The following is a 106,508-nucleotide window of genomic DNA, read 5'->3' on the forward strand; positions in this document are numbered from 1 at the left end:
GCCCCTCTGAATTTTCTCTATCAGACCACGGAAATGGGTGAAGTGGATGACGTCACCTGCAGCATCAGAGCTGAGGACACAAACCAGAGAGGCCAAGAGAGGACAGAAAGGCCTAGAAGAGCTGCAGACTCTGCCCACTCCCCCATGCTGTCTAATCAGATGCAAATTATTAAAGAGTCTACCTTCTACCTCCTTCACACATTCCTGTGTTTATCTCTTTGCTCCAACAGCCTTGCACAGAGCTCCCCTCACCCTGTGCCCCCTGCCCCCACCCCTTGGCTGCTGTGTTTCTCTGTGGCTGCCTTGCTTACCTCCTGTAAAACCAAGCCAAGACTTGTGGGTTTAGCGCCAAGGCCCGTCGTCCCACACCACAGGGTTGGGGAGGAGGGCCCTGCTTACCCTTGAGGCCTCAGCTCTCCCCACTGCTCCCCCGACCTGTCCCCAGGGCTCCGTCAGTGGAGCTTTTCTTAATTCCTCCACCAGCTCATGCTGTGCTTGAGATACTGTCTGTATCCAGCTAATTCAGATAGTCTGCTTTCCCATAATCTCTCCTTTATGACTGAATGAATAAGTCATTCAAAATTAGGTGGTTCATGGAATCCCCTCCAGCAGTTATGAAACAGGAGGGGAGGGGGCAGGGTACAACCTTTGAAAGAATGACATAGCCCAGGGGCACAACATAAATTAATTAGAACCAAATGGGTCCAAGATGGCAGACAAGTCAACTTGACTAGACCTTGATCCTCAGTATACGCTCATTGTAACACAGCAGCAAGCTAAAAGACACACCCAGAGGCACCATGACAGTTCCAAGGTCGACTATCAAAGACCAAAAAGCGGGCAGTGGCCCAACCCTTGGAAATCCCCGCCCCTTCCCCAAAGTAACTGGAATAATTCTTCCACTCATTAGCCTATGAAACGGAGAAGGCAATGGCACCCCACTCCAGTACTCTTGCCTGGAAAATCCCATGGACAGAGGAGCCTGGTGGGCCACAGTCCATGGGGTTGCTAAGAGTCAGACACGACTGAGCGACTTCACTTTCACTTCTCACTTTTCTGCACTGGAGAAAGAAATGGCAACCCACTCCAGTGTTCTTGCCTGGAGAATCCCAGGGACGGGGGAGCCTGGTGGGCTGCCGTTTATGGGGTCGCACAGAATCGGACACGACTGAAGCGACTTAGCAGCAGCAGCAGCAGCAGCAGCCTATGAAATTACCCAGCTCATAAAAGCTAATCACACCACATTTCAGGGCTACCGCACTCACCCTCTGTGATGGCCCACACTCTGTCTGTGGCGTGTGTTTCTCTCTGAATAAAATCCACTTCTTACCTATCAGTTTGTCTCTCACTGAATTCTTTCTGCAGTAAGATACAAAGAACCTGAACCTCAGTAAGTCCAGACACCAAGTGAGTGATTCTAATGAAAAAAATCACAGGTTCAAGTCCCAAGCAGGGTTTCGAGTGGATTTGAGTCCTGGCCTCCTCAGTTTGAGTGTCAGACTAGGTTTTGGCTGGGTTCCAGTACTGGCACATGGGTTGAAGTCCCCATCTGAGGTGAATGGTTTCAGTTAGGACTTTGTGCTCCCACTGCAGGGGCACGCGTTCCCTCCCTGGTAGGGGAACTAACATCCCACGTGCCATGCGGCACAAGCAAAGAAGACAAGAAAATCAGGTAGTGCAGGATTTGAGAGGTGTAAAAGGCACGCTATGAACAATCCCTCCCTCTTTTTCTCTTAGACTCCTTGCTGGAGAAACCAATGTTACCCACTTATCAAGTGTGCTCTTAGAGATCTTTTATGCATATGCAAGCAACACATATAAACCTTCTCCCCCTTTCTACACAAACGGTAGCACTTATATACTGTTCTGAGCTTTGGTCTGGATTTCTCTGTTTTTAACCTTACCTAGATGGGTTTCATTTACTTTTGTGTCCACATGTACCCCCGAGCCTATAATCTTTCATTTTACTCTCATTTATTTTATATTTTTATTTTTTAAATTTTATTTATTTCGCTGTGCCAGGTCTTAGTTGTGGCATGCAGGATCTTTGATCTTTAGTTGTGGCATGGGATCTAGTTCCCTGACCAGGGATTGAACCCAGGCCCCATGCACTGGGAGCAGGGAGTCTTAGCCAATGGACGACCAGCAAAGTCCCTCATTTTATGCTTTTAATCTTCCATTTATTAGTCAAGTTTCAAGCTCCTTGAGGGCAGGTATCAAGTCTTTGACTTTTTTGTTTTCCAGCACCTAGAACATAGTAGGTGCTGGAAGGCACCTACTATGGGCCAGGCATTGTGTCTTAAATACACACTATGTCGTGTACAAATGAATAAACAAGATAATGGACAGCCCTTGGCATCTAGCATAAGGAATAGGCCGGCCTAGGCACGGACCTGCTTTCCCTGGAGGTCCTGAAGTTCCGCTGGTCCCTCTGCTGGTCACTCCAGGAAAGGACATCCTGTAGGCAATACGTTCCAGACAATGCGAACCTTAGGGGCCCTTCACAGGAATAAAACCAGGGGGAAGGGCTCCTTAGACTGTTGGAGAGGCGGAGAGAGAAGTTCTCCCCTCAGATATTGGGACTGGAAAGGGAAGGAAATGTGGGGCAGGGGGTGGGGCTGTCCCAGCAAAGCTGAGCTAGTAGGGAAAGGAAGAGGGGATGGTGGTGGGTTCAGAACCATTAGTGAGTAGTTGTGATATCAATTTAGTAGATTGTGATCAGCTTAAAAAAATAAATAAAAACCATAGAAAATATCAGAGTGTACTTTTACATGGAATAAAGGTAAATATTGTTTCTCAAACTTCTATTTCAGCTTTGTGTATGTGTGAACTGGTTGGCAATATAAAACACCTTACTGAGGATCTTGGTAGAAACAAAAAATGGTGAAAGTCACCAAAGAAATGATGAGATGGGTCCTGGTGAGTAAGTCCTGAGCAGGCGCAAGGATTCACAGCAGAATCAAACCTTAGGGTGGAAGGCAGGGCACCTCTATTTCAGTGCAGCATCTTCCTACACCCCTGAGACAAAGACCTTGAGCTCCCTGACTCCGGCTTCCAGGCACCAAAAGCTCAAAAGTTCTCAAGCCTGTTCCACTGATGGACAGCTCAGATTGTTAGAAAGTTCTTCCCATTTGCCCCTTTAACTTCCACTCGTGAGTGCTCATTCTCTCTGCCTCTGTTACAACCAAGACTAGGAATAACTAGGCAAATAAACTGACAACCAACAAGTGTCCTCTAAATTTTATTTTCCTTCCCATATGAGCATTTTTTCTTTTCTCAAGAGTCTGAGTTTTTATTATTCTGGTTATCTTTCTAGCAGTTATCGTTACTGAATCTATCATGGATGGGACACAGAGAAAAGGACTTTTTGCTTACAATTTTACTAACTCTCACAGCACTGCTAGGTAAAAGGCACTGTTATTATCCTTTTACCGATGAGGCACAGAATATTGTTTCCAGCTTTATTAAGATATAATTGAAATATAACAATGTATAAGTTTTAGGTGTACAACAGTAATGATTTTATATATTATATATTGCCAGATGATTATCACAATAATTTTAGTTAACACATTTATCACCTCACATAGTTACAATTTCAGAGCATTTCAACTTCTTACCCAAATGCAGTCACCCAGTTAGTGGCAGGATGAAATTTATCAGTGCTTTTGTGTGATCCCTAGAATCGAACCTGATCCTCTGAATATGGTTCAGATGGCTCAGAACAGAGAGAGGAGGTTTATCCTGACTCCCTCTCTGTGGACAAACTTTGATCTCAGATTCCTCATCTATGACCAGGGTAGAAACATGTCTCCAGGCAGGGACTTTTTGACTTTTTGGTTTATGGTCTTGTTTTTTATTTTATTGAAGTATAGTTGATTTACAGTGTTAATTTCTGCTGTATAGCAAAGTGATTTAGTTACACACATATATACTAATGCATTCTTTTTCATATTCTTTTCCACTATGGTTTATCACAGGATACATTTTTTAAAATGATTTTATTTCTCTTTGGCTGTGCTTCCTTGCTGCCCAGGCTTTTCTCTAGGTGCTGCAAGAGGGAGCTACTCTCTAGCTGCACTGTGTGGGCTTCTCATTGTGGTGGCTTCTCTTGTTGAGGTGGCGTGTGGTTTTGACAGTTGCTGTTCTGGAGCTCTAGGGTTAAAGGCTCAACAGCTGTGCCACACGGGCTTAGTTGCTCCACTCAGGCATGTGGGATCTTCCCAGACCAGGGATCAAACCCATATCTCCTGCATTGGCAGGATTCTTTACCACTGAGCCACCAGGGAAGCCCCCATCAAAGGATATTGAATATAGGTCCCTGTGCTATACAGTAGGACCTTGTTGTTTATCACTTTTTGGCTTTTTAAATTGAGCAATATAACACAGGTTCAGAATAGTGCAACATCATGTGCATTTTAACAAAAATCTGTAGAACAATTTATGTAACTTCCACTCAAGGACAAAGAATACAATAGTATCAGTATCCCTGGAAGACTGCTGGTGGCCCCCTTCCAACCACAGCCCTCTCTCTTCCCCGAAATATTCCATACCCTCACTTACATGTGAATTACTTCTTTGCTTTGCTGGATAATTTTACTATTTAAGTTTGCAGCTCTAGACAATAAAAAAGTTTTTCCTGTTTAGAAATTTTAAACAAATGGAATAATTTATTATTTATCCTTTCCTACCTATCTTCTTTTGTTCAACATGTTTTGAAAAAATTATTCATCCATTTTGTTGCATGGAGTTGTCCATTTGTTTTGTTGGTGTGTGATATCCCATTGTGTGGCCTTACTGCAAATTATTCATCCATTCTACTGTAGGTGGACATTTGAGCTCCAATTTTGGCTATTAGGTTGACAAAAACACTCTTACACATGTCTCTGAGTGCACAGAAGCAAACATTTCTGTGGCTATATGTTGTTGTTGTTCAGTCACTAAGTGGTGTATGACTCTTTGTTACCCCATGGACTGCACGCTAGACTTCCATGTCCTTCACTATCTCCTGGAGTTTGCTCAAACTCATGTCCACTGAGTTGATGATGCCATCCAACCATCTTATCCTCTGTTGTCCTGACCCCTTCTCCTCCTGCCCTCAATCTTTCCTGGCATCAGGGTCTTTTCCAATAATTTGGCTCTTTGCATCAGGTGGCCAAAGTATTGGAGCTTCAGCTTCAGCATTAATCTTTCCAATGAACCCCTGAAGGGTTGATTTCCTTTAGGATTGACTGGTTTGATCCCTCTGCTATCCAAGGGACTCTCAAGAGTCTTCTCCAGCACCACGATTTGAAAGCATCAATTCTTCCATGTTCAGCCTTCTTTATAATCCAACTCTCACATCCATACATGACTACAGGAAAAACCATAGCTTTGACTATACAGACCTTTGGAGGCAAAGTGATGTCTGCATTTTATTACGCTGTCTTGGAGTAAATACACTGTCTAGGGCTTCCCTGATGGCACAGATGGTAAAGAATCCACCTGCAGTTTTGGAGACCTGAGTTCAAAGCATGGGTTGGGAAGATCCCCTGGAGAAGGGAACGGCTCCCCATTCTAGTATTCTTGCCTGGAGAATTCCATGAACAGAAGACCCTGCAAGGCTAGAGTCCATGGGGTCACAAAGAGTTGGACACGACTGAGAGACCTTCACTTCTTTCAGGAGTAGAATCGGGCTTCCCGGGTGGCACTAATGATAAAGAACTTGCCTGCCAATGCAGGAGACGTAAGAGACTCAGGTTTGATTCCTGGGTTGGGAAGATCCCCTGGGGTAACACATGCCAGTATCCTTACCTGAAGAATCTCACAGACTGAGGAGCCCCCTGAGGTGGCTACAGTCCATAGGGTCACAAAGAATCAGACACGACTGACGCGACCGAACACACACACACAAGAGTAAAATTGCCAGATTATAGGGTATGATACCTTCAACTTCTCACCAACTTACACTCCTCTGAGAATTCACCGTATTCCATAATCTTGGTAACATTCAGCATGTGCTGTATGCTTAGTCACTCAGTCATGTCCGACTTCAGGCAAGAACACTGGAGTGGGTTGCCACAGCCCTCCTCCAGGGCATCTTCCCAACCCAGTGATCGAACTCTGGTCTCCCGCATTGCACGCAGCGGATTCTTTGCCATCTGAGCCACCAGGGAAACCCAACATTCAGCATTGTCAATCTGGTAAGTGTGTAATACTATCTCACTGGGCTTTTAATTTGCATTTTCTTGATTGATGCGTTGCATCTTCTCCTGTGTATCGGTTAATTTGTATTTCCCTTTTTTTTTTTTTTTAAATGAAGTGCCAGTTCAAGTCTTTTGTAATTTTCCATTAGGTTTCTTTTTTTCTTATTGAATTTTAAGAGTTTTTAATATACTGTACATACAAATTGTCAGTTATACATTACAAATATATTTTCCTTTTCTATGGCTTAATTTTTCACTTCCTTATTGGGATCTTTTGATAACATAGAATATCATATTAATATGGTGATATATATCAAGCTTTTAGAATCTTTTGTGTCTTAAGACTTTCTCTACCCTGAGGTCATGAAGATATGCCCCTGCGTTGTATTCCAAAACTTTATTGCTTTTTTTTTCACATTAAAGTCTATAATTCATCTAGAATGTATTGCTGTGTTATTGTAAACTGGGAGGAATTTGATTTCATATTTTTCTATATGGACACTCAATGATCCCAGAATAATTTACTGAAAAAAAGGCCCTTTTCCCACTGCTCTGTTGTACTATATTTATCATAAATCACCAAGTATGTGTGCATCTGTATCTGGGCTCTCTATTCTGTTCTACTCGTCTGTCTTTCTCTGCTCTAGTACCACACTGTCTTAATTCCTACAGTTTAAGAGTTGATAATAAACTTTGATAGTGCAGGTCCTCCCACATGTCATGCCTAGGTATTTTTGAAGCTGGGATCGCCCATACACACAAATCCATTCAAATATTTAAGCAGTGTGTGGGGTGGGTTGAGGAGGAGGGGTGCTCAGGATGAGAGAAGGGAAGAGCAGAGCGAGTATTCTGTTTCCATGGCATTCTCCCAAGGCGCGGGACCACATAATCACAGTGCCAGTCACCCTGTAGGGAGATCACAGGTGCGTCAGCGGGCTCCCTCGTCACTTATTTCCGAGAGACAGACAGCTCTTAAAACCCAGATGCCAACCCAGAAGACAACACTCCATTCCCTTCTCTTCGCGGCTATCCCAGAGGTACAACCTTTCCTGCAAATCACGTGCGCGTGCTCAGCACCCAAATACCGACCCTGGGCAAATTCGCCAAAAGAGATTCGCTCAGCCTTGTGGGTGAATCCCACGGAGATCCCTATCGTCTGCTTGCGAGAGAAAGCCCATCGATACGACGAGAAAGCGCTAGCAATTAGCCCGACCGGCCGAAACGGACTGAAGAACGGATTCCTTGACTTAGGGATTTTTTTTTTTTTTTTCCGACTAAAAGACACAAACAACCTCGAAGTCCACTCCCTCTGTGGCGGACAATCCAGACACATTTCAGTATCTGACCGACTTCCGGGCGGAGCGATCCCCAAACGCACGCCGGCTATTCCCTCACCTCGGCTCGCTTGGCCATTTAGTTCCCAGCTATCAGAGCAGACTGTTGGGCACGTTAGCCAATGAGAAGAAGGATTCCAGGCAGCTTGCGCGGGCAGGGGGCGTCTCCCAGACCCGAAGCCTGCTGCTGTTCCCCGCCGGAAGCAGGATGCTGGAAACCCTCCGGGCGCCTTTGGCAGCCCCTGCGAGGTAAAGTCCCACTCCGAGTCCCACAGACACGCTTACTTTTCCGCCCGGGCTCTTGCGCATGCGTGCGGCAACCTTCAGGCCGACCCTGAAATGGAAGCATCCTGAGAAAGACCGAGGGAGCCTAAACCGCGGTCCGATAGGTCACTGGGGAGAAGCCTCAGCACGAGATATCCACTACCGCCGGAGGCCTCCAAAATAGGAATTATAGAACCAAAAGGTTTGGAGAGGTCCCACCGAGATTTGAACTCGGATCGCTGGATTCAAAGTCCAGAGTGCTAACCATTACACCATGGGACCTGCTGGCTGCTTTAGGCGGCCGGCAGTCTTCTCAAGCCACATAGCGGGCGCGGGAAGCTGCCTTTGGAAAGCAGTAGTAGATGCCCAGTGTCCGCCGGCGCTGAAGTGTGGGCTCTGGGCCCCGAGCCGCAGGAGCAGGCCAAAGCGGAGCGGCGAGGATTTCTGCATCCCCGGCGTCCCATACATTCCCGGTCCCGGGGTGTCATTTCTTGTCGCCTCTCTCTCTGCTCTCCCCCATGGGTCCTCACCGAGTTTGGGGAAGCACGGAGTGCGGCAGGCTGGCGGGATCGGTCTTAGCAATGCTGGACCGGAGAGGGCCGGCTCTGACCTCCAGCTCACGAGCAGGAGGCTCGGCCCTCCCATCCTGGGCTTCTTATTGTTTATTTATTTACACAAAGGGTGCTCTGGATAGGTTATCTTGGCGGAGCCCGGAGGGAAGCCTACTGGCACGTGGGGCGAATGCGGTTCAAGGCCCTGGTGTCCCGAGCGCGAATCGCTGCCAGGAAGTGCGCCCCACCTGATTCCTTGGCGTTCCACGTGGCTAGAGCGCCAAGAAATTAGCACAGAAAGTCTCACTTCCATTTCCCTCTCCTGGTGGATGGTTCCGTCTAACAAAATTAGAAGCAGATCAGTGAAAGACAGTCGATTTTGGACTTTCTCATAAGTTTTAGTTAAGGTGTAAATGGATAATGTCTCTTAAGGTCAATCTGGCGACAGATAATTTTATAGGCCATTTGCTCAGCAGTTTCACTTTTGGAACTTTATCCTTAGAGACTACTAGGATGAATGCCAGTTGGTCAAGACTTTTCTCAGCTGTGTGGTTTATAATAGTAAAGAATAAAAATAAATGTCCATCGTGTGAAAATTGATTTAAATAAATATTGACAATATCTATACAATACATACTGTGCAAGAATTTAGGGGGAAATTATTGTATTGGCATGAAAAGATACACTGTCCTAAACAAAACAAAACAAAAATCTACTTACCAATTAGTGTGTATAATAAAATCTCTCTTACACACAAACAGAAAAGCTGAATGCATACAGATACAATGAATATTTGCCCTGGGCCATATGATTTCTTGAGGGATTCAACACTGTATGGGACTGGGTGACAGCAGAGCTGTGTGACATTCTCACTCTCCAGGCTCCTGGCTGCCAGAGTGAAAGTGTGTGTCCTTACCTGTCCCGCTAGTGTGTGTTCCTCGGTTCTTTGTCTAGTCACAGCAAAGATTTGGAGTGACAGACATTAATGTGTCACCGCTCTCAGGTCTTGGATAGACCGTGTTATAGCTCTCAGGTCTCAAATGGACCATGTTATAGCTCTTAGACAAATCAGTGTTACAGCTCAGTGTTACAGCTCTATTTTATTTAGAAGATAGCAGGAAAATCCATCTTCGAGGCGTGAGGGCACGTCAATCCAAAGACACGAGGAGAAGAGCGCCCCAGTGTTCGGGGTGGGAAAGAGAGAGAGAGAGAGAGAGCGCGAGCTAGCTAGCTTTGGCTCTTTTTTTTTTTTTTTATGCATATAGACTATATAACTTTATTATGAAGCTATTTTCAAAGTTCATCTTAAGAATTGAATTTGTTAGGTCCAGAAGACTAGTTAATGGCAAGTAACTGACTATCCCCCCCACCTGCCCACCCATCTGTGCATTTGTTAATGGACTTTTACAGAGTTCTGTGAGTATTGTGCTGAACCCCATGGCGACTAAGTTACAGCCCTGCTCTCGTGGTGGCTCCATATCCGTTCTCTCAGATTTTTTTTTCTTATTTTATTTTACTTTTTAACTTTACAATATTGTATTGGTTTTGCCATATATCAACATGAATCCGCCACAGGTATACACGTGTTCCCCATCCTGAACCCTCCTCCCTCCTCCCTCCCTGTACCATCCCTCTGGGTCATCCCAGTGCACCAGCCCCAAGCATCCAGTATCATGCATCGAACCTGGACTGGCGACTCCTTTCATATATGATATTATACATGTTTCAATGCCATTCTCCCAAATCATCCCACCCTTTCCCTCTCCCACAGAGTCCAAAAGACTGTTCTATACATCAGTGTCTCTTTTGCTGTCTCGTATACAGGGTTATTGTTACCATCTTTCTAAATTCCATATATATGCGTTAGTATACTGTATTGGTGTTTTTCTTTCTGGCTTACTTCACCCTGTATAATAGGCTCCAGTTTCATCCACCTCATTAGAACTGATTCAAATGTATTCTTTTTAATTGCTGAGTAATACTCCATTGTGTGTAAGTGGCACAGCTTTCTTATCCATTCATCTGCTGATGGACATCTAGGTTACTTCCATGTCCTGTCTATTGTAAACAGTACTGCAGTGAACATTGGGGTACACGTGTCTCTTTCAATTCTGGTTTCCTCAGTGTGTATGCCCAGCAGTGGGATTGCTGGGTCATAAGGCAGTTCTATTTCCAGTTTTTTAAGGAATCTCCACACTGTTCTCCATAGTGGCTGTACTAGTTTGTATTCCCACCAACAGTGTAAGAGGGTTCCCTTTTCTCCACATCCTCTCCAGCATTTATTGCTTGTAGACTTTTGGATCACAGCCATTCTGACTGGCATGAAATGGTACCTCATAGTGGTTTTGATTTGCATTTCTCTGATAATGAGTGATGTTGAGCATCTTTTCATGTGTTTGTTAGCCATCTGTATGTCTCCTTTGGAGAAATGTCTATTTAGTTCTTTGGCCCATTTTTTGATTGGGTCATTTATTTTTCTGGAATTGAGCTGTAGGAGTTGCTTATATATTTTTGAGATTGGTTGTTTGTCAGTTGCTTCATTTGCTATTATTTTCTCCCATTCTGAAGGCTGTCTTTTCACCTTGCTTATAGTTTCCTTTGTTGTGCAGAAGCTTTTAAGTTTAATTAGGTCCCATTTGTTTATTTTTGCTCCTCTTTTTATATGTTTATCTCTCCCTGGGTCTGTCCTATGTAAAATGGGCCAGCCAGGAGTGTAGTTTGTTTTACCTGAGGTCCTCACTCCGGTCCTCAGACCTTCTTTTGTTCTATTTTCGCGGGCTTTTCCCTTCCTTGTCTTTTAGCCACCACCATTTTGGACTCCTTTTCCCTATTCTATCTACCTAACACCCCCTAGCCAATTGGACTTAGAATCCAGAAGCAGGAACATTTTAGAACTTAGCTGGCTGCTGGTGGTGGCTGTGACGCTGAGTCTCAGAGGCAGTGATGGCAGCCATGCCATGTCCACCGGCAGCAGATGCGGCACCCCTAGTAGGTTGTCCAGGACCCTGACCTTGGCAGGTTCCTGGCTGCCTAGATTCCCTTCATTCTTGCCCATCTTTCTGAGTTTGCTTTCCCTCTGTTGTTATGAACTATGTAAGATCCTCCTAATAAGCCACTTTTCTATGTAAGGTACCTAGAGTCCTTTTCTGTTACATACAGTGAAGAACCTGCTTAGTCCAAATCCAAAAAGGTCTGTTGATGACAGTTATCTCTTGGGAATAAATTTATGAAGGCCTTTTCTTTTCTTTTTCTTTGTATATAACTCTTGTATATTGTTAGAAAAACATTAACGATTTTCCTTTTTGAAGAAATAACCAAATTTCCCTTGAGTTTCTATGGTGAGATAAGGGTTATCCCTTTCTCGAGGCTGGAGTGACGTAATATCAACTTGACTTAACATCAAATGACTTGGGCAGCTCTGGACCTCAGCCTTCCCATTCTAGTTTTTTCTTGCAAGGGTTCAGTACAGGCTAAAGTGCATTGCAATTAATTTTTCAAAAGCTACTGCAGAAACTATTAAAGGGTGATGATTATATCCTTTGAAAGTATACGTGTAGTTCCTCTCTCCAGTGTGAAGGAGGAGGATTGACTGCCTTCCTATTCCCACTTCTCCCTACTCTACTCCCTAGTTCTTCCTTTGCAATTCCGCCCACTTTCTTTCTCAGCTTGAACAAAACCTTAACAGCCCTACTTTCTCATTTCCCAAGGGATGTGAAAGAATCATCTCGCTTACAACTTTTCTCATGACTCATTGGAATTATAAGAAATTGTGTTCTGTGGCTCAGTCTCTCCCATCTTCCCTCCCTATCCTCCTTGGTCGGGCTATGAATTCCTTGGGACTTGGCTTATCTTTGAGCATGGCTAATGCCTTAACAGACATGTTCCCTGAACCCCATTAGAGGGCACAGGGGAACTTAGGAGGAAGAAACAACAATCTAGTTTTGTGTTCAGAGACCCTTTAGCATCATACATACAAACACACTATATATATATTTTTATATATATTTTTAATATATATTATACACTTTAAAATATATATAATATATATATATATGATAACAGAGACAACATGTAATCTCCCTGCCCCAGTATAACTAGTTTCTTTTAACCCACGGTGTGTGACATCCTAAAGATGGCATCTCATGACATCTTTGAGGATAGACTTTCAAGCCTCCACAAGGTGGCTCCTGAGCTAGGGGAGTTCAGGGGTCTGCCAGAGGTGGGGTTAGCGTAGCTTCAGCTGTGGCACCTGTGACTGAGGGCAGACTGTACCCCAGAAAGTACAGTGAGGCCAGGGTTTAAGAAAACAGGGGTGAAGTCCAGGATTAGGAACTTTAAAGATATTCTCCCATTTCTTATGAGCCTGTAAACGAACAGACCATGGAGTAGGGACAATAATGCTTTGAGTAGTCAAGGTGGAAAGTATTCATATTCACTCTCAAGGCTACGTTCAGTCCGTTTCCCGTAACCATGTTAGGATGCTCACAGTTAACTGGGATAGAATGAGCCTTTCTCTTTTTCCTGGCCGCCCAGGATAAGTGAGATCTGCCACAAGTCACTATCTTGCCTTGTGAACCCTGATTATGCTAGGGAAGCCACCAGTGTCAACTTGTGCAGGGTGACCTGCCCTGAGCCTCCACTGGCCACATCCCAACCCCTGCTGTCCAGCCTCCTGCTCTGAGCCTGGCATTCCCCAGGCTCTGATGAGGAAATCTGAGCTACATCAGTTTTTGGCTGCCCTGGGTCTTCACTGATGCATGTTGGCTTTCTCTAGTTGCAGCAAGTGGGGGCTACTCTCTGGGTGTGGTGTGCGGACTTCTTTTTGTGGTGGCATTTGTTGCTCTAGGGCACGCGGGCTTCCGTAGTTGTGGTTCCCTGGCTCCAGAGTACAAGCGCAATAGTTGTGGTATGTGGGCTTAGTCACTCTGTGGCTTGTGGGATCTTCCCAGATCAGGGATCGAATACATGTGTCCTGCTTTGGAAGGTGGATTCTTCACCACTGAGCCACCAGGGAAGTCCTCCATCTCACTTTTTAAAAATCATTGTATTGAGATATTATTTATGTTAAGAAAAATGCACATACCTTAACTGAAGAAATCAATTATATTTTTACAAATGTATACATTTATATGATCACCAACTGGATCAAGATATAGGGCATTTCCATCACTCCAGAAAGTTCTCTGATCCTTTTTTCCAGTCTTTACTGAAATCACTACTGTGGTTTCTATTACCAGAAATTAGTTTTGCCTATTATTATAGTATACATATACTGTTTTGAGTATCTTTTGTGCCTGGCTTCCCTGGTGGCTCAGATAGTAAAGAATCTGCCTGCAACGCAGGAGACCAGGGTTCAATCCCTGGGTTGGGAAGACCCTGGAGAAGGAAATGGCAACCCACTCCAGTATTCTTGCCTGGAGAATCCCATGGACAGGGGAACCTGGCAGGCTATAGTCCATGGGGTCACAGAGTCAGACATGACTGTGCAGCTGCCACTTCGCTTCACTTTTGCTAAAGATTTTTTCAAGATTCATGCATGTCATTTTATTTACTAGCAGTATGTTTTTCATTGCTGAGTAGTCCATTCTATGAATGGACCACAGTTTGTTCATTCATTTTTCAGTTGATGGACAGTTGGGTTGTTACCAGTTTGAACCTAATGTATCTGGATCCTTTGTCAAATATTTATACTGAAGATATTTTCTTCCAGTCTGTGGCTTGTCTTTCTACATTCTTAATAGTGTCTTTTTGGGAATTCCCTGGTGGTCCGGTGGTTAAGACTCCACCTTTTCACTGATGAATGCCTGGGTTTGATCCCTGGTCGAGGAACTAAGTATCCCACAAGCCACACAACCAAGGAAAAATAGTGTCTTTTGTTTAGCAGAAGGTTTTAATTTCAATCAAGTCGAAATGATTCTTTTTATTAGTACCTGTGTTCTTGCATGCAGAGATCAGGGATATTTCCAAGCACATGTGATAGAGGGGCTTGTGCAGTTATACAGTCTACTCAATTACATAATGAAAACTTTGATATCTTGGTAAAACTTAAAGAGGTTTGAGGGATATAGGTTTTATATAGTAGACTTGTCTGAAGCTGGAACAGGGAGGCTGAAGGACAGAAAGGTGGCTGAAGCATCCAGGCAAAGGATTAAGAAAAAGAGCTGTAAAAAAAAAGAAAGAAAGAAAGAAAAAGAGCTGTATATAGACAAGAACACTGTGAAGGTCATTAGGTGTAGGTTTGAGCAGAAAAACTGGGGTAGACAGCAGCGACTTCCTTGGAAGCTGATCCTGAAATTGTTGCTGGGGTCTGGAACACAGACTATGGGCCTAGCAAGACTGTAGGATATCAATAATGGCAAATGGTAGGAAAAAACCAGGATGTTGGCATGTGTTTCATGCCGTCTTCATGATGGTCCCATGAGACAGGAGTTTTAGGCTGAGGCAGCCTGTTTTAAAGCAGGTGTCCTATGGCTTTGCTAAGAGTGGCTTGCAATCCAAGTTTACTGGATGTCCTATAATGTGGAGCCTTCAGGACTAGAAAAGCTGAAATCTCCCACCCAAGAGAAAGCACCAGCAGAGACAGAAGACTTAGCAGGAGACCAACTGGAGCAAAAGCCTAGCCTATTACACTGCAATGCTTTAAACATTTTCTACCCACGAAGAAGAAAAACCTGGGGGCGAAGAGATTATAGATGGTCTCTCTGTACCTTAGATGACAACATCACGGCAAAGGCCACGTGTGGAGACCTGTGGTTACCAGAATGGATTTCCTAGTCTCCAAGACTATGTCTAGACAAGATGTCTGGACTGAAATAAAAGAAAGAATTGCCAATGAGATCTCACTGGCAATCAAGTTTCCTTAAACATCTGACTGATAACAGCTAGTGTGTTTTAGCTCCTGCGGCCAATCCTGGGCTTGTGAAGAGCACTAGCAGGAAGTAGGCAGTTATGGCTGTGGAGGCCCCAGAAAGGTCACCCTGCCCAATGCCCACTCAGATGGGGAACAGGAAGGTAATGGCCAAGGTGGCTCCTCTTAGAAGAACCTAGATTGTCCTGGGTGGTGCTAGATGGGCTAAGCAAGGCGCCCCCTCCACTGCCAGGGCTTGGAATCCCTAACACCTATTCCTGTCAGTGACAGGAAACCTGTGGTCTGCTCCACCTCTGGGCTTCAAACTATATATGAGACAGTTTAAGACAGTTTGGGTCAAGTTTCTGGTACATGCAGACAAATGCATTCTCATAGATACCCTTTATAGTGGCTTGTATATATTGTTGGTCAGTCGATAATCAAAAAAACAGTTGGGGAGATACCTTCCTGAGTCAGGGAGAGTATCCAAAAGGAGGCAAACCCCAGTCCCATTTCTACTTCAGTCACATGAAATGGACAGACCTCATATATGCAAGAAAAAGGCCACTAACCCAGTAGCCAACAGGATTCCTTTCTGAAACTCAACAGAAATTTTCCTTTCCAGAGCTGGGGAGTGGAACTAAGCAGAGGGGAAACGGACAGGACCTGCGCTGCCCCTAGAAAGTGAAAGTGAAGTCGCTCAGTCGTGTCCGACTCTTTGCGACTCCAGAGCTCCCCCTGGAGGCCCACACAATTATTTGCACCAATTTGTCCCTGGGCTTTGCAGGTGGCGCTAGTGGTAAAGAACCCACCTGCCACTGAATGAGACCTAAGAGACACAGGTTCAGTCCCTGGGTCAGGAAGATCCCCTGGAGGAGGACATGGCAACCCACTCTAGTATTCTTGACTGGAGAATCCCATGGATAGAGGAGCTACAGTCCACAGGGTCGCACTTAGCACGTGAGCATGTCCATCACTCCAGGAATTTGTAGTTTAGCAGGAAGTAGCAGAGGCCCTTCACTGTCCTGAAAGGATACCTTTGTTATTGGTTTGATCCAGGCTGCTCTTGGATCAAATTGTGTCTGAAATTTAAGACTGGAGGGAGGCCCATGCAGGGATTATTCTCTATGACCTGATTTTTGCTTCCAAACTACCCAAAAGAGAAAACATTTTATTTATGCCTGTTTTGAAAACACACATACACAGAATACTTGTATTATTTAGAACGCTTTGCTTGTAAGTCACAGGAACCAACTCAAATTAAGAAAAAAAGGAGAATTATAAGGATATAGTGTTTCACAAAACCCCAGGGCAGGACCATAGCCAGACCTCAGGAAAGAACCAGAAGGCTGCCAGAAGTCTCTCATTTCAGCTTCTCTTTGTGCTTATGTTGAATTCCTTTTCTCATTGCAGACTAGCCTTTTCTGCTCCTCAGTCCGAATAGCATATGGGAGCACTCTGCTGTCCAGCCACCCACTTGATGGTTTCAGATCCAATTCACATTCCAAGAGAGACAACTGGCTTGGGTAGTGGTTCAGCTTCTCTTGGTCTAATATAGTAAGACCGTGATGTGGAGTCACACACTCTCTGGGAATTTGATCTATTCCTAGAGAAATTTTCTTGGAGAACTGGCTCATGGTTTAAGCAAACATCCTCCATTTTAAGAACTCCTCTTGGAGTCTTGGCTGGAGTAGACAGTTCCAGATCTTGGGAGCAGGGAAGATTTTCCTGGAACCTACTGATGGTAACTGCCGCACATCACAACAGTCCCTGCTGGAGGATGTTGAAAGATGCTACAGTTGCCATGACCTCCATCTCCCTGTATCAAGAATGCAAGAGACCTACCTGGTGGTCCATTGGTTAAGACTCCATGCTTCCACTACAGGGGACAAAGTTTTGATCCCTGATCAGGGAACTAAGACCCCACATGCCATGCTGCAAGCAGTTCATGAGGAAGACAGACTTTTTGGGTGGGGGTGGGGAATCAGGCCTGGGACAAATTAAATATGTCTCAATATTTAAATATTTAATGTATATTTTAATTATTTTTATACATATAAAAGCTGTAATAACTGAAGCTAGCAAACTCTTAAAGTAAATGTTTCCCAGATAGCTCAGTTGGTAAAGAATCTGCCTGCAATGCAGGAGACCCTGGCTCAATTCCTGGGTCAAGAAGATCTGCTGGAGAAGGGATAGGATACCCACTCCAGTATTCTTGTCTTCCCTTGTGGCTCAGCTGGTAAAGAATCTGCCTGCATTGTGGGAGACCTGGGTTTGATCCCTGGGTTGGGAAGATCTCATGGAGAAGGGAAAAGCATAACTCCAGTATTCTGGCCTGGAGAATTTCATGGACTGTATAGTCCATGGGGTTGCAAAGAGTCGGACGTGACTGAGTGACTTTCACTATCCTCTTACCTTGACAAATTTATCTTTAAAAGGCAAAATCCTAAATATGGTAAAGCTGTGGTTTTTATAGTTAGATTTAAGTTTTGAAAACTTAGGTATGATACAGCTAGAACCACATGTATAAAAATTAAAGATTAATAAAAATTGCTTACTATTTTTAAATGTTCTTAAGCCACACATGCAATTGTGAACAGCACACTAATTTTCTAGTACTTTTGTAACCATGCATTGAAAGGCAAGAAAATACACACTAGGTAGTGAGCGAGACTTTATTGTTATTTATTTTGAGAGGAAGAATTTGACAAATTTAAAAATGTGTCTTTTTCTTTTACCTAAGCACTTTGCTGCTCAAATCATACCTACATTTCAAAGCACTGTCCACAGACTTTCAGTGCATTTGGATGCAACTGTCTTTTGTTTTGAGAACACAGGGCAAGAGGAATAGAGAAGCATCTCTCTGGGGCCTGGACAGTGTCTAGTCTCAGAGGAGATATTTAGGGAAACAGGTTATGCTGTCCTGGTGCTGAGCACTAGATCCTGAGTGACAGAGATGCTCATCCTGAGTAAACACATGTGCTTGTTCTTTTCCTTCAGTTTTATTGAGATATAACTGACCAACACCACTGTATTAAGTTGAAGAAAGCAGGGAAAACCACTAGGCCATTCAGGTATGACCCAAATCAAATTTCTTACAATTATACAGTGGAAGTGACAAATAGATTCAAGGAATTAGATCTGATAGACAGATTGCATGAAGAACTATGGACGGAGGTTCATAACATCATACAGAAGGTGGTGATCAAAACCATCCCCAAGAAAAAGAAACACAAAAAGGCAAAACAGTTGTCTGAGGAGGGCTTATGCATAGCTGAGAAAAGAAGAGAAATAAAAGGCAAAGGAGAAAAAGGTATCCATCTGAATGCAGAGTTCCAAGGAATAGCAAAGAGATAAGAAAGCCTTCCTCAGTGAACAACGCAAAGAAATACAGGAAAACAATAGAATGGGAAAGACTAGAGATCTCTTCAAGAAAATTAGAGATACCAAGAGAACATTTCATGCAAAGATGGGCACAATAAAGGACAGAAATGATATGGACCTAACAGAACCAGAAGATAATAAAAAGAGGTGGCAAGAATACACAGAGGAACTATACAAGTTCATTAAGATCTCTTCAGATCAGATCAGTCGCTCAGTCGTGTCCGACTCTTTGCGACCCCATGAATCGCAGCACACCAGGCCTCCCTGTCCATCACCAACTCCCGGAGTTCACTCAGACTCATGTCCATCGAGTCAGTGATGCCATCCAGCCATCTCATCCTCTGTCGTCCCCTTCTCCTTCTGCCCCCAGTCCCTCCCAGCATCAGGGTCTTTTCCAATGAGTCAACTCTTCGCATGAGGTGGCCAAAGTACTGGAGTTTCAGCCTTAGCATCATTCCTTCCAAAGAAATCCCAGGGCTGCCGGATAACCACGATAGAATGATCACGCACCTAGAACCAGACATCTTGGAGTGTGAAGTCAAGTGGGCTTTAGGAAGCATCACTATGATCAAAGCTAGTGGAGGTGATGGAATTCTACCTGAGCTATCTCAAATCCTAAAAGATGCTGTTAAAGTGTTGCACTCAACATGCCAGCAAATTTGGAAAACTCAGCAGTGGCTACAGGATTGGAAAAGGTCAGTTTTCATGCCAATCTCAAAGAAGGACAATGCCAAAGAATGTTCAAACTACTTCACAATTGCCCTCAGTTCACATGTTAATAAGGTATTGCTCAAAATCCTTCAAGGTAGGCTTCAGCAGTCTGTGAACACAGAACTTCCAGATGTACAAGCTGGATTTAGAAAAGGCAAAGGAACCAGAGATCAAATTACCAAAATCCACTGAATCACAGAAAAAGCAAGAGAACTCTAGCAAAATATCTACTTCTGTTTCATTGACTACACTAAAGCCTTTGTGTGGATCACAGCAAACTGTGGAAGGTTCTTATAGAGATGGGAATACCAGACCAACTTACCTGCCTCCTGAGAAACCTGTATGCAGGACAAGAAGCAACAATTAGAACCAGACATGGAACAATGTACTGGTTCCAAATTGGGAAAGGATTATGTGAAGGCTGTATATTGTCACCCTGCTTACTTAACTTACATGCAGAGTACATCATGCAAAATGCCAGGCTGGATGAAGCATAAGCTGAAATCCAGGTTTCCAAGAGAAATATCAATAACCTCAGATAGGCAGATGACACCACCCTTATGGCAGAAAGTAAAGAGGAACTAAAGAGCCTCTTGATGAAAGTGAGAGGAGAGTGAAAAAGCTGGCTTAAAACTCAACAGTGAAAAACTAAGATCATGGCATCTGGTCCCATCACTTCATGGCAAACAGAAGGGGAAACAATGACAGACTTTGTTTTCTTGGGCTCCAAAATTACTGCAGACGGTGAGAGAGCCATGAAATTAGACACTTGCTCCTTGGAAGAAAAGCTAAGACAAACACAATCAGGCATATTAAAAAGCAGAGACATTACTTTGCTGACAAAGATCCACATAATCAAAGCTATGGTTTTTCGTCTAGTCATGTATGGATGTGAGAGTTGGACCATAAAGAAGGCTGAGTGCTGAAGAATTAATGCTTTTGAATTGTAGTGCTGGAGAAGACTCTTGAGAGTCCCTTGGACTGCAAGGAGACCAAAACAATCAATCCTAAAGGAAATCGACCTTGAACATTCATTGAAGGACTGATGCCGAAGCTGAAGCTCCAATACTTTGGCCACCTGATACTTGGCTCCAAAGAGCCAAGTCATTGGAAAAGACCTGATTCTGGAAAAGATTGTAGGCAGGAGGAGAAGGGGACAACAGAGGATGAGATGATTGGATGGCATCACCAACCCAATGGACATGAATTTGTGCAAACTCCAGGAGATAGTAAGGGACTGGGAAGCCTGGTGTGCTGCAGTTTATGGGGTGGCAAGAAGTCGGACACAACTGAGTGACTGAACAAAAACATCAACTACAACTGTTTAAGTTTAAAATGTAGAGCATAATGACTGGACTCCCATATATCATGAAATGATTATCACCAGAAGTGTAGTGAATATCTACCTTTTCATATAGATACAAAATTAAAGAAATAGAAAAATAATGTTTTTTCTTGTGATGAGAACTCTTAGGATTTACTCTCTTAACCATTTTCATATATAACACACAGCCGCGTTACTTATATTTCTCATGCTGTACACTACAGCCCTCGTACTTATTTATCTGATAACTGGAAGTCTATACCTTCTGACCACCTTCATCCAATTTTCCCTTCCTCTACCACCTGCCTCTGGTAACCACAAATCTGATCTCTTCTGTGAGTTTGTTTGGTTTTTAAAATAAATACATGTGTCTGTGATATGCAGAGTTCTCTAAAGCACAGGCAGGGGCTCATCTTGCCTGTGTCTAAGGACAGTACTGAATAGACCAAGCCAACATCGTCTCCCTTTATAGCTATGGTATTATACACAAAATACATATATTATTGTACTAAATGGTTATGCACATTAGTTAAAGTTATAAAACTTTTGCAACAGAATCATTATGACATATACCATGGAATGAGGTATGTGCTTTATTTGTGTTCAGGAGAACAAAAAAATGATGGCCAGTCTGTATCCATATCTGAGAAATACTGAATTGACGTTAAGTCAATTTCTTCACAGCAGGACTTCTCAGAGCCTTGAAAATACTAATATGAATTGTGACTGTCAAAGAGGGAGATAGAGCATGCAGTATTTTTAAAAATTATTTGAGAACCAAAACGTTTTTCATGAATTAACATCTCACACATTTTTCAGAGATTTTGAACTACCATGGCTGTCTTCAGTAGGAAAGAGTGGAAACAAAAAGGCAGCGCAGCAGTGGGAGAATCCACTGACTCCCAAGGTGACAGAGAAAACCCGCGTCATCACCATGGCTCCATTCTGCAGACGACGGCAGTCTTGAGTAGTAAGCAACTGGAATTTAGTGGCTTGGCCACAGCGCTTACAAAGTACAAGGTCCAAGTTCAATCCCAAGCATTCCGGAATGTGTCTTTATGGTAAGTATCTAATGCCAGGGAAAGCTTTATTCCAGCAGTGAGTGGACTACCCAGTGATCTCTGCCCTCCACTTTCCTGGATCCCATCCATGTGCTGGACTCCAGGTAAGCTGACTCCACAGAGCCCTCCTCACCTGCATGGGCCCTTGTAAGTTCTCCCCACTCTGATCCTCTGAGCCTGGCTGCCCAATGCTACTAGTGGAATGAACTGAACCAGACTGCCACTTCCTCAAGGTAAGGACTCTGGGTTATTCACATTATTTGAGTCCACAAAGTATGACCAAATAAAAATTTGTGGATGACAGTTGACGCTAGAGATGATCTGTGATGTAATACCCACCAAATAACCCTCAAGGACCCAGAAGGATACCAATCCTTTTGATCCTTTTGATCAAGGATACCAATCCATCATGTGCTCTTTTGCATGAGATAATGTGATTCAAAAGCTGGACACGACTTATTGCCTAAACCACCACCACCACCATTATATGTACAGTTCAGTTCAGTTCAGTCACTCAGTTGTGTCCAACTCTTTGCGAGCCCATGAACCGCAGCACACCAGGCCTCCCAGTCCATCACCGACTTCCACAGTTTACCCAAACTCATGTCCATTGAGTTGGTGGTGCCATCTAACCATCTCATCCTCTGTCGTCCCCTTCTCTTCCTGCCTTCAATCTTTCCCAGCGTTGGGGCCTTTTCAAACGAGTCAGCTCTTCACATCAGGTGTGTACAGTGATTCACAAATGGTAAGACATCAAACAATAATTATTATTAATATAGTTGCCATTGTCCTGATCAGTGATTGGTCCATTTCTAATGACCTACAGTAACTGAGCCAGACCTAGCACTTTGCCGAAGTCCAGGCATCTTTATGTGGCACACTGGAGGTGGTTCTTGAAGTAGTGGAGAGCTAGCTTGAACTGGATCTTATCATTGGTGTTGGCCCGGTATATGCGGTAGGTCTTCTCCAGGGCTGCCAGCTCTGGGTCCTCCACTGGAGAATGCGGCTGGTGACCTATAATCACATCTGAGCAGGACCCCACGAGCAGACTCCCGAGCCCATCAATAAAGAACTCTGCCAAGAGAGGGGAAGCATGAGAAGGAAATATGACCTTCAAGCCACAGACCCAGGGCCCTATTGCAGCTCCAGAAGGAGAGTCAGGGGACACAGTTTACACCCTTGGGGTGGTTCCACCCATGTGGAGCCATCTGCCCAGACTAATGAGTTGGAAGGACAGACAGTGATATGGATAGAAAGACACAGATTAGCTTCCAACTGGACGGAGCTGTGGACTCCAGGACTGAGGGCAGTTTAAGCCAGGAAGTTCACCAGCTGCAGTTACAGAGGAAAGGAAGTCTGGAAATGCAGTGCAGCAGGAGGTAGGGGCCAGAGCTGTAGGGAGAGGAAGGGGAAGGGTATCTCAGAGAGGTAGGAACAGCCTGTGGGAGGCAAGAAGGCAGAGAGAGTGGAGGGAGGCAGGGGAAACTGTGGGCTCCCCAATTTGGGGAGAACGGGCAAGCTGCCTGATCTGTGGCACACGGCCTGCCCTCCCTCCCTCCCCGGGGGAGAGCAGACTTCTGAGGTCAGTCCACAGCCCAGCTCCCTCTTCACTCTCCCAGCCTCCCCACCTGAGTGAGCCACTCGCTGCAGGCGGGGGTCAAAGCCAACTCTTTGGAGCCGCTCTGTGTGGGCCAGGAAGAAGTTAACAACGCCGCTGGTCACCACGCAGTTGGGGAAGCCGTCCAGGGGCCCGAAAGATCCTGTCCGCCGATGGAGACAGTCCCCGTTCTTACTGTGCTCCAGGAACAGCTTAAACTGGAACATATTTCCAAGCACACTGCCACCTACCTAGCCAGTGGGCAGAGAAATCTGCGTTAGAAAACAGATGATATCCATGTAGCCCCTGCCAGGAAGCCTTACTGGATTGAACCTGTTATGACAAGAATTACACCCTTTATCTACCCTTCAGACAAGGCCTACACCAAGTCCAAAGGGCAGACACCTCTGCTGTGCTTACCCTCCTGCAAGCTCACTCTTTCCACGTGGCTCAGTCCCTTCTGGTACCAGAAGCAGTGTTTGGGTGCAGGTGAGAGGCAGCCTGCATATGCAGGGGTCCCTATATGGACTTCCTGCAGCCAGCCGTATGTCTCAAGCTCCTTCCTCCCATTCTCTGTTCTTGGCTCACCTCTCTGCGCTGCCTGTCCCTGCACTCATGGGAGATGAGTGCATCTCTATGTTGGAGCCTAAGCAAAACAGGACAAGCAAGTGTATCTGTTCCTGAACCATCATAATCACCCAGAGGGACACAGCGGTCTACTGTCCCCTGTTCTTTCTCTCCTCCTCTTAGTAAATGGACTGAGTGTTGATGGACTAAATTAAGATCTAGCTACTATCCCACTAAAGCTGAAAATTTCCCACTTCTCTTGCAAGTTTTGACCATGTGTCTAAGTCCTGGCTGAAAGGATGTGATTTAGAACAGATGCTTGCTACTTTTATAAATATCACACTCTTAAAAGAAAACTGCTTGTCTTTCAATTCCCCTCTTTCCCCATTTCTTCTGACCATACAGCCAAGGACAACAAAAATGGACGAACAACGGGGAATGGAGCTGGTCCAGGATGCCTCTGGAAGGAGAGTCCAGCACCAGCTCTCATTACAGGGGCAGGAACTGCACCTTCTATGTCATTTACGCTACTGTGATTGGGTCTCTAGAGACATCGTAGTCAAGCCAGACGCTCTGGGGACTGTCCCCTTGGAGTAAGGGATAACCATGGTCACTGTGCTACTTCTTATCCATTTTCTTTCTTTTTAACAGCTTTTTCTTTGACATATTAAAATTGTATATTTTGAGGTTATACATCTTCATTTTCTTTCTTTTTAACAGCTTTTTCTTTGACATATTAAAATTGTATATTTTGAGGTTATACATCTTGATGTTTTGATAGATGTATACATTGCAAAAAGATCACCACACTCAAGCTAATTAACAGATCCATCATCTCTACACAGTACAGTTATCTCTGCAAATTTCAAGATACAATGCAGTATTATTACATTTTTCTTCTCTTTCCTGTATGTGAATGGATTTTCGATGTTTTTGTTTTTTTTTTTTTACTCTCATTAAGGCTCCACGTGCTTTCACAGCTTTGTGCCATTTCCATGTTTGTAAGGGTGTGTGACAGAACCAGAGCCCTGCTTGCCTTCTCCCACCACGGCAGGGAGGAAGTTAGAAGTGATGCATAAACATGACATTTCAAAGACGGAACAATGGTGCGTTTGGGGATGGGGGTTGGTGTAATTTGCTCAAAGAAAAGTAAGAATGGAGGCAGAAGCAGAACTCACACATCTGACTCCCATGTGAAGGTCTCAGCCCCAGCGGCCCCTCATCTCCTCCTGCCCTGGCCCCTCCCCTCCTCTTCCCCACCCACCTCCTCCCCTGAACACTTCCCTCTCTGCCCTTCTCCTTCCCTTCCCCTCTGGCTTGTCATACAGAGGAGATAGAACCAGCAGCTCTCCCTTACCACATCCAGTTCGGTCTTCTCTAGGACATCCACCAGCACCTCAATCTTGGTCTTGTCATTGAAGAGAAAGTCATCGTCCACCCAGAGAACGTATTTGGTGGTGACCTGAGATATGGCCAGGTTCCTACCAGCAAACCAACCCTGTGAGTAGAGTGAGGTTAGATGGTGGTGGCCTGCCCTGCTACCTATCAGCGTCACCTGGCAGCTTTCTTGGTTCCCAAGAGCCACACTGCACTGTACCCCGAACAGTGATCGGGAACCTCTAGGTTAAAGGGAGTCCATGCCTCAGAGACACTGGGAAAAGGACAGGGGCTCTCTGGGTCAAAGACTGAGGCCAAGAAAGGTGAGAGAGTCCTTCCTTGGCCCTGTGGCCCATATGGACTGACGGAAGTCTCTTTTCACCTGACAGAGGCTCTGGGGCTCTCAAGCCCTTTCCCCTCATGGAGCCTGGAAGCTGTTGCGGGGGAAGGGGCACTCTGGTGTGTATCATGTCCACCTCCTCCTTTCTTTGAAGGAAGGTGAGTGGAGGAGATGCATCAGAGAGGGTGAAATGATAGGGATGAGCGGTTTCTCTGCTCTTGGACCTGCAAGCCAGGAAACTAGACTGTCAGACACTGCAAGTCACTCAGAAGGATCGCAATCAATTTCTAAACCACACGTGAGAAAAGGTGGATTAACCACCCTGTTAATGCAGAAAAGGGAAAGTGACCTGATTTCTCTGTGAATTTGAAGTCAGCAAAAGGACTCAGAGGAGAATTCCACACCCTCCCATGCCAGGATCTTGCTGCCTAGCAAAGTCTACTGAAGCTGGCCCCTCCGGGGTAAGGACCTGACTCTGACTGAGGCCCTCTTGTCCCAGGATTCAAGTGTCTCCCCACCCGGGAGGGACATACCTTGCCATAGGGCATGGTGTAATACTCCACATGGCTGTCATTAATTTTCAGGGGCTCCTTGCTGTCATCAGCCACGATCACGGTCAAGTCTGGATAATACTCACGAATGCTCTGGAGCATGGTCATGAGCTTGTGGGGACGGAGGAAAGTTTTGGTGGCAATGGACACCAGGTTTCTGAGCTTCCTCTCTGAGCAAGAAAGGGTAGACATCAGAGTTCTGTCTTTGGGAAGCCTCACTGTCTTGACTTGTGTCGTTCTGAGGGTTTCTCTATATCATGACCTCTCAAGTGTTTGTGGATCTCAGGCCTCTTGTATATAGTCAGTGCTTAATAAGAGTTCATTATAGTTGGATTAGAAGAATATATTTAAACATACCCTATTTGTTTTTCATGGCATCTGGTTCCATCACTTCAAATAGATGGGGGCAAATAGATGGGGGAAAAGTGCAAACAGTCTTGGGCTCCAAAATCACTGCAGACAGTGACTGCATGAAATTAAAAGACACTTGCTCCTTGGAAGAAAAGCTATGACAAACCTAGACAGTGTATTAAAAAGCAGAGACTTCACTTTGCCAACAAAGATCTGTATAGTCACAGCTGTGGTTTTTCCAGTAGTCATGTACAGATGTGAGAGCTGGACCATAAAGAAGGTTGAGCACCAAAGAATTGATGCTTTCAAATTGTGGTGTTGGAGAAGACTCTTGAGAGTCCTCCTTGGACTGTAAGGACATCAAACCAGTCAATTCTAAAAGAAATCAACCCTGAATATTCATTGGAAGGACTGATGCTGAAGCTCCAATACTTTGGCAACATGATGCTAAGAGCCAAGTCACTGGAAAAGACCCTGATGCTGGGAAAGATTGAGGGCAGGAGGAGAAGAGGGCAACAGAGGACGAGATGGTTGGATGGCATCACCGACTCGATGGACGTGAGTTTGAGCAAGTTCCAGGAGATGGTAAAGGACAGGAAAGCCTGGCGTGTTGCAGTTCATGGGGTTGCAAAGTGTCAAACATAACTTAGCGACTGAAAAACAACGATAATGATTTGTTTAAATTTTGTCTGTGTTCTATTCTAAAGTCTCTTTCCTGGTTCGGTTGGTTCCATTCTGCTGTTTCCTACTATCTACCTGGACGTTTCATTTTATGCTTGTCTGTCTGTACTGGGCTTGCATCCTGCTTTCATGCTAGGAGTTGAGATGCATAGACCCTTGCCCATCAGGGGATTCGCTATGTAGAGTCACAGGTCCCAGGAAGAGGAGAAAAGCTCTAAAGGACTTGGACCTGCCCTGTTATCAGCTGCAGTCCTACGGAGAAACTTGCCTGATCTTAATCCTCTGGAAGATGTAAGTGGAAACAGGTCCACTTGGAGATCGGAAGCGGGTAGACCAGGTTGTGTGATTTGTAGAAACAGTTAGAGAAAGGACAGCCTTTCTGTGGAAATGACCCTTGGGTCAAACAACCGTAGCTGCTGGTGTGTTTAGAAGATCTAGCCACAGAATGGAGCCATGCCAGCTGATAGACAGCTGGGTCGTCTTGGGGGGTGGGATCAGCTGGAGTTAACACATGCTCAAAGTCACACCCCACCAGCTGTTTGTGCGTGAGTGCAACAGAACCCCACTGCAGAGCCACTTTCTCAGAATGACAGAAGTCAGAGGTCATTCTGTTGCACCATTACCCAGCTCCTCCTGAGTCTTTGGGAGTGAGTGGAAGTAAGACAGGAAGACAATAGTACAGTCACTTCAGAAAAAGACTGGCCTTGGGCAGAACAAGCCTTGCAAACTAAAGAACAAAGGCCCTTGGGGTCCAAGTCCCGGGGGGAGAAACCAAGATCACAGAAATAAAAGATTAACGTTACTTCTGGTCCACTTCTGAGTATAGTATAGTATAGTTGCCACAAGACAGGAAGCTCAACTGTAAATTTTAACCACATCTGTTCTTGGGCTTCCTTGTAGAAAATTCTCATGCATTTCTTCCCCTGCACAGAAACACTCTCTATTCCTGACAGCCATCATGCAGCCACCTGCTGCTGATCCGAGAAATTTGATGATTTCTGGAAATTATCAGTGATCATGAGACAAACCATCCCTTTTGCTATAAAAGCAACTCACCCATTTTACCCGAGGAGCTGGCATTTTCCCTGCCTTCTCTCTTATGTACAAACTATCTCTGTGAATAAAAGGCTTTGCACGCTGAAGAGTCTTGTGGAAGTGATATTCATTTCTGTGGTATGGTATGGTATGGTCCGAGAATGTGGAAAGGGCTCAGTAACAGAAAGAGGCATGTAAATCATGTTCAAGAGCATGTTGAATGAAAGCCCTACCTTTTCTCTTCTCAGGCCACGTGACAAGTTTGGTTCTTTCATTACAGTAAAGAGAGAATCAGGAGCCTGAGTTACCACAGGAGGTAGTCCAGGTGGGAGACTCCTGGCCAGGTGGGTGGTATAGCATTCTGCTTTGAGATTCTTTATTGTTCCAAACACAGAGCAATGATAAAGAAATATGCAAAGACAGAGCCATGTTCAAAAACAGATGACATTTCTTCCAAGGAACAGGAATCAAAAGCAGTGAGCAGAGTTGGAGCTGAGTCTGCTGCAATCTGGGGTCAGAACAGCAGAGGCTGGGAGGCAGAGTTTGAGTGTTAATGGAATAAAAGTGTCTCATGAAGTATGTGGGTCCACAACCAGGGTTTTTGCTAGAAACCATGGACTGGAACCAGGCTGCACTCCCTCCAGCTCTCACGACATACTACCCGCTGGGCAAGGAACCTCAGAGAACCATCATCCCCAAACACACCTCTGGGTTCAGAGATGACACCACCTCACACAGCCGTGTCCTGTGCCAAGCCACCCTCAGGCCCAGCAACTGGCTCTTCGGTGATGCTCATATCACTAGGGGACAGGGACCCCAAGATTGTAGTATATAATGATGGACTGAGAATCTGGGCAACTGTAAAGCTGTGAGATGGGAAGGAATCAGGAGAGAGAAAGAGGGAGAGAGGAGAAAACAAAACAAGCTTGTAAAGACTTGTATTCAAGATGAGCCACCAGCAAAAATCCCAAGACATTCAAAGAAAACTAGTTGGAAAGAACAACAGCCGGCAAATCTACCCTGTGCTAGAAGAATCCACTCTAGATAGACAAACAATAGACGAATCTGAAAGGGACTTAAAGTGAGAATGTTTAAAATCTTTAAAGTGATAAACCACAGAATCACATAAATGAAAAAGAAAATATGAAACAAAACAGGCATAAAAAATGAGAATATTTAGATATGAAACCAACTTAAAATTATTTAAGATATATACAAAGAATCAGAAGGGAGACATGACTTAAGATACTAAAAAAAATTTTTAACAAGCGTAAGAGAATTCTATGAACAACTCAAAATATACAATTTACGTATATACAAATATACAATAACTTTAAGACAACTTTATAGAAACATTTTAAAAATTGACTCAATGTACATACAGATCAATAACCATTGAAGCAGTAGAGCTGTTAGTTTTAAATTTCTTCCCTTTCTCTCACTCTTTCCCATTCACATTCCCACCGCAACCAAAACTTGGACCAAAAAAAAAAAGACAAAAGGACAGACAAGTTTTAATAAAACCCCAAGAGACATTCCTATTTTATTATAATTCAATTAATTTCAGCAAACAGTGAAAAAAGGAAAGGCATCTAACTTGTCTTATGAGACTTGTATAATATCGATAACAAAACTGAGCAAGGACATTATAGAAAAAGACAGTCTCAGTTTTGAATACAGATATAAGAATCATCTATAAAAATAGCAACAAATTTAATTCAGCATTTAATCAAATAACACACTGCAATCAAGATGGGTTAATCCCGAAAATGCAAGAACAATTTCAACAGCAGAAAATCAATGTAAGTCACTTCATGAACCCAGTTAAAGGAGAAAAATTATTTCAGTGGGTGCAGACAATTTCTTTGATAAAATTCAATACTTATTCATATAAATATGAAAACTCTCAGCAAGGAAATACAAAGTAGAAATAGAAAAATTCTTAGAAACAGAAGGAAAGAAGGAAACTTTCTTACCCTGACACATCTACCACACTCCTGCCCAGCAAACGAGAATAGTGGCGTAACACTAGAATGTTCTTAAAGTCAGGAACAAGTGAAAGTGTGTGCTACCACTGCTGTTATTCAACACTGTACTGAAGATTTTACCAAAACGCATTAAGAAAAAGAAACAAATGATAAGAATTGTAAAGGAAGAGATAAAAATCATTTGTTTAACAGACTCTATATGTTTAAAAAAAAGTCACTAATATGTGTGCAAGAAGGATGCCTATTAAGTCCAACATTCAAAAATCACTAATGTCCTATATACTAACATCAGTTAAAATGTAGAACAAAATCCAATTTATAAAAGTAAAATAAAATAAAATATAAACTACCTAAGACCAAATCCAATAAAACGTACAATTCCTTTACACATAAGACTACACAATAAATTACTGAAGAACCTATGAAGAGACTATGACATGGAGAGTGTCACATGGAGAGATATAGCAGATTCATGGTTGTGAATATTCAACTTCATAAAACTGTCAATTCATCTCTAATTAATCAACAAATTTTAGAAAATTCTAATCAAAATCTCAACGCATTTTGGAGGATCTTGATGAGCTGATGCTAAAACTCTAATGAAAAAGTAAATGACCAAGAAGAGCTAAGAAGATTTCACTAAACGAAGTACAGTCATCCTGCAACACAGAATTTATCTGCACTGGATAGAAAACCTGTTATAAAGCATATGGAAATGTGTAAAATGAGCCCCAGGATACAGATCAATGTGCCCCAACAAAGGCTGGTTCAAACCCCTGCATACAAAAAGCTGTGTGTGTGAGTGGCTGGCTGTTCAAGCGCAACAAGGCGAGACCACTTGGTCCATGGTGGTGGGACAATAGGCTCTCCATGTGTAAAATATTAGGTCCCTATCACATGCCACGCATAAACACAACTTCTAGTTGGATTAAGTATCTAAATGTGAGAAACAAGCATATGTAACTTTTGAAAAAAAATGCAGGAGCATATGTTTATGGCTTCAATGTAGGGAAGAATTTCTTGAATTAAGGCAAAAAAGCAAAAGCTAGAAAAAAAGAATGAATCAATTTTATTAAAGGATAAAGTTTTATAACACAAAAGACCCCAGAAGCAAAACCAAAAGACAAGCCATGGACTGATGAAAGGCCAGAAACTAGAATTTTATGCCATACAATGTGATAAGTTTTATGAAAAGTTCAAAAATGCAGTATACCATACTGTATGCTCTGTGTGTGCACATGTGTGTAGGAATAGAAATCTACATATTAAACATGTACAGAAACCAGGAAAAGAAAGACCATGACTGTTGGAAGAAGGGAGGGAAATAGGACTGTGGAGATTTCCATTTTATGGGTAATACTTCACCTTTAAGACAAATCTGAAGCCAAAAAATCTTTTTTGTGAACTTCTTGTGCTGATTTCTTTTATTTTTGAGATAGTTATGATGATGTTAAGCACATACTGTAAATTCCTCTCTGTAGATATTTAATCCTATTGCTTTTAAATAAGTTATATTTTTAATAGAATCTATCTGAATATGTTATATTTTGAATATATAGGAAATATTGTCAAAAATGCCAACTAGCTCAAAATTCCAAATATACTGAAAGTTATACCATGAAAATACTTCTTCCCATCTCTGTCCCCAACATTTTGGTTCCTCCCCAGGAGTTTACCAGGTATTACTAACTTCTTGTTTATTTTTCTGTAATCAAGCAGTTACGTCATCTTTTTTACCCCTTTCTTTTTACAGAAATAGTAGCTTACTTTTCACTCTTTTGTACCTTGCTTACATCTTGGAAAGCATTTTGTATCAGTATAAAAAACACTTCCGGCTCATGTTTTCCTCCTCTGTCTTTCTGAATGTCATTGCATGGCATTTCATTATACCCATGGACCACACTTGATTTAACCCCTGGTGACTCAGATGGTAAAGAATCTGCTTGCAATAAGGGAGACTCAGGTTTGATCCCTGGGTCGAGAAGATCCCCTGGAGAAGGGAATGGCAACTCACTCCAGCACTCTTGCCTGGAGAATCCCACAGGGTGGCAAAGGGTCAGACATGTCTGAGCGACTAACACACACAACCATTGTTAAGGTTTTTGTCATTGCAAATAATGCTGCAATAAACACCCTCAAACAAATGTCTTTTCACACAGATGTAAGCATCTAAAGGATAACTCATACAAGTGGAATCGCTGACCCAACGTGCATATACATTTAAAATGTTGACAGACATTGCTAAGTTGCTCCAGAAGGGTTGTGCCAATTTACATTCCTACTGGCAGTTTAAAAGAATGTTTCCTACTCCCCCTCCGGTACTTTTTGATATGGATGTAGTTTTCATTTGCACTTAGTGTGACACTGAACATATATTTTAATGACTGAAAGTATTCTTGAATTTAATTTTTTGTGAACTGGCTTATTCTTCTCTTATTTGCTCTTTTCTTACTGATTCACAACATCACTGACTCAGTGAACATGAGCGAGCAAACTCTGGGAGATAGTGAAGAACAGAAAAGCCTGGCATGCTGCAGTCCATGGGGTCACAAAGAGTCGGACATGACACAGAGATGAAACAACAACAACCTACTTTATAGGACTACAGTGAGAAATTATTTATGTCTTTGGCCACACTGTGCAGCATGTGGGATCTTAGTTCCCTGACCAGGAGTCAAACCAGTACCCCCTGCGCTGGGAGCATGGAGTCTTAACCGCTGGACAACCAGTAAAGTCCTCACAAATGCTCTTAAATAAAATTAGATCTTTGACTTTGTGTTGAAGGTATTTTCCCCCCAGTTTGTCCTTTGACTTTGCATATGGTAGATTTCTGTCCAAAAAAATTATTAAAAATTTGGAATTCCCTGGAAGTCCAGTGGTTAGGACTCCATGCTGTCACTGCCAAGGGACGAGATTCGATCCCTGATCAGAGAACTGAAATCCCGAAAGCCATGTCAGAGGCCATAAAGAAGAAAAACAATTAAAAATTGTTATGTATTTTATGTTTCCAGTCTTTTATGGCCTTTGGGTTTTGTGTCACATTTAGAAAAATCTTATAATCCAAAGTTGTTTTTAAATTCCTTTTTCTTTTTTCTAGTTATTGTTTAGTTGCTAACTCTTTGGGACCCCGTGGACTGTAGCCTGCAAGGCTCCTCTGTCCATGGGATTTCCCAGACAAGAATACTGGAGTGGGTTGCCATTTCCTTCTCCAGGGGATCTGCCCAACCCAGAGATCAAACCAGGGTCTCCCGCTTGGCAGGTGATTCTGAGCCACCAGGGGAGCCGTATTTTGAATACTTATAAAAAATCAGGATTTTCTCTATTGGGAGTTTATCTTGATGTGAGCTGTGAGATATATTCAACTTGTCATTCTCCATATAGCTACACAGTTATCCCACATGATTTCTTGAATAATCCATCTTTTCCCCTCTTTAATTTGAAAAATTACCTTTATCATATGGTAAAATTTCAACTTGTCTATTTCTAGATTTCTAATTTGATGCTATTGATATATCTATTCCTCGTCCAGGACCACTCTGTTTTTATAATTATTCTCCTACTCTGTCTCAGAGAGGATCCCTTCTGAATCTCATCAGTAGTCTATAGGACCCACTATGGAGCCCCAGGAACAAGGGCCTTACCTGGTCCAGGGTCATATAACTTAGGCATAACAGGAAAGCGGATGGTCACTGGAAACTTGGCCACTGAGGAGTTGGACTCCAGACTCACTGGAGGGAGAAATAAGGTCAGAGTTGTGTACTGCGTCTGGGTCACTCCCCATGCTGCCCAGGAAGCCAACGAGATGGGGGAATGAGAGATTGGTGGGAGGAGATTGAGGACAGCGTGGAGTCTACGGCATTTGAGCTCCTGACTTGCTGTGTCCCTGGGGCAACCCACTGACTGCCTCTGAAACTCACATTTCTTCCCCATGTGGCTCTGTAGGGTGAAGTGGGCTTGGCATCAGAGGGGTGGGTTAAGTTTGACTTTGTTATTTATCATCTGAAATACCTTGGGTAAATCATTCATCTCCTTCACCATCTACAAAACCAGGAAAACTCGACCTGCCTCATTTGACCTCTCAGGGTCATTCTGTGATAAACATTTGAACACCTGAAGGTGGAGGGAACTCTCTCCCTAGTTTGTGTTCATGGGAAATCTGTCCCACAGTTCATTCTGTGTGTGGGTGGGTGTCCTGGGAATGCATCCTGTGGAGCTGCTCAAAATGGGAAAGAGTGCCTTTAATTCATCCAGAAAGAAATTGGGGCTGCCCTTAGTGTCAGCAGACACTAAGGAATTCTGGGGCTGGGATGGGAGGAGAAAGACAAAGCTACTGCCCTCCCAACTGCAGGTTTCCTCACACCCTACTTTCTGGTGAGTGCCCAGGACAAGACACTGGGGCACAGACTGCACCCTCTCTACTGCAGCTGAAATCTTCAGCTCTGCTCGCTGCCGAGAATGAGGAACAGAGCTGGGCACACAGCACGAATGATCTGCCTTCATGGAGAGACGAGCGGCCATTTGCCTGTCCTGTGGGGTCAATGGCAGTGGGGGGATATTACTGAAGACAGTAATTGGAAAGTTCAGTGTTTAGAGTTAGAAATAGGAGCTAGGGAGGCAGGCTTCTGGGAGGAGGAAGACTTCGAGGGCTGGTGGTGTTTTTCTGGGTCCCTAAGCATTTTGTCATCCAAGGAGAGGCTCTCACCCACATCCACCCTGTGGTGCTGGTACTCTGTGCTGGTGTATGTCACGTGCTGGAGGATGAAATTCAAAACCTTCCGGCTACTGGTCAAAACGGTCAGCTGCTTCTGGCCTCGGCCCTGCACCACACTGTCTGGGGTGTCAGCGAGGGTGTTCAGTGTCCCCAGAGAAGCTTTCAGGGTGACCTAGGGTGGATGAGACAGCAAGACTAAATGCAAAGAACAGCACATACCCAGGATGGCCAGCAGGGGGCAGAGCACATAAGGATGAGAGGATAGATAGTGCCCCTGAAATGTAGAGTAACTCTGCAGGAGTTACTGCCTCAGCTTCAGTAAGGAAGATAGTCCTAAGACCTGGTGTGTTCAAGGGAAACTTCTGAAATATTCTTAACTCTTGCTGTGCAGGATACCATTTTTTTTTTTCACTAGTTTATTTTTATTGTAATTATTTTTGCCTGTGCTGGGTCTTTGTTGCTGTGTGTGGGCTTTCTCCAGGTACAGCAAGTGGGGGCTACTCTTCCTTGCCACGGGTGGACTTCCCACTGCAGCGGCTTCTCTTGTTGTGGAGCACAGGCTCAGGAGTTGTGGTGCACAGGGCTTAGCTGCCCCGAGGCATGTGGGATCTTCCCAGACCAGGGATCAAACCAGTGTCCCTTGTATCGCAAGGCAGATTCTTAACCACTGGGCCACCAGGGAAGGCTCAGGATACAATCCTTAAAGACTTCTTCCTACCCCTGCTGGCGGCTCCTTGAATTCCATTTGCCAAGTCCTCCTCATCCATCAGACCTCCAAAGAGAGTTTTTCAGGGATTGGTTCTGAGTCCTTTTCCCTTCTTAACCTTTCTTATTCCAGTTGAGCTATTTCAAATCCTAAAAGATGATGCTGTGAAAGTGCTGCACTCAGTATGCCAGCAAATTTGGAAAACTCAGCAGTGGCCACAGGACTGGAAAAGGTCAGTTTTCATTCCAATGCCAAAGAAAGGCAATGCCAAGGAATGCTCAAACTACCGCACAATTGCACTCGTCTCACACACTAGTAAAGTAGTGCTTAAAATTCTCCAAGCCAGGCTTCAGCAATACGTGAACCGTGAACTTCCAGATGTTCAAGCTGGTTTTAGAAAAGGCAGAGGAACCAGAGATCAAATTGCCAATATCCGCTGGATCATCAAAAAAGCAAGAGAGCTCCAGAAAAACATCTATTTCTGCTTTATTGACTATGCCAAAGCCTTTGACTGTGTGGATCACAATAAACTGTGGAAAATTCTGAAAGAGATGGGAATACCAGACCACCTGACCTGCCTCTTCAGAAACCTGTATGCAGGTCAGGAAGCAACAGTTAGAACTAGACATGGAACAACAGACTGGTTCCAAACAGGAAAAGGAGTACATCAAGGCTGTATATTGTCACCCTGCTTATTTAACTTATATGCAGAGTACATCAATGAGAAAAGCTGGGGTGGAGGAAGCATAAGCTGGAATCAAGATTGCTGGGAAAGGGGAATACATGTACACCCGTGGTGGATTCATGTTGTTGTATGGCAAAACCAATACAATATTGTAAAGTAATTAGCCTCCAATTAAAATAAATAAATTTATATTAAATCTAAAAAAAAGATTTCTGGGAGAAATATCAATAACCTCAGATATGCAGATGACACCACCCTTATTGCAGAAAGTGAAGAGGAACTAAAAAGCCTCTTGAGGAAAGTTAAAGAGGAGAGTGAAAAGCTTGGCTTAAGGCTCAACATTCAGAAAACTAAGATCATGGCATCTGGTTCCATCACTTCATGGGAAATAGATGGGGAAACAGTGGAAACAGTGGCTGACTTTTTTTTTGGTGGGGGGGCTCCAACATCACTGCAGATGGTGATTGCAGCCATGAAATTAAAATACGCTTACTCCTTGGAAGAAAAGTTATGATCAACCTAGATAGCATATTAAAAAGCAGAGGCATTACTTTGTCGACAAAGGTCCACCTAGTCAAGGCTATGGTTTTTCCAGTAGTCATGTATGGATGTGAGAGGTGGGCTATAAAGAAAGTTGAGTGCCAAAGAATTGATGTTTTTGAACTGTGGTGTTGGAGAAGACTCTTGAGAGTCCCTTGGACTGCAAGGAGATCCAACCAGTCCATCCTAAAGGAGATCAGTCCTGGGTGTTCATTGGAAGGACTAATGTTGAAACTGATACTCCAATACTTTGGCCACCTGATGCAAAGAACTGACATTTGAAAAGACCCTGATACTGGAAAAGATTGAGGGCAGGAGGAAAAGGGGACGACAGAGGATGAGATGCTTGGATGGCATCACTGACTCAATGGAGATGAGTTTGAGTAAACTCTGGGAGTTGGTGATGGACAGGGAGGCCTGGCGTGCTGCAGTCCATGGGGTCGCAGAGAGTTGGACACGACTGAGCGACTGAACAAAACTGAACTGAACCTTTCTCACTAGAGGCATTGGCTTTAATACCATTCATATGCTGATGCTTTGAAGATGCACATCTTTAGCTCCTATCTCTCTGAGATCCAGCTGCCTGGCTGATTGCTCTGCTAGGAAGTTTCACGATCTTCAAAACTTGATCTATTGATTGTTTTCGATAAACCTGTTTTCCACCCCATCCATGGTTTTCCCTGCCTTGTGAATAGAACCTTTACCCACTCAGCTGTTCAAGTCCCCAACAGAAGTCACTCCTGTCCTGCTGTTTCCCCGACACCTGCAGTCAATCAATGAGTGAGTCCTTTTGGGTCCACCTTCAACATGTAGATAAAATCCATTTACTTCTCTTCATCCCCACTGCTATTCTCTTCCCTTGCCTTTTTGTCTTCTGCAACAGCCAGTTATCTTTAGGAAAAGTAACTTGGATAACTTATATGCAGAGTACATTATGTGAAATGCCAGGCTGAATGAAGCTCAAGCTGGTATCAAGATTGCCAGGAGAAATATCAACAGCCTCTGATATGCAGATGACACCACCCTAATGGCAGAAAGTGAAGAGGAATTAAAGAGCCTCTTGAAAGTGAAAGAGGAGAGTGAAAAAGCTGGATTAAAACTCAACATTCAAAAAAAGAAGATCATGGGATCCGATCCCATCCCTTCATGGCAAATAGAGGGGGAAATAATGGAAACAGTGACAGATTTTATTTTCTTGTGCTCCAAAATCAGTGCAGATGGTGACTGCAGCCATTAAATTAAAAGACGCTTGCTCCTTGGAAGAAAAGCTATGACAAATCTAGACAGCATATGAAAAGGCAGAGACACCACTTTGCCTACAAAGGTCTGTATTTTCAAAGCTATGGTTTTTCCATAGTCATGTATGGATATGAGAGTTGGACTGTAAAGAATGATGAATGCTGAAGAATTGATGCTTTTGAACTGTGGTGTTGGAGAAGACTCTTGAGAGTCCCTTGGACTGCAAGGAGATAAAACCAGTCAATCCTAAAGGAAATCAGTCCTGAATATTCATTGGAAGGACTGATGCTGAAGATGACGCTCCAGTACTTTAGCCACCTGATGCCAAGAGCCAAGTCATTGGAAAAGAGCCTGATGCTGGGAAAGATTGAAGGCAGGAGGAGGAGGGGACGACAGAGGAAGAGATGGTTGGATTGCACCATCGACTCAATAGACATGAGTTCGTGCAAACTCTGGGAGATAGTGAAGAACAGGGAAGCCTGGTGTGCTGTGGTCCACGGGGTCACAAAGAGTTGGACATGATTGAGCCACTGATCAACAACAACCTGGATAATGTCATTCCTGCTAAAAATGCTTTAGTCAATCAACAGATACTCTGAGATCCAAACTACAGGTCCTGGGAAAAGAGCAGACTGACTTCCTGCCTTCAAAAAGCTTGCGTTCTAGTGGGGACGAGTGGCAATAAGCATATCATGACACATATAAAGTACTTCGGGGATGATAAGAGCCATGAAGAAAGTAACAGTAGAAAGTGACAAAGGTGGGGGAGGGAGGAGGGGGGTGAGGGTACTTGGGAGCGAGGTGGGCAGAGGTGTCCTCTGGAGAACAGAGCAGCTCCCTCACCGCCCATTCCAGCCTCTGCCTGGGACAACTAAAACTACACTTCCCAGACTCCTTTTCAGTTAGGGTTCTGAATGCAATTTGCATCCCACCCCTCAGACATACTTGCAGCGACCTTAATTTGGAGCTGTGTTAAGTAGCGAAAGAAGGACAGGCCCAGAGCATCCACCTTGCTGGTGCTGATCCAAACAGAGGCAACACAGCCCAGTTGTGGCAGCAGCTTCCCCTTGAGCTGAAGCCAGCAGGAGCCTTGGTGGTCACTTCTTTGGAAGTCCTCCCTGGAACTTCAGCCATCCCATGGCTGGAAAATTCATGACTTCTATAGGTACCCTTCCCCCACTCCCCACCGTGGACTCATGTCTAATATTTAATCAGGATAGAGGTTCTGTCAAAATCTGAGACCAGCCACCACTGGGGAGAAGCAAGCATAGGTAGTGAGCCAAGGACAGAATGCCAAGAGCTAAAGGAAGCTGGGAAGGGGACTCTTGCCTTATAGATGGGAGCGTCTGGTCCTTCAAACTGGAGACCTGGAGGACACAAGGAAAAGGACAATCAACACCATTTGAGAGGATGCCCTCACCTTCCTGTCTGACTCCTACATGTCCCTCTGGAGTCATCTCAAGTGTCACCTACCCAGGGTGTTTGCTGGCCACCCCCCCTTCCCAGGGCTCCATCAGATGGCGTCCCATGGTCCTCCTCAAACTCTGGTGGTGCTAAAGCCTCTGCTGCCCACCGTCAGTTTTGGATGGGTGCTGTGAATTAATCCAGTCCCTTCCAGATATCTCTGGTACTGAAGGGAAGAAAGCAATAGATAAATAATGAATCATCCATATATGAGTTCCCCTAAATAGTCAAATTCAGAGAGACAGAAAATAGAATGGTGGTTGCCAGGGGCTGAGGGGCAAAAGGGAGTTAATGTTACATGGATACAGAGTTTCAGTTGGGAGGGTGAAACGTTCTAGAGATGGATGCTGGTTGTAGAACAATGTAAATATACTTAATGCTACAGAACTGGACACTTAAAAATGGGTAAAATCATAAATTTTATGTTATGTGTATTTATCCACAATGAAAGAAAAAGAGCTATGCAAATTGGCAAATCCTTTTTAAATGACTATTCAAAAACACTAGCAATTTATCCCAAATGTTTTTCACTTTAGCATCTATCTCTGTTCTTATGACTAATTCAAGCTCTAATTCAAACATATCCTCCCTATGCGCTCTTAGATAACTTACTAAACTCATCTGTGAAGTTGGCAAAATAATATTTACCTCACAGAGAAGTGACGCTGAACTAATTAGAAGAGTGTGTAAAAACCAGTCGTGGAGGGGAGTTTTAACTGGCATAGACATCCTTTTCCTATGCACTCTGTGGAGGCGGGCTCATGCTTTGATGCTGGAGGACACCGAGCAGCCCACTACACCCTAAGGTTCCTCAAGGCACCTAGGTTTCTGTCCTCTTCTATGTTATCTCAGATCCCCATGGAGGTCACAGCTACTAAGGGTGATTCCCAGTGATGGAAAGAGTGAGACCAACATTAAATGAAGTCATGTCAAGCTTTGTGCACTGTGCTGGATACACAGCATGAATGACTGTTGCCTTCTGCTCCCACCTTTCGCTTGAGAAGGAATAAGAAGAAAGTTGTTTCAGTCTTCTGAGTGGAGCGGTACCTACCCGGGATGGGAATTGTATGCAGGGGCATCACCTCCACTCCGTGGACCGGGTACCCAAAAGGGAGGTTGGCCTGAGCCAGCAGGGGTGGTGGGCGAGGCAGCCCTTCTCTGTAGGGAAACAAAACCATTAGCAGCTGCCTTGACACCTGTCCCTGGTTAGTTCTTAAAGTGATATCTGTACCCAGAGCTTTGTGCTGCCAATGGGGAGGAATCATTCATAGATGGTCCCAATCTGCCCTCCATTCTCTCGCCCCTTTATTCCTGCTCCTCTCGCCAACCTCTAACTCTACAAAGAATTGAAGCAGATTACAACAAAGCACATTCAAAATCAAAACCACAACTAGCAGGACCTTCCTGGGGGTAAAGAATCTGCCTGTCAGTGCAGGCGACTCGTATTTAACACCTGGTCCACGTGCCATAGGGCAACTAAGCCCATGTGCCCCAACTACTGAGTTCACACTCCCTAGAGCCCATGCCACCGCAATAAGAACCCCACGCACCGCATGTAGAGAGTAGCCCCCACTCACCGCAACTAGAGAAAAGCCCATGTAGCAATGAAGAACCAGCACAGCCAAAACAAAACAAAACAAAAAAAGTGAAGGGGAATTCCTTGGTGGTCCACTGGTTAGCGCTCTCAAACTGCCGATGGTCCAGGTTCAACCCCTAGTTGGGGAACTAAAATTCCACATGCCACCAAGAACGGCAGAATAATAATACGACAGCACTCAGCATCTGCGGCTCTTACTGAGGCATCATCACCGATCCAGTGAACACGAACTTGGGCAAACTTCAGGAGATGGTGAGGGACAGGGAGGCCTGGCGTGCTGCAGTCCATGGGGTCGCAAAGAGTTGGACACGACTGCGTGGCTGAACAACAAAAATTACTGAGGCAGCAGGCATCCCAGGCAGTAAGAGTGGCACCACCAGGCTCCTTTCCTGGGAACTACACGCAGCATCTCAGCATCAAGCTACTGTAGCTTTGGCATCTGTGCTTTATCTCAATTTATTTTGTGCATTCCATTAGCAAGATGCGTCCAGAGGTAATTGTTTCTTCGCTTTACACCATTTCATTTTATGAAAAATTTCATAGAAACTGTCTACATTCAGATAGTAAGAGAAACTTGTATATGTATAGAAGGATATTGTTGTTGTTTAGCCCCTAAGTCATGTCTGACTCCTTTGTGACTTCATGGACTGTAGCCCACCAGGCTCCTCTCTCCATGGGATTTCCCAAGCAAGAATACTGGAGTGGGCTGCCATTTCCTTCTTCAGGGGATCTTCCCAATCCATGGATAGAACCCGGGTCTCCTGCATTGCATGAGGATTCTTTATCGCTGAGCCAGCAGGGAAACCCATCTGTATAGAGGGCTGTGTGTGTGTGTTAGGTCCTCAGTTGTGTCCGACTCTTTGCGACCCCAAGGACTGTAGCCAGCTAGGCTCCACGGTCCATGGCATTCTCCAGGCAAGAATACTGGAATGGTTCCCCATTTCCTTCTCCAGGGGACCTTCCCAACCCAAGGATCAAACCCAGATCTCCTGCATTGCAGGCTGATTCTTTACCATCTGAGCCACCAGGGAAGACTCCTGAGAAACCAAGGCAACCCATATAGAATGTTACCTTTGGTATAAAAGAAATATTCTCAACCACAAATAGGATTAAGAAAGGAGGAAGTAGTCATAGAATTAGTAGTAAATAGAAAGAAAACTAAACAAATGAAAGAATGAGACAGTTAATTCCAGGCAAACCGAAGCATTACATACAAAAGGAAATGTAAGAAAGGAAATGTAATATAGTACAACAACCTCCGATAAGCAGATGATACCACTATAAAGGCAGAAAGTGAAGAGAAACTACAGAGTTGATGAAGGTGAAAGATCAGAAGAGTGAAAAAGCTGGCTTAAAGCATAACATTCAATCCCTTGAAGGAGGGCATGGCAACTCACTCCAGTATTCTTGCCTAGAGAATCCCCATGGACAGAGGAGCTGGGTGGGCTACAGTCCATGGGGTCACAAAGAGTCAGACATGACTGAGTGACTAAGCGCACGCGTGCGCGCGTACACACACACACACACGCACACACATTTTCCTGTAGTCATGTACAGATGTGAGAGTTCAACCACAAAGAAGGCTGAGAGCTGAAGAATTGATTCTTTCAAACTGTGGTGCTGGAGAAGACTGTTGAGAATCTCTTGGACTGCAAGGATGAAATCAAACCAGTCCATCCTAAAGGAAATCAACCCTGAATATTCATTGGAAGGACTGATGCTGAAGCTCCAATACTTTGGTCATCTGATGTGAGGAGCTGACTCACTGGAAAAGACCTTGATGCTGGGAAAGACTGAAGGCAGGAGGAGAAGGGGATGACAGAGGATGAGGTGGTTAGACAGCATCACCCACTCGACGGACACAAATCTAAGCAAACTCTAGGAGATAGTGAAGGACAGGAGAGCAGTCCACGGGGTCACAAAGAGTCTGACATGACTTATCGACTGAACAACAAACAACAACATATGGCTTAACTGGGAGGCACAGTCATTCAGTCATAAAATGGAAATATTAAATGTTGAATTAACCAAAAATTACACAGAGTGTGAAAGTGTACAAGAGGAGAAATCAAGAACTGAACTATGTTCATCTACTATAACAAGCAAAATGGATAATGTCTAATGTTGAGAAATTTGGAGTTAACAGTATAAGCATTTTACTTAGAAATATGGTGATAATTCCAGAGGAAACAGCTCGAAATGTTAGATGAGGATAGTGGCCTCTGAGGAGTAGGACTGGGAAGTAGGGAGCGGGGTTAGGTCTTTTAGTATCATTTGCCTTGAAACAGTATACACATATTATTTGACTTTTTTAAAATGCTTTTAAATTTAAAAAAAAAAAAGGAAAAGAAAAGAACAGGAGACTCCAAACTAGCAGTAAAAGCTAGTAGAGTGTGAGAAAATTGGGGAACCCACTTCTTTTTCTCACCTTGTCAAACCACACTCTAAGACCCTAATTTCATCAAAGACTGCACAGAGGGGAATATTACTGGCAATTATTTGACCACATCCTGAAATGTCTGGGTTTTTTCAAAAACAGAACAGGGACTTAGCTGGTGGTCCAGTGGCTAAGACTCCTCATTACCAATGCAGGCAAGGGGTCTGGGTTTGATGCCTGGTCGGAGAAGGCAATGGCAACCCTCTCCAGTACTCTTGCCTGGAAAATCCCATGGAGCCTGGTAGGCTGCAGTCCATGGGGTCGCAAAGAGTCAGACACGACTGAGCGACTTCACTTTCGAAGAATCCCAGGGACGGGGGAGCCTGGTGGGCTGCCGTCTATGGGATTGCACAGAGTCGGACATGACTGAAGCAACTCAGCAGCAGTAGCAGCAGCAGGGAATGCTACTAAAAAAAAAAAAAAAAAAGAATCCCACACGTGGCAACTAAGACTCCACTCAGCCAAATAAATAAATACAAATATTCAAAATAAAATAAAAATAAATAAAGCAGAACAAAGAACTTGAGTTCTCCAGGAAGCAGACGCCGAGCAGCTTTTGAGGACATAGTGTTATTGGGTGACAATTCTAAGAAGCGTAGGCAGAGGCAGGGTGAGGGGAGGAAGCCCACAAGGGTGAACTATGAGCTCATGGGACTGCTGCGAGCAGTTGGGTTCAGTCCTGAACAGAACCTGTCTCAGAGTTCTCCTAACCACGAATGAGACAGCTGGGGTATTTATCCACTAACTCCTGCTGCTGCTGCTAAGTCGCTTCAGTCATGTCCGACTCTGTGCGACCCCATAGACTGCAGCCCACCAGGCTCCCCTGTCCCTGGGATTCTCCAGGCAAGAACACTGGAGTGGGTTGCCATTTCCTTCTCCAATGCATGAAAGTGAAGAGTGAAAGTGAAGTTGCTCAGTCGTGTCTGACTCTTCGCGACCCCATGGACTGCAGCCTACCAGGCTCCTGCGTCCATGGGATTTTCCAGGCAAGAGTACTGGAGTGGGGTGCCACTAACTCCTACCCACCATCAACTGAGGGCCACCCCCAGAGCTGTTCATTCCCAACCACTGCCCGTTTTTGTCCTGCTCCAGGAGGCCAGCACGCCTCCACAGAAGAGCAGGTCTCAGTGGGAGGGTGCAGGTGTGTGAGGTAAAGAACTGTCGCTGTGGAAGGGAAGGTCCATGAGGGCAGACAGGATGTGCAGGGGATACAGGGGGAGTGCTGACACTCCCTGCCTCAGGACTGGAAGGAGCAGAACCTGCCTTTCCTTTGTCCAGGGCTGAAGTTTCTCAGGAAGGGGCTGGGATACACTGGACTGTGTGTCCTCCAAGAGGGAAAAGGGGAGAGAATTGAGGGGACAGAGGGAGCTGAGTGAGAGGGACCGTCCACATGAAACACTCTCTCTTCTCAGGCGCAGGACGGGAACACCCTTACCTTGTATGGTATGAGGGAACATGTAGATAGGACTACTACTTCTTTTTTCCCACACTGCTGCTCTTTCAAGCTCCTTTCTTCTTTGTTGCCTGGTGTGTATTTCGTGAAGTGAAGACAGGACCATCGGCAGACAGGGGTCTTCTGTTGCTGTTGTTGTTTTCAGTCACTCAGTTGTGTCTCTTTGCGACCCCATGAACCACAGCACACCAGGCCTCCCGGTCCATCACCAACTCCCGGAGTTTACCCAAACTCATGTCCGCTGAGTTGGTGATGCGATCTAACCATCTCATCTTGTGCTCCCCTTCTCCTCCTGCCTTCAATCTCTCCCAGCATCAAGGTGTTTTCCAATGAGTCAGCTCTTTGCATCAGGTGGCCAAAGTATTGGAGTTTCAGCTTCAGCATCAGTCCTTCCAATGAATATTCAGGACTGATTTCCTTTAGGATGGACTGGTTGGATCTCCTTGCAGTCCAAGGGACTCTCAAGAGTCTTCTCCACACCACAGTTCAAAAGCATCAGTTCTTTGGTGCTCAGCTTTCTTTATAGTCCAACTCTCACATCCATACATGACTGCTGGAAAAACCATAGCTTTGACTAAACAGACCTTTGTTGGCAAAGTGATGTCTCTGCTTTTTAATATGCTGTCTAGGTTAGTCATAACTTTTCTTCCAAGGAGCAAGCATCTTTTAATTTCATGGCTGCAGTCACTATCTGCAGTGATTTTGGAGCCCAAGAAAAGAAAGTCTGTCACTGTTTCCATTGTTTCCCCATCTATTTGTGATTAAGTGATGGGACTAGATGCCATGATCTTAGTTTTTTGAATGTTAAGTTTTAAAGCAACTTTTTCTCTCTTCTCTTTCACCTTCATCAAGAGGCTCTTTAATTCCTCCTGGCTTTCTGCCATTAGGGTGGTGTCATATGCCTATCTGAGGTTATTGGTACTTCTCTCAGCAATCTTGATTTCAGCTTGTGCTTCATTTTGCATGATGTACTCTGCCTATAAGTTAAATAAACAGGGTGGTAATATACAGCCTTGACATACTCCTTTCCCAATTTGGAACCAGTCCGTTGTTCCATTTGTCCGGTTCTAATTGTTGCTTCTTGGCCTGCATACAAGTTTCTTGGGAGGCAGGCAAGATGGTCTGGTATTCCCATCTCTTTCAGAATTTTCCACAGTTTGTTGTGATCCACACAGTCAAAGGCTTTAGTATACTCAATGAAGCAGAAGTAGATGTTTTTCTGGAATTCTCTTGCTTTATCTATGATCCAACAGATGTTGTCAATTTGATGTCTGGTTCTCCTGCCTTTTCTAAATTCAGTTTGTACATCTGTTAGTTCTCAGTTCACATACTGTTGAAGCCTAGCTTGAAGAATTTTGAACATTACTTTGCTAGCATGTGGAATGAGTGCAGTTGTACGGTAATTTAAACATTCTTTGACATTGCCTTTCTTTGGGACTGGAATGAAAACTGACCTTTTCCAGCCCTGTGGCCACTGCTGAGTTTTCCAAATTTGCAGGCATACTGAGTGCAGCACTTTCTTTTTTTTTTTTTGGAGGAAATAGAAAGGTGGCTTTAATCCTCAACCGGCGAGGGGAGACAGAACAGAACAGGCTTGTGCCTCGAGGACTGTGCCTTCTTCCATGAGGAGTCAGGGGATCCTATAGATGAGGGCTTACAGCTGGAGTGGTGATGAGGGACAAGGACATCAGGACCTTGTATTCTTCTTCCTCCCGCATTGTTTCAGAAGCAGTCATAGGCTGGTGCTGGGTAGTCGGGTCCATTGCCTTTTGTGTACTGTACTGCGGCCTTCTTTGTAGGCTGCGGCGTCCTTCTGTTCTCCTGAAGGAGAGGAGACACTGAGGCCTCCCCGGTCGGATCTTAGAAGCCCAGGCATAATTAGCAAGCATGGCAGGTTCTGCGCTCCAGATGGAGACTCAGCCAGAATTTGAGAGACAGAGCGACATGGGGAGACCAAGTTTCGGTGAACAAGGCCCCTAAGTGCAGCACTTTCAAAGCATCATCTTTTAGGATTTGAAATAGCTCAACTGGAATTCCATCACCTCCACTAGCTTTGTTTGTAGTGATGCTTCCTAAGGCCCACTTGACTTCACACTCCCAAGGTGTCTGACTCTAGATGAGTGATCACACCATCGTGGTTATCTGGGTCATGAAGATCTTTTTTGTACAGTTCTTCTGTGTGTTCTTGCCACCTCTTCTTAATATCTTCTGCTTCTGTTAGGTCCATACCCATTTCGGTCCTTTATTGTGCCCATCTTTGCATGAAATGTTCCTTTGGTATCTCTAATTTTCTTGAAGAGATCTCTAGTCTTTCCCATTCTATTGTTTTTCTCTATTTCTTTGCCTTGTTCACTTAAGAAGGCTTTCTTATCTCTCCTTGCTATTCTTTAGAACTGTGCATTCAGATGGGTGTATCTTTTCTTTTCTCCTTTGCCTTTCACTTCTCATCTTTTCTTAGCTATTTGTAAGGCCTCCTCAGACAACCATTTTGCCTTTTTGCATTTCTTTTTCTTGGAGACGGTTTTGATCACTGCCTCCTGTACAGTGTTGTGAAACTCCATCCACAGTTCTTCAGGCACCTGTGAGATCTAATCCCTTGAATCTGCCACTTCCACTGCATAATTGTAAGGGGTTTGATTTAGGTCGTATCTGAACGGTCTAGTGGTTTTCCCTACTTTCTTCTACTGAAGTCTGAATTTTGTAATGAGTTCATGATCTGAGCTACATCTTCAATTCTGTTAGCCTTTGCCCTGGTTCATTTTGTACTCCAAGGCCAAACCTGCCTGTTACTCTAGATATCTGTTGACTTTGCCTGTTATCCAGGTATCCTACTTTCAAATTCCAGTCCCCTATGATGAAAAGGACATTTTTTGGGGGTGTTAATTCTAGAAGGCCTTGTAGGTCTTCATAGAACTGTTTAACTTCAGCTTCTTCAGCATTAGTGGTTGGGGCATAGACTTGGATTGCTGTGATATTGAATGGTTTGCCTTGGAAACAAACAGAGATCATTCTCTCATTTTTGAGATGGCAACCAAGTACTACATTTCTCTTTTGTTGACTATGAGGGCTACTCCATTTCTTCTAAGGGATTCTTGCCCACGGTAGTAGATATAATGGTCATCTGAATTATTTTCACCCATTCCTGTCCATTTTAGTTCACTGATTGCTAAAATGTCGATGTTCACTCTTGCTATCTCCTGTTTGACCATGTCCAGTTTACCTTGATTCATGGACCTAACCTTCCAGGTTCCTATGCAATACTGTTCTTTATAGCAATTGGACTTTACTTTCACCACTAGTTATATCCACAATTGGGACTGTTTCTGCTTTGGCTCAGCCTCTTCATTCCTTCTGGAGCTATTTCTCTGCTCTCTTCCAGTAGCATATTGGACACCTACCAACCTGGGGGGTTCATCTTTCAGTGTCATACCTTTTTGCCTTTTCATACTGTTCATGGGGTTCTCAAGGCATGAATGCTAAAATGGCTTACCTTTCCCTTCTCCAGTGGACCACATTTTGTCAGAGCTGTCCACCATGACCCATCCATCTTGGGTGACCCTGCACGGCATGGCTCATAGTTTCACTGAGTTAGGCAAGGCTGTGATCCGTGTGATCAGTTTGGTTAGTCTTCTGGTGAGATAGCCAAATTTCTAGGTTGAATACCTGCTAGTTACCCCTTGATGGTGTCAGCTTTGCCTGAAGACTTTCTTCTGTCATGACCACCAGGCAAGTACAGCAGTTCCAGGCATAAATTCCAACAACACCCAGAGTGAGAACGTTTATTTATCCTTTCGATCCCAGGGTCGGGAAGATCCCTCGGAGGAGGAAATGGCAACCTGCTCAGGCCTGGAGAACTTCATGAACAGAGGAGCCTGGTTGGCTACAGTCCACAGGGTCCCAAAAAAACCACCTGCCAATGCAGGGGGACACATTTTCCATCCCTGATCCGGGAAAATCCCACATGCCTTGGAGCAACTAAGCCCCTGTGCCGCAACTACTGAGCCCATGTGCCTAGAGCCTGCGCTTCACAAGAGAAACCACAATGAAAAGCCCATGCGCTGCAACTAGAGAGCATATCCCCTGCCCTCCCCAACCAGAGAAAGCCCACGTGCAGCCACGAAGACCCAGCACAGCCAAAATAAATAAGTTTTTTTTTAAAAAATTTAAAAAAATCACAATGAAAAAGAAAAAAAATGATTAGGTCATATCAGTCAAGCCAGTGTTTTTTTGGAAATACCAAAGTCACATCAAATTTCCTGGTAGCCAGGGTACAAAGTAATTGACAATCCATGTGCTGGATTTATTATCAAAAGGGCAAAGCAGATCAACTGAATGGGGTCAAACTTCCTGACACTGAACTAAAAAATAAAATATGTAACAAACTTTATCTCGGAGTTGATGATGTCTCAATATGTTCAGAGCAAACACAATGACAATTTTCAGATGGTTTTCTTGTCAAGGACATAACACAACCTTCAGTCAAGGATATAGGACAACCCAGTGATATTGACTATTTGAGGGACTAAGGTAATACAGTTGAAATGGAGGCTTCAGGGATCCACTTAAACATGGAAATCATCAAGATTACCCGGAAGAAAGATTAGACTACTTAAGTATTTATGAGAACATGAAAAAGCCAAAATTTAAAAGGTGAAAGAGACAGAAATAGGTAATTAACAGAAGAAGAAATACAAATGGCCAGTAAATATATGGAACACATTCAGCTTCAACATTAGTCACGGAAATGAAACTTGAAGAAAACAACAAGGCAGGCTCCCCTGGTGGTGCAGTAGATAAGAATCTGCCGACCAACACAGGGAACAGAAGGTCCATCCCTGGTCTGGGAAGATTCCACGTGCTGCGGGGCAACTGAACCTGTGAGCCGCAACTGCTGAACCTGTCTGAACCTGTAGGCCACAACTACGCAACAAGAGAAGCCACCCGTGCATTGCAACAGAGAGTAGTCTGCACCAGCTGTAACTAGAGAAAATCCCACACAAAGCAACAAAGTCCCAGCACAGCCCTAAATAAATTAATTAATTAATTTAAAAAAAAGAGGACTTCCCTGATGGTCCAGTGGTTAAGAATCTGCACAGGATATGGGTTCAATCCCTAGTCAGGGAACTAAGAACCCATGCTGTGGGGTAATTAAACTCGAAAGCAGCAACTACTGAGCAGGCACATTATGGAGATGGTGAGTCAAATGAATAAATAAAAACCAGCACCTTTTCCTTGAAGTTTTAAAATTTGATAATAACGAGTGTTGATTAGGTAGAGGGTATATATATAAACAGGGCGTCTCAGGTATCGCTAGTGGTAGAGAACCCGCCTGCCAATGCATGAGACTTAAGAGACATGGGTTCCATCCCCGGGCTGGGAAGTTCCCCCAAAGGACGGCACGGCAACCCACTCCAGTATTCTTGCCTAGAGAATCCTATGGACAGAGGTGCCTAGCGGGCTACAGTCCATTGGGTCGCAAAGAGTCAGACATGACTGAAGCGACTTAGCCCACAAGCATATATATAAATAAGGCACTACATTTACCGACTCTTCATGAAAGTGTCAGTTAATGTAGGTCCTCTTGAAGGCAATCTGGCCATATTTACTAAAAGCAGAAATTAGCATATCCTGTGGTCGAACAATTCAGATGTTATAGGTAGGGGGAGAAACCTGCAGTTATCAACAATAGGACGTGCATATAAGGAGATTTGTTTCAGCACTGTCTGAAATGAACATCCTTATACACATCTTAATAAATGAAGGAAAGAATGTAAGTGCAATGTAATATTATAAATTATGAAATTGTAATCATAAAAATTTTATAAAAATCAGAGTCTCTTTCAATAGGGGAATGGCTTAATAAAATTCAATGCATTCTTACTCATAGCTGTATAGCAATTAAAAAGAACAAACTAGATGTATAGATAACTCTTAAAAACATATCAGTGTCTCCTGGTGCTTCTCACCTCCTCTTTTGTGAAGCAGCAACAGGAGACTCAGAGCTGACCCACAAAAATCCAAAGGAAGGAGTCAAAACTGAGAACTGGCAATCACAGGGTTTGAAGGCAGCAGGCCATTTGAGATGAAGAGGCACACACCACTCAGCAAACCAGTGGAAGTTTATGTGACTGGCAGGGTTTGCCCATGAGGCAGATCAGACTCTCATTTGATGGGCAGCCAATCAATGAGAAAGACACATACAGCTGGACATAGAGGCTGGAGATGCCACTGAAGCGTCCCAGTAGCAGACAGGGGCTGTCCACTAGAAAGGAAACCTGCTGCTTTGTTCCTCCAGATCAAGGAGCCATCGCAGAAATCAGAAAAACTCCAATTTGGTTCTACCACCTCCCGATCACTACAGTATTGTTCTCTTTATTCTTTCATTTTCCCCTTCCCCATTCCTGGTGTGTGTGCACATGCTTATTTATTTATTTGTTTGCTTGTTTGTTTATTGTTGAAATGAGGGGATTGTGGGATCTTAGTTCCCCTACCAGAGATGGCACCTAGGCCACTTTAGTGGAAGTATGAAGCCCTAACCACTGGACCACCCAAGGAATTCCCACGTGTTCAATTTTTTTAAAACTAAATAGCCAATAGTATGTTTTGATCAACATCAAATGGAGATGGGATGGGGGAATACTGGTTATGTGAAAATATCCCTTTCTCCATTAGCAGCAGGCTCACTCAGCTCTTGTCTTTATATTCAGTAAGTTATTTTGCTTTCAATGTTTAACACAACAAGATAAAAGTCGTTGCATACTTTGATCTATTGGAGAATTTTATTTTTTAATTTCATTGATTTGGCTGCGTCAGGTCTTAGTTTATCATGCAGGATCTTTGTTGGGGCGCATGGACATGGACTCTCTAGTTGCGGTGCACAGGCTCAGCAGTTATGGCAAGCAAGCTTAGCTTCTTTGCAGCATATAGGATCTTAGTCCCTCACCAGGGGTTAAACTCATGTCCCCTGCATTGCAAGGTGGATTCTTAACTGCTGGACCAGCAGGGAAGTCCCTCTATTGGAGAATTTTAATGTTTTTCATTTATCATCGTAAAACCAAGGATAATTTTATAATTCTTTTATACATAGCTGTTACAGGTAGAGCAATCTGTATTTAAGGAAGGATGAATTACTAGAAAAGAAATGAATCTTGGATAGTTTTCCACCAAGTCAAACCTCTTGTTGTTTGTTTTTATTTATTTATGGCTGTGCTGGGTCTTTGCTGCATTATGGCGCCTGGGCTTAGTTGCCCCGTGGCATGTGGAAGCTACCTAGACCAGGGATCGAATGCACACCCCCCTGCACTGGCAGACAGATTTTTAACCACTGGACCATCAGGGAAGTCAAAAAATCTTATCATTTAAATAAACTTCCTGTTTCAAATGGAAAAAAACTCATTGAAGGAAAAAGCAAATTTCAGAGTGATTTGTTCCTATGGTACTAATTACATTAAAAATATACAACTAGGCCCTAGAGCTGTAACTGATGAAGTCCGGGCACCTAGAGCCTGTGCTCTGCAACAAGAGAAGCCACTGCAGTGAGAAGCCTGCTCACCGCAACCAAGAGTAGCCCCCACTCACTGCTACTAGCAAATCTGGAAAACTCAGCAGTGGCCACAGGACTGGAAAAGGTCAGTTTTCATTCCAATCCAAAGGCAATGCCAAAGCAAGTTCAAACTACAGCACAATTGCACTCATCTCACACGTTGGCAGAGTAATGCTCAAACTTCTCCAAGCCAGGCTTCAACAGTACGTAAACAGAGAACTTCCAGATGTTCAAGCTGGATTTAGAAAAGGCAGAGGAACCAGAGATCAAATTGTCAACATCCGATGGATCACAGAAAAAGCAAGGGAGTTCCAGAAAAACATCTACTTCTGCTTTATTAACTATGCCAAAGCCTTTGACTGTGTGGATCACAACAAACTGGAAAATTCTTCAGGAGATGGGAATATTAGACCACCTTACTTGCCTCCTGAGAAATCTGTATGCAGGTCAAGCAGCAATAGCTAGAACCGGACATGGAATGAACTGGTTCCAAATTGGGAAAGGAATATGTCAAGGATGTATATTGTCACCCTGATTATTCAATTTATATGCAGAGTACATCATGAGAAACACTGGTCTGGAAGCACAAGCTGGAATCAAGATTTCTGGGAGAAATATCAATAACCTCAGATATGCAGATGACACCACCCTTATGGCAGAAAGTGAAGAACTAAAGAGCCTCTTGATGAAAGTGAAAGAGGAGAGTGAAAAAGTTGGCTTACAACTCTACATGCAAGAAATGAAGATCGTGGCATGTGGTCCCATCATTTCATGGCAAATAGATGGGGAAACAATGGAAACAGTGACAGACTTTCTTTTCTTGGGCTCCAAAATCACTGCAGATAGTGACTGCAGCCATGAAATTAAAAGATGCTTGCTCCTTGGAAGAAAAGTTATGACCAACCTAGACAGCATATTAAAAAGCAGAGACATTACTTTGCTGACAAAGGTCCATATAGTCAAAGCTATGGTTTTTCCAGTAGTCATGTATGCATGTTAAGAGTTGGACCATGAAGAAAGCTGAGCACCGAAGATTGATGCTTTTGAACTGTGGTGTTGGAGAAGACTCTTGAGAGTCCCTTGAACTGCTAGGAGATCTAACCAATCCATCCTAAAGGAAATCAGTCCTGAATATTCATTGGAAGGACTGATGCTGAAGCTGAAACTCCAATACTTTGGCCACCTGATGCGAAGAACTGACTCATTGGAAAAGACCTTAATGCTGGGAAAGATTGAAGGCAGGAGGAGAAGGGGATGACAGAGGATAAGATAGTTGGATGGCATCAGTGACTCAATGGACATGAGTTTGAGTAAGCTCTGGGAGCTGGTGATGGACAGGGAGGCCTGGCATGCTGCAGTCCATGTGGTTGCAGAGTCAGACAGGACTGAGCAACTGAACTGAAATGAACTGAACTGCAACTAGAGAAAGCCCGCACAAAGCAACAAAGATCCAGTGCAACTAAAAAAAAAAAAAAAATATATATATATATACATAAACCCCCAGTAGTATACATTTATATAGGTATGCACACACATAAGTATGTGATTATGTGTGCTTATCTAATGATATAAAAATTATATGGAATAACATCTTTTCTATTACCCAGCTCCCCCACAACACCCCCAGAAAAATCTCTACTTGCTGTTACCAAAGAGCTGTAGAGTCCCCTATTCCCCTCGGTGTGCTGGGACAGAAAGTCTTTGGGGAACCTGATCTTGGCCAGATAAGTTTGTACTTGCTGAGCTGAGAGAGACAAATGAAACTCAGAGGAAGAGAGTGTGTGAAACAGAGAATGTGGAAGCAATGTTTGTTAATTGGTGTGTTTTGCTACGAACAGGGCTAGGAGGATCTGGGTAGGCCCTTAGAGTGTCTTTGTCCAGGCTCCCAGCCTGAGAGTTGGCTGGTCCCACTCAGCTGATATCTACTGGAATGCAGTACCCAAATTCTGATAGCTTGGCTTACACCTGTATTGACACATTAAAAACCCAGGGCTGAGTCCTATCCATCCCACAAGTTCCAGACCTGCCTCATTCCAGCAAGAAGCCACTGGACTGTCAGCAGTGTGGAAAGGAACAGTGAGACAGCAAATGGAGTTTGTGCATCTGAGAGTAGTTTATCCAGAGTGTGATTACAACTGAGGTTGGCGGGGGGGTGGTGTGGGGTGGGGGGGGTGGGGGGGTGGGGTAGGGGTGGGGAGGAGGGTGGGGTGGGGAATCCCTCAGACTGGAGGCGGAAACGAGCCCTTGAAGGACTTGGGTGAGGAGGACACCGTTGGCCTCAAGCAGGATCTTTCTTTCTGAGGGGACTGAATGGCAGAAAACTTTTCCCAGAGTTGAGACTCTTGCTGCCGCTGCTGCTACTGCTGCTAAGTCGCTTCAGTCGTGTCCGACTCTGTGCGACCCCATAGACGGCAGCCCACCAGGCTCCCCCGTCCCTGGGGTTCTCCAGGCAAGAACACGAGTGGGCTGCCATTTCCTTCTCCAATGCATGAAAGTGAAAAGCGAAAGTGAAGTTGCTCAGTCGTGTCCAGGTTGGGCCTCTTGGATACCCCTAAATTGGTAGCCAGCACACCGGCCACTGAATGCAGGTGCTTCAGTGACGTGGCCCAGCCCACTGTCCGTCAGGAAGCTTGGAAACTGTGTGTGAAAAGGGCTTGGGAGGCAAAATCACTTGCCCACCACAAAGGGACAGCGAGCCATGGATATTCATGTGTAACAGTGGTGTGGGAGAGCCAGCCGGCACCCACACAGTGCAGTCAACTGTTGAATTTTCAGGAATTTTGCAAGCCAGCTTTTAAACGCAGTCATTAACAAAAATTAAATTATGGGACACAGCTGAAAAGCAGTCAAAACTCACTACTTCCTAATTATTTTACTACATCTTCCTATTATCTCTACTCTGGAGGTTATTTTCCTCTATTGTATCTGAATGGTGGAGATATTTTATAACTGGAATCCAGTGATATCTTGTCCATGGCTTGAAATCAGCCACAGTGTGACTACTGAACCACAGAAATAAGCAAATGCTACAAGCTACTATCAAAAGCCCACTGTTAAACACCATCACTGTTCATCCTCCTCCCTTCAACATATATAAACATGTCTCCGCACACACACAATCACAGAAACACCCCGTCCTTGTTTAAACACAAATGTAACACACTGTACAAACCCTCTGCATCTTGCTTTTTTGACTAAATAAATGAAGGGAGCTCTTTCCCCTTTCTTATTTAATGCCTGATGCTTCCTCCTCCAAATTACTTTTCTTCCCTCAAGGAATGAGCCACACCCAGAGCTCAGTCTAGAGTCACACATCACCCCTTGCCTCTTATTCATTCCTTCCTTGATTTGCCCAGCCTTGTGCTAAACCCAGGACAAAGATATCAGTAAAGTCCCTTTCTGGGAAGGGTGAGAACCCAGAGCCAAACTCCAATAACTAGAACACAAGGTTATCGGTTCAGTAGAAGAGGGCAGGCCAGCTTGAATGTCACCTTCTTCCTGAATGTTCTTTTTTTAATTCTCAGACCTCCCTCCTAAACCCTACCACATCCCTCCCTCTGACTACTATTATCATTGAGCTGGGGATGGAACTCTTGAGTTCCATGCAATTTGCTGAAAACACTCCCCAGGCCACAGACTGCCCATGTGCACTCAATGCTGGGTTCCATGCACCCCGATAATGGTGGTGCAGGGAGGCTATAACTCAGAGAGTAGCCACTTGACCCCAGGGGAGAACACACTCTATCCTCCTCTATAATCCTATAAGCTCAGTGAGAGATGTTATTTAGACCAGACTTACCTTTGTGCGTGACTCATTGCCTTGCCCTGCACTGAGTCTCCCCACCCAGCTACTTCCTTACTGGCCTTAGACCCAGTTCATGTCAGTTATCATTATCGGGCCATTTTTGTTCATACCTGGATTGCCAGGTATAATCCCAAGAGAGCTGGGCATTTCAAACAGGCGAAGGAGGGGAAGGTGAGAACATAGCCAGTCCTTGGCCATTCCTGTTTGAAATCTGTCCCTTCTGTGACTCCTTCTGCCCAGATTCCTCCAGACGAGCCCACACTCCCAACTAGTACCTCCTCTTATCCCTTCCTGTTCCCGTGTTACCGGCTCCGATCTCTTCAAAGCTCCCTTCCTGCTCTCCCTTCCCCCACTATGCCCTGTGCGCACCTGGGGCCCTCTCCTGAGGGCTCTGTGACTTCTCTCTCTCTCTGCAGCCCTGTGCCGTCCCAGAGATGGAGCCGTCTTACGTGTTTCCCCTCCCACCATCCGCTAACAGATGCCTGATAGCCCTGCTCTGTGCCAGGAGCTAACAGTCCCTGAGCACAGGGACCTCACAGACAGTGACACCAAACAGAGACCAGGAGGCAAATAGCAGGCTTTCCCGGCAGGAGGCAGGCAGAGGGTATTACGGGGGCCCAGGGCCAGGGTACACATTCTGCATGTGCCAGAGCTTACCATGTCATAGGTTTATTTACATCTTTTTCTTATCTCCTTTCTTATCTCCTTTTAATATATATCTCCTTTATAATTTCACTGAGGTTGTTCAGGCTTTTCATGGATCACCTTCAGTCAGTTCAGTTCAGTCGCTCAGTCGTGTCGGACTCTTTGCAACCCCATGAATCACAGCACGCCAGGCCTCCCTGTCCATCACCAACTCCCGGAGTTCACTCAGACTCACATCCATCGAGTCACTGATGCCATCCAGCCATCTCATCCTCTGTTGTCCCCTTCTCCTCCTGCCCCCAATCCCTCCCAGCATCAGAGTCTTTTCCAATGAGTCAACTCTTCCCATGAGGTGGCCAAAGTAGTTTCAGCTTTAGCATCATTCCTTCCAAAGAAATCCCAGGGCTGATCTCCTTTAGAATGGACTGGTTGGATCTCCTTGCAGTCCAAGGGACTCTCAAGAGTCTTCTCCAACACCACAGTTCAAAAGCATCAATTCTTCGGTGCTAAATGTCAACCTGAGGTGCTATCACCATTCCACCCCATACCTATGGCCCCCACAGAGGAAGTTAAACTGCTTGCCCAAGGTCGCCGATCTGAGACACGGAGGATGCAGCCGGTCCTTGGCAGCATGTTAACCACTGAGCCCCACGCTCCCTGCACAGCCGTGGGGGCCGAGGGCTCAAACCCCAGCAGGATCCCCTGCACACTGCACTGGCTTCCTGACCGCCAACACTCCCTTCTGCTGCTCTTCCGTCTTCTGGGGAGTCTTCCGTTTGTATGGAGTCTGGGGTAGTGGCTCATTCTCGAAATCAAACCTGCAAGGGCGAGAGTCCCCTTTTCCCTTCCTTAATTCAAGACTTAGGCTCAGTTAACTGAGCAGTAAAGCCTGGGGTCATCAAAGCGGCACATACAATTGTCACAGCAGTAGAAAATGCTTAGCTTCTTCCCAGCACCTCAACTGATGTCCCTGCCTTCCCTTTACCTTCCCTCCAGCTTATCCTCCACAGAAAAGCCACAGTGGTATTTTACATATGAAAGTATCGCATAGAATGGGCTGCTGGTGGTAAAGAACCTACCAACACAGGAGATGTAAGAGACACAGGTTCAATCCCTGGGTCCGGAAGATTCCCTGGAGGAGGGCATGGCAACCCACTCCAGTATTCTTGCCTGGAGAATCCCATGGACAGTGGAGCCTAGCAGGCTACAGTCCATGGGGTCGCAAAGAGTCGGACACGACTGAAGCAACTTAGCATGCACCTGTCTCATAGAATAAGTCGCCAATTTTAAAAACTGTTCAAGGATTTCCCTGGTGGTACAGTGGTTAGGAATCCACCTGCCAATGCAGGGGACACGGGTTGGATCTCTGGTCCGGGAAGATTCCACACGTAGCAGTGCAACTAACCCTGTACACAACTACTGAGCCTGCGAGTTGCAACTACTGAAGCCCGTGTGCTCTGGAGCCCGCGCTCCGCAACAAGAAGGCACTGCAAGGAGAAGTCAGAGCAACTAATAGAATCTGCTCACCGAAGACAGAGAATGCCTACACGCAGCAAGAGGACCGAGTGCAGCCACAATAAATTACAAACAAATCAAGAAAAACTGTTCAATGCTTTGCATTACCCAGAAAGCAAAATGCACCTGCTGGCTTACCATGGCTGTCACCAATGGCCTCTCTGGGCTCATGCCTCAAGCCTCCCCTTGACATGCTAGGCCACAACGGTCCTGGCCTGCTTTCCTGTCATGCAGCCATCAGGAAAGGCCTGTTTTCCTGTCATGTAACCTACTCTGGCTTTGGACATTGTTAATTCTTCCTTCTGGATCTGCTCTTTTTCATGGGGGATCGTGATAGACAATAAGTAACCTTCTTTCGTTGTCCCATTAAACTTTATGCCATCGACCATGATATTTTAATTTACCTCCATAGCACTGGTAACAATCTACTATTTAGGTTACTTATGTGTTTTGTTTCTTTTTGGATAAACTGCATGGCATGTAGGATGTGGTCTTAGTTCCCAAACCAGGGGTCACACATATGCCCCCTAAAGTGGAAGCGTGGAGTTTTAATCACTGGATCATCAAGGAAGTCCCTCTTACTGTATCCTGTACTGCCCATGAGGAACTATAAGAATGATAATGTTAATAATAAACCAAGCAAAACAGTAGGTAACATTTTCGCAGTGCTTCTATACGTCAGGCCCTGTATGAGTTGCTAGCTCTTCGCATGTTTTCTTACAAATAACCTATTACAGTAATAAACTCTGTTATTACTGTAATAAACTGTTATTACTGTAATAAACTGTTAGTTTTTCATATGAAGATACGGAAGTCTGTGACGTTAAGCAACTTGCCATCCAGCCTGTTCCAGAATTCAAGTCCTTAAATGGTATTCCTTATTACAGTACGCTTTCCACTGTAACTCATAAATGATTCCTAGGGGAAGAAAGAGAAACCCTGCCCAGCCATTCTGTGCTCCCCTGGGTCTTGATTTCCCAACCTGGTCATCCTACCACCTATGGATAAGGGAAAGTACCAACATCTTTCCTACAGATTCCCTCTTAACATAAGCCAGCCAGAATCCATTTCTCCTTTTTTCAACCAACAATCCTGGTCAACACATCCCCAAAGTTTAACTGTGGGCTTCGCACACAGCAGAGGGACAGTACATTCTCGACATATAAATGAATCAGATCGTGCAACGTGGTGAGACTAAAGGCTCTGGTGGCCCGCGTGCACGGAGGCTGTGCCAGCAACATTGCACTGATGTTTCAGTCTTTTCCTTCCTTTGCTCTTTCTTTATTATGAAATGTTTGAGACATGTCAAGTGTCTTGGGGTTTTTTTGGTTTGTGTGCTTGTTATTGGCCTCACAACGTAGCTTGTAGCCTCTTCATTCCCCAGCCAAGGATCAAACCCAGGCCCCAGCAATGAAAGTGCCGAGTACTAACCACTAGACTGCCAGGGAATTTCCAAGTTTTATAAACCTTCACTGAAGGACTATTTCCCCAGTTCTCTTTACTTGGCTTATTCTTAGGAGTTCTTTCCAGGGACCCTGCAAGAGTGGGAATGCCTTTCTTCTCTCCTTGGCCCTACACCCTCAGGAGAGAGCAGGGAGAGCTTCCACACCACCTCAGGGCCCAAGAACCCCCAGGGTCTGCATTACCTCCTCTGAAAGTGTTCAAATTCAGCTTGTCTCCTCATTTTCACCGCAGGGAGGTCAGTCTGGTCATAGGCATTTTCAAAGTTATATCTTTCCTGATGTATCCAGGCTTCACATTTGCACTGGTTTTTCGGGAAGAGCCTAAAACAAGATGAGGACTAAGATCACAGACTGGGTGGGTTGGTGGGTGGAGCAGGCACTTGAAGTCTAACCCACCGTGCCGTTCCCCCGAGACTCTCCTATCTCACAACCACCATCCAGGTTGGGTTGAGACTCTAGAATCCCAGCAGTAGCCATTCCCAAAGACACAGCGAGGGGAAGGGATAAGAAGGCCCCCTCTCAAAACCAACTTATAGTGACCAAAGCAGACATGTGGCAGGAGGATGGATAGGAACTTGGGATTAACATACACACACTACTGTATATAAAACAGATAACCAACAAAGACCTACTGTATAGCATAGGGAAATCTACACAGTATTCTGTAATAACCCACATGGGTAAAGAATCTGAAAAAGAATGAATATATGTACGTGTATAACTGAATCACTTTGCTGTACACCTGAAACCAACACATCATTGTAGGTCATTATACTCCAATAAATTGTTTTAAATAATAAAAAATAAATTTTGTAATAAAAAAAAACACCCCTGTCTTAAATCATTTCCTGCACCAAACTTCTACTTAAGATCCCACAAGCCACATGATTGTTCCCTGATCAGGGATTGAACCCAGGCTCAGCAGTGAAAGCTCCAAGTCCTAACCACTGGGCTGCCAGGGAATTCCTTAAACTTCTTTATGTTTTTTTTTTTTAAATAATTTTCATGTATTTATTTTTGGTTGTTGCTGGGTCTTCATTGCTGTGCGGGCTTTCTCTAGTTGCGGCGAGCGGGAGGTACTCTCTAGGTGCGGTGCAGGGGCTTCTCATTGCGGTGGCTTCTCTTGTTGCAGAGCACAGGCTCTAGGCACATGGGCTCATTAGTTGTGGCTCACAGGCTCTAGAGCACTGGCTCAGTAATTGTGGCACAGGCTTAGTTGCTCAGCGGTATGTGGGATCTTCCTAGAACCAGAGATCAAACCCTTGTCTCCTGCATTGGCAAGCGGATTCTTTACCACTAAGCCACCAGGGAAGCCCTCTCCAAACTTCTTTAAACTTGAGAGTCACAGTGGCATCTCAGTCCCACCCACCTGAAGAGGAGGCCAAAGGGACAGAAAGGCAATGTCTTTCCTGTAGTTTGGGTTAAACAGGCCCTCCAAAATCACAAGGGACTTTGCTGGGTGTTGTAGGGAACAGAGTCTGTGCCCTGCAGACCAAGATCTTTTCTGGTCCTGTAGTTTGGAATCACACTCACAATCAGCACAGGTGCAGGAAGGTAGGGAACTGGCTGTAAGGTGGGCACAATAGGACACTCAGCCACAGGAGGAGGGAGGGAGAGGTCAGACCAAGGGGGAATAACTGGCTGTCTCACCAGATTCCATCGTGGGTAAAGAGGGTCTTGATATGTTCCTCAGGGAGAAGCTTCAACATTCCGGCAGCCGGACTAGGCTGAAGGAGTGGTGCTTTGTAGCTGCTGAATTCTGAATACAGGTACACACTTCTGAACATAAATAACACAATGCCCAGGGCCAAGAATAAGACGGACATCTTGAGGATCCACAGATATCTAGAGCTGTTAGGACACAAAAGAGCAAATGCTGTGTAAATCTTTTTTCCTTGATTACATGAAACATAAAAGGACCTGATTGTATAATATAGATGGGAACAGTAATTGGAGGGAAAAGGTCAATTAAACCTATATCTTCTACTACTTACCAAGACTGATTTCTGATAAGCAAAAGAGAAAAGAATTAAGTTGCAACAGACACTCAGAAAGATCACAAATAAAAGAATGTCCTAAAGCCCAAGGAGGGAGACTGGAAGAGTAAGGCTTGCAGTATTAATGTCAACATAGTCGAATTTGAGGCAAAAAAAAAAAAAAATTAAATGGGGCCAAAAGGATCACTTACTGTGATCACATACATGATCTACAAAACAGATGTAGATCATGTAATGGTCATGAACTGTAGCCACTAGATATTAGCATTATTTAAGCAAAGAATGGCAGAATATGGGAGGAGAAAGATTACAAATCCAAAGGTGGTCATGGATTCTAACATTCTCATGTCTAACACACTAACATCTCATTCCCTAACAAATCAAGTCTCAGAAATATATAAAGCAAGAAAGCAACTAATTTTTTTTTTAGTCTATGTATTTTGTTTATTTTGGGTTGCACTAGGTCTTCATTGCTGCAGGAAGGCTTTCTCTAGTTGCGGCGAGTCTTCATTGCAGTGTGTGAGTTTCTCATCGAGGTGGCTTGTCTTGTTTCAGGGCATGGGCTCTAGAGCCAAGGCTCAGTAGTTGCGGGTCCTAGACTCTAAACAGCACAGACTCAACAGTTGTGGTGCACGGGCTTAGTCGCTCTGTGGCATGTGGAATCTTCCCAGACCAGGGGTTGAAACCACATTCCCTGCACTGGCAGGCAGATTCCTATCCACTGTACCACCAGGGAAGTCTGCAGCTAAATTTTAGATCTCATATTCTGTTAAAGAGCTTTTAGGACATTTACAAAAGTTGGCCACTTGTTTGAACACAAAGAAAACCATAATAAAGTAGAAATCATTCAGATTATACACTCCACACACTGACAAGTGCAATCAAAATGTAACTGATAGGGGCTTCCCTGGTGGCTCAGCGGTAAAGAATCTGTCTGCTAATGTAGGAGACACGGATTTGATCCCTGGTCAGGGAAGATTCCACATGCTGTGGAGCAATTAAGCCCGTGCACCACAACTAGTGAGTCTGCGTTCTAGAATCCAAGAGCCACAACTACTGAAGCCCGCGTGCCCTAGGGCCTTTGCTCTGCAACAAGAGAAGCCACCACAATGAGAAGCCCACACACTGCAAGGAACGGTAGCCCCTGCTCACTGCTACTAGAGAAAAGTCCGCGAAGCGAAGAAGACTCAGCACAGCCAAATAGAAATAAATAAACAATTTAAATATAACCTATAATAATAGTAAGCCCCTCTTTCACAACATGGAAAAAAAATTTTTTTAAGCTTTCCAAAGCAACAATTTGAGTCAAGGACAACATCAGAACAAAAATATAAAGATAATGAAGATACTACATACAAAACTATGGAATGCACTAAAATTATGCTGAGTGGAAATTTTGAATTTAAATACAAATGTCTGATCACAAGACATAAAATTAATAAACAATCAAATAAGTTTGAAAATGGATAACAAAATGAATCTAAGAAAAGTAGAAATAAGAACCTAATAACAATGCCAATGGAAAGTGGTAAATTAGAAAACATCTAAAATGGAATAATTATTAAATCCAAGCACGGAGGAGACAACTTTTGAGATATCTGCCTACTTAATAACCTCCCTGCTCTAAGACTCTTTGCCTGCCTGACCCACAGAGGTCACACCTATGAGCTAGTTGTATCACATGATTCTCCCCTGACCATTGGCTGATTGGACCAAAGGGGAACACCTCTGAGGTGGGCCACTCAGCCAGAATTTCTTTCCCAGGAATTGGTAAGCAGAGATCAGCTAAATCTGGCCCCCTGAACTGAGAATAGAGGAAAGGAGAGAAGGAAGAGAAGATAGAATAAGGTAAGAAGAAGCCTAGATCTTGAATACCTAGATGAAAGAGATGATCTAAACAGATCCATTAAAGTGAAAAAAAAAAAAAAAAACAGGGAAGTTGTCAAAGGCCTCAACAAAATCCGAAATCCCTATTTCATAAGTAAACAATTTCATGCCAATTTACAAAAACCAGTTTTACAGTGACGCAAGTATAAGTACTGAAGAATAATGCTGTAAGTATGCTGAACAAATATTAGCAAATAGAGTATAATGGTATCCTAAATGAAAGATTCATCACTAATGAAGTTCTTCTAGGAGAGCAAGGATGACTCAATCCTATAGTGTGGCTGAACCACTCCGACTTTATCCTAGGCCCATAATTCTACCTCTTTTCTTTCTTTCTTTTTTTTTTTTAAAAGAATAACAGTGTCATTAAGTTCATTACACAATTTTCAACCTAACAGAAAGAAACAAATCAGGAACAACAGAGGGATGTGGGTTAGGTCTTTTTGAGGGTTTGGTTCTTTTCCTTCTGCTAGCAGGAAATGAAACTGTGTGTCATTGAATAAAACAAAACAAAATGAGGAGAAAAAAATTCTCTGGGTAAATGACTTTCCTTGTATTCCATATTATGTTTTCTCCTTAAACTGTTACCTGCTCCCCTTTCTGCAAGACTGAGCTTTAGCCTACTCACAAGAAACATGCCTAAGCCAGGGGAGTTTCCTATCAAGTTTTCCCCTGGCCTTCATCTGACATGAAAACTGGAAGAATGCCTTTTGCTGATGTGAATGGTTAATGGTCATGAGAACCTCCCCCCACCACACATACAAAGGGAGTGAAACACATCCATTTCCCATTGATAAGGACGTGATTCTCCCTAGTAGTCAGATTTTATTTTCAGCTTTGGTCCTTTAAATCTTCTGTACCCTTTTCTGCCGCTTTGAATGCCTCTGGATCATCTGCCAGCTCCTGCCCATGTGTAAGTCACCCACAACAAACTTCAGAATTGCTCTTCATGCAGTTGCCTGTTTTGTTTTGGGTTTCAAAGTTCCTTCTCAGTTAGTAGGATATTATTCAATATCTCTGCCTTCCAAGAATTATACAATTTATTGATAAATTTCACCACGTGGAAATTCAGGTCAGGAGAACACCCAATATGATTATATTGACAGATGATTTTAAAATCATTTAACACAATTATCCATTCTTTTTTAAAATTTTATTTACTTTTTAATTGAAGGATAATTGATAAGTGATCAGAATTTTGTTGGTTTCTGCCAAACATCAACATGAATCAGCCAATGCAGGGGACTCAGTTTGATCCCTGGTCGGGGAATTAAGATCCCACATAGTGCTGGGCAACTCAGCCCAGGCACCACAACTACTGAGCCTGCACGACACAACTAGAGGAAGCCCACACGCTGCAACAAAGACCCAGCACAGTCAAAAGGAAAAAAAGAAAAAGAAACTAAAAATACCGCTACCATACGATCCAGCAATCCCACTCCTGGGCATTTATCTACACAAAACTATAATTCAAAAATATGTATGCACCATGTTCACAGTAGCATTATTTACAATAGCCAAGACATGGAAGCAACCTAACTGTCCATGAATGGATAAAGGTCTGGTACACCTTTATACAGTGGAATATTACTCAGCCACGAAAAGAAAATAAGGCCATTTGCAGCAAATTGGATGGACCTAGAGATTATCATACTAAGCGAAGTCAAAAAGAGAAAGACACATACCATATTATATCACTTATATGTATAATCTAAAATACAACACAAATGAACATATCTACAAAACAGAAACAGGCATAGAGAGCAGACGTGGTTGCCAAGGGAGAGAGGGTGAGAGAGGGAAGAACTGGGAGTTTGGGATTAGCAGATATACACCATTAGAATGGATAAACAGCAAGGTCCTGCCCTATAGCACTGGGAACTATATTCCATATCTTGTGACAAACCATAGTGGAAAAAATAGGAAAAAGTATATATATATAAATATGTATAACTGAATCACATTGCTGCATGGAAGAAACTGACACATAGTAAATCAACCATGCTCCAATAAACTTTTTTAAAAAGGGAAGAACCTGGAAGAAATGATACCACACTAATAATTATGAGCACCTCTAACATCTGGATCTTGGTTTACATACAGCATTCCCCTCTAAAGAAAAAGCAAAGCCCCTTGCAGAAATGGCTGATTCTGGCTTTGGGTAAGGAAAATTCAAAGCAAGTCTAGAATATCCTGTGATGCCAGAAGGGAAGGGGGCTATCTAAGAAGACCACAGTTATATCCATGAAAGAGGAGCCAGTTTAAAGGGTCTTCTACCAGCCATATTTGAGATAGTTGATACATCAATAAGAACAATGACTATAATTAACTATAACATATTAAATAAAATAAAACCCATAAAGTTAATGATACTCCAAGGGAAAATGCAAGGGGTGATTAGGGTACTTAAAAAAAAACTTTTTAATTATATAAAAAAATCCCAAGTACATACAAAAAATAAAAAGAACTATAAAATGAATTTTATTATACCCATTACCTACCTTCTACTCCTGGACAAAATGGATTTATCTGTTTCTTCACCTATTTCCTCACTTCTCAAATCATTTTGAAGAAAATCTTGACATCATATCATTTCATCAGTAAATATTCTACCTTTGAAGGGTAATGTGGCAGTTTTGTACTCAGATGAACCAAGCTGGAATTCCCTTCCCTGTGTAATGCCAGGTTAGGGATGGCCACAGAGAAATTTGCATGAGATTCAGAGGCAGTGCAGATGCGGCAAGTTTTAGCCACTTGGTCCTCTTTCCCTCAATTCTGTGTCCAGCCCTCCTTCCCAACAACTGGCCCTGCTGACCAACTACCTCAGGTTCACTATAAGAACTTTCTCTGAGAACTCACAGTAGTGGTAACCATGAGGAACAAGCAACCTTTCATATACTTCTCCAGCAACTCTCTTTGTGGCTGTACTCCAGAAAACAGATATTTCTGAATTCTTCCCAGTTCCAGCTCATTCACCTGTGACGATATGATTGGTGACTTTTCTCTAATTTTTTTTTTTTTGAAACTCATCCCAAAATTGTATTAATTCCTCATAATAAATTTCTTGCTGTGCAATTCTCATTGAAGTTCTGCTTCTTTGCTTAAAGCTTGGGGGATTCAGATAAAGGTTCTTACACACACAGAGACACCCAATACCATTATCAGCTAAAAATCTAACAATCAGTCTTTACTACCATCAAAGGTGCACAGAGTTCCCTTCTGTCTTTTTTTATTTTTTTGTACAGACTGAAATAAGTCAGAAAGAGAAAAACAAATATTGTATATTAGGGCATATATATGGAACCTGGAAAAATGATACTGATGAACTTATTTGCAGGGCAGGAAGAGACTCAGACATAGAAAACAGACTTGTGGACACAGAGTGGAAGAAGAGGGTGGGACCAACTGAGAGAGTGGCATTGGACATATATAGACAACCATGCATAAAATAAATAGCTAGTGGGAAGCTGCTGTATAGCACAGGGAGCTCAGCCTGGTGCTCTGTGACAACCTAGAGGGGTGGAGTGGGGTGGGGTGGGGTGGGAGGCAGGCTGAAGAAGGAGGGGATATATGTATACATGGAGCTGATTCATGTGGCTGTACACAGAAAGCGACACAACAGTGTACATCGATTATACTCCAATTAAAAATAGAATCAAAGCAGAATCTAAATAAGATCCATACATTGGTTGATATGTTTCATCAGTTCCTTTTAATATATACATTCCTCTGTATCTCCTCCTAGCAACATACTTGTTTAAGGAACCATGTTGTTTATCCTACATAATTTGGATTTTCCACGTCTGGACTGTGCTGATTTCAGCACCCACCGCCCGCCCCACCCCGGGCCATGTTCCTTTTTTCCTTGAAATTTCTATAAATCTGTAGTTAGATCAAGAGGCTTGATCAGATCCAGGTTTGATTTCTGAGAAAATCCCTTCGTAGGTGATGGTGTGCGCCCGTCCATGAGAGAGGCTAGGCGGAATATTAGTAGGCATTTGATGACTGCCCAGATCACTGGTTCTGAGTATTCTGGGGCTCAGGATCTCTATTCTTTAAAAAAAAATTGTTTTTGATGTGGACCATTTTTAAAGCTTTTATTGAATTTGTTACAACATTTCTTCTGCTTTAATGTTTTGGGTTTTTAAGCCATGAAGCATGTGGGATCTTAAAGCCTCCACCAGGGATCACATGTCCTGCACTGAAAGGCGAAATCTTAACCACTGGACTGTCAGGAAAGTCCGTGGACCTCTTTATAATCTTAAAAATTACTGAGGACTCCCAAAGAGCTTTTGTTTTTGTGGGTTATATCTGTCAATGTTTACCATTTTGGAAATTAAATTTGAGGAGTTTTTAAAAGTATGTATTAATTTAGAAATAACATAATAAGCCCATTAAAAGCTAACACAAATAACATATTTTTATGAAAAATAATTACATTTTTCTAAACAAAAAATAGTGAGAAAAATGGCATCATTTTACATTTTTGCCTATCTCTGTAATATTTAGCTTAATGGATAAAATGAATCCTTATATTGTTTCTGCATTTTATCTGTTACATTATTTGGTTGAAACATGTGAGGAAAATACAGCCCCATACAGATATATAAGTGGAACAAAGACAATTGTGGATATTCGTCTTTGATACCATGCCAAAAATCAAGTAGTAGTAGTGTAAAGCTTAGCAGCAACATGGAATCTGAAACGATATCAATGAACTTTTTTCATTGGTATCATTTGGACTTTGAATGGATCTTTTACCTACACTTGATTTTATAACACCACGCAAGATAGACTGCCTGATGAACTATGGAATGAGGTTCGTGACATTGTACAGGAGACAGGGATCAAGACCATCCCCATGGAAAAGAAATGCAAAAAAGCAAAATGGCTGTCTGGGGAGGCCTTACAAATAGCTGTGCAAAGAAGAGAAGCGAAAAGCAAAGGAGAAAAGGAAAGATATAAACATCTGAATGCAGAGTTCCAAAGAATAGCAAGAAGAGATAAGAAAGCCTTCTATAGTGATCAATGCAAAGAAATAGAGGAAAACAACAGAATGGGAAAGACTAGGGATCTCTTCAAGAAAATCAGATACTAAAGGAACATTTCATGCAAAGATGGGCTCAATAAAGGACAGAAATGGTATGGACCTGACAGAAGCAGAAGATATTAAGAAGAGGTGGCAAGAATACACAGAAGAACTGTACAAAAAAGATCTTCACAACCCAGATAATCACGATGGTGTGATCACTGACCTAGAGCCAGACATCCTAGAATGTGAAGTCAAGTGGGCCTTGGAAAGCATCACTACGATCAAAGCTAGTGGAGGTGATGGAATTCCAGTTGAGCTATTCCAAATCCTGGAATATGATGCTGTGAAAGTGCTGCACTCAATATGCCAGCAAATTTGGAAAACTCAGCAGTGGCCACAGGACTGGAAAAGGTCAGTTTTCATTCCAATCCCAAAGAAAGGCAATGCCAAAGAATGCTCAAACTACTGCACAACTGCATTCATCTCACACGCTAGTAAAGTAATGCTCAAAATTCTCCAAGCCAGGCTTCAGCAACATGTGAACCGTGAACTTCCTGATGTTCAAGCTGGTTTTAGAAAAAGCAGAGGAACCAGAGATCAAATTGCCAACATCTGCTGGATCATGGAAAAAGCAAGAAAGTTCCAGAAAAACATCTATTTCTGCTTTATTGACTATGCCAAAGCCTTTGACTGTGTGGATCACAATAAACTGTGGAAAATTCTGAAAGAGATGGGAGCACCAGACCACCTGATCTGCCTCTTGAGAAATTTGTATGCAGGTCAGGAAGCAACAGTTAAAACTGGACATGGAACAACAGACTGGTTCCAAATAGGAAAAGGAGTACGTCAAGGCTGTATATTGTCACCCTGTTTATTTAACTTCTATGCAGAGTACATCATAAGAAACACTGGACTGGAAGAAACACAAGCTGGAATCAAGATTGCCGGGAGAAATATCAATAACCTCAGATATGCAGATGACACCACCCTTATGGCAGAAAGTGAAGAGGAACTCAAAAGCCTCTTGATGAAAGTGAAAGTGGAGAGTGAAAAAGTTGGCTTAAAGCTCAACATTCAGAAAACGAAGATCATGGCATCCGGTCCCATCACTTCATGGGAAATAGATGGGGAAACAGTGGAAACAGTGTCAGACTTTATTTTGGGGGGCTCCAAAATCAGTGCAGATGGTGACTGCAGCCATGAAATTAAAAGACGCTTACTCCTTGGAAGGAAAGTTATGACCAACCTAGATAGCATATTCAAAAGCAGAGACATTACTTTGCCAACAAAGGTTCGTCTAGTCAAGGCTATGGTTTTTCCAGTGGTCGTGTATGAATGTGAGAGTTGGACTGTGAAGAAAGCTGAGCACCGAAGAATTGATGCTTTTGAACTGTGTTGTTGGAGAAGACTCTTGAGAGTCCCTTGGACTGCAAGGAGATCCAACCAGTCCATCCTGAAGGAGATCAGCCCTGGGATTTCTTTGGAAGGAATGATGCTAAAGCTGAAACTCCAGTACTTTGGCCACCTCACGCGAAGAGTTGACTCATTGGAAAAGACTCTGATGCTGGAGGGATTGGGGGCAGGAGGAGAAGGGGACGACAGAGGATGAGATGGCTGGATGGCATCACTGACTCGATGGACGTGAGTCTGGGTGAACTCCAGGAGTTGGTGATGGACAGGGAGGCCTGGCGTGCTGCAATTCATGGGGTTGCAAAGAGTCAGACACGACTGAGCGACTGATCTGATCTGATCTGATCTGATCATTCATATGGAAAATATTGGTTCACTGAGCTATGCTGCATTTTTAATGCAATACAGAGAATTCATTCATTAATATCGACACCAGTCTCATCAGAAAGGTCTCTAAATAATAAGACTTTCAAACTTATTGCAGTAGAAATAAGTTTTACAAAGTTCTAATTTTTGGAAAGCTTGAATTTTGTGATTAGTAACAAATACTACCAGGTGTTTTCTTCAAATGGACAAGATCACTTGGTTCAGTTTTTAAAAGAGATGTCTACCAAAAACAGAAGTCTGAATAAACAGCTTATTCTTCATTTTTATTCATTCTTTAAACAAAAAAATATTTCAATTAAAAAGCAGCTAGTTCAACTTGATGACATAAATCAAAGCAAGATCCTCTATGACCCACCTCCTAGAGTAATGGAAGTAAAAACAAAATAAACAAGTGGGACCTAATTAAACTTAAAAGCTTTTGCACAGCAAAGGAAACTATAAACAAGGTGAAGACAACCCTCAGAATGGGAGAAAATAACAGCAAATGAAACAACTGACAAAGGATTAATTTCCAAAATATACAAGCAGCCCATACAAGTCAATACCAGAAAAACAAACAACCCAATCAAAAAGTGGGAAAAAGACCAAACAGACATTTCTCCAAAGACATACAGATGGCTAACAAACACATGAAAAGATGCTCAACGCTGCTCATTATTAGAGAATTGCAAATCAAAACTACAATGAGATATCACCTCACACCAGTCAGAACGGTTATAATCAAAAAGTCTACAAACAATAAATGAGGGAGAGGGTGTGGAGAAAAAGGAATTCTCTTGCACTGTTGGCGGGAATGTAAACTGACGCAGCCACTATGGAAGACGGTGTGGAGATCACTTTAAAAATCTAGGAATAAAATCACCACTTGACCCAGCAATCCCACCACTAGGTATATACCCTGAGGAAACCAAAACTGAAAAAGACAATGTACTCCAATGTTCATTGCAACGTTATTTACAATAGCTAGAACATGGAAGCAACCTAGATGTCCATCAACAGATGAATGGATAAAGAAGCTGTGGTACATACATGCAATGGAATATTCCTCAGCCATAAAAAGGAATGCATTAGAGTCAGTTCTAATGAGGTGGATGAACCTAGAGCTTATTTATACAGAGTGAAGCATGTCAGAAAGAGAAAGATAAATATTGTGTGCTAACGCATATATGTGGAATCTAGAAAAATGGTACTGATTAATTTATTAGAAGGGCAGCAATGGAGAAACAGACAGAGAGAACAAACTTATGGACATGGCAAGGATGAGGAGGAGGGAATGGGTGAGATATATAGAGAGTGTAACATGGAAACTTACATTACCATATGTAAAATAGATAAGCCATGGGAATTTGCTATATGACTCAGAACTCAAACAGGAGCTCTGTAACAACTTAGAGGGTGGGGTGGGGAGGGAGGTTCAATACGGAGGGGACATACGTATACCTGTGGCTGATTCATATTGGTATTTGGCAGAAAACAACAAAATTCTGTAAAGCAATTATCCTTCAATTAAAAAATAAATTTTAAAAAAGTGGTTATAAAAAAAAAAGACAGTTCAGCTCCCTGCTAAAATTGCACAAGCACTTTTTCTTGAGGCAACAACTGCACTTCAGTCTGTAGTAGGAATGTTTTACTGTTCATCAAAAGACATATTTTAAATTGTTTATTTTTCTTCATGCCACATGCAGGATCTTCATTCCCCCACCAGGGATTGAGCCCTCACCCCTTGCACTGGAACTACAAAGCCTTAACCACTGGACTTCCAGGAAAGTTCAAAATTGATATTTTTTTAAAAATCAATTGATTTAACCATTTCATCAAGGATATTCTGAAGTTTCCCCTGGGTGTGGTGGGAAGAATGCAACTCCCACCAGTTCAAGCGAAGGTACCAGCAGCAGTTTTCCATCATGGCCCCTGCATCATCAGTGTCCAAGTCAGCATAGTGAAAAAGGCAACTAGCATCTTAATACTATCATGAAACAGTTCTGACCTTACAGACTCCCTAAGGAGGTCACTGGGGCCCTCAGGAGTCTCTGGCCCACGAAGAAGCCCCGCTCTAGCCTTTTCTTCTACAGGGATGTCAGGGTTTTCTCTCCCTGATTTTAGAAGCTCTTGATGTTCCTGTAACAGAGCAGGAAGAGCACAGCCCTTAGCAGGTAGCCATTGCTGTGTCTTATTACTCTCCCCCCTGTTACTAAGCATCAGGTCTTGCTCAGCCATTGCTCCCTGCCTCAGTGGGCCCTGACCACAGCAACCAACCATCAGTGAGTGACCGTTAGTTGTCTTGCTCAACTATTGGTCAGGGCTGCAGTGTGCCCCGCCCACTAGTACCTGTCAATCACTAGGGAGGTGACTGAGTCAACAGGCGGTGGTATGGTGGTCATCCAGTGGAGAGTGATATAAGAGGCTGATTCAGACCTTCTCCTGGTGGGCCTCCAGCTTACCCAGACTTGGGCCAGAAGGTCAGCTGGCCAGCCCAGGGAACAGACTGGGGACTACATCCTGTAGGGCTCCAGAGCTCTCACTAAGGCCCCTTCCACTAGCCTTGGCTCAGCCCTTGAGGCAGCAGTGAACCTCTCCCCCATCTCTGTCTCTGCAACCTAATAGCAGTGGCCATTTGTGTGAGTTGCAGTCTGAGAGATCTGGTCTCCCCACTTGGGTGGCCTGAGCAAACTGAGGGCCAGTTGGGTTGGATGCCTGGCTCCCTCAGGGATGACAGTTGGGCAGGATGTGGGAACCTGGCCCTGATGAGCTACCAACTGAGATCTGCCTCCTCTTAGCCAGGACTGGGGCTTTGGGGTGAAAGTTGTGCCTTGGGACTTTGTCCTTTCTTGTCAGGACAGAGAATAACATTTATCTGGTAGAGATTTACAGGAACATGGTTACCTGACCATGCTGCTGCTGCTACTGCTAAGTTGCGTCAGTTGTGTCTGACTCTGTGCGACCCCATAGAGGGCAGCCCAACAGGCTCCTCTGTCTCTGGGATTCTCCAGGCAAGAATACTGGAGTGGGTTGCCATTTCCTTCTCCAATGCATGAAACTGAAAAGTCAAAGTGAAGTCGCTCAGTTGTGTCCGACTCTTCGAGACACCATGGACTGTAGCCTACCAGGCTCCTCCGTTCATGGGATTCTCCAGGCAAGAGTACTGGAGTGGGTTGCCATTACCTTCTCCGACCAGACCTCAAGAACAAAGGATCTGACACGGAGAAGTCTGCAACAACTAACCACGCCCATCCCTCACCTTTTGCTTTTAAAGGGACTTGCTGAAAGCTTTCAGTAATTTTGGGGATCTTAGGGCATGAGCAGATTACAGATTCATCTCCTTCTATGAATCTGTAATAAACCTTTCTCTATTCCAAACTCTAATGTTGAATATTGATGGGCCTCACCGCATCAGGCATATGGACTTGCAATTTCAGTAACAATAGCTTTGACTATGTGGACCTTTGTCGGTAAAGTGATGCCTCTGCTTTTTAAAATGCTATCTAGGTTGGTCACAGCTTTTCTTCCAATGAGTAAGTGTCTTTTAGATTTATGACTGCAGTCACAGTCTGAAGTGATTCTGGAGCCCCCCAAAATAAAATCTGTCACTGCTTCCATTTTTCCCCCCATCTATTTGCATGAAGTGATGGGACCAGATGCCATGATATTAGTTTTCTGAATGTTGAATTTTAAGCCAACTTTTTCACTTTTCTCTTTCACCCTCATAAGGGGCTCTTTAGTTCCTCTTCACTTTCTGCCGTTAGAGTGGTATCATCTGCATATCTGATGTTTTGATATTTCCCCCAGCAATCTTGATTCCAGCTTGTGCTTCACCCACCCCAGCATTTTGCATGATGTACTCTACATATAAGTTAAATAAGCAGAGTGACAATATACAGTCTTGATGTACTCCTTTCCTAATTTTGAACCAGTCTGCTGTTCCATGGATGGTTCTAACTGTTACTTCTTGACCAGCATACAGGTTTCTCAGGAGGCAGGTAATGTGGCCTGGTATTCCCATCTCTTTAAGAACTTTTCACAGTTTGTTGTGATTCACAGAGTCAAAGGATTTAGGGTAGTCAGTAAAGCAGAAGTAGTTTTTTTTTTTTAATTCCCTTTTTTTCTATGATCCAACAGATGTTCGCAATTTGGTCTCTGGTTCCTTTGCCTTTTCTTTTTTTTCAATATTTATTTATTTTATTTATTTATTTGGCTGTTCTTGGCCTTAGCTGCAGCATGTGGGATCAAGTTCCCTAACCAGAGATTGAACCATGACATCCTGCATTGGGAGCACAGAGTCTTACCCACTGGACCACCAGGGAAGTCCCTCCTTTGCCTTTTCTAACCCCAGCTTGTACATCTGGAAGTTCTCAGTTCACGTACTGCTGAAGCCTAGCTTGAAGGATTTTGAGCATTACCTTGCTAGCATGTAAAATGAGTACAACTGTGTGGTAGTCTGAACATTCTTTGGTATTGCCTTTCTTTGGGATTGGAATGAAAACTGACCTTTTCCAGTCCTGTGGCTACTGCTGAGTTTTCCAAATTTTCTGACATATTGAGTGCAGCACTTTCACAGCATCATCTTTTAGGATTTGAAATAGCTCAGCTGGAATTCCATCACCTCCACTAGCTTTGTACATAGTAATGCTCTCTAAGGCCCACTTGACACCACACTCCAGGATGTCTGGCTCTAGGGAGTGACCAGACCATCATGATTATCCAGGTCATTAAGACCTTTATAGTTCTTCTGTGTATCCTTACCACCTCTTCTTAATCGCTTCTGCTTCTGTTAGGTCCTTGTTGTTTCTGTCCTTTATTGCGCCCATTTTTGCATGAAATGTTCCCTTGTTATCTCCCAATTTTCTCAAAGAGATCTCCAGTCTTTTCCATTCTATTGTTTTTCTCTATTTCTTTGCACTGTTCACTTAAGAAGGTTTTCTTATCTCTTTGCTGTTCTCTGGAACTCTGCATTCACTTGGGCATATCCTTCCCTTTCTCCTTTGCCTTTTGCTTCCCAAACACAAAATTGGAGAATATAAAAAGACACAGGAATTTTAGAAATAAAAAAATAACAGTACTGAAAGCTTAAGTGGATGAATTTAACAGAGAATTTGACAAGACTGGAAGATAGGTCAGACTATAACTACCAAGGAGGGGGACAGATATATTAGGAACTGGGATTAATAGATAAACACTGTTATATATAAAATAGGTAAACAGCAAGGATTTACTCTACAGCACAAGGAACTATATTCAGTATCTTGTAATAGCCTATAGTGGAAAAGAATCTGAAAAAGAATAGATATATATGTATGCTAGTGCTTGTGCTAAGCTACTTCAGTCATGTCTGACTCTGCAACCCCATGGACTATAGCCCGCCAGGCTCCTCTGTCCATGGGATTCTCCAGGCGAGAATACTGGCATGATTGCCATTTCTTACTCCAGGGGATCTTCCCAACCCAGGGACTGAACCACATCTCCTGTGTCTTCTGCATTAGCAGCTGGGTTCTTTACCACTAGAGCCAACTGGGAGGCCTATTACAGGCCCTTCATAACCTAATATCCAAGCTACAGTTTTCTAACCTAACCTGCATCTACTACTGTTAGGGGAAGCACACTGATTGAAACCACCCACCCTGGCCAGGCACCATAGTAACCATTTGCATGAGTTGTTTTATGACAGGAGATCCTGATAAGGAATACGGAACTAATAAGCCACCACCAACCAGAAGAGTTCGGGAAAGGTCGAGAGGAGACACCACGTGTCCGTCCACTTCCCAGAATCCCTCTCACTAGCATCCATCTTGGCTGAGTGATGCGTGCACCACCAGGAAAGACTCTGAATTAGAATGATTGGCCAAAGACCACCCGGAAACTAATCCCATCACCATAAAACCCGACATTGTGAGCCATGCGGCAGAGCAGTTCTCCTGGGTTCCCTTACCCTACTGCTCTCCACCCGGGTGCCCTTTCCAATAAAATCTCTTGCTTGGTCAGCACGTGTCTCCTCGGACAATTCTTTCCCGAGTGTTAAACAAGAGCCCACCTTTGGGACCCTGTAGGGGTCCCCCCCTTCCTACAACAACTGGCTACCACGAAGGGACACCCCCATTTTTACTGAGGCTGACATCCAGACCGCTTGGGGTACTCCAGGACCAGCTCGCCTGCCGACGGATCTGACCCAGCGGCTGCAACTGGGACTCGTTTGTCCCTGGTCTCCTCCTGACGCGGACAACTGGCCAGGGTGCCCTGACCGGGTAAGGACAAGAGATTTTGTTGACCCCCTTTTATCTCACCCCTCCTTTCAACCTATCCCATCCTATTTTTCTAGTCCCCCGGTCCTGGACGCAGGAGTCTGGTCAAAGGGCCTCAGCCTGAGCTGAGGATTGGAGACTGATCACCTCTTCTTGGCAGAGAACTCGAATTCTGGTTCTGATTTCTGGTAGGGCCAAGTTCCAGTCCTCCCTTCTCTGGAGGCCCAGGAAAAAGCCCTGTAACGCCTGGGTATCTGTAGGTGGCAGGGGACGTCTGTAAGGCCACCCCTTTTTTCTTTTTCCTCTTTCTCTCCCCTACTCTTCCACCTTTTGTCTCTTCCCACTCCTTCTCTCAACCTGGCCTCTTTTCCTCTCTGTGAAGACCCAAGTTATTTTTATTCACTCTGTCTGCTGATACTTGGACCTGAAGTTCTGGGTCTTTGCAAGAGATTTTCTGAGAGGCTACGCTCTCTGCTCCCCATCAATTGTGCTTTGTGTTCTTGGGGAGACAATAGGGCGTTAGAAGCCCTCCATCGGGTGCCCTGTTTCTATAAATTCAGCCATTTAATTGAGCATTTGGCTGAGTGCTTCCACGTGGAAGAGATTGACAGGGTTCAGTATAGTCGCACCTGGTCTTGGGTAAAAATTAACACCCTAGACACATCATTAGGGGTTAATTCACCTTTCAGGACCAGTCCTACAGCACCGTTGATTGTGCTTACTACTGAACATTTCCTTTGGCGCATATACAATCAGGCAATTTGGGACCAGGAGAGAGCTTACAATCTCTCTAGAGTCAGATATAGGGGCATCCACCCCAATACTTGTCCCCTGGGAATGAGATATAAACTATACTGTCACTAAAATGGGAAATAAGCCTAGCTTCCCTTTAGACACCCCGCTGGGTTGTCTTTTGGCCCACTGGGAGGGACACCAACTGGAAGAGCTAAAAAAGAAAAAACCTATCAAATACTGTACTCAGTACTGGCCTACTTACTCCCTGGAAGGAGGGGAAAAATGGCCGCAGTCGGGATCACTTGGATACAACACCATTTTACAGCTCAGTCTATACTGCAAACACGAGGGTAAATACAAGGAGGTTCCCTATGTCCAGGCCTTTATGGCCCTCTACCAGGAGGAGGGTGAAAAAGTTGGCTTAAAACTCAACATTCAGAAAACGAAGATCATGGCATCTGGTCCCATCACTTCATGGGAAATAGATGGGGAAACAGTGGAAACAGTGACAAACTTTATTTTGGGGGGCTCCAAAATCACTGCAGATGGTGATTGCAGCCATGAAATTATAAGATGCTTACTCCTTGGAAGAAAAGTTATGACCAACCTAGATAGCATATTCAAAAGCAGAGACATTACTTTGCCAACAAAGGTTCGTCTAGTCAAGGCTATGGTTTTTCCTGTGGTCATGTATGGATGTGAGAGTTGGACTGTGAAGAAAGCTGAGTGCCAAAGAATTGATGCTTTTGAACTGTGTTGTTGGAGAAGACTCTTGAGAGTCTCTTGGACTGCAAGGAGATCCAACCAGTCCATTCTGAAGGAGATCAGCCCTGGGATTTCTTTGGAAGGACTGATGCTAAAGCTGAAACTCTAGTACTTTGGCCACCTGATGCAAAGAGTTGACTCATTGGAAAAGACTCTGATGCTGGGAGGGATTGGGGGCAGGAGGAGAAGGGGACGACAGAGGATGAGATGGCTGATGGCATCACTGACTCGATGGACGTGAGTCTGAGTGAACTCCTGGAGTTGGAGATGGACAGAGAGGCCTGACGTGCTGTGATTCATGGGGTCGCAAAGAGTCGGACATGACTGAGTGACTGAACTGAACTGAACTGAACCAGGATTCCAGGAAAAAGGGAAAATATAAGCTTGAGGAATTTGATAAACGCTCTTCCAAAATCCTTTTAGCAAGGTCTGATACAGAAGATCCCCTTGACCTTCTCTTGACCTCCTCTGCTTCAGCAGAGAAGTCACTGGGAAAGGAGGGTAAGACACACCCGGGAGTCATGAGCTCGGACCCGGAAGTCAGGAGGCTGGGCCCAGAAGTCATGGGATCTGAAGGGAAGTCACTCACCATCGCCTCGGCTCCGCCTCCATATGCCCCCTCCCCCATGGGTTTACGATCAGGAAGTAAGCTTTGTCCTCCACAGAAGGAAAGGTCATCCTCAGACAAAATCTGCCCCCTAATAGAGGTACCAGACGGGAGGGGGGAACTATGCACGTTCATATTCCGTTCTCTATGCAAGACATTACCCAATGCAAGGAACAACTGGGCTCATATTCCGAGAACCCCCAAAAATTTAAGGATGAATTTGAGCGTCTTAGCCTTAACTTCTCCCTCACCTGGAGGGATATAATGGTCATCCTCACCCGCTGTTGTAATGATGAGGAAAAAGATCGAATCCTAGATCAGGCTAGAAAAGTGGCTGATGAAAGAAAGTGGGTAGATGTCAGTCTGGCGCCTGCCAAAGAGGCAATCCCCTCTACAGAGCCAGACTGGGATCCTAATACAAGGGCAGGAAAGGAATTCTTAAGACACCTCATTACTTGCCTACTACAGGGAATGACCCAGGGTGTCCAAAAGGTTGTTAATTATAATAAGATAAAAGAGGTTACACAGGAAGAAAATTAAAATCCAGCTCTTTTTTTTTGCGCAGACTCACAGAAGCCTTTAAAAACTTTACCAAGACAGATCTAAAAAGTATGGAAGGAAGAGTCCTGTTGGCCCATTCCTTCGTAACCCAGGCAGCCCCAGACATAAGGAGAAAATTACAAAAACTAGGAAAAGGACCAGAGACCCAAATTTCCGATTTGGTGGAGGAGGCAAATAGGGTGTTTTTGAACAGGGACCAGGAGAACGAAGCAAAAAGGGAGCAAAAGGAAGCCCGAAAAGATAGAATAGAAAGGCAGACCCAGGCCTTGGCCCAACAACAGGCTAAAATCCTGGTTTTGATTCATCCTGCCACTAAGCGAGAGTCCAGGGGGGAGCAAGGAAGGAAAAAGGATCTTAACAATCCACCGCGGCTGAGACACACCCAGTGTGCCTACTGCAAAGAGGATGGGCATTGGAAAAGGGAGTGCCCATATCGCCCTAAGGGAAGGCGTATGGAGACCCCTAAACCTGCTCCCTCTGTATTAGTCCTGGGCGACCGGGACTGATGGTGCCCAGCAGCTCGAGAAACCCCCGTGAATGGTGAGGTCCAGATCACTCCTCTCGACCCTTGGGTGACTCTACAAATAGAAAGTAAGGATGTGAACTTTCTTTTAGACACGGGGGCTGCCTTCTCTGTTCTTCCTTTCCGATTAGGACCTTTAGACTCCCAGACTAAAACAGTGATAGGGGTAGATGGAAAACCCCAAAGCCGAAATTTTACTAAGCCCCTCGATTGTAAGGTGGGCAACTGGCAAGGAACCCACCCCTTCTTATACATCCCCGGTTGCCCTGCTCCCCTACTGGGGAGAGACCTTCTTTGCCGCCTCCAGACCAGAGTGACTTGGGGAAAGCTAGAAGTCGATAATTTCCTTTGCCTAGTGTCTGAATATTTACAGTCAGATGTAGAAAAGGAGGAGTCTGTCCCTTTCTTAGATGAGGTCAATCCCCAGGTGTGGGATGTCTCCAGCCCTGGTCTAGCCATAAATGTTCCACCAGTAAAGATTCTTCTGAGGCCAAATGCTCCCTACCCCTGGAAAAGACAATATCCCTTAAAACCAGAAGCTCTTGAAGGTCTTAGACCATTAGTTAACAAATATCAAGATACTGGAATTCTAATCACCTGTGAGTCTCCCTACAATACTCCAATCTTGCCTGTTAAAAAAACAGATGGATCTTATTGATTCGTCCAGGATCTAATAGCTGTTAATGAAGCTGTGGTTCCCATCCACCCCATAGTCCTAAATCCGTATACCCTCCTATCCCAAGTCCCAGGAAATGCTAAGTACTTCTCAGTCTTGGATCTTAAAGATGCCTTCTTCTGCATTCCTCTCCATCCTGAATCCCAAAAACTCTTTGTTTTTGAGTGGCAGGACTTGGAAACAAGGGAGGCCATACAACTCTGCTGGACTCGACTACTACAAGGGTTTAGGGACAGCCCTCATATTTTCGGGACTTCTTTGGGGAGGGAACTAAGGGAATTAACTTTAAAAAACAGCAATCTAATACAATATGTGGATGACTTGCTTATAGCTAGTCCAGACTTTACCAGCTCTCAAAGGGACACTGTTAAAACTCTAAATTTCCTGTATGAAAAGGGTTATCGAGTATCCCCCAAGAAAGCTCAGATTAACTTAACCCAAGTAAAATATCTTGGATTTATAATTATGGAAGGAAAAAGAATGCTCGACCCCCAGAGGAAATCCCTCATCTTAAATACCCCATATCCCCAAACAAAAAAACAGAGGATTTTTAGGAATTACTGGGTTTTGCAGGATCTGGATTCCTAATTATGGCAATCTGGCCCAACCCCTATATGAAAAGTTAAGAGGGAAAGAGGAAGAGCCACTCGACTGGAATGAGACCTGCAAGGTGGCCTTTAATGCCCTAAAAGAGTCTATCACTACAGCCCCAGCTTTAGGCCTCCCAAACCTGGAAAAGCCTTTCAAGCTTTATGTTTCTGAAAGGATAGGAACTGCTCTTGGGATGTTAGGACAAATGATGGGGCCTGTATTACAACCCGTGGCTTATCTCTCAAAACAACTAGATGAGGTGGCCAGAGGGTGGCCCACTTGCCTCCGGGCAGTAGTGGCCACTGCTCTTATGGTTAAGGAGGCATCTAAGCTGACCCTGGGTCAGCCACCACAGTGTATACACCTCACCAGGTGCAAGCAGTCTTGGAAACTAAAGGGGATAGGTGGATGACAGGGGGAAGGATCACCCAATACCAAGCCCTCCTCCTTGACACTCCAGAAATAAAGTTGAGGGTCTGTCAGACTTTAAATCCAGCCACCTTACTGCCAGATCCCCCTACTTCCCCTTTAGATCACCAATGCATGCAAATCATAGACGAGTTATACTCTTCTCGCCCGGACCTATCAGAGACACCTTTTTCTGACCCCAGAGGACAAATGGTACGCAGATCGCAGTAGTTTTGTAGAAAAGGGAGAGAGGAAAGCAGGATATGCTGTAGTGAGCCTAGAAGAAACTAAGGAAAGTGGGTCTGAAAAGAAAGCTGAACTTTTTGCCCTGACAAGAGCTTTGGAATTAGGGGAAGGAAAGAGGATTAATGTGTATATGGACTCTAAGTATGCTTTCCTCATCCTGCACACCCATGCAGGAATTTGGAAAGAAAGAGGGATGCTCAGTGCTCGAAGCTCTCCTATTAAACACAAAGAGCTCATTCTCAGGCTCCTGGAGGCAGTCAAACTTCCTGCAAAATTAGCTGTCATCCACTGTAAATGTCACCAAAAGGGGCAAGAAGAGGAGGCCCAGGGAAATAGAAAAGCTGATCAGGAGGCAAAACGAGCTGCTAGGGAAGCTAGCCCTATCACTGCTATCTGCCCCCTTTTCCCAAAGGAAACCCTGACTCCAGATTATACTCCAGAGGAGCATTCCCGATATGCTGAGCGGGGCTGGGAGATTGGGTCACATGGGTGGTTTCAGACTGATCAGGCCCTAGGTAATACTCCCTGACTCTCAGGTTTGGAGAATTATTAACTCCTTACATAAAAGTACCCATTTTGGAAGAGAGAATCTGGAAACCTTGCTCAAGCCTATTCTCTACCATCCCCAGTTGGCTAAGGTTGTTAGACAGGTCACACAGAATTGTGATACCTGTCTAAGAAATAACCCCAAAACCAGACCCTTGCCACCTCCTCTAATTAAACCTGTCCAACATCGGGGATCATACCCAGGAGAGGACTGCCAGGTGGATTTTACAGCCATGCCAAAGACCCAAGGGTTTTCTTATTTGCTAGTCTTTATTGACTTTATTGACATGTTCACAGGATGAATTGAAGCATTCCCTACTAAGACAGAGAGAGCCACAGAAGTCTGTAAAGCTCTGCTGAAGGAGACAGTACCTAGGTTTGGGTTGCCTCGATCACTTCAGAGTGACAGAGGGCCCTCATTTACAGCCACAATATCCCAGAACCTGGCCGCATGCTTAGGCATAAAATACCGCCTTCACTCATCCGGAGGCCTCAAGCTTCGGGAAAGGTATAGAGAGCCAACCAGACTCTTAAAAGGGCTCTGGCCAAGCTGTGTCAAGAAACACATAATAAGTGGATCCATATGCTACCCATAGCCCTCATGAGGGTACGGACAGCCCCCAAACGGCCACTATTATTAAGCCCTTATGAAATGATGTATGGACGTCCATTCTTCTGATTTGTTTTTTGATGAGGATGCCAATACTCGCTTAAAACATATAATTGACCTGGGAAGGTTTCAACAAGAACTCCAATGATATGCAGAACAGATCCTCCATAGACCACAGGAAAACTTGAAAAATCCCCAGGTAGAGCCGGGGGACCAAGTATTAGTAAAGACCTGGCAAGAAAAAGGGAGTCCAAGCCAGCTGTCCGAGAAATGGACAGGACCATATCAGGTTGTTCTAGTAACCTCAACTGCTGTGAAGGTGAAGGGTCTATCTTCCTGGGTCCACAATTCTAGAATAAAACCCCATGGTCTACAGGAGGGGGAGACGGGGACTGAGACTCCAAAACCAGAGGACAATTATTCTTGTGAACCTGTTGAAGATCTCAGACTCTTGTTCAGGCGGAACCCCATCAACTCTCCCTCAGATAAGTAAAAATGCATCATATGATGTTTTTCCTCTTTCTAATCCTGTCTCCCTGTATGGCTATTAATCTCTCCCTAAACGAGGCATATATGCTTGCAAACCACACTGCTTCTCGACTCAACCTAACCAGCCCCTGCTGGATCTGCATTAATGGCAGAAGTTGGGGCTATGCCCAACCTATCCCAGGGTATCAATGGCCCACCCTTCCAGCTGAGCTACATGCTGTTACCCAGCGCACCCCATCTGGTCACGGTATGGCCTTTTGGGAAAAAGGGGAAAAAAACTTGATGCCTTGGTATCAGCAACAACTGTCTATATTTACCCCCTTGATAACATCTGCAATCCCACCTGAGCCCTTATTTTCTCTCTTGACTAACATTCCCCAAGTGACCTTCCCTGTCTGTCTAAAAAGCGACTCCCTGACAGGGGTGTCAGTGGGAAATCTAGGCAACTCACAATGTGTGGTGACCTTCACTGTTGAAACTGATGGGAAAAACCAGGACCTAGAAATTTCACTAGGGTATTACGATTTAGCCAAAGTCTGGAAACTAGAGGTTCTGGCAGAACTGACACACTATACCTATCCCCGAACATGAGGCTCTCCTCGGATGCTATTAAGCATTCTCGAAAATCCATGTTCTGTTCTGGACGACCAAAGAACCACACCTGTTCATCCTGGTTTCTAAATCAGGCAGGCAACTCTGACCCCTGTTATTCCCTTGTAGGGGTACCTACCCCTGAAAACCTAACCCTATGGTGGGAGCCTAAACGAAATACTCTCTACCTTGAGAACAGAACCCAGGATGCCTCACAACACTTGAATCCCTTCCTAAATGCCCTCACTGCTGCTGGTTTTGCAGCAAGTGGAGTGACAGTCTCCTCCCAGCTACTAAGAGACTGCCCCTGTTCCATTATGCCATGTTCGAGTTGTAAGGCAGATGGAAATCCTGTCCCTCTTTGGCAAACCCGTTTTGCTGCCCAGCTTAAACCTAGTTATGGTGTCTATTTCATATCTGGGGATAAAGCTTATTTATCCCTACTACCTTTTTGGTCAGGAACTTGCTCCCTAGGGTATGTTACACCCCACATAGATCTGGCCTGGAGTAATACCTCTTTGCCTTCACCAGTATATACCAACCAGAGGATATGTTGCGCAGTAATACTTACCCCTTTTTTCCTGGCATTAGGACTGACCGCTGATTTGATAGGAGTTGCTATGGGGGGAACTTCTTTACATAAATTTCAGCAGCTTTCTACCAACACTGCTGTATCCATAGAAAAAACGGCAAGGACCCTCCAACGCCTACAATCCCAGTTAGACTCCCTAGCTGCAATGGTCCTACAAAATCGTCAGGCCCTAGATTTACTGACTGCAAAGTTTATTTCCAGCAGACTCCAGCAGTTTCAAACTAAATTGCTGTTACTGCAAGGGTGGAAGCTGGTTTCAGATGTGGAACACCCCAACTTAGATCAGGTAGAGAGAGACTTCTGCTCTGCTAGGCAGGCCTACGCCCATGCACAGCAGGAAGAAGTTACAGAAGAAAGAGACCTCTGCCTCAATTCCCAAGAAGTATCTTGAGTACAAAGTCTCTCAGAGGGGAGTTGTTAGGGGAAGCACACTGATTGAAACCACCCACCCTGGCCAGGCACCATAGTAACCATTTGCATGAGTTGTTTTATGACAGGAGATCCTGATAAGGAATATGGAACTAATAAGCCACCACCAACTGGAAGAGTTCGGGAAAGGTCTAGAGGAGACACCACGTGTCTGTCCACTTCCCAGAATCCCTCTCACTAGCATCCATCTTGGCTGAGTGATGTGTGCACCACCAGGAAAGACTCTGAATTAGAATGATTGGCCAAAGACCACCCGGAAACTAATCCCATCACCATAAAACCCGACATTGTGAGCCATGCGGCAGAGCAGTTCTCCTGGGTTCCCTTACCCTACTGCTCTCCACCCGGGTGCCCTTTCCAATAAAATCTCTTGCTTGGTCAGCACGTGTCTCCTTGGACAATTCTTTTCTGAGTGTTAGACAAGAGCCCACTCTTGGGGTCCTGTAGGGCCCCTCCCCACTTCCTACAACACTACCTCCAAACATTCTCACAGAGCTTGCTATGACATTCTTAGTATACCAGTTTATCTACCTTGGGATTTCTCTGATAGCTCAGTTGGTAAAGAATCTGCCTGCAATGCAGGAGACCCTGGTTCGATTTCTGGGTCGGGAAGATCCACTGGAGAAAGGAAAGGCTACCCAACTCCAGTACCTGGAGAATTCCATGAACGGTATAGTCCATGGGGCTGCAAAGGGTCAGTCATGACTGAGCGACTTTCACTTCACTTATCTACCTTATTGGTTTTCCAGCTCTACTTTTTTATGTATATATATGTATAACTGAATCATTTTGCTGTATACCTGAAACATTGTAAATCAACTATACTTCAATAAAAAGCAAAATAAAATAACTGCCAAAATGGATAATATAGGAACAAAAGATCTCAAATTACTAAAAGAATCAAAGACACAGAGGAAACAGTAAGTATTCGAGTACTGGAGAAGAGGGACTCGGACAGAGGAATACTTGAAGAAAAATGACTGAAAATTTTCAGAACTAATGAAGGAGCTTTTGTGAAGTTCTATTTAAGCCACAAGGAAGAAAATTAAACATAAATACACACCAAAAAGCATTATAGTAAAAATTAAAACATAAGGAGAATCAGGGCTAGAGTCACTCTTGGGTATCAGCTACTGCCTGAGTGCAGTGGAGTCCTCCAAAAGTAACTGCTGACCTTAGTCACTGGCTGTGGCCCTCACGACACAGTCGCTAGGTTAGTGACATGCATCAGACTGACCTACACAACTGTTAGATCCATGCATGCCCACAAGCTAGGGGGAGGTTTAGGAGACCTCTGTTACAGGAGTAACAGCTATAGAAGCTATCAAGGGACCTGAATTCTAGTCTTGGCACTGCCTCTGACCTTCTTAGTGACTTACTCTGGTTCCATGAAAAAACTAGTCTTTTCCACTTGATAGCTTTGGTGGCTTTTTAAAGATTTGTTTTATCTGAAAAGTGGAGTAGCTGCTATGTCACTCTTTTGCACGAGTGAACAACTTACACTATAATGGGGGAGATGGGCTGTGAAGATGATAAACATAGCTTTTAAATCATAGTAAAGTAATGAAAATGGTTGCCTTCTCTCCCCAGTCACACAAAATTGGTGAGGCATTACTACTTAAAGAGGAACCAGAGCTTCTGCCCAACTGTCAACCTTGATAAAACATGGATCTTGGTCAGTGAGGAGACACAGGTAAACGCTGCCAAGAACAAGACTGGGGTGAGCCCTAGCATGGGTGTGGTGCGATTGGGCTACTCAGAAGTTCTGGGGAATGGGAAGTTCCCAAAGTAGCCTGTCACGATGGCCAAATTCTTCAGCAGAAGAGCTGAGGAGATTTAAGGTGTGGGTGGGGCTTTTGTCCTGGTAGCTTGAAGCCATATGGTGGGAGATGCATAAAGTTAAACAAGTGCTTTTCAAAAAACAAATAAAATACAAGAAGATAATCTTAAAAGCAGCCATAAAAGATTATCTTTAAAAGAAGTTGCTAGTTAATTTTCCAACAGGATATATGGTGCCAGGAGCCAGCACGGGAGTTCCCACCCATGACAAGGTCATGCAGGAGAGCCCTGACGGGCAAGGTGATCAGGGCTCAAGGGCCCCGCCCCCCGCCCCCCACCCCGGATCTACCTGAGCATCTACCCCAAAACCAGAATCTGTCTGTTTTACTATTTCACAACTTTCACCAACTCTTCTGACATTAACAGGGGGCTATCCCTGACCACCTTTCTCTGTAAGAAAATCAACTTAAAACTCTAGTTAATAAGTCTCCTGGGCATAATAGGAGTGTTTCCATTCAAACCCCTCTGATGACTTTCTAGCTTGCCTGACAGGTTTGTTCGGACTCCTGCAGATACACATGTGATTGCTCACAGCCTCCCAACCACGAGAGGCATGGGAAGCTTAAGATATTCTAACAATGCAGAGCTTCTCAGAGAGTTAAAATTGTTAGAACTAGTAGAGGATTTCTTTGTTAAGCTAATGCTTGCTGCCAAGTTTCCATATCCCTTACCTACTGTGTCCCTGGGAGTGTATTGATTAATATAGTTGGTATATAGAAATGTAAGAGGTAGCTTTAATGTTTGTAACCTTGGACCCTTGAGTTAATTCTTTTCTTGTTATAGCCCACCACACTTTTGCCCTATAGGAATGCAACTTTATCTAATACTTTCAGAGGGTGGCACCTGACTTTAGAATAATCACCTTTAGAGAAAAATAAGTTTTCTGAAGAAAGGGTCATAAAATGTTAACAGGCCTCCTGGCCAGAAGATGATGTAAATCACCTAAAGCTTTTGCATATGATAAGTTTGCAGAAAGAAAGCCTGGCTTCGATCAAGGATCGAGGATCCTTGGATCAAGGATCAAGGACTGCTGACCTTGCATGACTCTACCCCCACCCCCCAACCATTATCCTCTATGCACAACTTGAGGTATAAAAACTACTTTGGAGGGATTTCCCTGGTGGTCCAGTGGCTAAGACTCCATGCTCCCAAAGCAGGGGGCCAGGGGTTCGATCCCTGGTCAGGGAAGTAGATCCCACATGCTGCAACTAAGACCTAACACGGTCAAAGAAATAAATAAAAACAAAACAAACAAAAAAAAACTACTTTGGAAAATAAAGTGTGGGCCATGCTCATCAGGCTTGGGCTCCCCATGTCCTTCTTTCTCTTTCCTTTTCCTTTTAGGCTGATTCCCTGGAGTGCAGGGGCCCTTTGAGTTCACTTTCCTGCCTGGGCTTCTAAGACCCACTCGAGAAGGTGCCTAAGGTGGGGCACCTTCAGCTATTCGAGAGGGTGCCTGCAGCCTACGTGAACAGAGCAAGTCCCGTGCTGGGGCTTTATTGGCTTTCTGCGTAAACCAAGGAATATCAGCCTCTTTTCTCTCCTCTATTTTCTTAACTGCAAAATTCTTTCCTTATCTCTTTCTCTATTTCTCTCAGTCGCCGACGTCATCCTCCCTAGGGAATCCCTGGATCCAACCGGGGCAGGACCCCGGCAATATGAGAAGCCAGAGATACTGAAATATCTTTGATATCACCAGGACTATTAAAAAATGAAGGTGCCCATAAAGGTGTTTCTAGACAACCAACATTTGAGGGAACTGATCACCAGCATACTTGTACTAAAATAACTACTAAAGGTAAATTACTCCAGAAGGAAGATCATAAAGAAATAAGGAAGAGAAATAAAACTGAAAAGTGGGTAAGTCTAGATGACTACTGACTATATAAAATAATACTGTTTTGTTTAGTAACAGTAAGAAACAATAAGAAAATCTTAAAACACAACAGAACCAAAAAAGGGTAAAGTAATGACATATAAGTCAGGAAAGGAGTAAACAGACTAAAAGTGTTCTAAGGTCTTCACATTTCCCTGGGAAGAAGATTAAAAAAACCAAGAAAGGACTTCCCTGGTGGTCCAGCAGTTAAGACTCTGCTCTTCCAATGTAGGCAACATGAGTTTGATCACTGATTGGGGAACTAAGATCCCACATGCCACGTGGCACAGCCAAAAAATGAAAATAAATAAAATAAGAATTAAATAATTTTTAAAAACAACATTTTAGACTTTGATAGGTCAAGAACCTTATAATCTATAGTGTAACTACTACAGAAATAAAATACAAATAGTAAAGCTAATAGACAGGAAAATGGGATAATAAAAAAAAAAATCAATTCCAAAAGTGCAAGAAGAGAGAAAAGAATATAGACCAGGCAGAACAAATAGAAAGCACTCACTGAGATGTTAGATTTAAACCAACTATATCAATAATTGTTGCTATTCAGTCACTAAGTCGTGTCCAACTCTTTGTGACCCCCATGGACTGCAGCACGCCAGGTTTCTCTGTCCTCCACTACTCCCCAAGTTTGCTCAAATTCATGTTCATTGAGTCAGTGATGCTATCTAACCATCTCACCCAATAATTACATAAATTGATTAAATGCTCCAATTAAAACCTAAGGTAATCAGACTAGATGGAAAAAAGAAATCCAAATATATGTGGTTTGCAAGAGATGCATCAAAACAAAATGATATAGAAATGTTGAGAGTAAAAAGGAAGATAAATACACTAAGTGTAACCAAGATAAAGTTGCTATCTCTATATTAATATTAAAGGAAGTTGACTTAATATCAAGTTAAGCCTACTTCATTTGATATTAATATAGAGATATCAAGCAAAACCACAGATAGAGGAATACCTCGTTATAAAATACTCAGCTCACAGAAAGAGATAACAATTCTTTATTCTAATAACATACCCTTAAAATATATAAGGCAAAATATTGAAAGAATTACAAGGAGAAACATGTATTCACAATTATGGTGAGAGAGACTTTAACCTGATCAACAAAGTAATCAAAAAATTAATAAGCATTTAGATGATTTGAAGCAGACAATCAGCAAACAATATAAATGGACTATATAAAGCCCTACATGTAATGACTGCAGAATATGAATTTCTTCCAAACATACACAGAACATTTACAAAAACTGAACATATGCTGGGTCATTAAACAAGTGTCCAAAATTTCAAAGAATTTCAGTAATATAGAGTATATTTTCTAACCCTAATGCAATTAAGTTGGCAGTGACAATAAAAAGATAACTAGAAAATCCTTGCTTTTAAAAATTCAGAAATGCACTTCTAAATGACCATGGGTCAAAGAAAAAATCACGATGGAAATTAACATTTGTTTGAATTACATGACAGTGAAAATACCACAAATCAACACCACTGGAAAGCAGCTAAAAACAATACTCACAAAGAAATTTATGCCTTTGAATATCTCTATTAGAAAAGAAGAAAATCTGAGAGTCAAGAAGTCAAACATCTACCTCAGAAATAAGAAAAAGATCAGTTAAATTAGGCTCAAAATAAAGTAGGAAGAAGAAAATAATAAATATGAGAGCAGAAAATAATGAAATAGGGAACATGTACTTCAAAGTATCATGGAAGCCAAAAGCTGCTTTACTTTAAAAGTGAAAGTGTTAGTTGGACTCTTTGTGACCTCCATGTACTGTAGCCCACCAGACTCCTCTGTCCATGGGATTCTCCAGGCAAGAATACTGGAGTGGGTTGCCATTCCCTTCTCCAGGGGATCTTCCCTGGATCGAACCTGGGTCTCCTGCATTGCAGGTGGATTCTTTACCATCTGAGCCACCAGGGAATCCCTTATAAAAGTAATAAGCTCATTGGAAGGAATTAAGATAAAAACAAGAGCAGGCACAAATCACCAAAGTCAGGAATGTTGGGAGCATCACTTGAAACTTAAAGCTATTATGGAAGTAATAAGAGAATATAAATGAGTAATTTTGTAACACTAAACTTGAAAATTTAGAGAAAATAAGCAAGTTCTTAGAGAAGAATGCAGCTTTAAAAAACTGACACAAGGAAAAATAGAAAATTCTGAATAATTCTATAAGCCAAATTTTCATTTTCAGTTGACTTCCTATTCTTCCAAAGAATAGGACAAAAACTATAACTTACGAAACAGCATAAACGTTTCACCAAAACCTTACAAAGGTATAAGAAAGAAAGAGGGACTTTCCTGGTGATCCCATGGCTAAGACTCTAAGCTCCCAATGCAGGAGACCCGAGTTTGATCCCTGGTGGGGGAATGAGATTCCACACACCACAACTAAGAGCTCTAATGTCACAACTAGGGCCCACAGCAGCCAAATAAATAAAAACAAATATTTAAAAACGTTTTTTTAAAGAAAAAAATCACAGCCAGTCTCATTCATGAAAATAAACACCAAAGTCCCGTGGTAGCCAGTCTCCCGGGTGGCCTTTGGATGGTCTCAGCTTCCAAGCAGTCACACCTTTGTGTAGCCCTTTCCACCCTGGCCAATAACAGCACAGAGTGGGAGAAGCCCCTTCCCACACGAGTCTGGGTGGCCAGTATGAAAACAACATAGGTCACTTCTGAGACTGCTAATGAAAGACTCTGTGACTATCACCTTGGTGACCCATTCTCAGAGGATCTGCTCTGGAAAAGCCCACTGCTCTGCTGTGAGTTGCCCATACAGAGCCACGTGGGGAGGAACTAAAGTCCCCAGCCAACAGGCACTTGAGTGAGCTAGGAAGTGGATCCAGCCATCAGCCCCAGTAGAGTCTTCAACTCATCACAGTTATTTCATTAAAATGTGTTATGTTTCCATTGGATAGGTTTATGATTATTATTTTTAGTGGCTTTATGTATTTTTAGATTTTTCACAGCTTTAATTTTTAATATGGTGATAGGAATAGATACAACCCACCTAAACAAAAGTTCTCTGGGGTCCTCAATAATTTCTAAGCATTAAAAGGGTCCTGAGACCAAAAAGACCAAGAATTGCTGATCTAAGTTCTACACAATTACTATGGTTCTTGATAATATAGATGAGCTTTTACAAGGACTTATAGTACAATACAGGAAATATAGCCAATATTTTATAATAAATATAAATGGAATATAATCTCTAAAATTCATCAGCACTATAGAAAAGACCCTGATGCTGGGAAAGATTGAAGGCAGGAGGAGAAGTAGATGACAAAGGACAAGATGGTTGGATGGTGTCACCGACTCAATGGACATGAGTCCAGCAAGCTCTGGGAGGTGGTGAAGGACAGGAAAGCTTGGCATGCTGCAGTCCCTGGGGTGTGAAAGAGTCAGACACCACTGAGGAACTGAACAACAAAATGTTGCACACTTCAAACTTATTGTACATCAACTATGCCTCAATAAAAATTTTAATAAGATAATAATAATACAGATGAGTTTCAAATTAGCACATTACTTATCTTTAATAAAAGTTATTCTATGTGCAAGTTAATCTGAAGAACTCACAGGCACAGGCACAGCTGGTTCCCAACACATACCTGGCTCAGCTACATAGATTCACAGGAGTAAATGTTCAATCAGAATAAGTATTCAGAATTCCTCAAGCCCATTTCTCCATTTAAGCAACAGACGTAAAATAGACACTAATAGCACAATGATTTAAAGATACAACCAAGCTTCTGGTTACTTCTATCTTTAGTGGTGACCACTTGAGTTTTTCATTTGTGTTTAAAATTTAAAATAGCAAAAACAGTGCAAACTGCCAAGTATATTTTGTTTGGTATGAATTTACCAAAACTAAGATCATGGCATCTGGTCCCATCACTTCATGGGAAATAGATGGGGAAACAGTGGAAACAGTGTCAGATTTTATTTTGGGGGGCTCCAAAATCACTGCAGATAGTGACTGAAGCCATGAAATTAAAAGATGCTTACTCCTTGGAAGGAAAGTTTGACTCATTGGAAAAGACTCTGATGCTGGGAGGGATTGGGGGCAGGAGGAGAAGGGGATGACAGAGGATGAGATGGTTGGATGGCATCACCAACTCAATGGACATGAGTTTGGGTGAACTCCGGGAGTTGGTGATGGACAGGGAGGCCTAGCATGCTGCAATTCATGGGGTCACAAAGAGTCGGGCACGACTGAGCAACTGAACTGAACTGAACTGAACTGAATTAATTCATATATAAATTATTTTACCCAATTTGAATATCTTTAAAAATTGCTGTTTATTTCTAATTGTCTGCAAATGAAAAGAAAGCAAGACAATAGTAATTATCATTGGCATTATATATTATTACTGAAGATAATTCTGTCCTGTAGAGAAGGGTATTAAAAAATGATCAACTGATGATGTCAAATATGCTAGAGTCATAACTTCCCCAAGAGGTCAGGACAGTTGTATTCCCCGTTCCTGGTATAATGCCTCTCACATGGTAAGATTATCAAACTTTTGTGGAATGAAATGCTATGAATAAATCAAAAAAGTACTGACTATCCTCAGAGTTAGATTCCAACCTGCTCCTTTCAGTGTAGCCCTTGGACAACCTTTATTCTCCATTTCCACAACTGTAGCTTGGACATGACACTTCAAAGAGTGCTGAGGTGAACTCTAGTGGTACAATCTAGAACAGGGCCTATTCATAACAAATAAGTGCTCCACGGTGGATGAAAGGAATTTACCGACCAACATTTACTGAGTTTCACTGCATGCTACTATGGCGATTGTTTCTTGGGTAGGTAGGGTGTGTTCACTTTCACTTTTCACTTTCATGCATTGGAGAAGGAAATGGCAACCCACTCCAGTGTTCTTGCCTGGAGAATCCCAGGGACAGGGGAGCCTGGTGCGCTGCCATCTATGCACAGAGTCGGACACGACTGAAGCAACTCAGCAGTAGCAGTAGCATGGTGTGTTGGAGTGAACTATCCTATCACAGAGGGACAAAAATCCGAAATATCTATTTCAGAGTCAGGTATTTTTTTAATAAAAAAGAAAACTAAAAAGGCAAAGGTTAAATAGTGGCGGATTCATGTTGATATATGGCAAAACCAATACAATATTGTAAAGTTAAAAAATAAAATAAAAAAAGAAAGAAAGAAATAGTTTCTTCTGAGGAAAAAACTTTAGTTCCCCAAGGCCACACGAATCAGCAGCCTTACTATTACAGAGGTATAAACAGCAAAAATATCAGGCAAAACCCAGACCTTTTGTTCACAATTCCAGCGGTCCATATGTGAAGGGAAAGTCAAGTTTGTTGAGGACTTGCCAGCTTTAAATTCCTTGGCACCAGTTGGGAGCCTGGTGCCAGGGCTCCTTCTCACTCATCAAGGAATGTGGGATGAGGGAAGTCTCTGGCTAAGGAAGGGGAGAGGTCTTTCTGCGATGAAAGGGCTACCTCCTCTCTTCGCTCAGCCACAAAAGTGAACGTGAAAGTGTTAGTCACTCAGTTGTGTCCGATTTCTTGCAACCCCCCTGGACGAGGCTCCTCTGTCCGTGGGATTCCCCAGGCAAGAATACGAGTAGGTAGCCATTCCTTTCTCCAGGGGGTCTTCCCCACCCAGAGATCCAACCTGGGTCTCCCGCATCGCAAGCGGATCCTTTACCATCTGAAGCGCTTACAAACTGCGCTTCATGTTAATGCCCATAAAACATCATCCCACCAACACGTTTTTGTATTGCCGGAAGACGCCTTCCTTGTTAGCATTAAATGATCGTTTTAGTTTTGAAAAATACAAAGAAAGTAAACTTTGGGGATAAAAAGGCACAAATTGTATTTCTGATCCTTCTTCCTGGTTTATAAAAACTAAATGAGCCCTCCAAGTCTATTTTTTCCCCTGTTAATTATTACGCTATTCCTTAGAGGATTTAGCACCCGGAGCCACAAAATAAACACTCTGCCTCGAGACTGTCGCCTGGACCTGAGAACCGACTTTTCAAAATCTCTGACTCCTAAACCCCAGGCTGTTTTCTGAAGCTCCATAAGGGACGCAGCCGCAGCTTCCGACTGCCCAGAGCTGGCGGTCTCCGCGCCGGGGTCCCACACCCCGGGGAACCACACCTCCCAGCCCTGTTCAGAGCCTTCGGGTTCCAGGCCGCTCCCGCACGCTCGGCAACACCGCGCTACGCACTCCAGGCTCGAGAAGCAACCTCCACGTCAAATTTTCCATTTCCACCTCTAAAACCAGTGTTCCCCAGAGCGTAGCGGTCGAGAATATGCAAGGGTTCTCATCAGTGTCCCCAGGCACTGTCTCCTAGCTGCCCCACCTAAATAGGCGGCGGACTGGACTTAATTTAGAGACCGGCTGCCCCCTCCCTTGACCCTGGCGTCCGCGGGCCCCGCACTTGGCCGCTCTCCGAAGGCGCGTCTGGCTGGCCAAGACTGACCTCTGCTCTAGAGACACTCACCCGAACGAAGTCATCATGAATCCCGCCGCCTCGGACGCCCTGGGCTGGTGGAGCCCGGCAGCCTCCCAGCCGATTGTCCAGCCCTAGGCACCAACCCGGGGTAGAGAAAGCCGCGAGAGCTTGGGTCGAACCCGCCCACTTCACCACCAACCCCCGCCCATCTCCTGGGTCTTGTCCTGAGCACAGCTTGGCGCCAGCATCTTTGTGGTCTTTAGGGGGACAACTGAACCTTTTAGGATCTTAGATCCTCGATCAGGGATGGAACTCAATGTCCCTTCCAACGGAAGCTCCAAAGTCCTAAACACTGGCTGCTGCTGCTAAGTCGCTTCAGTCGTGTCCGACTCTGTGCGACCCCATAGACAGCAGCCCACCAGGCTCCCCCATTCCTGGGATTCTCCAGGCAGGAACACTGCAGTGGGCTGCCATTTCCTTCTCCAATGCACGAAAGTGAGAAGTGAAAGGGAAGTCGCTCAGTCGTGTCCAACTCTTAGCGACCCCATGGACTGAAGCCTACCAGGCTGCTCCGTCCATGGGATTTTCCAGGCAAAAGAGTACTGGAGTGGAGTGCCATTGCCTTCTCCGCCTAACCACTGGACCACCAAGGAATTCCCAAGGTGACAGTAATGACATAGTCCCTGCCTATGATAGATATTAGGCACAAACGCTTTATTTACGTGGTACCATTTATTCGTCACAACAGCCCTAAGAGACCAGTGCAGTTATTAGCCCCACTTTTAGGACGGGGAAGCTGAGGCGAAGTAGGGTGATCAGTTGAATGGAAGAGCTGGGATTTGAACGGAGTCTGGGTGACTCGGAAGCCCCTGATGAGTGGTGCAGTTTCTCTCCCTTGGACGCGGAGCCCCCAAGCCGGCCAGACTTCCTCTTGTTGGCCCGAGTTGATTTTTTTAAAAAAGGGGGGGTTCTCTCCGTGGAGAACCGCGTGGACTCAACGTTTTTTGCCCGTGGCGCCCGCACTTCCTTTCTCCTGCCTAGGTCACCTGCCCCGGGCTGTCGGAGCCCGTCCTTGCACCGCGTCACTCCCAATCTCTCACTCCCAATCTCTGTGACACTTCTTGGTGGGTAAACGGAGCACCGTCTCCACCAGAAAGAATAAAATCCCCGCGCCCACCTCTAGGCTCCCTACGACCGCGGCCTCTCACTTTCCGCTCTGTTGAAACGGTATCCATCCACTCGTCCGCGAGCCTCACAAGCTCCCGCGCAGCTCACATTTGAGTTCGCGGAGATCCGTCTTGCCCCACCTCCACCGCGCTCCGCACTCCACATCCCCGCCCCACCGGAACTGTTCTGGCGAAGTTGGTCAAGTCCCTCTAACACTCTTGTACAGCCACGAAATGCCTGTGTCTGGAAGAGTCTGGTGGATTTCAGGTGAAATTAGCGTTTGCCCATCCCTTTTCAGCCAGGTGCGGTGCTGGGCGGCTCCCTGTAGTTCACCTCAAGTGTGATTGTATTGTATTTTAGTATGATCAAGTATTTAAATCATGAACATAACCTTGTTTTAAACTAGACAAAACAATGGCATTAGTAATGCCGTTGCAAAATGACAGATTTTCTGTCCATATAAGTTCTAAAAAGGAATTTAAGACAGACATAAAATCAAACCCAGACAATCAGTGAAACCCAGAAAGTCTGGGATGAGATCTACAACCAGAGAGATCTACAGCCTTGGTGTAGCTGAGTCCCAAAGTCAGCTCAGAGCTTCTCATCAGCCAACAAAAAAGAGAAACTCTGCTGGAGGGAGTTCTGGAGTGGCTCTTGCAGATAACTTTTCCTACCAACATTGCAGAAAGTGGGCTCTTGTCTAACACTTGGAAATGAATTGTCAGAGGAGACAGTACATGCTGACAAAGCAAGAAACTTTATTGGGAAGAGGCGCCCAGGCGGAGAGCAGTAGGATAAGGGAACACAGAAGAACTGCTCTGCCTGGCAGCTCAACTTGCAGTCGTTCAGCTTGCAGTCTTGGTTTTTGGTAAGGGGGTTAGTTTCCCGGTTGTCTTTGGCCAATCATTCCTACTCAGAGTCCTTCCTATTGGCTCAGGCATTGCTCAGCCAAGATGGGTGCTAGAAAGGACTCTGGGAGGTGGCAGGGCATATAGTGTCTCCTTTTACCTTTATGGAACTCTTCTGGTTGGTGGTGGCTTATTAGTTCCCCGTTCCTTTCTAGAACCTCCTATCTTATACCCCATGCATATTGTTACTATGGTGCCCGGCCAGGGTGGGCAGTTTCAGTCAGTTTGCTTCAGTTAGCAGCAATAGTTGTAAACCGGATTCTAGGATTTCCTGGACAAGCGTAATCAGCAAGACATTGTAGCGCTTGCAGGTACATGAAGTAAAAACACCCCATTGTTTACCAAGGGCTTTCACATACATTGTACTCCTTGATTCTACTCAACTCTCATAATGTACTGCTCTGCAGTTGTGAAGACCCAGCCTGGGACAGATTCCACGACTTGTTCAAACTTTCGTACCAGCATCTGAGTGAAGACTTGCACCCTGGAGTTGTATCTCTAAGATCAGTGCGCTGTACTGCACCTGCCCCCTAGTTGTGTCTAAGAGGGGAGCTCTTCTGACTTAGACATGAAAGTGAAAGTGTTAGTTGTTCAGTCATGTCCGACCTTTGGCAAGCCCATAGACTGTAGTCTGCCAGGCTCCTCTGTCCATAAAATTCTCCAGGCAAGAATACTGGAGTGCGTTGCCATTTCCTTCTCCAGGCGATCTTCCCAACCTAGGGATCGAACCCAGGTCTCCTGCATTGCTGGCAGATTCTTTACCACCTAAGCCACCAGGGAAGCCCGACTTGGAGATGGGACCAGGTTTATTTAGCCATGACTCTTGCCTCACGGAAGTATTGTGGAAACTGAGCAGGACCCTGTGGAATCCTCCTGGGCCCAAAAGCCTTTTTGGGTCCCCATTTAACAACAGAATGGGAAAGACTAGAGATCTCTTCAAGAAAATCAGAGATGCCAAAGGAACATTTCATGCAAAGATGGGCTTGATAAAGGACAGCAATGGTATGGACCTAACAGAAGCAGAAGATATTAAGAAGAGATGGCAAGAATACACAGAAGAACTGTACAAAAAAGATCTTCACGACCCAGATAATCACGATGGTGTGATCCCTCACCTAGAGCCAGACATCCTGGAATGTGAAGTCTAGTGGGCCTTAGAAAGCATCACTACGAACAAAGCTAGTGAAGGTGATAGAATTCCAGTTGAGCTATTCCAAATCCTGAAAGATGATGCTGTGAAAGTGCTGCACTCAATATGCCAGCAAATTTGGAAAACTCAGCAGTGGCCACAGGACTGGAAAAGGTCAGTTTTCATTCCAATCCCAAAGAAAGGCAATGCCAAAGAATGCTCAAACTACCGCACAACTGCACTCATCTCACACGCTAGTAAAGTAATGCTCAAAATTCTCCAAGCCAGGCTTCAGCAATATGTGAACTGTGAACTTCCTGATGTTCAAGCTGGTTTTAGAAAAGGAAGAGGAACCAGAGATCAAATTGCCAACATCCACTGGATCATGGAAAAAGCAAGAGAGTTCCAGAAAAACATCTATTTCTGCTTTATTGACTATGCCAAAGCCTTTGACTGTGTGGATCACAATAAACTGTGGAAAATTCTGAAAGAGATGGGAACACCAGACCACCTGATCTGCCTCTTGAGAAATCTGTATGTAGGTCAGGAAGCAACAGCTAGAACTGGACATGGAACAACAGACTGGTTCCAAATAGGAAAAGGAGTATGTCAAGGCTGTATATTGTCACCCCGTTTATTTAACTTATATGCAGAGTACATCATGAGAAACGCTGGACTGGAAGAAACACAAGCTGGAATCAAGATTGCCGGGACAAATATCAATAACTTCAGATATGCAGATGACACCACCCTTATGGCAGAAAGTGAAGAGGAACTCAAAAGCCTCTTGATGAAAGTGAAAGTGGAGAGTGAAAAAGTTGGCTTAAAGCTCAACATTCAGAAAACGAAGATCATGGCATCTGGTCCCATCACTTCATGGGAAATAGATGGGGAAACAGTGGAAACAGTGTCAGACTTTCTTTTCTTGGGCTCCAAAATCACTGCAGATGGTGACTGCAGCCATGAAATTAAAAGACGCTTACTTCTTGGAAGGAAAGTTATGACCAACCTAGATAGCATATTCAAAAGCAGAGACATTACTTTGCCAACAAAGGTTCTTCTAGTCAAGGCTATGGTTTTTTCCAGTGGTCATGTATGGATGTGAGATTTGGACTGTGAAGAAGGCTGAGTGCCAAAGAATTGATGCTTTTGAACTGTGATGTTGGAGAAGACTTTTTTTTTTTTTTTAAACTTTACAATATTGTATTAGTTTTGCCAAATATCGAAATGAATCCGCCACAGGTATACCTGTGTTCCCCATCCTGAACCCTCCTCCCTCCTCCCTCCCCATACCCTCCCTCTGGGTCGTCCCAGTGCACCAGCCCCAAGCATCCAGTATCGTGCATCGAACCTGGACTGGCGACTCACTTCATACATGATATTATACACATTTCAATGCCATTCTCCCAAATCTCCCCATCCTCTCCCTCTCCCACAGAGTCCATAAGACTGATCTATACTTCAGTGTCTCTTTTGCTGTCTCGTACACAGGGTTATTGTTACCATCTTTCTAAATTCCATATATATGTGTTAGTATACTGTATTGGTGTTTTTCTTTCTGGCTTACTTCACTCTGTATAATAGGTTCCAGTTTCATCCATCTCATTAGAAGTGATTCAAATGTATTCTTTTTAATGGCTGAGTAATACTCCATTGTGTATATGTACCACAGCTTTCTTTATCCATTCATCTGCTGATGGGCATCTAGGTTGCTTCCATGTCCTGGCTATTATAAACAGTGCTGCGATGAACATTGGAGTACATGTGTCTCTTTCCCTTCTGGTTTCCTCAGTGTGTATGCCCAGCAGTGGGATTGCTGGATCATAAGGCACTTCTATTTCCAGTTTTTAAAGGAATCTCCACACTGTTCTCCATAGTGGCTGTACTAGTTTGCATTCCCACCAACAGTGTAAGAGGGTTCCCTTTTCTCCACACCCTCTCCAGCATTTATTGCTTGTAGACTTTTGGATCACAGCCATTCTGACTGGCGTGAAATGGTACCTCATAGTGGTTTTGATTTGCATTTCTCTGATAATGAGTGATGTTGAGCATCTTTTCATGTGTTTGTTAGCCATCTGTATGTCTTCTTTGGAGAAATGTCTATTTAGACTCTTAAGAGTCCCTTGGACTGCAAGCAGATCCAACCAGTCCATTCTGAAGGAGATCAGCCCTAGGATTTCTTTGGAAGGAATGATGCTAAAGCTGAAACTCCAGTACTTTGGCCACCTCATGCGAAGAGTTGACTCACTGGAAAAGACTCTGATGCTGGGAGGGATTGGGGGCAGGAGGAGAAGGGGACGACAGAGGATGAGATGGCTGGATGGCATCACTGACTCGATGGACGTGAGTCTGAGTGAACTCTGGGAGTTGGTGATGGACAGGGAGGCCTGGTGTGCTGCGATTCATGGGGTCGCAAAGAGTTGGACACGACTGAGCGACTGATCTGATCTGATTTCTTTCTTTACTTTTTAATTTGTAATTATTTTATTTTATTGGAGTATAGTTCATCAGGTCCCTTGTTTCTTATTTGCAGGATAAAGTCTTCAGCCTCTTGATCTTCCCTCAGTACCAAAGGACAGATTCAAACAAGGAAATAGGGAATGCAAAAACAAAGGAGGAACAATCAGGAAACTGTAGTGCTGGATGAGCAAAGTCCTGGTTCCTCCTTGGGGAATATACATAACAATTATCTTTGAGTTCTAAGGGAACTAAGGCCCCACCCAAGTGAAAACGCAGATGGTGACTGCAGCCATGAAATAAAAAGACGCTTACTCCTTGGAAAAGAAAAGTTCTGACCAACCTAGAGGGCATATTAAAAAGCATAGACATTACTTTGCCAACAAAGGTCCATCTAGTCAAGGCTATGGTTTTTCCAGTAGTCATGTATGGATGTGAGAGTTGGACTGTGAAGAAGGCTGAGTGCCGAAGAATTGATGCTTTTGAACTGTGGTGTTGGAGAAGACTCTTGAGAGTCCCTTGAACTGCAAGGAAATCCAACCAGTCCTTCCTAAAGGAGATTAGTCCTGAATGTTCATTGGAAGGACTGATGCTGAAGCTGAAACTCCAATACTTTGGCCACCTGATGTGAAGAACTGACTCATTGGAAAAGACCCTGATGCTGGGAAAGATTGAAGGCAGGAAGAGAAGGGAATGACAGAGGATGAGATGGTTGGATGGCATCACCGACTCAATGGACATGAGTTTGAGTAAACTCCAGGGGTTGGTGATGGACATGGAAGCCTGGTGTGCTGCAGTCCATGGGGTCGCAAAGAGTTGGACACAACTGAGCGACTGAACTGAACTGAACAAGTGAAGGTGGTAACTTCAGAGTGAACCCAAGATTCTGATGTCCTCCAGGGTTCTTGACCTTCTCCTATCAATAGAAATTGATAAAAGATCAGACAAGAAATTCAGGCAAGGCTTTATTGGGGCCCCTGCTGTAGTAGGGGAGAATCGAAAACAAATAACAAGTTACCTTGCTCCTTCCATATAAGGAACGACCTGGTTCCTTATTTGGGGTGAGGGTAGGGGTGTGTCTAGGTGCAAGCCTGAGGGATGGCTTAGATGGTTTGCCCACCCTTTTGGCAGTGTTGAGTGCAAGGCATGCACATTACCCTACTTTTGCTTCCAGTTCTTCAGAAGTGGCAGTTGGGTGTTTTGGTTTGCTTTTTTTTTTTTTTGTCTTTTTATATCTTGTTGTCCATAACCTCCCCCAAGCATGCATGCTGTTAGTTTTATTCTCTTATAATTTAGTTTCTTTGTATTTTGTTGCTTGAGACATTTGCCCAGGTGTAAGCTCTGCAGCCAAGGGTCCCGGGTCCCAAGTCCCAGCCTCTCAATTCCTAAAACACCAACCTGTTACCTCACCACCAGCCAATCAGAAGTCACAAACTCTGCAGCCTTCACTCCAAATTTTGCCTATAAAAACTTTTCCCTGAACGCCTTTGGGAAGTTCAGAGTTTTTGAGCAGGAGCTTCTCTTTCTCCTTGCTTGGCCCTGAAATAAATGTTTCTTTTCTCCAAACTCCAAAGTCTCAGTTTGGCCTCATTGTGCATTGTGCATTGTGCATTGGACACAAGAACTTCTGTTCAGTAACATTGCGACCTGTGATTTTGGTTCCAGCATACATTCTCTGTGGTTGGCAGGAAGGGAAAGTTACCTAAGTAAGGATGTTTGCTCTTTTTCAGGTTAATTTAGCCAGGGGCTTAAAGACCAGTTCCTCATGGCAAAGTCTGGCTGTGGTCCCTTGGGTGTTTAGACCCAGAGCCAAGCAGTGTTTGCTGCTGCCCTGAGAGGTGAAGAAAGAGCTCCTCCAGTCTACCTGGAGCCCTGACAGGTGACCAGGTCTGAGCACATTTTACTCCATGCTGTCTGGGCTAGCCTGAGGGTAGCCTCTCCCAGGATGACATGAGGCTTTCTCATGGTGGTCGGGGTTGCTATTTTACCACCATGACAAGACCTCCACTTCTCCCTATCTGTAGGCTCATTTCTGGCAGTCTCTTTGATAAATTAGCAAGTTCTTAAGTCATTTGGACCTCCTCTGTGCTTGGTTATTCCAGCCACTTCCAGTGCCCAATCTATGCACCACCATCACTGGTGACACTGGGCCAAAGGCCAAACCCTTTTTTTTTTTTCTTTTTTAGTGAAATGTGGGTGATTTATAATCTTGTGATAATCACTGTTGTACAGAAAATTGACGCAGTTATATACACAAACTCTTTCTTTTTGACAATCGAGCGCTTATCTATTTGGGTCTGAGATGGATCCAGAAGATCCTGGTGCCTCCTGAAAAGTGTTCTTGGAAGGTTGATTAAACCAACTCTGCATCCTGGTCCAGTGAGTCAGCCAAGAGGAGGGGTGCTCAGGGGAGAAGTCAAATGATTTCTTTTTCCCAGTTGAAATATAGTTGATGTACAGTGTTATGTTAATTTCAGGTGCACCACTTCATAGTGATTTGACATCTGCATACATTATGAAATGCTCACCGCAGTAAGTGTAGAAATCATCTGTCCCGCATACAAGGATATTACAGTGTTATTGGCCACATTCCTTTTGCTGTATATTACATTCCCTGGCTTATTTATTTATAACTGGAGATTTTCTGTTCACCTATTTCACACACACCCCTGAAACCCTCCCCTCTGGCAATCACCCATTTGTTCTCTGTATCTATGACTCTGTTTTTGTTTTCCTTGTCTGTTTGTTTTATTTTTTAGATTCTAGATATTAGTGAGATCATATGGTGTGTGTAGTTATCTGTAGTCCTGAGTAGGTATCTGAAATCTCCCAGGGGCTCACAGGTATGTTGAGTGTCCTCATCTGCTTTCTTCCACAGTTTGACTCATGAGCAGTAGATCCAGGAGTCAGGCCCTGGTACCTTGACTGCCGTGGGAGTAGAAAGTATTACAGGGTAGAGGCGCTTCCATGTGGGCTGGAGTTGAACCTTTGGGGACCTGCCTTTCCAGGCCTTAATTGGGACTTGAGTCCCTGGAGCATATAGTGGTGGCCCTTTAGACTCTTTTGGATCCTTGTTGACACCCCATAAGCATATTTCTTCTTGGAATTGCCCAGTGGCCATGGTGTAAGATCGGAGGTTCTGAGTCTCTGGATCTAGGAAGAGGTCATTGATATAAACAAAAGGTCTCCCATATAGCATCTCATAATGGCTAAGACTGACCTGTTCCTTAGGGGCACTACGGGTGTGGAGGAGAGCTATTGTTGAAGCCCCCTTGCACCAGAGGGAGATCTCCTTTTTTATCTTTTTTATCTCTGATTTTAAGATGTGGTTGGTTCTTTCTACTTTTTCTGAAGACTGAGGTCTTCAGGCACAATGGAGCTAATAAGTAATGCCCAATGCTTTAGAGACCACGTGGGTGACCTTAGAAGTAAATGATGTCCCATTATCACTTTGTAGTGACCTGGGCAGGCCAAATCTTGGAATGATTTCATGGAGCAGTTTTTTTTACCACCTCCTTGACCTTCTCAGTCCAGGTGGGAAAACCTTCAGTCCATCCTGTGAAGGTATCTATCATAACTGGTAGGTATTTATATCCTTGAGAAACTGGCATCTGGGTGAAGTCCATCTGTCAGTCCTCTCCTGCCGGGAGCCGGTGAGGCATTCCGCTCGTGACAAAGGTCATGAGGAAGGAGGCTCGGCATACGCAAAGGCGGGATCGAGCCTCAGGAGTCCGCCCGGATATTCTCGAGCATTTTCCCCCCAAAAAACCAGAGTCTGCCTACTTTATTGCTTTGTGCTCTCACCTCTGACTTTACTGGGGGCTGTCCCCTACCACCATCTCGCTCTCTCTCTGTCAAAGAGTTAACTTACAGCTCCAATTAATAAAGTTCCTGGGCAATTAGGAGTGTTTAAATCCAAACCCCTCAGATGGCTCTCTAACTCGCCTGACAAGTTTACCCGGACTCCTGCAGCTATGCATACGATTGTTTACAGTCTCCCAGCCTCCAGAGGCACGGGAAGTTTAAGATATTCAAATAGCTTAGAGCCTCTCAGAGAGTTAGAAACTGTCAGAATAAACTAGTAAAGGATTTCATTGATGAGTCAATGCTTGTTGCCAAGTTTTCACATCCCCTGAATTGTATCCTTGAATGTGTATTAATTAATAGTTGGCATATAGAAAAAATAAGTAGTGGCCTTGGTGTTAGTAACTTTAGACCCTTAAGGTAATAAATTCTTTCCTTTGTTGTAAACCCGTTACACATCCGCCCTATAGGAATGCAATTTTATCTTTGGAAGATGGCACCAAACCTTAAAATAATTACTCTTAGAGAAAATAAGTCTTTGTTGATAAGTCCTTGTCAAGAGTCATAAAATGTTAGTAGGCCTTCTGGCCAGAAGATGATGTAAATCACCTAAACCATTTGTATACGATAAATTTGCAGGAAAGAAACCCTGGTTTTTGATAAGAATCAAAGACTGCTGACTTTGCATCCCCTATTATCCTCTATGTGTAACTTAGGGTATAAAAGCCCCTGTTAAAAATAAAGCTATGGGCCTTGCTCACCAATGCTTGGTCTCCCCATGTCATTCTTTCCTTTAACTTCTGGCTGAAGTCTCCATCTGGAGCGTGGATATCCTCTGCGACTACTTATTTGCCTGGGCTTCTAAGACCCACTCGAGAAGGTGTCTAAGGTGGGGCACCTTCCGCTATTCGAGAGGGCGCCTGCGGCCTCCGTGGTCAGAGCTAACCTGGTGTCACGGGTTATATTGATTTTCCGCGTAAACCAAGCTACTCAGCCTCTTTTCTCCACTGAATTTTCCTACTGAGCTATCCTCATTCTATTACTCTTTATATCTCTAATTACCATTTGAATAGGTCGCCGACGTCTCCCCTTCGAATACCCTGGATCAGCCGGGGCTGGTCCTCGGCACTCTCCTGGATAGGTACCATTCTGTTGGATAGGCTGGACCAGCTGGGGTCTCCAAGCTCCTTGGGGTTGTTTAATTGGCAAGTGAGAGAAGAGAAGACCACTTGCCTTATAGTCATTTGGAGGCCTGTTCCTCTGAAGGACCTTTCTAGTAATCTTTGGAGGTCCTTGTCACCTAAATTAGTGGTGGCATATAAGGAGTTAACTGACTTCCATTGGAGGTTCCCAGGCAGAAAAAGGAGTCCCTCCTTTTGGAACCTCTCCATATGATCTTCTTGAAAGCCCTCGCTCTTAGCTTTAAGAGTCTCACCTTCAGTGTATGAAGGAGTTTCTGGCAAATTAGTCTGCAGAACTAGGGTGGTAACCCCTATTAGGTCCCTGTTCTGTAATGTTGCTCTCTTAGCTGCCTCATCGGCTGTCTGGTTCCCTCGTGCCACTTCCGTGCTCCCTTTTTGCTGTCCTTTACAGTGGG

The 106,508-nt window shown here is 44.0% G+C and overlaps 1 protein-coding gene and 2 non-coding genes across 7 annotated transcripts; 1 reads left to right on the forward strand and 2 right to left on the reverse strand.

The window, feature by feature from the left end:
* Positions 1 to 7,993: 7,993 nt before the first annotated feature.
* Positions 7,994 to 8,065, reverse strand: TRNAQ-UUG (transfer RNA glutamine (anticodon UUG)). The gene has a single exon. It is a non-coding gene; the product is annotated as a tRNA-Gln (tRNA).
* A 9,777-nt stretch (positions 8,066 to 17,842) lies between these two features.
* B4GALNT2 (beta-1,4-N-acetyl-galactosaminyltransferase 2 (SID blood group)) lies at positions 17,843 to 96,848 on the reverse strand. Of its 5 annotated transcripts, none has more exons than XM_061391452.1 (11): positions 96,624 to 96,848; positions 61,602 to 61,802; positions 60,135 to 60,272; positions 40,545 to 40,651; positions 39,359 to 39,396; positions 34,851 to 35,031; positions 33,790 to 33,876; positions 26,076 to 26,263; positions 25,183 to 25,323; positions 23,290 to 23,509; positions 17,843 to 22,735 (listed from the first exon to the last, which is right to left on the reverse strand). In XM_061391452.1, the coding sequence occupies exons 2-11, from the start codon at positions 61,775 to 61,777 to the stop codon at positions 22,530 to 22,532; spliced, it is 1,482 nt and encodes a 493-aa protein (XP_061247436.1). In that variant the 5' UTR covers positions 61,778 to 61,802; positions 96,624 to 96,848; the 3' UTR covers positions 17,843 to 22,529. The 5 variants fall into 5 exon arrangements, with proteins under 5 accessions (XP_061247436.1, XP_061247435.1, XP_061247434.1 ...); XM_061391451.1 differs by lacking the exon at positions 96,624 to 96,848 and adding an exon at positions 95,495 to 95,935; XM_061391450.1 differs by lacking the exon at positions 96,624 to 96,848 and adding an exon at positions 72,652 to 72,924.
* On the forward strand, positions 86,367 to 86,492 carry LOC133233134 (small nucleolar RNA SNORA3/SNORA45 family). The gene has a single exon (XR_009731610.1). It is a non-coding gene; the product is annotated as a small nucleolar RNA SNORA3/SNORA45 family (small nucleolar RNA).
* Positions 96,849 to 106,508: the final 9,660 nt, after the last annotated feature.

The sequence above is a fragment of the Bos javanicus genome, chromosome 19, assembly GCF_032452875.1.
Source record: "Bos javanicus breed banteng chromosome 19, ARS-OSU_banteng_1.0, whole genome shotgun sequence".
In the NCBI taxonomy this organism is placed as follows: domain Eukaryota; kingdom Metazoa; phylum Chordata; class Mammalia; order Artiodactyla; family Bovidae; genus Bos; species Bos javanicus.

Excerpts from the sequence above, each read along its gene's own strand:
- B4GALNT2 (XM_061391450.1), bottom strand. The coding sequence starts at position 72,923 with ATGGTTGGTTGCTGTGGTCAGGGCCCACTGAGGCAGGGAGCAATGGCT. Across the intron at positions 60,273-61,601 it reads TTTACCCACGATGGAATCTG|GCTCTTCCCGAAAAACCAGT; the intron begins GTGAGACAGCCA and ends ATCTTGTTTTAG. Across the intron at positions 25,324-26,075 it reads ACACCATGCCCTATGGCAAG|GGTTGGTTTGCTGGTAGGAA; the intron begins GTATGTCCCTCC and ends CTCTACTCACAG.